At 42.4% G+C, this 130,322-nt stretch overlaps 2 protein-coding genes and 1 long non-coding RNA gene across 4 annotated transcripts; 2 read left to right on the plus strand and 1 right to left on the minus strand.

Annotated features, from left to right (window-relative positions):
* The first annotated feature begins 859 nt into the window (after positions 1-859).
* On the plus strand, positions 860-54,310 carry FSTL1 (follistatin like 1). Its single transcript, XM_026494357.4, has 11 exons — positions 860-1,130; positions 1,287-1,343; positions 35,502-35,606; positions 37,591-37,720; positions 38,807-38,839; positions 40,152-40,282; positions 44,326-44,444; positions 45,696-45,808; positions 46,148-46,258; positions 48,634-48,710; positions 51,608-54,310. The coding sequence occupies exons 1-11, from the start codon at positions 1,128-1,130 to the stop codon at positions 51,650-51,652; spliced, it is 924 nt and encodes a 307-aa protein (XP_026350142.1). The 5' UTR covers positions 860-1,127; the 3' UTR covers positions 51,653-54,310.
* Positions 54,311-59,261: 4,951 nt separating this feature from the next.
* On the minus strand, positions 59,262-81,829 carry LOC113252012 (uncharacterized). Its single transcript, XR_007188750.2, has 4 exons — positions 76,278-81,829; positions 71,446-71,659; positions 70,213-70,491; positions 59,262-59,826 (listed from the first exon to the last, which is right to left on the minus strand). It is a non-coding gene; the product is annotated as an uncharacterized LOC113252012 (long non-coding RNA).
* Positions 81,829-103,983, plus strand: LRRC58 (leucine rich repeat containing 58). 2 transcript variants are annotated; one of them, XM_026494277.4, is made up of 4 exons: positions 86,054-86,669; positions 93,574-93,702; positions 94,336-94,613; positions 98,107-103,983. In XM_026494277.4, exons 1-4 carry the CDS (start codon positions 86,170-86,172, stop codon positions 98,313-98,315), a joined length of 1,116 nt encoding a protein of 371 aa, XP_026350062.1. In that variant the 5' UTR covers positions 86,054-86,169; the 3' UTR covers positions 98,316-103,983. The 2 variants fall into 2 exon arrangements, 1 of the variants encoding a protein (XP_026350062.1); XR_008957317.1 differs by lacking the exons at positions 94,336-94,613; positions 98,107-103,983 and adding an exon at positions 93,089-93,241 and having other exon boundaries at positions 81,829-86,669; positions 93,574-93,663.
* Positions 103,984-130,322: the final 26,339 nt, after the last annotated feature.

Here is a 130,322-nt window from a genome sequence, read left to right on the forward strand (position 1 = left end):
GGGTCTGGGAAGTGGGGAAACGTTTTGATGGCAGTACTCTGGAAAAGGTAGATGAGCAGGCCTGGGAGCTGACGAGAAGTGGGGCTCAGCCTTGGGCATGTTAAATCTGAGGTGTCAAGGATATTTGTTCTCAGCACCAGGGACACCAGACACAAGGTAGGAAAGAAGCCGCAGCTAGGAGTTTGGGGAGTTAACACCTTCAAAGAGGCAGCGTACCTTTGAAGGCCCCTGGGAAGAAGTTGGTGGAGATGGGAAGCAAGAATAGGGAGGGAACCCGGATTGATGGGGGTGGGAGCAAGGGCACAGGTGATGGGGGGGCGCAGAAGAGAGGAGGGGGGACACCGCTCCTTGACCAGAGAGAAGGACAGGATGGGGTTGCTGGCAAACGCTGGAGTCAAGATCTTAGCAGAGAGGGGCGGCTCCCACCTCTCCCCCTGGAAATTCACTGTTGAACCCAAAGCAGCCTTCCCCTTGCTGGCCGGTCTTCCGGACCCTGCGCCCACTTCCTCGCACTCTGTCTGCCGTGATGCCCCGGTCCCTGGGCCGCGAGGGTCCCTCTGCACCTCCGGCCCTCTGTCCATCAGTCGCGGGGGGCGGCTGCGGCTCCCCAGGCCGCAGGGCGCCTTTTCCTGCACGTTCCCGCCCCAGACCCGGCCGGGAGCCCCGTGCAGCACCGCCCACCTGGCCACCGCCGCAGCCCGCGCCCACGGCCCGCCAGAGCTGCCGCAAGCCAGCGGGCCCTCCCGGGGGTGGGGTTTCGGCCCCCCACCCCTTTCCGCCTTTGTTGCAGCGCCCCCCGGACACCCCCTCTCTGTCTCTGCCTCTGCCTCCGCGTCCGGGGGGCCTGAGGAGAGAGGGGTGCGGGCGGCGCCAGGACGCACGCGGGCTCCCCAGAGCGAGGGGCGGGGAGGACCGAGCAGAGCCGCGAGCCGCGGGGGCCGCTGCTGCAGAAGGGGAGGAGAAGGGGGAGGAGCTGGGGGGCAGGCAGTCGGGGAAGGAGGGGTCTTAAGGGGCGGCGAGCGCAGGTCGGATTTCCTCGGAGGCTGCCGAGCCGCGGAGCTCCCACCTTCCCTCAGAGCTCGCTGCGGCCGCCCTGCCCCGCGCCTTCCGGACACCCGGACGGGACCATGGTGAGAGCTGGGCGCGCGGCGCTGGGCGCGGTGGCCCGACCCCTCCGGGCGGCCGAGGGTGACCGGGCGGAGGGGGCGAGTCTGCGGGACCCGGAGAAGTTTCCAGGGTGGGCGCGGGGCCCGGCGCCTTCATTCTCGCTCTTCTCTCTTCCGCAGATGTGGACACGTTGGCTCGCGCTCGCGCTGGTGGCGGTCGCCTGGGTCCACGCCGAGGTAGGTGAGCGGGCCACTTGGGTGTGCGCGCCGGACGGGCGGGGAGTGCGTCCTGGGGATGTTCTCCCGGGGTGGGACCGGGAGTTTCCAGGCGTGGGGTGAGGGGGCGCTCGGAGCAGAAATACTACTTGCGAAACTTAAACCTCCAAATCGGGAAAAGTAGTTTGGGCCATAAGCGGGAGCCCCGCCGCGGCTAATATGGAGGGAGGGTGAGGAGGGGGAAAGAGGACGAGCCGGGCGGATTGGGACGGAGGCGGCGACAAGAGCGGCAGCTGAGTTCAAAAAGGCGCCTTTGAGTTCTTTCCTTTACTTAAGAGGAAATTAAGAATAGTTGGGGGCTTTTTCCTTCCAAGGCTGACTCCTCGGGGAAAGGCGGGGGGAGATTCTTCCTTTAGGGCGGAATGCTTTTTTCTTTTTTTATAAAGTATAATTATGATTCTCAACATTTTTTTTTCTTTCTTTGTAAAGTGCCCTCGGATTTTGTGGTAGTATCAGGGCCATATAACAGCCTTTTAAAATCGCAATTTTCCCTTAATCCAGCGTTGCGCAAGTGTAAGAGATCCGTTGCTCTGCTCTTTGGGGGCTCCGCGTTTCCAGTCAAAGTATTTCAGCGCTTTTTTGGTAATGTTTTCCTTTCAACTCCAGTGACCTTCCTGAGACAGTACAAACAAACCAACAAACCCTTCGCTCACAAGCCCCTCCATTAACTCAAAGGTTTATGGACAGAAAATAAACAGTTCCAAATTCCCTGGGCTCTAGTCTCCAGAAGAGTGAGGTCAGAAACCAAACATTTGATAATTATGGCAGGAAATGTGGAAGGAATTAAAAAGCATGAGGGAGAAGAAATGGAATGTACATTACAAAAGAAGTAGCTCCCTGGTGGGTGGTTATTCTCCCTCTTTGAATTTTTTTCTTCATATAACAGTTTAGCCCCACCCTTTGCATCACAGCTTGTCTCTGGCCAGAAAAAATTCATAAAAGCATGCAAGGTCTTCATGAGTTAGGAAAAAAATACACATATATTACTCTCAATTCAAACATAAACTCTCAATTCACTATGTTATTGGTTGCCCTGGAAACACAAGCTAACAATGAAATTTTAAAAATAGCTAATATTCACTGGATATCTACTTTGAGTTGTAATGAAACCCCATTTTAATGATGGGGAAACTGAGTCAGGTTATGTAATTTATCCAGTGCCCTAAGCTGTTAAGTGGTAGGGATAGGGGTCTGAACCCAACAGTCTGGCATCATACCCCAGGCTCTTAACCACTGTCCCACAGAAGGAGTTCACATTTGGTGCACTTCTTACATAGCAGACATTGGACTGCATGTGTTTTTTCTTTTAAATCTTCCCCAACCTTATGAAGTCAGTTTTATTATCCCCATTTTACAGAGGAGGAAACAGGTTTAGGAGATTAGATAACCTGACCAAGGTCACACAGCTAGTTAGTCCTGTAGAAGGATCTGAATCCAGCTCCTTCAATGTTTGGGGCCCATCTTGAACTCCAGATCTGCTTCTCATGCATTTTGTTTCCTTGGGTTTGAATTTGAGGGAGGATCTGTCTTCACTGGCTGATTTAGCCCTGTCTAAGAAATACCCTTCCATCCTTGCTGTGGCCCTCAAAAGGCAGCTGCAGTGCAATGATGGATGAGGTGAATCCCTGATTGGTTTTACGGCAGGTTTAGGAATTGCCAGCTAGTGTGTGAAATCACTCGTGAACTGGAATGCAGATGTGAGGTATGAGAGGCTGTTGGTTTCCGCACCAGGAGACTGAAGGCTGAAGGCTGTGTGACCCAATGTCCAGGATCTATTCTAGGCAGCCTGCACTACACCCCTCCCCCCTACCAGCATTGTAGGGAAAAGTTTTGCTCTCATAGGAAGCTCCCCCAGCAGCAATTTCCTGCTTCGGGTAGAAGAGCAGAGAGTTCTCCCACTAAATTCCCAGACAAAATCAAGAGGTGCCGAGGCATGAAAACAGGGAGTTAGTGCAGAAAGTGGTCGAACTCAGGGTACCTGAGGAGTAAGGAGGAGTAGGTATGATCCTGGTTACATTTCATGGCTCCAGATTATTAAGGATTATCTTTTTTTTTTTAAGATTTTATTTATTTATTTGAAAGAGGGGGGAGAGTAAGCGGAAGGGAGAGGGAGAGAAAATCTGAAACAGACCCCGCACTAAGTGCAGAGCCTGACGTGGGGCTCAATCCCACCACCACGAGATCATGACCTGAGCTGAAACTAAGAGTTGGACACTTAACCAGCTAAGCGACCTAGGTGCCCCAAGAATTATCTTTTAATCAATCCATTCTCTTGATGTCTGGCCTGAGTAACACATGGCAAGTTTTTAATCCCTGGTTAATAATAATATACTTTTAATTATTAATGAAAAGGTAAATTAACCCTACCAATTTGTATATTAAGTCTTTTATCTTATAATTGTGCTGGCAATAATATTTTTTTCCTTGCTAGGTATATGAACATACAGCAAACAGTCAAATAATGATATTTACAGGCTTTATTGACATGAATCCACTTTAGTACACTTTAGGGCTAAAGTTGTACAGATATTGTGGATTTATTTATTAAAAAATAAATTTATTTAAAAAAAATAAAGATTTATTTTTAAAAAATAAAATTTAGAAAATAAACTTAGTTTTCTTGGTGCTTTTTTTTTTTTTTTTTTTTTTTATTTATTCGACAGAGATAGAGACAGTCAGCGAGAGAGGGAACACAAGCAGGGGGAGTGGGAGAGGAAGAAGCAGGCTCCCAGCAGAGGAGCCTGATGTGGGGCTCGATCCCAGAATGCCGGGATCACGCCCTGAGCCGAAGGCAGACGCTCAACCGCTGTGCCACCCAGGCGCCCCTTCTTGGTGCTTTTTGGTTTAATACAAGTACACGTATTCAACTCAACATATTTTCTTTTTTTTTTTTTTTTTTTTTTTAAAGATTTTATTTATTTATGTGACAGAGAGACAGCCAGCGAGAGAGGGAACACAGCAGGGGGAGTGGGAGAGGAAGAAGCAGGCTCATAGCGGAAGAGCCTGATGTGGGACTCGATCCCGGATCGCCAGGATCACGCCCTGAGCTGAAGGCAGACGCTTTAACGACTGCGCTACCCAGGCGCCCCAACTCAACATATTTTCTAAAACTATGATTCCCTGACAAATCATGTTGATATTAGAAGGAGCCAAGCCTTTGTGATAGTAGACCTCCAGAATCAGAGGTGTCCCAAGTCTGGGAAAAGGTGGTTGTCATCATTATTAATGCCAGTCTTAAATCCTGTTTGGTTAGATTTGAGAAACTATTAACAAATCTCTTTAAGGAATGTGTTATATTTTGAATGTTTTCCATGGTCTCTTACTCGGCACTACATGCTTTTTTGATTGCTTCCTCTCGTTCTTACTTTGTTTGTCTTTAATACTCTTATCACCAATGTATGGCTTCTGTCAGCCTCCCCCTAAATTCTGCCCCATCCACCTGAGCTCACTCCTAGGCCCCTTTACAGTCTAGGCTTGCGGGGGGGGGGGGGGATGTGGCACAAGTCTGTTGAAGAGCATATGTTAGCATCGGTATGGGTGAGGAATGGGGGGTGGCAGCAGCTTGAGGGAGTGCTTCAACTACTACACAGCTACCCCTTTTCTAGATTCTGTTGGGAGGGGGCTGTGTAGGCTTGTTCATTCTCCTGCACCCATTGCCCTCCCACTGAGAATTACTGCAGTTCAGTGAGAGGTGTGGACGGAGGCTAGGAAAGTTTGACAGTCCAGGCACGAGAGCATGTGCCCTGGAGTCTCAGTAGGTGCATCCGAGTGCACTCTAACATGGCAGGCTGGAGGCGAACCTGTGGCCCAACTGCCTGCTTCTGAAAGACAGCCTTGGCGAGCACCCAGGCACACTTCCGCTCTCCCTTGGTAGTTGTCTCTGCTAGCACTCTGATTGCCAGCATTGCAGGTCTGTAAACTCACCATGGTAAGTCACACGTGCAAGGGACTGATGCACAAATCAGAACACTCACTGCAGTAAGGAAAAATTTGACCCATGAACTGTGAGTGCCTCATTTAAGATAATAGTAACAAAAATAATATTAACTACCCAGAGAGACAACGAGATTATTAGGTCATTGTCCCTCTGAAGCCAGATTTCTCATTTACACCCTGTTAGCAACGCACAAGTTAATCAACCCTAGGGGTTTTATTGGCTGATGTGGGAGCTCCTCTGTATCCTTCAGAATTATTCTAATGGTGGATTCAGGGAGGACCAGAGTCTGACCCACATCCTCTGACTCCTTCTTGGAGCTGCAGCAGAACTAGGATTTTAATATCCATCTTGTACATTAACCACTAAAATAATATCTTGTTTATCCATTGGCAAATAAACTACTTGCTGTGATTCTGAAGATCATTGTTGGGAATTCGAATGTTAAAACATAGCAGGGACTCTGTTGAACAGCCAGAACAGATGGACAAGCACCCTGCACATGAGGCCCTGGCCTCTGAAACTGTCTTTAGAAAGAGGACGTGTTATAATTCCCATAGAAGTCTCTGGATTGGGTGGTGGAAAGCAGGAGTCCGTTCCCAACGTCAGAGGAGCTAGTTGGGGAGGAGCTGTGAGGTGGCGATCAGGGGGCATGGGCTGCGATGGATGTAACGTCCTGGAGAAGAAAGTAAAGTCTTCAAAGTCAGTGAGTCAGAAAGATGTGTTTCTAGGAAAACTGAGAAAGCAAAGGATGAACTGTAAATACCAGTGGTCACACATCATGAATTAAAAACGTCAGTGTCATTTTCGTATTCCTCTTCAAATAACTGGACATCAAGACAAAATTTCTAGCAGGCATAAATAGGACAAATGTAATGACACCAGATATTATAGGACTGAAAAAGAACCTTCCACTTAGATGGATTCATTTTGTAAGCTAGGTGATTAATGTCATGCAAGTCGATGCATAATTTTCTCTAAGGTGCTGTCTTCTGGTGCCTGTGACTTTGGCTTGGGGTGCTTTCTCTCGGAGTCATTACCAGCCTTCTCATCACAGGGCCCATCAAGCAGTATCCCTGCTACGGGCTGAACACGCCCTACACCCAGGGCGGAGTCATGCATGAAGTGCAAGACATGATCTCTGCCTTCAGGTTGCTCACAGTCTAATGATGGGCCAGATGCTTTAAACTGTGGCAGCTGTAATATTGTTTTAACTACATAACGAACAAGTATCTGTACAATTATAATTAGTGCTCTTTCTTTTTACATTAACATACGGCTTCCCTTGATTTTTAAAGTTATTTTTACATTAGTACAATGCGCAAATCCTTAAGGTACAGCTTGCTGAACTGTACACATGGGTACACCCATGTAGCCACCACCCAATCAAGGCTGAGGGAGTCGGTGCAGAAAGCAGGCTGTGAACTCATGGTATGTGGAAACAGTTACAGTGAAAAGAGTGAGGAGTAGATATGATCAGAGTTACATTTTATCACTCATCATTTAATTAGTCCAGTCTCTTCATGTCTGGCCCTAGTAACATTTGGCAAGCTTTTAATTCATGGTTTAACAATAAAACTTTAATAATTAATGAAAAGGTAAATTGACCCTCTCCATATGATAATTGCAATTTGGATATTATTGTAAGCATTTTAACTTGTAGTTAACAGTGCTTATACTAGAAAATTGTTTTTCTTGTTAACTACACAGACCTAAAGCAAACACAGTTAAATACAGTCTTTATTGACATGAATCCATTTTAGCAGACTTTGGATCAGCTTTGGGGGAGCTGACTTGGCTATTTTGCAGATGGATAACCCAGGGCTCAATATAATCTACACTGAGAAACTACAGCAAGGAAAAAAACTCAATTATTTTTGATCACTTTGCCCTGGCCATTATTACTTTTAGAGAGACTGCATAAGATGTCCATTACATTATTTATGATGGTGAAAAACTTAAAATCTACTGCATATCCAACAATAGGGGAAGAGTTAAGGGTTAGCAACAATACGTGCCACTAAAAGTTGTGTTTACAAAAATTTTTAATGTTCTGGCAAATGATTATAGTTTAATTTAAAAAGCAGAACACTCTCCACTCTGCATTATCCTCACAACTGTGTATAGATTTATAGAGAAGTATAACAAAACTCCTTAAAATCCATCTTGAGGATTCTTGTGACCCCTCTCCTTTTTTCAGGAGGAATTTACCCTCCTAATGTATGCTATTCTATTTAAATTTTAAAAAGAGCTATTTTCTGATAAAATATGAAAATGTAATGTGTTCATGAAAAGCTTAGAAAATATAGAAAAGACTAGAGGAAAGAATGAAATTAACCATAATTCCACTACCTAAAGATAAATCAGCCCTTTTTCCCTCCTTTCAGAGAAATTAGCAATCAACAGATGTATGTTTTATTGCTGTAGGCAATAAAAATAAGTATCTCACAACACTTTGTGATAAATGGCCAGCAGTGATGGTACAAATATGGCATGCATGTCACCACTACCCTTTCCCTTACCCATGACAGACATTGCTAATCAATCATAGAATTCTGTTGTCCTGAGTCTGGAGAAGGTTTGAAAATCCTCAGCCATGTTCTGGGTAGCCACTAACAATTAGTTAGTCTGTAGGAGAGATAAAAGATATTTGCCATTCCTTCTGGAAATGTCAATCCAATCTGACAAACATTGGTATATCTTTAAGCAAAATTAAGGTGATTAGAAGGCAGAGTTCAGAACTATGTGAAACAAAGAAAACATGGGGTATTAGTTATTAGGTGGTGTGACTAGGGTAGCAAATAGATGAAAAAAAAAAAAAAAACAGCATTTTAGTCCTGGCCCAAGCTTTTAACTTCTTTAGACAAATTGGAACACCTTAAAGGGAGCCAAACCCTCTAATGTTGGCCATCAACAAGAATATGATAATGAGAATTTTCTTGGCTGTTCTGATGCAGTAAACAGTTGTTCTTGCTAAGGCTCTACGAGCTGCTGCTGTCATAGATAACAGCTCCTACATTAGCAGCCATCTGGCAATAACTTGCTAATAGAAAGCTCTTTGGGTAGTTGGAGTACAAAATATATCCTATAAATCTGCATTTTCTGCTGTGGTTGGAGGATTTCCATGAAATCTCTTCACAGACTTTTTATGTGCTCATTTGGAAGCCATCACCAATAAGCTATTCCCAGGATTAAGTCTGAATTTATGACCCTTAAAATGTTCCCTGAATAATCCCGGACTCTATTTTTGACCAGCTTAACTGTTGCCAAAACAAGTTATGTGACACATGGCAAAAGCCATGACATGTTGCAGGCACTGATTTATATGTGTGTGTGTCATGGGATATTGGCTTGAATTTATATAAGGAAACTGCCTCTTTGTCGTTACTTTTTATCTTGTTCAAGACTTAAAATTTTTGTGTCTGAGGCAAAATTTGTCTTTTCCCCACAGTCTTTGATTCTATCGTCCAGTGATAGTAAATGAGTGTAATTTATTGATCTACAGAAGGGCCAAGCATTATGCCAGTCCCTTCGCCCATATGCTGCTGTGGAGAATAGTGTGGAACTAAAAGGCATTACCTTGTAGGTCCCTATTCTGAAGGAGTTGCTGTTACCATAGCTCCAGTACTGCTCAAACGGACCTGGTCAAATTTAGGGGGCCAGATTTATGGCTTTCACAGAAATTACCACCCCGTTCCTCACCTCTGGCCGCTGGTCCGGAAAACCCTGAAATGCAGCAGTGGGATGGACACTTTTCAGAACTTAAGAGGCTCTGCTTGAGTTGCTGGGGCCATTTGCAGCCTGTCACCTTGACTACTTGAACAACCCATCCAGTAGGTGGCAGGTTTCTGTGTGGAAATTGTGTCTGTTCCTGGAGTGCCAACACTTTTCTCTGATTTCCCATATTCGTGTCACTCAGGCCTTCCACGGAGTCCCTTTCTTCATTCTCTTGTTGGCCTATCTGGGTGTTTCCAAGTCTTATCTTTTACAAGATAGGACCCTGCTACAGCACCTTCTCATTAAGAAGGACGTTATAAAATAACGACAGTCCTTGACTTTGAAGTCCTGCTCTGTCCCTTTCTTAAGCCACCTCGTATCTCTGACTTGCAGCTTCAGTTAGGAGCAAGGGCTCTGGGTAATGGGCTGGATTTGAATTCTGCCCTTGTCTAGCTCCGAGACCATGTATAAGTTACTTAACCTCCATGAGCTCACTTTGCTCATCTGTAAAATGGGGATAATGGCTATTTCTCTGCCTTTCTATCCAATTAGATAATGGAAAAGATATCCTCTACTCATGGAACATAGTCAATACCAAACACCTGCAAGAGATACCATGCCTCTTACCTGAAGCTCCCACTAGGCACTGACAAAGAATGTTTTTGACTCTGTAATGATTTCAGTAAAAGAATTCTCAGTTGACATACTAACATCCACTAGGCATTGTCTATATTTGTGCAACCTGTGTGTTGGCTCAGGTTTCACTGTATTTCGTTTACTGATTTTTTTCTTGAGAGGAAGGATAACATAATGGTTTAGCTCTAGGACCTTGAAGCTAGATTACCTGAATTCAGTACTAGCCCTGTGATCTTGGGGAAGTTACTTAACCTCTCTGGGCCTACGTCCTCATCTATAAAATGGGCTTACTAGAGAGTATTTACTCTAGGTTAGCTGTAAGAATCGAATAAGCTCTTATATGTAAAGCAGGTAGAAGAATGGCTCAGAACATAGAATGCAGTGTTAGCTATTAGGATCATTCTTGTGGTGTCTGTTTATTGGAAGAACTCCAGGACCCTTGGGGTGTGGGTGTGTGCATGCACGCCCATGGCTTGCAGAAAACTCTTCTTGCCTCTTTTACTCTCTCCAGAGATTAAGGATCACCTGCTTTTTAAAAGACAACTAGGATATTTATTTCACTGGATGCTTTGACGCCCAGAATTTTTATCAGAGCCCTTGCTGCTACTGAGCCAGTCTTGCTTCAAAACTTCTAGATAGTGTTTCCTCTGTGAAGCCACAACCCTATCCTTCCTGCAGGAAAAGAATTAGGTACTCATTGAGCACCTCCCATGCACAGGCAGTGGGCTGTGCCAACCAGCATAGGTTCTCCCTAAAGACGAAGTGAGCGAGGGAGAATACCAGAAAGGGAAGAAGAGGGAGAAAAAGCAAAGAAAAGAGGGACTAAGGCTCCTGTAATTTTTCCACATTCAGTTTTTCTTTCTCCTGTGTCCCTCCTTCTTACAAATGGAGGTGGCCACCAGATATCTTGGATTTTTTGTGGGATGGTCATTTTCATATATTCTTACTGCCGTCCCCATGACACACCTGTTAGTGGACTACAAATTCTAAATTTGGGGTTTGGAAAATATGATCAGGCACAGGAATAGAACTCTTTGCTTTCATTGCTAAATACCTACTCTCAAAGACAGGGTAGGGGAGTATTCCTGGAGCAGACTGCGATTTGTCCCTTCGGGAACCAAGGCAACGCTCTAGGTGTTTTGCACACAAACCTCGAGTCCTCTGCTGGGCACTGCTGTGTCTGGCAGCCAGCCCTGACCACAGCCTCACGTGGCTGCTGATCCCAAGCCCCAGAGCTGGGTCTTCATTGCTCCCCGTGTTGCTCTTTCCTCTGCATCTCTCCCTTCTACCTTGTCTCCCTTTTCTTTCTCATCTTGCTCCAACACCGTTACAGAGAGGTCATCCTGGAGGGTTCGGGCTGCCTCAGGAGCTGCCAAAACATCCCCAGATCAGCAGGGTCACATTTTACTCAGAGACAAAGCTGCATGAAGTTTTCGTGCAGTATTTTGCTTCACCCATCTGGGACAAAGTGAAGTTTCACAAAGGCACAAAGTTAACTCAAGGGACAAAAGTAAGAAGTATCACAACCCTGTTCTCTGTGAGGCGCTAAGTTGGTGCTAGTGACTAAGACACAGACCCTGCTGCCAAGGAGCCTGCAGTCCAGTGGGGGAGACAGACAGGGACAGAGGCTCAGAGTGAACCAGGGTGGTAAGTGCCAGAATGGGCCTGAGAACTTAACCCAGCCCCGGGGGCTCTGGGAGGCCTCCCCCAGCTGCACCCTGAAAAATGAGTGGTGGTTCGCCAGACAACAGCGGGAGGGAAAGAGCCTTGTCTTATTTAATTCTCACAACCTGATAAGTTACTATAATCTTCATGTCTTCGTCAATGAAGAAACCGTAGCTCAGCGAATTCAGTTACTTACTCAAAATCAGCCACTAGTAAAGAGTAAAATCAGGATACAAATCCAGACGCCAGCTCTCAAAGCAGTTGCTCTGTGGGCTAGGCCCATTGTGTCTTATTTTTGAAAGTGACTCTGAAAACACACGAAAAACATTTTTTTGTTTGGTAACATGGACACAATAAAAACAAACAAACAAAACCCCAAACCAAAAACCCGTACAGGCCTCTTGGTGTTTTGTCGGCACAAGTGTCGGGATCCACACTTCTGTGGACCACACAGGTAGGGGTATGACCCTCACTTGGTTCAGGTTCAGCGGCTTCTCTAACATTAGAGCACCTGCCGTATTGTGTTCAGTGATTCAGGGGATGTTTTAAGGCGGTGTCTTTGTCCTTCAGATGCATTCACAGCTGTCCCACATTGAATAGGACCAAGTTGTGAGACAGCTCTCCAGCTCCGGCTGAGCCGCTGTGGGTATGGTTGTTCGCCACCAGAGCAGCTGGCCAACGAGGAGAATGGGACTGACTCCATCCTGCGCTCTGTGCGCCCTGGCTTAGAGCTTGTCTGTCCCCCGGAGGAGGGGGTACCTCCTTTCTAGCTGATATGCAGAGCTCCCCAAACCCAACATTTTCTCTTAGATGTGTGATGCTTATTGGACCATGGAGGCCATTTCTCCATCTGTACATTTTATAAATCGATATCAGTAGTCTTTTTTTTTTTTTTAAAGATTTTATTTATTTATTCGACAGAGATAGAGACAGCCAGCGAGAGAGGGAACACAAGCAGGGGGAGTGGGAGAGAAAGAAGCAGGCTCATAGCGGAAGAGCCTGATGTGGGGCTCGATCCCGTAACGCCGGGATCACGCCCTGAGCCGAAGGCAGACGCTTAACCGCTGTGCCACCCAGGCGCCCCGATATCAGTAGTCTTAAACAAAATTTTTGTAACAGGCCTCCATCCAAAGCCAGTTCTGTATTTTTGTGGGTTTTCCTCATGGATTTAGCTAAGATGATACAAATGGAAAAATTTTCAAAATCTGTTCTTTTGTACCCACAAATGTGCTCCTTTGGGCTGCTGCCCCAACTCCGTCTAGTTTGGGAACTGTGATTCCCCAGGAACTAGGAGAAACGTTCCCAGCTCCTTTCTGATTGCTGGATTAGCACAGCTTCCCTGAGCCCACAGTTGAACTCCAGCCCCGAGGAAGAAATGTCTTAGACTGAGTGAACTCCCAGCCTGGAGCCTGTCAGAGGCCATGTCATGTGTTTGCATTAGCTGAACAAAAAGCAAGCAGGCTTTCCGGCCCCGCTCCCCCTCCTCCCGCACCCCCCTCTGGAGGGGCCGGTTAAAGTCTAGACAGTGTCTGCTTGGCACCGCGCCTTTTTAGCACGATCCGCGCAGTTCTGTAGCTCTGACTTGGGTTGCCTCTCCTCGCTCACTTCCCCAGTTTTCTTAGTCTGCCTCACACTATTTCGGGGGGGTGGGGGTGGGAAGGGCCCGCACCGCACACATTAGCAGGAGGTGAGTGAATTTATGAGACTGTCAGGTTTCAGCCGTCTTGAGACGTTCGGAGTTGCGGAAATGCCAGCAGCGCTGGCTGAAGCTGTGGCTGGGCTTCCAGAGATTCCTGATGTGAGCTGGCTTCAGACAAGCCTCCTCTTACTGGCCGGAGATGGGCTGGAATGAACGACTCACGCCAGACCGTGGCACCCAGGTCAGGAGCCTTGTGCCTTCGGCTGGTAGTATGAACTTGGGCAAGTCACCGGACCCCTTATCTGCAAAATATGGGGGTTGGAGCAGGGGAGCTCTAGAACCGCACCCACAGATCCTATCCATAGGAAAGGAGGCAGACATTTTAGGTTGGATTGTCAAAATATTCTTAATGGAGTTAAGATATTTGATTAGCTCTTGTCTTAACTGATGGCCCAAGGGGGAGCAGTTTGAAAAGAGAAGCTGGCCCAGGAATGGGAAAAAAAGAGTGACTAAAAGCAGTAGGCCTTTTGTGTCTCTTACTTCCTCCTGCATGTGCCGAGCGCAACATAAATAGTACAGCATGTGGCACCCGAACAGTCTGCATGCCCAGGAATCCCAAATGCTGTTTACTCTATAGAAAGGAATCACTTGATTTTCCACTTCAGAAACCAGCTGCTCAACAACACTGGGCAAGAAATGAAGGATGCTGGGCGTCCTTGAGGTTGAGCAAAGAATTTTTTAAAAAGGAAAACAACTCAGAATTCTAAAGTGTGCAACTTGAGCTTTTACTGAACTTATTTAAAAAAAAAAAACAAAAAACAGGGGCGCCTGGGTGGCACAGCGGTTAAGCGTCTGCCTTCGGCTCAGGGCGTGATCCCGGCGTTGTGGGATCGAGCCCCACGTCAGGCTCCTCTGCTATGAACCTGCTTCTTCCTCTCCCACTCCCCCTGCTTGTGTTCCCTCTCTCGCTGGCTGTCTCTATCTCTGTCGAATAAATAAATAAATAAAATCTTTAAAAAAAAAAAAAACTTTCTTCTGACCTTTGTAAAAGTTCTTTTAAAAATAATGATGCAGGGGTGCCTGGGTAGCGCAGTTGTTAAGCGTCTGCCTTCGGCTCAGGGCGTGATCCCGGCATTCCGGAATCCAGTCCCACATCAGGCTCCTCCGCTGGGAGCCTGCTTCTTCCTCTCCCACTTCCCTGCTGTGTTCCCTCTCTCGCTGGCTGTCTCTGTCACATAAATAAATAAAATCTTTAAAAATAATAATAATGATGCAGTATTAAAATGGCTTACAAAAATAGTTGTCTGGAAATGCCGTGTGGACCCTAATTTTGTTTTCTGGAATGCATCTTGCCTTCTCATCATGCCACCTGGCCCGGGACCAGGATCCTGGGTTTCCTGAACAGATATTGATGAAGTGGCTGCCCTAGTCCCCATGCCTGTCTCCAAATTAGTTCAGTGCTGTTAACAGCTGAGGCCTTGACCTTGACCTCTTTGGCCTTGACCTCAGCAGGTAAATCAAGTGACCTGCGAGGGTGAACTCAGTAAGGAAACAGAGGCCAACACAGATGTTTTAGTCCTACTTAAAGGCTTGGTACCTTAACTGCACTCCCAATCCTAAATCCTGCTAGATAAGCCCACTGTGCTACATTATTGGTCCTGCGTGGGGGGCCAGCCCAATGTGGCCCGTGGCTTTCCTAATACATCTACTTGTACAGTGTCAGAATCAAATTAAAATTGGCTGTGCTCCAGAATAGACTATACACAGACACACACGTAAATTTCACTACTTAATTAATTTAATTGGCATTACTTAACTGAGTTAGATTTCACTACTTAGAGAATAGGGCTGTCGACCTGTAGCTCAGATATACTTCCCTCACAAAAAGAACCCCAAATTCCTATTGGAATTTACGAAGAGAAGCATGTATGTTATTAAATTTCCCTTAATGTGACTCTTTTAATTCAGTTTAGTATTTGACCTCCATTATACTGCCCTGATTCCTTTCTGAACCAAGGCACATAGAAAATAGTGATGAGGAGGGCTTATTTTTGTGGGTGGGAAATCTGCTTGTTAATGAACATTAATGTAATCAATGAGCATTATTCATTTGTTCATTCATTCATTTCCTACCTCATTCCAAAAATAAGAGGTATATAGCGTTTTTCCTTTCAAATCCCATAGCTCACAAGTCTGGCTAGCTTCTGTTAGTGTTAGGCTAACTATTTTCAGTTATGGAGAAGGACCCAAGTGGACCCACTTGTGGCATATTTGCAACAGAGAAAAATAAAGTAGATAAAGAACTCAACGACAGTCAGAAAAATTTCTGGTGACTCTCACGGGGCTATCTGGCCATCTAAAGCCTAGTAAGAAAGTGATGAATGTGTTGCAGCTAAAAGCTATTGAACTGAGCAGAGACTCAGACATACCTGAGTTCCCTTCATGGCCAAGGTCCTTACCAGGAGGACCCAGGTAGGGGTTTCTAGGGTGGCCCACCTCAACTCCCAAAAGCCTGCTTTGGGATGCAGGCAGATGGCACAAATGCTCAGAACGCTCAGTTTCGCTCCTCCAAGGGCGGCCTTATCCGCAAGTCTTCACTATATGCTATAATTACGGCGCTATGGTTGCCTGGGGGCAGGCCGAGGTCTGTGTCAGAGCGGGAAATTCAGCTCAGAGTCCTAAGAATTGTTCAGGAATGTGTCCATTTGTGCTTTGCCCCCCCCCCCCCAGTCTTCTGTCCTTGGCATTTTCTTTTTTCTTTCCTTTCTTAGCCTGTGTGGCCTTGGCCTTGCCAACAGCCTCATGCAGAGAAGCAGACTTCCTGGTTTAGCTATTTATTTTCAGGGTAAAGCCTTCCACTTTATGCATTAATTGGTGTCTGCATCATGTTCAACAGAAGCGTAATTTTCTGCATGGCACGAAGCACTGGCTAATGATCAAAAAAAACCCCAGCACAAGGACTCCTCCTTCAGGTGTGAGTTCATTAGGGGTTTCTCAATTCCCTTTCTTGAGGGGACAGGACTAGAAGGGAGAATGGCGTTGGGAAGTGTTTTAAGTAAAGAGGCAAGACACTGAAGTCTTTGCTAAATGTTGGGTATAATAAATTCAGTATTCACTGCAGACTTATTTCTTAATAAATTTCCTAAACTACTTGTGGGCCATAGTCTCTAAAGGACAAGTACCAAGTTAATAGCTTTATCTCCCAGAGATACAACTGGGCAACTGTCTTTGTGTTTTCCTTTGTTTTCTGCAAAAGAACATGGGTAATGAGACTTACTGTAGGGATTATTTCGTAATGTATAAAAATATCAAATCACTATGATGTACACCTGAAACTAATAATATGTGAATTATACTTCAATAAAAAAATTAATTAAAGAAAAAAGCACGTACAATACAACCTGGGTAATAAGAAACTATAAAAGCTGTTTTTTTGTGTGTTTGTCACATGCCCTATGTAGGCATTCCCTTTGCTTAGACAAAAATAAGGAAACCATGAAGCTGTGAAATCCTCTAAGAAGAGCCAATGCTGAGGATTGTTAATCTCACTGTGTTGGTCATTTTACAGCTAAGTCATTGCATTTTCCCACTAATTTCTCTTTACACATTTGATCAAATAGAGGGCTGTTCATTTCCTGCTTATGTTGCATCATTGAATTGCTGGTGGATTAGAGCTAGCCGCAATCTTCCCCAGTGGCTATATTTCAGTTGGTGATTGGGTTATTTTTCTAGGTAATGCTACGATTATTTTGCCCGGTGTAAAATAAATAGCATTGTCATTTAGTAACCATAATGACTCATGTTACAGTAGCCTAGAATGTAAAGAACTCGCCATCCCCCAGTGATCGATAGTTTAACTCCAGGAAAAGTCTTCTTTGCTGAGGTTGGTGAAATGACTCTGTGTGTGTGTGTGTGTGTGTGTGTGTGTGTGTGTGTGTGTGGTGTGTGTTTGTCTTCCAGATAGCTAAGGATTATTATGGGGCAAGGGGAGAGAGAGAGAAGCAGACTCTCCACTGAGTAGGGAGCCCAACGTGGGACTCAATCCCAGATCCCTGGGATCATGACCTGGGCTGAAGGCAGCCACTTAACTGACTGAGCCACCCAGGCACCCCCAATCTGAGGGTTTAGATGTGACAACAGCCATATTCTGAAAGTCACAACATTTAAGAGAGAGGCAGAAAGTGGGGAATTCTGGGGCGCCTGGGTGGCTCAGTTGGTTAAGCGCCTGCCTTCGGCCCAGGTCATGATCCCAGGGTCCTGGGATCTGAGCCCCTTGTCAGGCTCCCTGCTCTGTGGGGAGTCTGCTTCTCCCTCTCCCTCTGCCACTCCCCCTGCTTGTGCTCTCTTTCTCTCTCTCTCAAATAAATAAAATCTTTTTTTAAAAAAAGAAAGGTAATTCTAAGCCTAAAGGTGTTCAAAGCATGTGAACTGCCCCTAAATGGTTCTTGTCTTAGAAATAAGTAAAATAAATGGAAGAAGGAAACTAGTGAAGAGGAGGCCTGAAGGAAGAGTGAGGCAGTGGTGAGAGTGGGAAATTCTCACTCGTCGTTGTAGTGGGGTGAGTAAATGAGGGTGGGGCGATAAAGTGAAGAGTTCCTGGTCTTTATATTAAGTGCAGCTTGAGGAAATACTATGAATGAACACTGCCGCTGTATTTGATTAGGGAAGAAATGTCTGCTTTTGCTAAGTGAACACATGGTCCATAAAGCAAAACTCACAGGAACAAATGATAATGTAAAAGCTATAAATTAAAACAGCACCTGTATATAGTGTGTATAGCAAGGGAGATACTGATATACAGTCCCTTACACGCAGTAAGTGCTCAGTAAACAGTAGCTGCTCTTCTTGTTTTTGCTTGAATTCCAGGGGACAGTGAAACTACAGGGAGAGACATACAGAGCCTAGATCCATGTTTCTCCAACTCTAGTGAGTGATGTTAATCTATGTGCTAGGTCAAAGTGGTTCTTTAGTCGCAGGACTTTTTAGAACTTGACAATGTTCGTGTGCATCATTTATTTTCTTCTCTAGGAAGAGAGTATTATAAGCATTGTTTCCCAGACATCTCACCATAGAGCATCATTTCCAAAAATACTATAAATACTTCAGTGCTGTCTTCCATGGAACGGTTGGGAACAGGGGTCAATTCTGGACAGATTTTCATAAGCAGAGTTTATTTACATCTGACACCAGGTCTTAGCGGGCTTGCTGAACTCACTTCCTAAACTAATGCAGTTTCATTGAGAAGGCATGGGACTTATCTGGACCCCAAGGCCAGTCCGAGGGAAGATCCTTCTGGAAGTGACTCCGTACTGGACCATTGGCATGGCCATGTCCATACCTACCAAGAACTGGCTGAGGTATTTTTTGGTTATCAACTCAAATTACCCAGGAATCTTCTAAAGGTGTTTTCACTTTTCCTATCCGTCCCCAGTCCATGAGCAAGTCCTGTTGGCTCTACTGTCAGAAAATATTACCTCTCCTTTGACTGTTCTCAGCCTCCATCGCCACCACCCTAGTCTAAGCCACCATCATTTTGCACTGGACGATTGCAGTAGCTTCTTAGCTGCTCACCCCTTTTTCCTTCTTGCCTTTCTCCATCTACTTCTCTACACAGCAGCCTGAGTGATCTTTGTAAAACACGTATCTGATCACATCACTTTCCTCCAGTTTTATTCATTAAGAATAAAATTCAAGGTTCTTATCAGTGCATACAAGGTCCTACATGCTCCATGCCTTGCCTGCTTTTCCCAGCTAACTTCTCACCGCTCTCCCTGCTAGACCCTATGTTGCAGCCACACTAGCCTTTGTCTGTTCCAGGAACATGACAAATTCTGCCCTGTGTCACAACCTTTACAGTTTTCCTCCGGCTGCCTGGACTGCTCCTTTCATCCTTTGGTCTCAGCTCAAGAGAGCGTTCCCTCATTCAATCTAAGTGGTGTCCCCTCTCGCAGATTTCTCTGTCAAACATATGCTATGTTCTTCTAATGTAATCACACTGAAATAGTCTTGTTAATTGTGTTTATTTTTACTCTCCTCTCTCTAGAATATGTACTTCTTCAAGATGTAGTCCTTCTCTGTCTCTTTCACCAATGAATCCCCAGCACCTAGAACTGAGCTTAGCATATACTAGATGCTCAGTAAATATTTGTTGAATTGATCCATTGGTCAAATGGGTTAATTAATGAATCCGGATGTCTCATATGTAATATGAGGAGATGCACGGTATCCTGCCTATAATCTCTGATCTCTATGTCAGATTCTGCAAGTATTTGTGTACCTGGGAAGATGGTCGATAGTATTTGCCCATCAACACTTTGCTTAACCTTGGACATGGTAGTAATGCTGGACTTACTTAGTCTGACACCTGGAACCTGATTCTCTCAGCTCCAGGTGACACTGGAATTTAAGCAGAGGCTTACTAAACAGTAAATATTTTTATTCTTTCCTTGCGTGAGCAGCAATTCTGATTTAACTGGGCATCATTCCCAGAGTAAGCTAATATCCCAAGGAATATAAAATAAAGCATTAAATTAAATTCTGTTGTTGGTGATTCCTCGCCCCAAAGCCTCTGGCCAGTTTGTCTTCTGACATCACTATTTACTGAGACCTTTATTTTTTGGGATCCTTTCTGCTCTTGCTCTGTCTCCTGCTCATTTGAATGGCAACTCTGATGTCCCCAGTATGGGCAAAACAGTGTCACTGGATTTGCACGTTAGAGCTCAGAGATATCTTTTATCCTGGGAGGTGCCACCAATGGCGCAGTGATCAGCAGTGGGTGGGGTTTTAAGGGGCAGACACTTATCTGCAGCCTTATTCTCTAAACTCCCTTACTGTTGACCCATAGACCAGTTGGTTGACTTCCATAGCGTGTTGCTCCACTTTTCAGTGGAATCAGGGTAATCGAAAGCAGTTAAATATGTGGCATTTCTCTAGTGCTTAATCAGTTAAAGGACAGAGCTTTGAAAATTAAACAGCTACATAATACTAAGGAAGTGTTTTTACTGCAAAAGATAATCTGTCTGTAGCAACTAAGCTAGTAGGTTTTTGTGTAGAGTTTCTAATGTAGTCCTTGGGGGAAAGCAAATTGAACAGAAAAAGAGGCCTTTGTGCTTTGTTGGTACAGTTTGAAGGTCTCACAGAATTTTAATCTTTGCAAAAATAGGGAGTTGTGCTAGGACTGTGGAGCGGAATACCTGGCCGTCTCTCATTGGTGGGTCTCCCGACTCCGATAAGGCCTGATTGGCCAGCCCGCGTAGGATCTACAGCTCCTTCCCCTCCCCCTGCTGTGACTTCCCAACTGCTCCAAGGAAAGAATGCAAGGCAGGAATGTCTCAAGAAGAATAGAGTGTGCATATTTTCAGGGACTTTAATCTCAAGGCACTAAAATTGTGTGTGTGTGTGTGTGTGTGTGTGTGTAATATTATTGAAAGTTGGCAGCAAAAGAGTGTAGCAGTTGAGCCAAGAAACAGAAAAAAAAAAAAGTTTTGACAAATATCCACTACATGTCGAATTTGTCCATGGACTTTTATGCAAAAAAAGTAAAAGTATTTAAATAGTTAAGAGAAGTTTCAAAATATGTAGTTTAATTAGCCCCTTATTGTTTTATGAGATAAGCCATACAAAGCACTAAAGGAGGTGGCAGCGTTTTCTCTTCTAGAGGAGACCAGAGCCAGAATTAGGCTTAAGTGCCCACGGCACCTGCCTGTTTTGAAAGGACTGGATATTCATGACCTCAGTATCCTGCTCCATGCAGCCCAGCATGCTGCCTTACCGAGGTGTTCAATTATCTGTTGACTTCGATTATGTACACCACGTATAAGACATTCCTAGTTAAAGAAAGTTGTATTCTTTCTACCTAAACTCTCCTCCTCAGTTCAGCCCTCAGTAATATGTCAGCACCCAGAACTTATTAGAGCTGGGCTGTTCCGTAGGAAAAGCCGCGAGCCACAAGTGGCTATTGAGCTCTTGCAGTGTGTCTAGTGTCAGTAAGATGTGCCGTAAGTGAAAAACGCGAGCCAGGTAGCAAACACTTACTATGAACAAGAGCACGTAAAACGTCTCACTAATGCTATTGGTTACAAGCTGAAATGGTAATATTTTGGCTATATTGGCTTATGTAAAAAAATTATTAAAATAATTGTTTCTTTTGACTTTCTAAAATTTTACTAGAAGTTTTCAAATCCTCTGTGAGACTGATATTATATTGCTGTTGGACAGGGCTGCTCTAGACACTTGTCACTTAACCACAAATCACACTTAGCTACATGTGGTCCTGACTTTTCAATTATTAGATCGTGTTGTTATTTAAAATTCCATGTATTGGGGTACTTGGGTGGCTCAGTCAGTTAAGCATCCGCCTTCGGCTCATGTCATGATCCCAGGGTCCTGGGATCAAGCCCCACATCAGGCTCCCTGCTCAGCAGGGGAGTCTGCTTCTTCTCCCTCTGCCCCTCCCCCTGCTTGTGTGCTTTCTCTCTCTCTCTCTCTCTCCCCACAAACAAATAAATAAAATCTTTAAAAAAAAATAAAAATTAAAAAAAAAAAAAAACAGGTATTGGGACACCTGGGTGGCTCAGTTAAGCGGCAGACTCTTGATTTTGGCTTAGGTCGTGATCTCAGGGTAGTGAGATCAAGCCCTGCATCAGGCTCCATGCTGGGTGTGGAGCCTGCTTGGGATTCTCTCTCTCTCCCTTTCCCTCTCGAAAGAAAGAAAGAAAGAAAGAAAGAAAGAAAGAAAGAAAGAAAGATTCCATCTATTTGTACCCCATCTCCTCAACTCCTCAACTAAACTGTCAGCAGCTTAGAGACATGGACTGTGCTTTATCCTTCCTTGAGTCCCCAGCATCCAACGTGATGTTTGGTATTCTGTTGCTCAGTTACTTGCATGTAAATAGGTTTTGTCCAGTTCCACTTCGGACAGTAATAAGGAAATGCAGAATTAATTTATGCTTGCAGTGGTTTTTTTTTTTTTTTCAAAGGGATTGATTTTATCAAGTTCTTAATCTGTTCCAGAAAGGTTAATGTTCCTCTGAATTGGACTATTAAAATGCAGGGGACCTGCAATGGGTGTCAGGACTTCCTCGCATACATGCTTAGCAGAGAGCAACGGTGTTAATTGATGATTACAGATTGTAAGGAGCCGTTTATTGCCACCCCAAAACCTTGGGGAAGCTCCACATTAAACTCAGAGTTTTGCACCCCAGTATCTAGGACCTGTCTGCATTTAGGAGCAGGTAAATAAGGGAAGTTGGCCCCAGTGGTTCCCATCCTTAAGCCAGAGTTCTAGTCACAGTTGTCAAGGGACTGCCAGGAACTTTTATCAAATGGCTGTGATTCCCACAGTCCCTGAGAAAATACTAGGGGATGCACCCTGGGTGGGCCTTACCCTCTGAAATCCCACAGTTCTGTAACTGAGCTTGTGGCTGAACCGCATTCTCATAATTTCTGGGTTGGTTATATTGTGCCTAAAATACAGTCGTTTCTGCTGGTTCCCTGGGAGAGTCTAACCTTTCCCTGGGTTTTGTGACCACAGAATCCCTGAGCCACTGTTTTTGGTTCAGTTGTTGAGGAATGTGTAAGAATGTACACCTGGAAACCTCCACTCTTCAGGGGAAGATTTATTAGGTCTCTCTACTGTGGAATGATCCCACTCCGTTGACCACATTATTGCCATAAATCCACAGAGAATCATCCCTCTTTGACAACAATGTGTGAAATGAATGTTTCTCTCTTTAGAGAAGCAGTTGGAAGGATTTGTAATGACCGAGATTTTGAAGGAAAGTGGCCCCATCTGCCCAGGTTCCCCAGCTTTGCGACAGCAGAACCCTGTGAATATCCTCAAGTGGCAGTTGAATCGAGAGATTCAGGCAGTTCATGTCTAGAGTCATACTTTCTTTGAGTTTCTCATCTTTCCTGGGTTGTGCTCTAGGGAAATCCAGTCCCAAAATCCATAGCTGGGTTTCTGGGGGCTCATAGACACCAGGTAAAATTTCCACTCCATAAAATAAAACTAATAATTTTTCCCTTAGGTAGCCTGTTAATTGAGGTGACCAGATGTCACAGTATGCCTGTTGTCCAAGTATATCTATTTTAAAGGTCCCCTTTTACTTTCAAAGCGTTCCAGTTTGGCTGATAAAATGCATGGTTGCCTACTAAAAGCAGACATTCCTCTGCTCAAGTTCACATACCCCTACTTGTCCTGTAGTACCCATCCAGCATCTGCCTCCTAGAGGAGCTGGCTCCAGAGTGATATGTAAATTAAGCTTGCAGCTTCCCCCGGTGATCCCCACACTCAGATCTAGAAAGCCCGTGGGACCAGAGACTGCCCAGAGAACAATGTCACCTGCATGAACTCCCAAGATTCGACTTCTCCTTAATTCCTTCCTTTGGATGCCATCTGAGGGGAATGCTTCATCTGCATTTGGAGTTGCTCTGGGTGCCTGTCTGGAGCATAGGAAGTGGGGATGAGGAGGAATTGGAGAGGGAGAGTCCCCGAGAGTGTAGGACGGGGCAAGGGGGAGGAACAGCCCTGCCTGTGGAGCCTGAGGACGATGCACACCACCTGCGTCTGGCATTTCCTTGTAAGACTGTATTCCTCGGACTCCGGGTTCTCCTGGCCAACAGTTACCATGACAACACAGTGTCTTCAGAACTTCTAATTACATCTGTCTGCTCCTCCTAGAACCATACGGAGCCACACATATGGTGACTTCATTTAGCATGGAGTTTCTTGCTGCGTTTTAACCCCTTATGCATTCCACAGGCTGGAGAATAATTGCCAGGATGCTAGAAACTTGACAGCTGCTTTGCAGCCACGCTGCCCCCAGAGTCCCAGGGCTTTGTCTGTGTTTTTAAAGTAGAGACTCACACTGTTGTGCTCTGCTGGGTCTCTGGGGTTTCCCTGCTCCATTTTGTTCCTCATCTCCCTGCTGTCCTCCCCTTTGTCCCCTCCATCTGTTATGTGGTCTCAGCTCTTGGTTGGACATCACCGTTCTTTTCAAGATGCCCAGCACCCTGGAAAATAAAACACTTGGGCACAGAGAAGGCCTGGCCCTTCCCTGGCCACTCCCATTTCAGTGTATTCCAGCCCACCGTAAGGTCAGCCTAGCAGATGAGCCAGAGGGAGTGCTTGGAGACCTCCAGAGCCTTCTGCGTGTGGGGGAGGGGTAGGATAAGGTAATGGCAATTTATTCTTTCTCATGTCTAGGCAGACTGACCATCTTGCCTTCCTTCTACCTCAGGACAATGTAGGAGCAGCATTCCTGAAGATAGTTAACACAAACAGCTGCCTTGGGTAATGGGCCCATTTTCACAATTTCTCTTGGCCCCTCTTGCTTATCTTTGTCTCTGCTTCTCCCTTGTATAGGTCACCAAGGTGTCAGGCTGCCCTTTGGCAACCCCCACCCTACACTCTGAAGTCCCACCCGATTTTGCCTTCCTGCGAGGAACCCCACATTCCCACATTGCCTCCTCTTCCATTCTTTTCCCTTTTCCCATTCTCATTCCCTCAGCATGTCTGCTAGAGTATACATTAATTGTGGATAAAGGAAATGGCTGAAATCCATTTCCAGCTCCCATTGCTCTCCTATCCACCTCACACACACACACACACAAACCCCAATGTCTTTCTGTGGGTCAAAGACAGTATCTCATTAGGGAAATTACAGGCTAAATATTTATAGCCTGGTGGAGAAGGGTGGGGTCTTTAGGCTATTTCCCCCACAAAAAACCTGACCCTGAAAGGGGGGAGTCCCAGGAGAGGAATTGGCCCAGGGGCTGTCTTTCTGCCCCGGTCTAGGTCCTTAGGGCAGTGTGGCTCAGTTGCCCTTGGATACTTCCAACAAAGGTTGATGGCCTGGCACAATGTACTCTGCCTGGACCTATGAAAGACTTTAGAACATAAGTTTTGTCCTCTAGGAACTTACAGTTCAGCTGGGAAGACAAAGTCTGCATAATCAATTACATTTTTAAAAAGTGATCAAATGAGTTTGTACAGAGAAGAATGAAAGTTTAGAGATGGAAGGAGGAGCTCATACCACTCAAGAGGAAAAGATCACCAAGGATGGAGTTGTGTAACTTGAGCTGAGCCTTGAAGGACAGGAAGGATTTGTGTAATTCAGACAATAAATCAGACTTCCCAGATGGTGACATTATTTTTTTAGCTGGTCTTGTGGGACATTCTCTGCCCATTTGAAGGTTAAAGAAGCATCTAACAATGCTTCACGGTGCTGACATTTTCAAAGGGTAATGAGGTTTCATTTCAAAATGTGGGACCTCAGGAGCCCTGTACCCTTTATTTTAGTTTGCTGCAGTTACCTGCTCTACTCACAGATTCCTCCTGAAGCTTCCTGTAGCTAGAGGACCTTAGAAGTGAGGCTTCCTGGAGGTGAGGAGGTCAAGGATCTTGAGGCCGCATAAACAATGAAATTACCCAGGAGACAAGAAGAGACTGAGTCACTGCTGAAGACCTTGTTAAATACGGCCAAGTAGATGTCAGTAGATGACAGTGTCAGGCATCTGAATCAGTCATGTGAACCACCTTGGGGAACAGTGGGTTAACTTTCAGTTTTAGGGGGAGCCATACGCAAATTGGGTTCATGGAAAGGAGCTGCAAATGTGGGGACTATTCTCCAGCTTGGGGAAGGTACCCACGTTCTCTGCACACTGGATTTCTTCCCTAGGATGTGATATCAGGAACTGCCCAGTCTACCTAAATTCAGTAGAGCCCAGGGCAAAAGGGGTGGAGAGTACTTGTAGCTCTTAGCCTATATCCATCTCTTAGGCCTTCCACCAAAGCAGGAATAAATCCTACATTCCACTCAGAAGTTCAAAGAATGTGAATTGTGTTTGGTTTAGTGCTTGGGGAAGCTTGGGGAGGTGGAGGGCTGGCTTGGGATGGAGTGCTGGGAATGTGTGGGGATGTGTGGGGATTGGGCTGATGTGGCTGGCACTACAGCAGACACTTCCAAAATGTTCTCTCTGAGCCTCCCGTAGTTTCCCTAGAGCTCTCTCCCCACCCCCTTAGTGGAGGGTACTGGGATTTAGGTGTGTGGGTATTTTTTTTTTAATTTTTAATCAACCATTTGCCTTGAACTACATGTGGAAATAATTAGAGCATGGATGCTGAGTAAATGTGAGCCCTGGCAGTCCCAGACATACTTCAGTGACAGGTTCTTGGCAGGAATGAAGAATTGTGAATCTCATGTGAATTTCGCCATTCTCTCCCTTTTCGTCTTGCAAGGCAAACACAAATAGAATAAAAATGTCATTAATGGCATTCAAAGGGAGTAGAGGGTTCCAACCATTCAATCAAGAGTGAAATCAGGCCACTCAACTGTGTTCCCATTACTCTCCTCTGATTTCCTCTGTCATGACCCAGGAGACAGTGAAAAGACATTGCTTATGGAAATTCTTTGACTACAAAAGCCAACTTTAATTCCACCACCGAAACCCAGCAAAAACCTTGAAACACTCACGGGGGGCTCTATACATTACCAGTCTCTAGTTTGGGCATCTAGGTTAACTTCCTTGGGAAATCAAAGTTTGATACTCAAGAACATCTGAAATGGCAAATATCTCACTTTCTAGTTAAGAGAATCTTCACAGTTTAAGGGACTTTGGCATCATTTACAATTTTTTCCTTTTATAGATGGGGAAACTGAGGCCCAGAGAAGTCAAGCACCTTGCCCTAAGTCACACAGCATTGAAGGCAGAGAGAGAAATGTCCAGGGCCTCTCTCCAGGTTCCTGTATCAGTTCTCCTTACATAGGACCTCCCCGCCTCAGTCTGGTCTGGCGTCTGGTTCAGGTTTTGACAGAGGTTTAAAAGATTTTTTTTTTTTTTTTTTTTTTGCTGTTTCATCCCAACCTTTGCCAAATCATTTCTCATACAATGGCATTCATCATCCATTTCTTGGAGCTCTCTAGACGTCCTGATTTTGCTCCCAGTTTTCTCAGTGTGCCTGCTCTGTTTTCTTGTCTGCTTTGCCTTCAGAGCCCTTGTAACGGTTGTGCAGGCTGTTCACTGCATGAGGAGGTGAAGGGGGCTGAAATCCAGCCTGCACTGCTTGCTGAGCCCTGTAACCTGGCCCGGGGTCACATCTGCCTAGAGGAGAACACACCTTTTCTGGCTTGCAGAAAGCCCCAGCTGGGCTGCAGGCAGCCTCTTCTTCCTGCTCCTTGGCCACCCTCAGCCCTCCATTCCCAGCCTTTCTTCCTGAGCTCATTCATTCCCTTGGCCCCGTTTCTCACTTCTACATGGATCATGTCCAGATGCGCTTCTCTAGTCCCTTTATTTTCAGCTGTCAGTGGGATGTTGTACTGTCCCCTTAGACTTAAGTCCATAACTGACTCATCATCACCGACCCCCCCGCTCGGTCTCTGCCTGGTCTCTGACTCGGAAGACACACTGCCGACCTTTAGGCTCTCAAAGCCAAGGATCTTGGCAGTTCTCTGGATTCTCACCTTCCCCTCTTCTATCTGGTTTGTTGCCAGATCTCGTTCTTTAGAATTTTCTCCTGAATTCTCTCCTTCTCTGTATCCATGCCACCACCATACATGAGACTTTCATCATCCCAGGCACTTTCTACCCAGGTTCCTTGTGCCCCCAGTTCTGCCTCAACCCACTGGTCTTAAGACCCTCCTGCTCAAAAACCTACAGTTTTTCTATCCAGATCCTACCATTTTTTAGGGCTCAGCTCACGTCCCCTCTCATCCATGAAGCCCATCTGCTGGAGTCAGCAGCCCCCTTCACTAAGGACTGCACTGATCTGGTTTATGAGTTTAGAAACTCCTGAGAAGGTAGAGGCCACATCCTGCCCTCCTTCCGGGTTTATTACATGGAGCTTGCATCACACCGGTCACAGGCTATTATCATTCGTGGGTTTTTTTATAGGCATTTATCAAATATGCTCCGTAGTGGATTTTAATTACTTGCCCTGGCCTTTACTGAAGAAGACTGTAGGACTATCCGTGGCCCAACATTGTCCTTTATAGCAGACAAGTTTTAGGCAGATGGTGGGAAAATGGAAAATGAATACCGTGGTCAAACCCAACAGACTAATTCAGGGCAAAAAGTGGTTTGGCTTAAAAGGTCCCACCAAGGAATTTTAAAGAAACTGAAGGGTACAATCGTACAGCCGGGGGCCTTACGAAAAGCACTTCTTAGGAAGACAGACAGGATATCTTAGAAACTCCCAGGGATCACTCTGAGAACTGTAGACAGATACTGGGGAGCCTGGTAGACACTGTCAGTCAGAGTGGAGTCACTGGATGTGCCTAAGTTGGGGAGACAGCATGGCACTCCATGGGGCCATCCCAGTGCATCACTGTGACCCATGCTCTGAGGGCATGAGAGCAGAAGCGCCCTCCTGGGGTGCTGGAGTCAGAGCCTCCTCACTGCCAACAGGGACGACTCCTCAGACCCCATAGACCCGTGTGCGATTTTTCTCAGTCCCGGATGAAAGGGCCTGACATCTTTCCAACTCTGTGTGTCCTAAGTGCTGCTATTCTTCTACTATGACTGGACAAGGCCCTCACAGAAAACTGAACTTAGCATTATATAGAAACCAAGCATCTAGTCTGCCATGCTGGGGCTGGGCCACCTCAAGAAAGACCTAAGTACATGGAGTGGGAGGCATCCCAGAGATACTGAATGTGCAGCTGGGAAAGTGAGGGGGCTTCCCTGTGAAGGTGGCAGTTCAGATCCTCCAGTCTGACAAGGCAAACACAGAGAATGTGACAGAATCCATAAGACAATGGTTAAGGTAACTAGTCTTGTCCCATTTCCAATTTGAAAGTAGTAATTTCTAGACACACAATACATTATCATGTAAAGAGAAGAAAATGTCAGGAACATCTTATCCCATAAGCTGTGATAGAAGCTAAACATAGAAATTAATACAAAAGGGACACCTGGGTGGCTCAGTCAGTTAAGCTTCTGCCTTCGGCTCAGGTCATGATCCCAGGGTCTTGGGATCGAGTCCCACACCAGGCTCAATGCTCATGAGGGAGTCTGCTTCTTCCTCTGCCTGCTGCTCACCCTCCTTGTGCTTTCTCTCTCTCTCTCTCTCTCTCTGTCAAATAAATAAATAAAATCTTTTAAAAAAAGAAATACAAAGGAGAATTAGGTAGTTCTTCAATGACAGGTCCATAATAGATTTTTGATTTTTTTATCTTAAAGCTAATCCTTTTGGGGTGATGCATCCCTTATTTTGACGTCATGAAGGCCAGCCACATCTTCCCCCAAACATTCTGAGAGCCACTGTCACTGGCCACTGACATTGGCATTAACTTGAATCTTCCCCCACCCCCGCTGGTGAAATTTAACGTAAAAAACATTTATTGAGGATTTTCTCAGGCAGGACATTCTGGTGGGTGTATCAGTAGCCAAAATGTGCAGGCACTTGGAGTTCACTTGAGATAAGCTATACATGGATAAAATATTAAAGAGACTGAAGGCCCCAAAGCCTTCTTGTTTATGAAGAAAATAATAGGGTAGGTGGAGAGTCAGATTTATTGTGAGCTAATTAAGCTTGAGTTTCAGACCTTACTCACAAGGCCCCGAGCCCAATGTCACAGTCATAATCATGTATTGTTTTTCTCAGGGAGGGCCCCTCAGATTGTCGAAGCTTCAGGATCCATCGAACCTGGATCTGGCCCTGGTGTGTTCACCTTGAGCAGAGGGATGGTTTGCGAGCACATCTAGGGAGGTTCACTGTCCCTGCCGATGCAGAGGCTCCTGCCACGGGCTTCAGAACAGCTGCCAGAAATCGCCTTCCACCTCTTTCCTTAGCGTACGTGGGATGCAGCAAGATACTCCTTTTCAGAGCAAAAGAATTGGAGAGACTTGAACAAGGTCACATGGCACTCCAGTTAGATTTCGAGGTCCTAAAGAGGTTTGGCTTTCTCAGGCCTGTGCTGCTGGGTTCCCTTCCAGAACGCCGCCTGAGAGCAGCCAGCGTCCCACCCTGGGCCCCACCCAGGCCTCCTCCGGCTCTCCCCAGCTCTGTGAATTCCTTTGTCCCAAGCTCCATGGCGCTCAGCAGCGTATCTGAGGGGCCCTGGTGTTCCTGTGAAGTTTCCATGACTAATTCTGGCAAAGCAAGGAGAGCCTTTCTCATGTCAACAAAGCCACTCTGTCACAAAATAGTGGCCAGTGGAGCCAAAATTCCACCTTGGCATTAAGTAGGGCTATTTTTTTTTTTTTTTTTTTCGAAAAGAAAGTTGGAAAAGGAGGAAAAGGATGGGGGGGGGGTACAGAGCTGACCCAGTTCACTTTAGTGAAATGATGATATATTAAGCTGACAGTTTTATGGTTTTGCTTGCAAGCTGCCTCCCCTGCCAAAGCACACTGTTCTTCCAGAAATTGTTCTACTTCAGAAGACTTTTTTTTAAACATTCAAAGTGTAGTTTGTGTTCAGACTTAATGCTTGTCGGCCCAGAGATCCCGACACACCATCACCTCTTCTGGTGGTTTTACAAATAACTTGCTTCGCACTTTGTTGGCAAAGGATCTTTTTTTAATTGCAAAACTAATTTATTTTTTTAGATCTTGGATCCACAGCAGCACCTTTTCTAGCTTTGATTTGTAATGAGGCAAAGTGGTTTGTGGAAAGAGCGTTGGAATTAAAGTCTGGAGACCTTAGGCCCGGACCCAGCTCTGCAACTGTGAGTCCTTGGACCAGTCACGTGTAGCCGTGAGCCTCAGTTTCTTCTTCATCATTGGATGTTAAGTCTGGAAGTGCCTTAGAGCTGACCCCTGCCTGCCTATCCTAAAGGGTTTTGAGAATTAAAAGTGATAGTGAAAATTACAGACTATTTGAAATTGCTGTACTAGTGTAAAGTATTATTATCGTCAGGCTGACAGTTGCTCAGGGAGAAAGTGTTTCCTCTAGTAAAAGTTAGCAGTGTTCCCAGTCAGTCTTTTACCAAGGGGAGTTTGCATTGTGAAGTTTAACCATGAGACCAAAGCCCCAGAGCATGGCTTGCAGTGCGTAATGAAAACAACAAGGAAGCCGGTCAGGGAGATGATGGAGAAAGTCAAAGCTAGAACCCCAGTGTTTCTCCACTGGAAGCAAGTATTTTGTCGACTTTTATCAACATATCTGTCCACACTTCCAGAACAGCGCCCCCCAACCCCATTCAGTCAATCACATTTTCACAGGTACTCTCAGACTTAGGGGTTTGTAAACCTATGACCTCCCACTCCTAGAGCAAATTCATATGCCAGTGTGATTATCTACTCCTAGATGAAATTCTCCTATAGGCTTTGGACCTAATTCCTAAAAGAACTGCATTGTGCTGTGTGGCCTCTCCCTGTGCCAGCCCTTGTAGCTGTCCCCTTTGCCTGCAGCTCCTTCCCTTGACTGTTCCTTGTAAGGGAAATTGAGGCTCTGGGGTCAGGCTGACCTGTCTTCCAGTCCTGACTCAGCTCCCCCTCATTATGTGGCCGCTGTATGTCACAGAGCTCTTCTGACTCTTAAGTTCCTCCCCATCTGTTAGATGGGTCTAAAAATATGGAAACTTGTACAGACACTCTGGGGACAGAGATAGCTGTGAAGAGCCTCGCTCAGTTGTAGGTGCACTCATTAATATTAGCATTGGACCCTAGGCCCTTGTCACCCCCACTAGATCACGACCTTCCACGTGTCAGGTTCCCCTGGCTCCAGCCTCTCTCCATCCCGGCTGCCCTGCACTTTGAGTCAGAATTGCTGAGGTGGAAGGGACACCTTCCATGTCACCTGCTGCCCTGCCTCTTTTCTGCCTAACTTACCACACCCCTCCCCAAAAGGCAGCCACTGATTGCCCTGTCCCGGGAGCATGTTTACGCCGTATACATCTCCTCTCAAGATGTTCTCCTCCACTCACCAGAGGGGTAAGATCACCTACCATGCTAAAGAACTTTCTAGGAGCCTCAGGGGTGCTCCTGACATCCCTTTCCCCCCCCCCAAGATAGGGCTTGGAGAAAGGCTTTCCATGGTACAAAGAGGCCACCTCTAAGTAGAAAATTTTCATTGCTGTTTCTGCATGAAAGCACGCCTGTGAATGGGAAGAACTGGGGAGGATGGAGGGCTTCAGGTAGAACATTCTTTCCCAAGTAGGCAAAAATCCCGTTCTCTGTACCTGCGGCCGGTGGCTGTAGGGTGCTCGCCCCGCCCTGCTCTCCCACCTCCTGCCCCTCACTCCCGGGCTGGGAGGGTGGAGCCGAGAGCCAGGGCTGCGGCTCCGCATTGCGGCGTCGGGTTCTGCAAGACAAAGAGGGAGATTGCCACCTATTGACAGATGTGCCACCTGCAAAGAGGAACGCTTGTGTGACTAGCGTGGCCCCCCTTTCTCTCTGGTCTTAAAGGGGAAAGGAGGCTGGTTTCAGCCCTTGGTTTTTTCCATTCGGTCAGTCCTCCCGCTCTCAGTATAATCGTTTCAGGGTAAGGGAGGCTGGATGGGGACATGACAACCGAGGTGGGGACGGCACTCAGTGGGGAAATTGTCTGAGAGGCAGTAACCACAGCAGCTCTCAGCTCTGTGTCAGGCACCCTGCTGCGGGCAGTGCCTCTCCTATAGGGCTCACACACCCCTCGCGGGGATGAGTGGTCCCATTTCACACGTGAGGAAACTGAGGTCTAAAGAAAGTACCTTGCCCATCACCATGACAAGTAGGTAGCAGAGGTGGGATGTGGGAATTCAAATCTAGCTCTGACGCACTTGTAAGCGCTTTCTCACATTGGCTAATTATGCAAATCACATCTCTATCATAATCTCCATAACCTTTAATTTTCTGGCTATGAAAGTAAATCAAATATAAAGGAACTGCTTTCCCTTTGGTTGGGTGGCATCTTAGCTCTGTCATGTTCTAGTTATTTAACCTCTAAGGCTCAGTTCGCTCGTCTATGAAACAGGGAACGTTACGATGTCTAACTCATGGTGTTATCCCAGGGCTTAAGTGAGACAACGTATAATCCAAATCACTTAGCCGAGTGCCGGGTTTTATAAATGGGAACTTACCCATCTGTTGTCTGAAGATCCAGGTTGGAATCCTAGCTCCTCTCAGTTTTAGCTTTGGGACCTTTGGGCAAGTCACTTGACCTTTCTGATCTTCAGTTCCCTCTCCTGTAAAATGAGGTTAATAATACACATGTCCTTGCAGGGTTGTTCATACAGTGAGATGAAATCGTATGTGTGGAAACATTTTGTAAATTTGACTGGACTGTTCAAATATGAGGCTTTATATTTTACATAAAGAGTGTCTGTTTCTGGGGCGCCTGGGTGGCACAGCGGTTAAGCATCTGCCTTTGACTCAGGGCGTGATCCTAGCGTTATGGGATCGAGCCCCACATCAGGCTCCTCTGCTGGGAGCCTGCTTCTTCCTCTCCCACTCCCCCTGCTTGTGTTCCCTCTCTCGCTGGCTGTCTCTATCTCTGTTGAATGAATAAATAAATAAAATCTTTAAAAAAAAAAAAAGAGTGTCTGTTTCTTCAAATGATTTTGGAGAACTATTTCTGAAAAAATGACTTGGGTTGAATTCAACCTGGAAGTAAAAGCTTTCCTTTTTAATATTTTAATATTCACTGAACACAGCAACAGAAGGTGAAAGAAGCTCTGTGCGTGCCACACGCTGTTCTGCAGGAAGCTTGCTTTTCAGCTTATGACGCCCTTCCAGATACACTGTTTCATCTTCACAAGGCAGGGCTGGTATTTACCCCTATTTGTCATATGAGGAAACTTGAGGTTCAAGGAATTAAAGTGGCTAGTTACAGACTCACAGGCAAGTGGTAAAAGGTCTTCCCCGGGAGCTGTGCGCTGTGTCTTTTGAGTGTAGGCAGTGTCAGGGCATGCCTTTTTATGCATTCATTTGTCTGTGTCTCTTGGCTAGAATGGTGTTTCATGAAGGGAGAGGAGAAGGTGGTCTAATCTGAGATTTTTTACACTGGTCAGCAATAGCTTTTTCCTCTTCCTTTTTAGAGCTGCTTTCCCTTCCCAGGCACAGTGAGGAGGGCCCTGCCTGGAGAATATGCTCGATTTTATCTCCACTCCTGGTTTAGGAAACAACAGCTCTCTAGTCACCCCAGCATTCTGGGAATTACTTCCTCTTTTCTTCCCTGCTTGCCAGCTTTATTGCATTCGCCTTAGCAACATCCAAAAAAGAATGGGTTTAGCAACAGCCTATGAACCAATGAAATGTGAGCATGGAGAGAGTGTCTGGACCAATGGGATCCCTGCATGACAGGCAAGATGGCTGAGGCGAGACAATAATAACGCGGAGTTTGCAAAGCAGCCTCCAGGTGGCAGCAGACCAGCTGTATTGGGCACAGCCCTCAGCTCTCAATATCTACGTTTTTTGTTTTCTTTGACCTCTTCTTAGATATGAAATATTTACCGACTACGAGAATTTTAGTATTACAAGCTATGTGGGTGTGAGTTGTCCGCATGACATGGTAGACGCGGTCTGAGGGGTGGAATCTGCGGTTCCTCCTCTGCCTTTACTGACCCCAGCACAGCTCCTGCCATCTTTGTTGGTTTTGTGACAGTCAGTGCTACCCCAGTGGGCGGGGGCCGGGAGGCCTGTGGTGACTGCCTGCTCAGCAGTCAGACAGAGGCTGGAGGACTCGCATTCTCCTTTGTTCAGCCACCACTGCTGCTGGCCTGCGTGAACAAATGAGGTGGGGCTGCTTTTTAGCCACCAATTAATGTGAGGGAGCAATGTGTCACCGAGAGATTAGTGCCTACAGACACTCTCATTTTCAGTGGCATAGGCTGGGACCATTCCCTGCCTGTAGGTTCTGCTGTGCACGTCTGAACAGGAATGTCTGACCACAAGTAGTTTGAGGATAATTCTGCTGTCTGTCGGGTGGTTTGGCTCTCTTGGTCTTGAAGCCAGAGGCAGATGTGGACAGGGGCTGAATAAGACCATATGGAATAATAGCAAATCCACGTTCCCGATGGGTTAGCTATTCTTCTTTGGCCTTTTGAAATATATTACCTTGCACACGACTCGGGGATTTTGGTCCTTCAGATAGCCATATTTCTCTCACATGTCTCTGTGTCTGTCTGGCTTGCTCTTCTCATCCTCTAGGAATTAGTTAAGACATCCTATCTTCAGAAAGCCTTATTTAATGCTCGCCCTCCTTCTCCCCTCCGGCTCCATGTTGCTTGCTAAATCTGTATTTGGGAGCTTCCGCAGAGAGTCATGGAGCTTCTTGAGGACAGAGACTGCCTTTATAGCTCTTTACTGTAGTGTTGACATACAAGGGGTGTTGAGTAGCCATTTTTAAAGGAAAGGAAGCACATAAGAGTCTCTTGCTCTTTAAGAAACAATCTAAGGGACTCCGAGATAGCCAGGCCTGGGCTGGAGCAGTGCCAGCAAGTCTGGGGCTGACTCCTGGGGACAGCTTCTAGCTGTTCAGGACCCTTCCACCACCATGAGCTGCAACTCCAGACCAAGACCTGAGTCTGGAAAGTAACTGCCGCCATTGGCTTATGCTGTGACAGGCTCATCTCCGTGACGTGGTTTCCTTTATGATTTTGTGTTTTAGGAAGAACTAAAGAGCAAATCAAAGATCTGTGCCAATGTGTTTTGTGGAGCCGGCCGGGAATGTGCAGTCACAGAGAAGGGAGAGCCCACCTGCCTCTGCATTGAGGTAAGTCCTGAGGTCAGAAGCTAGAGGACAGTAGCCAAGGCCAAATGGCTGGCTCCCTTGCTGGCACGGCTAGTCAGCAGGGCAGGGCCAACAATTTCATCATCTGTATAAAAGCATACCTTGTCTCTCTGAAGGACAAGGGATTTTCATCCCAGAAGTTAAAAACCAGATGTGAATGCAAGGATATTCTTTTTTTTAAAAAATGTTTAGTTTTATACGATTTTTAAGTCAAAATTTTAATAATGTTTATATATAAGTCAAATAATACAGACATTTGTATAAACCTAAAATTAATGATCTTCCCCATAACCCTCAAATCTGACTAGTTTGAGATGATCAGTGTTAATGGTTTGATATATCTTATTCCACTTGTTTTTCTGTTACTATAAATGTATACGGTTCCCTCCATTTTATAAAAAAATGGGATCATAATAAATATTTTGTAATAACATCATATTTATGTAATAATTTTCCCATAGGTGGACATTCAGGTTGTTTCCTGAGTTGTTTACCGCTACGAATAATAACATCCCTGCGCACGTACCCTTAGGTGCTGCAGCCTGTACGTCTACGGGATTGATTCCCACTAGGGCTTGCCAAGCCAAAGGATATGCACGCTTTTAGAACACTACTAGAAGAAACAAAGTTTTTTTTAGAGGGTTTTGTTTGTTTTTAATGAGGTTTAAAAAGCAATGTGAGCTTTTGAGAAAGACTTCTTTTGTAAGCAGGATTCTGACAAGTTCTCACTCTTCAGACAAACATAAATACCTTTCTTCTCCTTTCTGTCAAACCAACACAAGCCTAGAAATATATTTGCCTTTCTGCAAATAAATACACCTAATTTAGTCCCCAGATGAAGATCTGATCCGTTGTGTCAGAAGGGAAGTCCCCCGACTTAGAAATGTGAAAACCAGATCCATCGGGAGCCTTAGGAGGCCCTCCCCAGATGTGCAGCTGGCCACTGTGTGGTGACGTGAGCATCCAGTCGCACCTTGACCTCATATATTTGTGTGATCTCGAGGAAGTTAGTTGCCACTGGATGCTGCGGAGACAAGAAACCATGTTTGCCCAGCATGTAGATCATTTAGTAAGAACTCAATAATAAATATTGGTTAAATAAAGTTTGTCCTCCCAGACTTTGGTATTTTCATCTAAAATCTGAGAGGCGGGGCTGCCTTCCAGCTCCAGCGTTCTGTGTTTCTTCTTACTGCATCTGCTCTTTCTTGCTTTGGTGCCTTCATCAGGGCTGAGCTGAACTTGCTTCCCCCTTACCGCCTTTCAAAAACCACAAAAGTCTAAAGAAACTGAGCTTGCCTGTGACCATGGCCCTTTAAATAGCCAACGTAGACCCAAGTTGCCAAGTGAGCTTTAGTCCATTTCCCTGTCCATAATGATTCTCTGCAGTACTTCACAAAGACCCGGTGTCCCCAGCCCTGCCTCACAACAGCCCTTGCGAGAATGGCCCCAAAATACTATACAAAGAGAGAGAGCAAAGATCCTTCTAGTTAAACCCCAGAAGAACTGAAGAATTGCGGTGTGTGAGTGTGTGTGCGCTCACACACATGTCTATGCACTTGCCTGTGAGTCTCCACATTCCCCGCTCTCAGCTCTGGCTCTCATGTCATAGAATGTCAGCATTTTAAGGGATCTGAGATTATGCAAAGACATCGAGTGACTTTCTCCAAAGTGATAGAGCGTCCAGATTCCTGACTTCTAATAAAATGCCCTTCCTGCTGATTTGATAGGGTCAGGGTGGTCTATTCCTTCACTGAGTAGAGGAGATGATCCAGGATCAGCACAGAGGGCCATGCAGGGCTGCAAAATGATGGGGTTCCTCCAACGTTGAGTGGGGGAGAGTCACTGATGCCAGAGCTGAGACTCCCTACCAGGGTGTCCCCACAAGCTGCACGTGTGCGTGTGTGTGTGCACGTATGCGTGCATTGGCACCCTGACTGCACAGACCTCCTGCTCGGGTCTGTTTCAGCAATGCAAACCTCACAAGAGGCCTGTGTGCGGCAGCAACGGCAAGACCTACCTCAACCACTGTGAGCTGCATCGAGACGCCTGCCTCACTGGATCCAAAATCCAGGTTGATTACGACGGACACTGCAAAGGTAAGGACCGCTGTTACCACCATCTCCCAGCTCCAGCCAGAGGAGCCAGGGGACACAGCAGTGTGGCCTGGCTTCCCACAGCCCTTTCCACTGGGCCGCAACACCCAGAGCCACAGAGACCACCGAGCAACTTGGAGATGCATCCTCTTGGAGCTCATGAGCCTACTGGCTTTGCCCTGGATACTAGCTTTGCGCAGGCCTGTGCTCAGGTTTCCAGCATCAGCCTCCCAGGGGAGCTTGCAGTACTGTCTGCAGTGGACGGGGAACCACATGAATAATCAACAATAATAAAGAAGTATTTAAATGAACTCTATGCTTTTTTAAAAAGCAGGTGAATTTCACTTTTTATTTTATTTATTTTTTAAAGATTTATTTATTTATTTTAGAGAGAAAGTGCGGTGGGGAGGGGCAAAGGGAGAGGGAGAGAGAGAATCTCAAGCAGACTCCACGCTGAGCACAGAGCCTAATGTGGGGCTCTATCTCATGACTGAGATCATGACCTGAGCCAAAACCGAGAGTCGGATGCTTAACCGACTGAGCCACCCAGGCGCCCTGAATTTTACTTTTTAAATTTAGGCACCTTTCAGCCCTGGTATACGTATTTCCTCTATTTTGCACTCAAGCCATTGCCATTAGGATAAGAAGGAAGGGGTCCCAAGCTCATTGCTAATTAGACACCAGCTCCCTGCCAAGCCACAGCCCCACTTAGCCCATCCCAGCTTTGAACTGTCCTGGTGAAACAAGAAACTGTTTCCCACATTTGGGTCTCCACTCCATTTCCCTCTCTGTAATGGTTCCATGTGAATTCTCAAAGTCCCAGCAACCCATCCCCACCCCTCAACATAACAGGAGGAGGTATGAGACCAGGAGGGCAACTCAGTGGCCCAAAAAATGTCAAATAAAGCAGGGAAGAAAAGATCCCAAACGTAAGCCCTAGAAGAAGGAAAGGAGACAGGGACCCAGGACAAAATGATGAAAAGGATGTAAGTGGCCCCCTTAACGTGGGATGATTTTAATCCAAACAGTACACAGAAATGTTCTTTGGTCTTCACTTGGCCTTATGCATTTTTTCCTTTTGTCTTGCAGAGAAGAAACCCATAAGTCCATCAGCCAGCCCAGGTGAGAGCCTGCTTTTTCTCCAGGGTGCCTGTTAAGGAAGAAATTCTTTTTCTGAGGGAATTTTGTGTTTCACATTTCCTGCTCAAGCTCACAAGATCTGTGTGTCAGAACTTGTGACCCAGAACAGGTCACTCCTCAACACAGCTCAGAAAAGCTGCAAAACTGCATTGTTTTGTGTGTGTGCTTGCCATTTAAAGCAGCTGGTTGGGTCAGAATGTTGGCTGTGTTTTCCATTTTTGCTGAGTAGTGATTGCCTTAAAAGGACAGGAAAGCCACTGAATCTTTCCTTCGATGCTCTGTAAGATAGGCTGATGTCACAGGACTAGCAGAATCAGAAGGCACAGCCTCTTTGGAAAGGAGATAATTGGAAATGCCAGTAGGACTTTCTCCATGGTTTTCTATGAATTGAAATTAAAATTTCATCATTATAGTTACAGAACCTTTAGCATATGCTTTTCCTTAGATCTTTACAAAAATCTTGTGAGGTGGGCCTTATTGTAATGACCTCTTGGTTGAGGAAATTGAGGCTCAGAGAGGTTAAGTGAATTTCCCTGAATGTACACAGCTTGGAAGTGGGAGCCCAGATTTCCATTCCCCTGGCTCAGGGCCCTAAGCACATTCCGGTGTGTGTTGTCTTCCAGGAATTTCCTCTTGACAAGGCACTCTCCCTTCCCTGTCCCCCATCTACTCAACTCTCAGTCCCGCCTGTTCCTGCCATGTGGCTTGCAACAGCTGTCCAGAGCAGGGTTTCAGCGTGGCCCTTTCTTGACCTTGTTTTCTGTGGTTTAGAACAAAGGATAATGCAGACAGTGTAAAATTTTAAGTGGGAGAGTTTTGATAGACCCAGTTGATAAGAGGAAAAAGCTATAGAGAGAGAGTTTAAAATCTGGTGGCATGAAAAATTATGTGCTTCTTCATTCACTTGTCATTTCAGCTCATCTTTGAGCCAAGAACACTGTTTATCGATTGATTGATTTTTCGCCCCTCAGCTTCCTGAAGTTAATGAAAATGTCCTTTATTTTTCTGCCAATGTTTTTCTCACCTAAGCAACATAGTCTCTCTGTTTCAATATTCTCAGTTCTTATAAGTTTTTTAGAAACATAAGCTTGAATCTTGATTAAGACACTTTCCAGTGGTTTACCCTGGGTTGACTCTTCTAAAATGTGTGTGATAGTTTTGTGTCCCTGGAGTGCTGTGAAAAGTCAATGAGATGTCGCATGCCGAGCCCCAGGCATTGAACCTCCGCTGGAGTGGATACTGGGTGACATTGGGGTCCTCATCGCTCAGCTGACCTCCCTCCCCTTTCCTACAGTCGTTTGCTATCAGTCCAACCGCGATGAGCTCCGGCGTCGCATCATCCAGTGGCTGGAAGCAGAGATTGTTCCTGATGGCTGGTTCTCTAAAGGCAGCAACTACAGTGAAACCCTAGACAAGTACTTTAAGGTAATCCAGAGTTGGGGTCAAAGACTCTTCAGCCCCAGACAAAGGGAGACTTCCTCTCCCGTCGCCTGATCACATCTTCCCATCATTCCCTGAAGCTATGACAGTTGCTTTCTGACCAGCCTGATCAGTGGGATTCCAGCAAGAGAGCCTTTGGGATCTAAAGCACATGTATATGGCCAGGCTCTATCCCCCTACCCTGTATGTATCCCCCCACCCTCTACCTCATAGAGCTGGCTGTTGATACAGAACACCTTCCGATCGCACCCAGACCCAGGCATTTCCCACCCAGTTTGACATTTCTCTAAGTCATTAACTTGCTCGTCCCCGGCCTGTAGAGCTCCTCATCATCGGAGAGGAGTCCACAGACTGGCATTCCATGGGTCCAAGATTCTTCATGAACCTGGATATTGCTTGTCCCATCACTTAGTTCAAGAGACAGGTTGTTCCAACTGGGGACAGGAGAGATGCTGCTTTGAAAAAGGTCGGAAACAGTTGTTAGCAATGAGTAGGGCTCCCATGGCACGCGGATTTCTCGGAGAGCTTGAGACACTGTTCGAAGAAGCGGTTAAGGGCGCTCTTCCAGCTGAGAGACAGGAACACAGACACACACATATGTACATCACACCCAGAGATAAAAATACCACACGCAGAAGCATGCACAAGCACACACACATCCCACATACAGAGATGCACACCCACGTAGAGACACAGCCTCCTCACAGACACACGTTCAGATACCCACACTGCCACATAAGCCAGAAGCCCCTGTTACATACAGACACACGTCTCTAGCTAGACGCCCTCAGGTGCTCGTCCACAGACGGACATGTTCTCTCGTGCCTCCAGGGCCTGCTCTCCCAGGCCGTACCCAGCCTGGGCTCAGAAGCAGCCCCAGACACACGAGGGATTTCTTGGCAGTTCTGTGGCCACCACGTGCCAAAACCAGCCTAGTCTGTGGATTCCTCTTCCTAACTGACTTTATGGACCCCACGGATGGAGAAATACTGGATGGGGTATTTGGTCATTTAGGACGTCACTTGTGTCCCTGTCTTTAGTGAGTTGTCTCTCCTGTGGCAGAAAGTATGTCTCTCTGGGTTCCAAGCATTTGAGATCGCACCTGGCGGAGAAGGCGCAGCCCTTCTCAGTCTGCCTCTGTCTCAATCCCCCGATGGTGGTTGCTCATCTCCAGAGAAACACGTTACAGTGCCGAGCCAGGAGGGTCGCACGGGAGCAGAAAGTAACTTGAAGAAAACGGTTTCCAGAAGCTGAGTGAGGAGCACCTGCCAGGTTGTTGTGTGCATGGACTTGACCATGGCTGCTAAGGCCCAGGAGACCCAGGACACTCTTTCCAGGGGGCCTCTTGGGACCTTATAATCATTCCAGTGGCCCCTTGGTGGCACCCTGCCTCAGGCGTCAATGGCATCTGCTATTAATTTGATTCCCAGGTACCTGGGCCCCACGCCCTCCTTGACACCTCTCCACCCGCTCTGGCACTAACTCCTCCAATAGGCTCCCTTGAGAAAGTAGCTTCCTCTAGGGCATTCTCACTCCTGACCACGAAAGCTTGATCTTGACTGACACGCACAACGCTTGCTTCTCCCAGACGCTCTGGCAGTGTCCTCTGAGAAAACAGGGGTTTCACTGTCTACTTTTTGATGATTATCGGAGTCCTGTGTGGTGCAGTCCTCAAAGGGCGATTCCTTCCCACTAGTCAAACAGCTGCCTGTTGGTGAGAGATCCAATATCTCACAGAAACTGTTTCTGAACCCGGGACTGCCCTGCAGCCCAGCTAGCATTCCTTATATCAAAATTAGTTAAGAGAAAATGTAATCAGAATTTGGCTAAGACCAAAACCAGACTCTCACTTCACCTATTGATTCATTCATGATTTCTCCAGTGAAAGTGTAACAGACCAGTAGAGAGTGCCTGCCATGGCCACGTCATAAACACACACTCTGGACTCGTGGTGGCAGACCCCTGGTGGCCAGGGCCACAATTGGAGCCAGACTCCTTCCTCCCTTATTCTGTTATCATGTCCCCCATCACCACAGCTGCTGTGTGTGAGCGAGTGCCTGGCCTAGCCCGTCCTCTCCAAACTTGTCAGTGAGCCCCAAACATGGGTTTTGTATCACACGCCTTCCTGCCTTCCTACAATCGTAGACTTACATAGAAGAAAAGGGTGCTACATCACGTGTACATAGAGCTGGGGAAGGCAGGCATACAGAGGTACGTCCCTTTTGTCACTGGTTGGCTAAACAGAGGCCGAGTGAATTAGGTTGGTTCATGGTCCAAGATCATGCCCTCCAAGGGAGGCCCCCGGGCAGTCCAGGCTATATCTGGGGCAAGTACCAGACGTCTGTTTTCCTGTGGATTCCACATACAGAGCTGGCCTGGGGAGGCCTGCTTGGTCCCTCCTGAGATGAGCGTGCAGGCTGGCTGGCTGGCTCTCCCCTCAGCTTCAGGCCTAGATTTTGGTCCTACTGAATGTGCAGTGTGTGCACTTAGCGCTGCCTTTTGGGAGCTTCCTGGGCTGTAGTCGCAGGTTCCTGGTGCCCCCAGGTGCCATGTGGCCCCGGGTCTGCAGCCACGACTACACAGCTCCTCTTCAGTCTTGCTCTCTCATCAGGCTGTGGTGCTGCTGGGGTCTGTGAAACTTGCTTCTGTCTGTCCAGCACTTGGAACATTTCAATTCAAGAAAGTCCCACACTGCTAACAATGACCCCTGGCCAACCTTATTTCATTTTTCTCCATTAATTAATCAGGCCTTCACAAGGTGAGGGGTGGTTTCCTCAGGGTGGATGTATAGCGCCTAGAGAACGTCTGAGACCTGTTGCTAGGAATTGGGACAAGAATGATGAAAAGGCACGAAGCAAGGGCTGGCATGGTTTGTATTATACATACCGTGGAAAGAGTTACAGCCTTAGAGTAGAACGCATGTGACACATGACAGTCATGGAAGGAGAGTCCCTTCTACCTGGAGGCCTGGACAGACTTTTCTTCCAGAAGCCCTGACACCATCCGGGGAGCCACCTTGAAAATAACATGGGAATGCTGATTATTTCCTGAGGCAGCAGGACAAGGCAGCCTAGGGAAAGAATTTTTCAAAAACATTTTTCCCCCAGTGGAACTATTGAGGAGAGCAGCAATACCAACTTAGAATTTGATAAGACCTTGACCTCGACACCCTCCCCCTGCAGTGGGGCCTGAGCATGTTGAAGAGGCCCAAATGGCTATGGTCTAGGTTTAGCATCTTGTCAAAGAGGGGATAATGCCTGAGCTCACTGTACCCTCACCTTGTGCTCATGGGATGTCAGCTGGGTCATGAGGACAGCCTGTGCTCTGTAAGCCAAGGACCTTGCACACGTCTGCAGTGGGGCCCCCAGCCCAGAGTTGGGCGGGGGGGCTTTGCACCATCTCTGCCTGCGGGTTATCAATTCAGGACCTTTGCTGTGACTTCTCACTGATGTGCTTGGTTAGAGGTACCAGTGTGAGTGTTAAGCATGAGAGCAGGCCAGGAAAATCAAGCAGCAAGAAATGGTCCTGTGACTCCCAGAGTGAGCTCTGAGGGTCACCTGCATTGTTGTTCCCAAGCAGCTTGTTAGAAATACACATCCTGGGCTCTGCCATAGATGCCGATTCAGAATGTTGCTGTTATATGTCCACTGAGGTTCGAGAACAGGGTACGGTGGCTAGCCTGAACCCAGATGTTACATGGAGAATGTCTGCAGGACCATGTCAGGGATGAGGCTGCAGAGCGCCCTCAAGCACCCCAGGCTACTTGGGTAAACACAGGCCTGTGTCCCAGCTGCCCTTCTGAGCAGGGCCTGGGTTTGAAAGGCCCTTGGTGGACTCTGCCCACACACTTACACTCTCTCATCTCAGAGGGCAGGTGCCTTCTCAAGTCTTCAAACCTTTGTTGCTGTAGCTCTGAGGACAGGGCAGGGTTGGAAAATATCAAGAGCAAGATGAACCGAAGATGGGTCAAGCTGAGTAGGAGACAGTTCTACAAAATGTTCCTGAAAAGCTCTTCATCCCCTTTCTAGAACGTTGATAATGGTGACTCTCGCTTGGACTCCAGCGAATTACTGAAATTTGTGGAGCAGAATGAAACTGCCATCAACATCACTACCTATGCAGACCAGGAGAACAACAAGCTGCTTAGGTGAGTGGAGTTGAGGGGTCAGGGAGTCATCCACGAGACGAAGGCTGGACAGGAAGGAGCCAGGAATTCTGTCCTGGTCTACTGTGTGAACATGATGAACTAATATATTGAGCACCCCCGGTATCTGATCAAATAGTTATTGTTTTTGGCCAGAACTTGCAAGCAATAGAATGTAATCTTAAAATAAATTACCAAGGTCACATCAGAGCAAAAGTGTTTCTGAGTATTGTGGGTAATGTTTTCATGGTTAATTTTCTGAAGGAATTACATTACTGTGTTATTTAACCACAAGTCTAAAATAGCTTTTGTTCTGATTTTAAGATAATTGGTGCTATTCCACATAAAGAACTCTAATTGTGACAAATGAGAGCATGCCCCTGTCCTTTTCTCATATTATTCCGGAGTAAATATTAATAAACCCCTGAGAAACTTCTGGTGTGGTTCCAGTACATCAGAAAGAATTAAAAATAGAAACAGCACCTCTTGTTCAGAAGAAATAGAAAGCATGAAGTCCAGATTCTAGAATGATTCTTTCTCAGTAATAGTCCACGACCTTACAGTATAACATCTGAAAATCCTTCATATTTTGATAACTTGAAATTAGATAATATTTTACAAATTCAATGTTTGATCTTCCTAACATCCCAGTGAAGAAGGGCTCCCTGTCCTCATTTTACAGATGAGAAAACAGGCTCAGAAAAGTTGAAGAGCTAGCTCAAGGCCATTTGGGTAGGAAGTGATGGAACCAGGGTTCAAATCCAGGCCAAGGGGATCATGAGGGAACTGGAGTTCCATAAAACTTTCTGAACACACGTTTATCTTTCTAGAATAGTGATACTGACGATGCCTGCTTGAACTCCATCACACATTCCATTCCTATCATCTATTCATCTCCCTTCTGTTTTGATTTCCCCAGTTTAGTTGACTTAACCAATACCACGGGGAAAGGCAATTGCTCATAGAAGGTGCATAGGCAGTGAGAACATTTGTCAATCAAAGTGGACAAAACCATTCAGGGAACTTCAGTCTTCTTGGGAGGGACATTTGAACAGTGTGAATGATCCGACATCAAGTATAACAAAGAAAAGTTGGGTGCTCACGGGAGTCAGGATGGATGATGCTTGTGGGGAGGCAGTGCAGAAAGGTCCTCAATTAACTGTCCCCAAGTGTATGTGATCCCGATGCTTAGTTCCTTTCTGTGGGAGTGAAGCTGAGGTCTTGCTGACACATTTCCGCTGTGTTTTGTTCCAGAGGGCTCTGTGTTGATGCTCTCATTGAACTGTCTGACGAAAATGCTGACTGGAAACTCAGCTTCCAAGAGTTCCTCAAGTGCCTCAACCCGACCTTCAATCCTCCAGAGAAGAGTATGCTTAACCTAAGAAATACAGAGTTGTAGGGAATTGTGGGAGGGGCGGGGGTCTTTGGGAAAGGCCAAGATAGAGAGACTTGATGGAATTTTCCAGAGCTTGCTAAGAAAATTCCCTTCCACCATTCTAGACTGGGCCCTAACCCGTCACCTACATGCTGAGGTTAGGGTCCAAAAATTTTTGGATCGATGGGTTCATTTACCCAGATATGTGGTCTCTGAAGGATAACCAGAAGCAGGCCTTGTCTGGGAAAGGGGTAAAGTGCACAGACAGTAGCCAGCATGTCCTGTCCCGCCCTCACCCTAAACTGTTGCCCCTTATTTCCGGTCCCAACAGAGTGTGCCCTGGAGGATGAGACGTATGCAGATGGAGCAGAGACCGAGGTGGACTGTAACCGTTGCGTCTGTGCCTGCGGAAACTGGGTCTGCACAGCCATGACCTGCGATGGTGAGCTGTCCCTCAGGCAGAAGGGAGGAACAGTGGGGAGAGAGCTTTCTTTGTGAACTCAACATAGAAGTCAGGGTGGGGATGATGGAGAGGAGTACGGTGGCCAGGAGCGAGGAAACTGGGGAACAAATAACAGACTCCAATTGTAGTGTCAGCATCGAGGGCAAAGCACTTCTGCCAGATGCATTAAGTTCAATACTCACTCCAGAGGCTTGGCAGAAGAGAGGTTTAAGATGCAGGGTAAGATCAAACGTTGATATGAGATTGGAATAATAATAATAATAGTAATAATAATAATGAAAGCAAATACTTAGAGCTGCGTGCCAGGCATTCTTCTACGCACTTTACATATTAACCCACGTAATTCTTATGACAGCTTAGGAAATGCTCTATGTAAAAGACTCAGGTGGTTCGAAGACAAAATGACTCCTCCTTGCCATCCATACCCAGCAGAAAAAGGAGAAATGTTCATAGGCCCTATTTGAATTAACAGACTTGGGTAATTCCTTAAGGAAAAAAAAAAAGTTGAGACATGGTCAGGGTGGGTTGGGAAGATAGAGATGTCAGAGAAAGTTTGGGGGACTAGTGCAGAAACCACATGGCACGTTGGAATGATGCCAAAGATCAAAAAAACCTCTTGAATTGGAGCCAGGTCATAGGAAAAAACAGGCACCATTCAGATCAGAGGAAAGACAGAGGGTGAAGCCAGGTCTAGAATGGAGAGTCACACTGGGTTTGAGAAGAAAGATCAGTTGGTAGGAACCAAGCCCAAAATTTACAGGGGGTGATTAGATGGGGTGAATTTAAAAGTATATCTTAAAAAAACTGAGACAAGAAAGAACAGGCTGGTCTTAGGATCATGTTCACGAAGGTCAGGTAAGATGGTAACTGGAAGACAGAGGTCAAGGACCCAGAAGAGGTAGTTCTCGATAAGAAGCCCAGGCAGCAGCAACAGTACAAATGGAACTCAGTCCTACCAGGGGATCCCTAGTCTCTCACTGCCCACGACCAAGTCTCTTCTCCGTGTGGGAAGGCAAGAAGCCAACACCACTCCAGAGACAAATGGAAGAGCCGGAAGAGGCTGTTTAGAAACTAGAAATCCTAGAAGTTGCTGGAAGTCAAAACTAAGTCAGTGTAGCCAGGCTAAGCACACAGTAGCTATTGAAGCCAAGAGAGGACATCTCAAAACACTACCCAAGCTGCCTCAATCAGGAAGCATCCCATGTTTATCTCCCCCAAACCCCCTATGGTAGCTCTCTACACGTAACTGCGCCTGGTCTGGCTTTGTAAGGGCAGCCATCCATTTCTAAGACACGGGCAGTCGTTGAATAGCTGGTTTACAGAGTAAGCGTGATCATCTGGAAAATAAACCCCATCACGTGCATCAGACAAAACCCAAATGATCGCATTTCCACAGGCAGGCTGGAAGGCTTGTCCTCCTTCTCTGGATGGCCCAGGTCCACGGCCCTCTGTGGGTATAAAGAGCCCCGGGGATGTGGGTGCCCCAAGGTGAGCCTGTCTTGATGTGTGGGCCATGGATTTGAGAGGACATCGTAATGCCTCAGCATTACAAAGTCAGTACCTGAAAGGTAGTCTGGTCTTAGATCATAAACCCCAAAGGAGCAAAGAAAAAGGGGCATCAAGATGTGAAACCAGGTGGAGCCAGAACTGGGGGAAGCGGCCGTGAGGGGCAGATCAATGCCCAACTTGAGAAGGGGACGGTGGAGCGGTGTTTCCTCACAGAGAACACTGTGCACAGTAAATGTACGGATTGCATCCCAGACCTACCAAAGCAGAATCCACAAAAGGGCAGCTTGGGAACCTACATTTTTAGGATGTACTCTATGATTTTTTTTTCAGTCACCCTGTAAAATTGGGAAACATTGCTAGACGCAGTGGTTATCAACCCTGGCTGTGCATTAGAATTACCTAGAGTCTTTATAAAATCCTGGTGCCCAACAACAGCTAAACCAGAATCTAAAAGTAGAATTTAAACAATTGTGTCTCGAAAAGTTCTGTAGGACATTTTGTGGGGGTGGCACAGTTGAGAATCACTGGCCCAGAGGATCTGCTGAGTCCAGACCCAGGCACTCCCCCTCTCTTTCCCTGCAGGCCCGCCCCTGGCATGGCTGCACTGGAGCAGGGGCGGAGCAGAGGCCGAGGAGAGTGAAGGAGATTGCTTTGTTCACTGTGTGTTACTTTGAAGGTGTCCATGGCACTGGGACACTTCGTATTCACAGAAATGCAGGCAGTTCACCGTTCCTTCCATAGGTTAAATGGGAGAGGAGATTGAGAGCCTAAAAGGTAGCTGTTGGTGGGATCCTGAACTGGCTTCCCTCAGAGACCACTGCTCTGAGCTTTGAGTCTTCTTGCAGGAAAGAATCAGAAGGGGGCCCAGACCCAGACAGAGGAGGAGATGACCAGATATGTCCAGGAGCTCCAGAAGCACCAGGTGAGTAGTAGCCTCCATGCTGGCTCAGGTTCTGCCTCCACCAGTAGGCCCTTCCACCATTCAGATATTGCCGCATGCTCCAGGAGACCAAGGAGCCGCTCTGGTCCGTACAGTAGTCCTGAACGGTAAACCCGCAGTATCAAACCATGATATCGACAGTTCCCTGATGGAGTCCCTCCAGGGTCCAGCAGGTCCCGGCAGATATTGGTTATGACGCGGTAAATTGCTTTATGGGTAAGAATAAGGCAGGTGGTGATCTGCAAATAGGTTGGCAGTGGTTTTCAAATGAGCAGGGTCTAAAACAGTGTTACCGTTTCCTGTCACGAGCAGTGCCCAGACCCAAAGACTAGGAGCTCCTTGGGGGCAATGAGCAGGAAATTAGTGAATGTGGACCATAGCAGAAAGGATTTCAGTTAAATGCCAAGCTGGTTAGAAAATAGCCTGGGATTGACAAACCCGGAGAACTTAGAGGTTCTACTCCCTGGAGACTTGAGAAGATAATAAATAAGAATTCTGTTCCAGTTCTGTGTCATTAAGTTGAAGGCCTTCCTGGGGAAAAGGCTCTTGGCAGAATAGTGATTCACTGACGTACTCTGGTAAGGGCTGGAGAGAAAACACGGCTCTGCAGGCTCTAAGGGCCGTCTTCCCGCTGGTTTACCATGTAGTTAACAAAGGATATCGTGCGTCATGTCAGCTGTCTGCGGCCTGGGTCTGGTATACCAGCCTTCTCTCTGACTTAAGTTCGGAGGGACTGTAACAGTCGTAAGAGCTCCTCAACTACTGAGATGAAATATTTGACTTGAAAATAATTATTAATAGTAAGTGCTCAAAAATAATAATTGCTCATATTTATTGATGGTTTTTTATATGCATTTTGTCATTATTGTCATGATAACATAGAAACCTCATGTCAGTTTTTTAAGCCAAAGCAGAAGCTTCTAGCCTTTTGTTTTTCCATATTTCATCAGCCTTGAGTCTCCAGACGAGTCCGACCACATAAAAGAAAAAAAGAACTTAATAGGAATTCCTTTCCTCTAGGGTGGGGAAATGATCAGAGTAGACAGTGGGGAGTGAATTATAATAGCTAACATTTTTATGCGTTTTATGTGAGTTCCCTCAGAAAGCAGACGCTAAGGCAAGGACTTGAGTACAAATAGTTGATTTAGCAATCCTAGGAGACACCAGAAGGGGAGTTGGGAAGCAAGCCCAGGACGGGAAGGAAGCAATAAAGAGTGTATATCCAAGCGTGTTACCACTGGGGGCGTGGGGAGCTTAGTCCTGCTGTGGAGGGCTGGGACCAGAGTTCCCACGCCTGAGGGGGAACGGAGCAAGAGTATTCCTCCACAAACTCCCAGCCGCCATTGGCGAGCACTGCCACCAGCAGCACAAATTCCCTGGCATCTCTGGCCTGCCAACGTGTGTGGGCAGAGCAGGCTCCAGCAGCCAGGGAATGTCTTGGGCAAAGAGGTGCAGGTACTGGCAGGAAGAAGCCACGCCAGTGTTCTGAAATGCTGAAGGGGCTACGGATGGGAGACCAACAGTGTCTGCTAGATGCCAGGCATTGCTTTTTATTTCCTAATTAATTTTTTATTGAGATATAATTTATATACCATAAAATTCGCCCTTTTAAAGTATACAATCCAGTGGTTTTTAGTATATTCACTAGATTATCAGCCATCACTACTGCCTAATTCCAGAACATTTTCATTATCCCAGAAAGAAACCCCAGGCCCATTATAAGTGACTCCACATTCTCTCTTCTCCCAGCCCCTGGCAAGCACTTATCTACTTTCTAACTCTCAGGTTTGCCTATTCTGGACATATACAAATGGAATCATACACTATATGGCATTTTCTGTGTGACTTCTTTCACCGGCATAGTGTGTTCAAGGCCTATCCTTGTTATGGCATTAGTCAGTACCTCATTCCTTTTCATGGCTACATAACATTCCATTGTATGGATTTGCCACATTTTCTATGTCTGTTCAGCAGCTGTTAGATATTTTGGTGGTTTCTCCTTTTTGGCTATGATGAATAATGCTGCTGTGAACATTCTTGTTCAAGTTTGGTTTTGTGTGGACATATGTTTTCAGGTCTCTTGGGTATACACCTAGGAGCACAATTGCTGGATCGTATGGTAACTCTGTGGTTAATCTTCTGAGGAGCTGCCAGGCTGTTTTCCAAGTGGCTGTACCATTTTACATCCAAGCCAGCAGTGTTCCTATTTTTCCACAAACTCACCGCATTTGTCATTGTCCATTATGTGTTATTTTAGCCAGCCCAGTGGATGTGAAGTGGCATCTCGTTGTCGTTTTGACTTGCATTTCCCTAATGACTAATGGTGTCGAACATTTTCTCATGGGCTTACTGGCCATAAGTAAGAATGGCTTCTTCGGAGAAATGTGACATGTAAGAGGTGGTGCTTTATTACCCTCATTTTGTAATGAAGACATTGAGGCACAGTTTTCATAATATGCCCGAAGTCCCCCAGAAAGCACATCCCTGACTGAAGTTCAGACAGTCTGCCTCCGGAGCCTGTTGCTCTTAACCCCGCTCTGGGCTGGGATTTTTGGAACATCTTGTAGCACTTGCGTTTAGTATCTTTTCCTTTATCTTTAAAAGGGGGATAATCATGTCTGACCCGTGGTTTCATAGGTGTTCAAATGGGCTCAGCTCTTAATTCAGTGACAGTCCCTATGGGACCATGTCAAAAAGAAGACATGATCTTTCCCCTCAGGTTGTTTTCATCCACAGAAGAGACAGACGAGTAAACAGAACTAAAATTTAGCAGAAGCATGTCTCTCTCTGTCAATGCCATATAAAATCTTGAGGACTAGATAGATGCCAGTGATTTTTTTTTATAATTCACAATGCTTATTTTCTCCTGCTTCTCAAAGGAAACAGCTGAAAAGACCAAGAAAATGAGCACCAAAGAGATCTAAAGAGGAGGCACCCGGGAAGGGTGTCCAGAGCCTGGCACCTTCTCTTCTACTTCAGTGCTGAGTCCAGTATCCGCAAGTGTCTGCTACAATCGCCCAATCACCAGTATTTGCTTGTATAGCAATGAGTTTTTATTTTGTCTATTTGTTTTGCAATAAAGGAAATGGGGGTGGCTGGCTAGGAGGGGAAGGGCCATAGCCTTCATTTCTAGAAGTGCTTCGAGAGAAACTGTAAGTGGTGCTCAGGGGCTGGAGACAAGGAAACTGCATCAGGGTTGGGAGAGGAGCAGACCCGGATCTGGACCCAGATCTGAACCACAGTCTGCCACAGCTATCAACATGCTGCAGGGAGTGCAGCAATGCCGGCCAGGGCTTTGCAGGCTGCCCCGGAGGGGGGTTGGGGACGCTCAGTGGAGAGGGCCGCATTCTGCGTGCAGCCCTTCTTGCGCCATCAGCATAGTTGACCTCCGGCATCCGTGCTTCTCACGGCCCCAACCACTGGCTCCAGATACACAGCCATCCTTCTAGTTACCTGGTGTCCCTCAGACTTGGGAGTTTCCGGGAGGGTACACACAAATGATGCAGATACTTGTCTACTTTGAGCCCCTGAGAGACCTAACCAAATTTTTAAAATACTTTTTACCAAAGGTGCTATTTTTCTGTAAAACTTTTTTTGGCAAGTTGACTTCATTCTTTGATTATTATCATTATATTATTGTTGTTTTTTAATATTTTATTTTCTTGACTAGAAATTAAGCTTTTGTAATTATTTTTCAGTAGTCCTACCATTTCAGAGGTGGGAGAGTTTGGGGTTCTTTCTGGTGCAGGGACCGCTATAACCCAGACTCCGCCCACCCTGCCACATGTTAGATGCAGCCCAGAGTTTGGTCCCCCTGGCTTCCAGTGGATCAGCAGTCTGCCAGTGGGTGCCTCAGACAGAAGCCAGGGGAATACAAGCATCTCCATACAAAGCTTTCAAGGTCCAAAAGCTAATTTGTTTCCATTTATTCTGATACGTTCATGCAAATCAGTATTCCCAAGGATGGAAACAAGTGCAGCCAAGCAAGGCTTAGATATGTGTGCCTATCAATATGCTCCTTGATCCACCACTAACTAGGAGAGTGACTTTGGCCCTGTCTCTTCCTATTTCTGGGCCTCGGTTTCCTCAGTAAGCAAGTAGGAATGCATTAACCTTTCAATTTGATAAATTATAAATTCTGTGGTTCTGATCATTGGTCCGGAAAGATACAGGTTCCTATGATTTTCCTTCTCCTTAGGATAAATGAAACCTTACTGTTACAACAAAAGGGTTAGACGGCCAAAAACAAGATGCCCAAATCTGACCTCAGTCCAGATGGCTGCCCAGGTTGTGCTGTGACGTAGAGCCCTCTCGGTAAAGTCTTTCCAGGAAGAGAACGGGAAAGAGAACCACTCCACTTTGCCTTCGCTTTTGCACTCCCTTCTTAAATCTTCTTGGAAACAGAAAAGCTTTACCTTTCAAAATGAGGACAAAAGATGGTTTCACATTTTAGGAGACGGGGCATGGAAATGGAGTCTTCAAACTGTGACTGGGAAGAAGTCCATCATTCCTATCTTTTGGACTCTGTGCTTATTAACCCCACTATTTACCATGTTGAAGATGCACTTGAAACAACAAAGATTGAACACTTGACATAAGATCTCATTTTCAGAAAGCAGATTACAGACCATGCGAGGGAAATTAGGTAGATTGCACTGCCCAGGCGACTCTGAGAAAGTTGTGCTTGAATGTGGAGTCCCTTCTAAACAAGTTTGCTTGTTCTCCTTTGGAAGGAGAACATTCCCTTTTGTTTAGAATTCTCAGCTTTTATATACAGCCCATTTAAAAGCTGCCTTCGAGCCCCACTTGTGCACGCTGAAACGCACCTTCCTGTCCAGTCACCTCGGAGAACTCCCAACAGCACACCTTGATTGAGTTTTGCCAGCCCTTGGACCCTGAGGGAGAGGGCAGGAATACCAGTTTGCTTAAAGCAAGAAGCCAGAGTGTCTCCTCACCAGTTACATTCAGGGCAGTGGTTGCCATCTAAGACTACCCTACCCTGCAACATGGAATTCCCAAGAGCTAATCTGCATTCCTCCTGTAAATAGGGCCGCCATTGTCTGCACCATAGAATCTCACAATATGATGACCATTCATGGAAAGCTGCTAAATAGCCTAGTTTGGGGAGTCTTGCATAGAGCTTTGCATGGAGCAAATAGGATTAAACCAGCTTCCATTCCTCCAGCTCTCTACAAGCACAGGGCTTAGACTGCAAGCTTCCTTGGGCTTTCTCAGTGCTTATATGATTTTATTAACCTATTACGGTGTCTGTTAAGATTCAGTGTTCATGGAAACCTTCTCACATGCCATGACTCTGGACTCCATCACTGTTTTTGGAAAGCAGGGCTCCTCCACCTGCTAATAAGCCCATGTGGACAAATCCGAATGTCTTTCCTTTACACTTAAGTTTTTAAATAATCAAATTTCAAGAAGCAGTTTGAACTGGTTTCTGTTGCCTATGTGTTTGTGAAATGTATTTGTATTAGTAAGCTTCCATATTGCATTTAACTTGTTTTTGTAACTCCTGATTCTCCCCCCCCTTTTTTGGATACTATTAATAAATAAAGAAATTAAAATAGTCATTGTATTGTTTTCCTCCCCCCCCAATTAAGACCAAATAAAGTTATGAGAACATTAACCATTTACCTCATAAAAGTGGATTTGGCCTCCAGGAGCCTTAAAAGAGGCCTTGAAGAGTTTCTCCTAATAAAATCTGGGACTGCCATTGGGAGGGCAAGTTTACTCAGGGACCGATAGAGCAAGTTGATTCAAATGAATCCTAGACGGTGGGTCTGGAGTAGGAAGTGACGAGAAGTCAAGAAGCATTCCTACACTGGGAAGAGATTAAACTAAACGGCTCCTAAAGCCCTGAAGGGCTTATGAGACTGGAATGACACCGTGAGGCTGGCTGCGGGTGAAACCGAGAAGCCGAGTAAAGCTACAAAGTGACACAGGGAGCCAGGCTCTCACCGGACAGCCTCCGTGGCTTTCACCCGATATATGTCCCATAAAGATAAACATTTCTGAGTGAAGTGAATGTTGGCTGGTTAAAACCCTCTGTTCTGCTCCATCTTGGAGACACATGACCAATACTTGCTTTCTACCTCCCTGTCCAAGTCTTACAGCTATTGTGCACTCCATACTCCCAATAATTCTGTCCTCCAAAAGAGCTCATTCTATTAGTCTTATGTGGAGAAGCCTTGCCGCTCTAAACTTACAGCCAGATCACCTTGACTGGATGTGGGGTATTACTCAAATGCTGATCAAACACTAAAAGGCAATCTCTGGTAATGTTATTGCTGTAGATTACTGGTCTCACTAATCAATTTGGTTCTTCCGATTTTTATTTTCAGAATGAAATTTTAAACCCAATTTGAAGAGTACCTTGTCCACAACCACTTTTAAATCCTGGCTGGCCTCTCCCAATCTTGTACCATGCTCTGGGAACACTGCTATTACAGTATGTATGCGTTAGGAAGTGAAAATGTATTTAAAATAGTCTGGGGGCGCCCGGGTGGCTCAGTCAGTTAAGCGTCTGTCTTCAGCTCAGGTCATGATCCCAGGGTCCTGGGCTGGAGCCCTGCATCCGGTTCCCTGCTCAGCGGGGAGCCTGCTTCTCCCTCTGCCTCTGCCTGCTGCTTCCCCTCTTTGTGTGCGCTCTCTCTCTCTCTGTCAAATAAATAAAATCTTTTTAAAAATGAAAATAGCCTGAAAGAAACTTCATTCAAATGGTAATTTTCCTATAATCAAAATGTAATATTATGAGTTGTGCAAATTAATACAAATTAATTAGCTTTAGTTTTAGAGCACCTGTATCAAGTCCCCATCAGTCCTCTCAAATTACCTCTGAAATAAGTGGAAGGAGGGAGGAAAGAAAAAGAATGAATGAGTGCATAGCTCCAAGCAGATGCCATCAGAGCTGTGGAGTAAACCCAGCATGGATGTGGGACGTGAAGACAGGAAAGCAGGGCTGCTGCTGCTGGGGACTGTGCCCTGAGAGAACACAGGAGACATCATGCCGCTGCCCTAATGAGAGGGTCTTCCTGCCAAGAAAAGTTAATTTTATAATTATGTAACACATCTCTTATTGAAAAAGTAATAGATGCACATGGGAAAAAAAATTAAGTTGTATCAGAGAAAATACAATCAAAAGATCCATCCTCTTAGAGGGTGTGGACATTTATAAATTTGCTTAGAATTACCAATTGTCCCTCAAAGAAGTTGCACCCATTTACATTCACACCAAAAATACAGACACCGTTGTCTATTTACCTGTATTTTTTCAAGCACTGTGTCTTTAAATTTCGGGCCTCTTACAGAGGAAAAATGGTAACTCATTGTTGCTTTATTTTAAATGTATTACTCCCTTTGTGAGATCAATTTCATCTTTCTGTGAATTAATTGGTTCTTGCCCTTTTCTTTCATACCCTTTATTCCTTTTTCTATTGGCTTTTTGTCTTTTTCTAACTGGTTTATAATAGTTCTTCGTATATTGTTATTAGCCCTTTGTCTCTCACAAAGGTGGCAAGACCTTGCTGTACTAGCTTGGATAGAAGGCTCTTTGAGGAATGAGGTGAGAAATATGGTGATTTGAATTAAGATAATGGGCAGTGGGGATTAACAGAAGGTTCAGGAGGTGGCAGGAGTTGGGTATTGACTAGCTATGAGAGTTAAAGAGGAGGTAACAGTCAAGAATGACTCCAAGGTTCCAGCTTGGACAACTTGGTAGATAGTCATGCCATTTCCAGAGACTGGTAAGTGAATAGGAGGAAGTGCTTGGCTGGGGAAGGAAGGAAGGAATGGAAAACAATGAATTAGATTTCTCGGGGGTTGAATCTGAGTTGCCTTAAGACATCCAAATAGATACCTTGTGAGCAAGATGGACAGAGAGTTTCTGGAAGAGCGCTGGGCTAGAGGTACAGATCTGGTAATAGTATAGAGATAGTATTCCTTTGTGTAGACAAGACAGTCTATGGAAAATGTATCAAGTGAGGAAAAAATGTTGAGTGGTGAGGGTCCATCCTAGAGAAAGAGAACTCTTTTGAAAAACTAGGTTTGTCTATTTCTTCTGCTTCCTCATGGCATCATTAACAAAAAGTGGACACAGTTACAAAAAAGGTATAATGGGCTGGACTCATATGAGATTCACATACACAGCATGTAACAATTCAGATGGGAAATGATACTGTGGATTCTAGGGAGAGGTCAAAACTGAGAAGGAACCACCATGCACATATGGAAGGGAGCAGTACAACAGAACAGGCTATATGAATGTAGGAGAAAGGAAGAGGAAATGCACCCTGCTGGCTATCACTGGAATGCAAAGGTCTTATCTGACCTGCTGTGGTCAGATAGGAAACACTCTGAAACTGGAGAATAATTAGGGCCTGTAAAAAGAATGTCCTGTCAGGAAAATAAGAGACAAGATTGTTAATGAATAAGAATATAATATTTTAACCAGGAAATTTGTATAAAATCGTCAAAAGGATGAAACATGTTTAAAAGGAAATTTTTGCCTTCAAGAGAATAGGGACTTTATACTTCTAGTTCCTAGCCTAGTTTTAAATTATACAAGTTAGCAGAATTTGTCATTTTCCAAGGAGCAGGGACAACTCAAGACAAAATATCTGCTCCAAATTCTTCCACCGGACTCCACAGTTAAAGCTGGTATTTATATTCTCACATACTCTTTGTCTTTGGTAAATACCAGTCATCCTTAGTCTCACGTTTCAACTTCCTTCTAACTGACCTGTATCGAAACAATGTTCTTGTGATTGATACCTTATTGTGAGACAATGTAACATATGTTTAACAACCAGGCTTCCTGGGTTTAAATCCTGGCTCTGCCTGACCAGGCTTTTTATACTTCTGGAATTTATTTAACCTTTCTGTGTCTGGCTCCTCCTTAAAGTGGCATAGTAATAGTACTTAACTCATTCCTTTTCTTTTTTCTTTTCTTTTCTTTTTTTGAGGATTCAGTGAGCATATAATTCAATGAGTATACAATTTTTTGAATAGTCTGTGGCACAAAGAGAGTGCTATGTGTCAGGTATCATTATTATTACCAATTATTTTCACGTATTAGGTATTATAATTCTCACAATGACCCTGTGAAAAAAATGGTTTTCTAGATAAGGAACATACAGTTCAAAAAATTTCAGGAACTTGTCTAAGACCACACAACTAGCAAAGAACAGAGTCAGGATCCAAACCTGGGTCCCTCTCATACTCATTCTACCTTGCTGCAATGTTTCCCTTTATTTTAAAAACCATCACATCAATGTGAATCATTAATTCCTAATTAGTGTTCTCTATTATGTAATTGCTAAGCACATATAAGTCATCCATAAGTTCCTTCATTTAGTTCTAATAACTCTCTGCACATCCTTTCAGGTTTTTTGTTTGTTTGTTTGTTTGTTTGTTTGTTTGTTTGTTTTAAGTAGATATGTGAGGGCAGGTCAGGCCAGGCCTCTGAAGTTCCTGTAAATGCGATCCTCAGTCTAACTTGGTCTCCCCAGAGATGATAATCCAAGAGTCATGTCAGGCATCGTGGGTCCCCCACAACCTCCAGCACACATCTCAAAGTTTTGGCCTGGAGAAAACTTACCTTTAGAGTGCGGCTGTCAGTGTCCTTGGTGTGCCTTCTTCCAGGGACATTCGACATGGAAGGTTTAGAAGCAGATACATATCTTATCTCCACTGAAATTATTTTATCACCTGAATCTACTGATTCAAAAAAATTGGGCTGTGAGACAATTAAAATGTCTGGTTCTTAGACAGTTTTCTGTGTTGGCTTTTCTCTTATGTGCTTTTTTCCTCCTCTCTCCCATAACCTAATCTTGACTCCTACAAGGCCCAGGACAGATATCATCCTCCAACCCCTACCACTTCCAAAAGGAACAGAGGGGGAGAATCTGTGCAAAGAGCATAGGGAGAGGACAGATTTGAAGGTGAGGTTTAGGAATAATAAAGAGTTGGTTTCAAACAACTGGGCAAGGTAGAAAAGTTCAAGAGTTAGTCTCACTTTCTTTGACTTGCCAGGATTTCCATAGCCTCTGTCCAGTAATGCCCAGAGAAAGCCTTTGCAAATATAATAATGAGCCCACCCAGAACCAGTTTTAGGAAGATGTCCCTTACTCAGGTCTTCCTTCGTATCAGCAAAGTGCCTGTGTAATATCATTACCAAAAAGTAAAAAGTGGCTTAGAGGAAATCTGCTCTGCCCTGAACTCTCCAACAGATGGTCACTGAAGTACCACATCAATGAAACATTCACAACGTAGATAGGTCATCAGGATTTTATTTTTTTAATTTTTTATTTATTTATTTTTTAAAGATTTTATTCATTTATCTGACAGAGAGAGAGAGACAGCCAGCGAGAGAGGGAACACAAGCAGGGGGAGTGGGCGAGGAAGAAGCAGGCTCATAGCGGAAGAGCCTGATGTGGGGCTCGATCCCAGAACCCCGGGAACACGCCCTGAGCCGAAGGCAGACGCTTAACGACTGAGCCACCCAGGCACCCCTAGGATTTTAATTTTTTTTTTTTTTTTTTTTTTTTTTTTTTTTTGCAGTTAGGATTTTTAAATTCTCAGAGCATTTAACACGTGAGATGCATAAGGTCAAATGAAAGTAAATCTTGCAGGGGTCCCTGGGTGGCTCAGATGGTTGAGTGTCTGCCTTCAGGTCAGGTCATGATCTCCAGGTCCTGGGATCACCCGTGTTGGGCTCCCTGCTCAGTGGGAAGTCTGCTTCTCCCTCTGCCTCTCCCCTCTCTCCCACGCGTGCTCTCTCTCAGATGAATGAATAAAATCTTAAAAAAATAGAAAGAAAGAAATCTTATAAATAAAACAGAATTAGAGATAAAGAAATAAGACTTTGACACTTAGGCCTAAGAGAGACAAAATAGGAGAGCTCTATAGTTTCGGTCAACATCCAACATGCTGGACCTGTGACCTCCTTAATTCTTCTCTGTTTATGACAGGTGCCTGGAACAAAAAAGAATATCATCCGCAAGAGAAAAACAGGAGCTCCACAGGCTAAAGGCAGTTTGGTCCTTGGGCAGATGTTATTCAAATCTCTTAATACCGGGATACTTCCTCCCTGTGAAAAAGAAAGAAAATGTGGTAGGCTGGGGTTTTGTACTAGAGGCAAACCCTGCACTCAGCTACGATGCATCTCTGAAAGTCTCAGAGGAAAGAACAGTTGCAAGAAATGAATTTTCTCTGTTCTCTGTTCCCCCTGAGAGCAATAGCATTCGATAACCCCCATTCACCATAGTAGTTCTCCTTCATTGGTAAGGCAAAATTCTGATTTGCTCACTCATCAATTCATCAATCGTGTTTAGGGAACACTTAGAGAAGCAAAAAGAGAAAAGGGAAGTAAATGGGAAATTTCCAGCTGACTTTCAGAGAGAGAGGGGAAACAGAAACAAGATAGGCCCAGGGCCTTGAAATTGCATGACTGTGTCTGTTAAGTTTGTGGGACTGAGACACACGTAAGGGGAGCTGATGTTCTCGGCCAGCAAACCCCAGCACATTTCAGTATTCTCTGGAGGGAACTACTCCCAGGTAGGGTCTGTTATGAGCTTGTGAGTCCATAGAGGGAGAAGGGAGGAGGACATTCCTGATGTGACCCAGGCAAAGGAATGAAGAGGTCGCACGTTTCCACATCAAGGTTCCAAGGTATCTTGCATCTCTGGAGCCATGATGATAACACTCGGGAATTAAGAGCTAACAACACCTATTGCAAAAGCCTACTATGTTTCAGGGGCCAGAAAAGAGAGAGAGGGTTCCTGCTTCTGAGGGATTCACAGCCTCGTGACAAGATGAATAGTAACGAATCTCAGCAATGTTAAAAGTTTACAAATGTAATGTATTTCCGGTGCTGTGGAGAGTGTATTTTCCCCGGGCAGTCACACTGCACTCCTCCAGGAGTGTCCGTCACAGCAGAGTGGACGTAAATGAAGTACCCTTGACTTGTAATATGCACAACCTGAGCTACTGCACGTGGTTGTCTTGCTTCTCCTTCTCCAGCTTCTACGCCATCACCCCCAAGAATCTAAAGGGACTCCCAGAGTTCCACATGTTCCAGATAAGTCTGTGCCACCCTGAGTTCCACTCCTTCGTCACAGAGAGTGAAAAGGGGGCCTCAGAACTCTGTGTGTTCCTGACAACGCCCTCACCCTCTTTCCTTCCACAATCTTCACCGCTTTGCCACCAGGGTCTATTTTGAGACAACCATATCCAATCTCATCCTATCTTTTTCCCTATTCATGATTAACATGACAAGAAGCCCAAGACCCCCAGTATATCCTCACTCTGAGCCCCATATGACTCTTACCCTCCTTTTTCTGACCCCATTTCCAATGTAGTCCCAAAGTCTGAACCCCTTCTACTGCACCCTCTGGAACTTGCTATGAATCTTCAGCAAATCCCTTCTGTTCTCAACTTCTGTTAACATTTCCCTCACCTTCTTGCTCTAACTGAAATCTGGCTTTCCTCTGAGGACACTTCTTCCCTTATAGCCCTTTCAAGGGGGGCTGGTTTTCTTTCTAACGTCCTTCATACACCTGACGTAAGTGAATTCCTTCTCATAATGGCTTCCAGATCATTCTCTTTCCCTCCTCTCTGCACACTTCTAGCGTAAAATCTCATCCCATTAGACTTTTCTGTTCATTACCTTCCACGTTACAGTCTTCTACTGCTCACCACCATTCCTTGATTTTAGCTGCTGTCCCTGCCAAACTGTCCAGCATTACTTCTGTCATGATTCTTGGTATCACTATCTCATATACGACCAACCCATGACCTTCTTTGGACCTGGACCTTCTTTCCTCCAAGACCTTGTCTTCCATTTTACCTTAGCCACCCTTTCCATGGTTAGAGCTTGGATTTTGTCATTAGCAATAAACACAACCACTCTATTACCTCAATTTCAAGCACTACAACTCTCCAACCATTACCTTTTACCCTTCCTGCTCATTATCTCTGGTACCTGACTCGAAAAATTCTTTGGGTGCCATTAGGACCTAGAACCCAATGATCCTACCACTTTCTCACTGTCTCTTCCCCTGCCTCACACCCCTTACCCTTACTAGCCCAGCGTAGATCCCCTGACTGAGAATGGCATCACTTGCTGGCACATATCTGTCTTCCTTTGTCATACCTGCACGGCAAAACCCCAACATCTGGCTAACCCTACACTCCTCCCATTCTGTGCCCACACACAAGCAACTGAATGTGGCTGGAGGACAACACACAACCGCGCTAAGTATTCTCACTTTAAATTTACTACCACAAACCTCAAATGTGCCTTCAGTGCTGCCCAGGAAGCCCGTGACATTTTTTTCAGTTATTCTCATCTCCTCTCCTAGATAACTATTTCATTCTTTCTCCTCACACTCTAATACCATCATCCTCAGCTTCCTATTCAAGCTGATAATTTGCCTCCTATTTCACTGAGAACATTAGAAGCAAGCAGAAGAGAATTTCTACAAGCTCCCACTACCACACTATTCACTTTTCTCATCACTGCCCACGTACTGGGCCTTGCCCCTCTCACACAATCTGACCTAGGCGAACCCTTCTACCTGTGCGTAGACCCCAGCCCTCTGCCTACTAAGAGACATTCCTCAGTAATTCTCCCCCCTCTCCTACATCAACGTTACCCTCTCCTTTTGTTCATTGTCAACATACAAACATGCTGTTATCCCTCTCATCTAATAAAAGTAAGAGTGAAACTCTGTAACTTTCTCGTTAACACACATCTGTCTGCTGCTCGCCTCTGAAGCAAATTATCCTCTGTGTTACTTCTCCAGTGATCTATTCTTAGTCCTCCAAAGCTGCCCATGTTCCTTCTCACAAATGATCTATTCTTTGTCCTCCTCTTATTGACTTGTGGGTAGCTTTTGACATAAGAGATCGCTCCCTCCTCCCTGAAACATCCCCTTCATTGCACTTCCAGGTCAAGATGCTTCCCTAGTTTCCCTTCTGTTTTCTGTCCTCTCCTTCTTATTTCCCTTTGCTGGTTTCTCTTCATCTCCCTGATCTATACACATTGGGGGGGCCCAGGGTTCAGTCCCTGGACCTCTATTCTTTTCCATCTATGACTGCTCCCTTGTAAACCCATCTAATCTTATAATTTGAAATACCATCTATAGGTTAGCAACTCTCAAGTATATGTTTCAAGCCTGGACTTCTCTCCCAAACTCCAATTTCATATCCAACCTTCAACTCAACGTGGCCCCTCAGTTGTCTGAAACGGGCATCTCTAACTCAACACATCCCAAACCAAACTCCAGATTTCCTGATCAGAATAAATGGTAATTCCATTCTCCCAGTTGCCCAGGTCAAAAACTTTAGTCATCACTAGTTTCTCTCTTTCCCCCCACACCCATCATCTAATCTCTTCTCAAATCCTAGCTGCTCTGCCTTCAAAACTATGTACATAACCCACTCTCTTCTCACCACTTCTACTACTACCATCTTGGACAAGTCATCTTTTCTTACCTGGATTATTATAACAATCTCCCAGTTGGTCACCCTGCTCTCATTCTTGTCTCTCTTGAGTGTTCTTTCAAAAGCGGTCAGAAATATACTTTTAAAATATATATCAGGGGCGCCTGGGTGGCACAGCGGTTAAGCGTCTGCCTTCGGCTCAGGGCGTGATCCCGGCGTTATGGGATCAAGCCCCACATCAGGCTCCTCCGCTATGAGCCTGCTTCTTCCTCTCCCACTTCCCCTGCTTGTGTTCCCTTTCCCCTGGCTGTCTCTATCTCTGTCAAATAAATAAATAAAATCTTAAAAAAAAAAAATAAAATATATATCAGATCATTCTACTCCTCTGTTGAAAACTTTCCAGTAGCTTTCCATCTCTTCTCATAGCATGAGCAAAAGTCAAAACCCTTACAATGGCCTACAAAGCACCACTCATTTCAGCCTCCTGTTATCTTTCTGATATGATCTCTTACACTCTCCTCATATTCTCTCCATTCCAACCAGTAGGCTCCTTGCTGTTCCTCAAATCCACCAGCCCTTGCCCATCCCAAGGCCTGGCTCCCTCACCTCCTACAGATCCTCGTTAAAATTTAGCCTCTCAGTAAGGCTTTCTCTGGACAGCCTACATAGAATCACAACGCTCCATTCCTCCCCCCTCCACTCTCCTTTTTCCAATCTGCCTTGCCTGCTTTCTTTTTCTCCGTACGACTCTTCACCACCTGATATACTTCATATTCAGTTTATATTGAAATATGCACACAGAAAAGTGCATGTAAGTGTTCAGCTTAATTATTATTCTTAATCAATAATTATTCTTAATTAATTAATAATTAATATTCACAAACTGAATACAACCATGTAACCAGCACCCAGACCAATAAACAGAATATTACCAACACCTCCAGACGCTCCTCATGCCCTCTCCTAGCCACTACTCCCCTTTCACACTCCAAGGATAAGTATTCTAACTTCTAACAGCAGAGATTAATTTTGCCTGTTTTTGTATTTCATATAAATGGATTCATACAGTGACATACTACATATTTTAAGGATCTATTTATTCACTGGCTATTCCACCCCACTATTAGCATGTAAGTGCCATGAGGGAAGGGATTTGTTTTGTTTATTGTTGTATACCCAGTGCCGAAAAAAGGATCGGACACAGAGTTGTAGTCCAACAAATATTTGATAAATGAATGAAATATTGAACAAATGGAAATGAGAGTAGAAGATTTAGGAAGGGCTTAACATCTGAGCCAAATCTTAAAGGATGACTAGAAACCCATGAGGCAGCCCAAAAAAGAAAGCTGCCTAAACACAGGCAGAGTCTCTGCTGTGACTCGGCAGAATGAAAAACTAAACACAATCTAAAAACCGTGAGAAGTCAGTCAGCTGAAAGCGATGGCAACAGCCATGTGTTGAAACCAGTGAGCCATGAGGGTGGAAAAATAGGCAGATGCCAGATCTCAAAGGGCTTTATACAAATAAGTCCATGAACGGAGTTAGAAAGGAAGAAAAGTAAAATATAGGGTCCTTCTAGGTATTTCTAGGACGCCAGGCATTTTTAGGAGTTGACATTTAGGGGGACACAAAACAGGGATTTCTTTGAAGTCAGCTTATTAATAACTTTATAGTGTCTCAGAAAAGAGTCTGTGGCCACCACTGCAAGGGCCACAGACCTCTATTTCTGAATATGTGGGAAAGGCTGAATAGTCTGGCGAATAAGTAACCCCCACTTTTTTTCCCCTTTAAAGAAAGGACAACTCAAAATAGGACATTTAGACCTCTGAGTCTGTCTAATTATCCTTGTTTTACTGGAATGGAGCAAGGAGCCAGCAGCTCTGCTCTGCTAACCTGCTGCCCCTGACTTTGAGGAGACAGAACCCATCTCATGGGGAGGGATAGGCCAGAGATGCTTCGAGTGTCTTCACCATCCCTGGGGGCTGATGCCCTGTATCAGTGGTTCTTGAACCCGAGAGTGGGTCAGAATCACCTGGAGACCTCGTTAAAACACAAACTGTTAGGCCTACCCTCAGAGTTTTTAATTCATTAGGTCTTGGGTGGGGCCTGAAAATCTGCATTTCCAATAAGCTCCCAGGGGGTGCGAATGTGGCTGGTCTGGGCTGCTGCTTGAGAACCATCATCCTACTCAAGGCTACCCTGCTAAACCAGGTGAGGAGGCCCTCGGCACGCTCCTGTGGCACCCAATTTCTCTCCATCATAATCCCCTCGTCCTGCAGTGTGCATTCATTTAATCTGTGTCTCCCCCACCAACCTGTCCACAGCACAAAGGGCAGGAACTACTACGATCTTGTTTATCTTCGTGGTGCAGTGCCAATGTCTGGCACCAACCAAGCATTCTACTTATATTTGTTGAATTAATAGAAGAATGATTCCAACTGGCTTCCCAAAGACACAGAACCATAGGAGAGGAAGGGGCCTCCAAAGAACATGGTTCCAGCTCCCTCTCTTCTACAGCTAAGCACAGAAAGCATGAGAGTGATAAATCTTTAGTTTCTTCTTTCTGTTCTTCTAGTGAGGTTTGAATGCTCCATCCCCACCATCTCTGAGCTCCAGCTTCCCCATCTATTACATATAGATTTGCCAGATAAAATACAGGACACTCTGTTAAATTTGCATTTTAGATAAATAACAAATAATACTTTGGCCATATTTGGCAATGTTTGCTGTTTATCTAAAATTCAAATTTAACTGTGAATCTTCTATTTTTATTTACTAAATCTGGTAAACCTACTTATATGTGGATAATAATATGACTTACCTCATTTGGTTCCCATAATGATTAAGTAAGCAAATATATGTAAAACCCTAGAATAGCAACTGAAACCAAGTAAGAGTTCTATTTAAGTTTGCACTATTATGTTTATTGTACCCACAGAACACACCCGCACACGCGCGCACACACACGCACACCTGGCTAGAGATACGCCTTTTTTTCATTAACCTACTCCAGTTTTGAAAAACTTCAAAATGGTATTTTAAAATCTTGATGTTTTAATTTATGACATGCCATTTTATTATCTCCTCCATAAATATCATGAACAATAAGTCAGTCTCTATTCTATAAAGGTCCTCTAAATAATTAAGGCCAAAATAAAATAATCTCCTAATCTTTTCATCTTAGGGTAAGGTTCTAATTTGATCTTTTACTATATGAATCTAATTCTCTTCTCTGAAGCCTATCTAATTCCTCCACATTATATTTTTTCTTTCGTTAGGAAAATACATATTCATTATTATAAACTTGTAGGAAGGAAAAAATTATTCTTTCTTCTTGCAGTTATTGTCTGAATTTTACATAATCAGTACATATGTAAAATAAAATAAACATAAGCTTTTTTTTTTGGAGTTTCCTTTTCTTGTTTTTGTCTTTCTATGCTCACACAATTATGCTTGATCAGCTTATTTAAACAGATTTTCATGATTTTTATTTTAAATTTTGCCCATTATTAGTCAGTGATTTTATGACTCTGGAGCAAAGCATAAAGGATACAATCTATAATCCTACCCTCTTAAAAACAAACATTCCTAATATTTTGAAGTAATAAAAATAAAAATAAGAACATTTTTAATGACAATAACACCTCACATTTATTGTTAGCGTACTATGTCCAGGAACTATGCTAGAATTTTACTTTATTAAATCTTTTTTTTTTTAAAGATTTTTTATTTATTTATTCGACAGAGATAGAGACAGCCAGCGAGAGAGGGAACACAAGCAGGGGGAGTGGGAGAGGAAGAAGCAGGCTCATAGTGGAGGAGCCTGATGCGGGACTCGATCCCAGAACGCCGGGATCACGCCCTGAGCCGAAGGCAGACGCCCAACCGCTGTGCCACCCAGGCGCCCCTACTTTATTAAATCTTTTAATCCTCTTAAGAAATGCCATGAAAAAAGATACAATTATTATCAATCCCCAATCTTTTCTGCTCTGGTTGCTGGACGATTGCTCCACTGCACATTTCTTGCTAAGATCATGAAAGATCTGCAAGCCACTAAATGAGATAAACATTTTCTGTCTTTATCTAACCTGTCGATACATGTTGCATTCTCTCCCTCCATTCCTCTGTCCCTCTCTCTTGCCTTCCCTTCTTTCCTCTCTTTCTCTTCCTCATTTTTTTCTCTTCTCTTCCTTCCTTGCAGTAGGACGGGCTTGAGCCATTACACATTTCAACAATACAACAGTAGCAAAATTATACTAAAGTTGACTTCACTTCTTCAGTGTGTGACATAGCGATCTTTTTTCCCTCCAAGTTCACTTAACCTCAGGGCCTCCACATTTTACTTCACATTTTTAAAAAAGTATACCTTTAAATAAATGGGAAGGTATCACAGATTCATGGGTCAAAATCTTAATACTGTTAAGATGGCAATGCTATCGAAATTGATCTGTAGCTTCATTGCTATCCCTACCCAAACCTCACCCTGCTTGTGATCAGAAGTTGACATGCTGATCATAAAGTCCATAGGGAAAGGCAGGGACACAGACTAGCCAAAACAACTTGGAAAACAAAGAACAGAGTTACGAACAAACAAAGAAAAAAAAAAGAGACAAAAACCAAACTCAAATACAGAGAACAAACTGGCGGTTGCCAGAGGGGAGGTGGGTGGGCAGATGGGTAAAAAAAAAAAAATAGAAGAACAAAATTGGAGAGTTTGCACTTCACATTTTCAAAGCTTATTAAAATGTGATGAAATTAGAACTCAGTAACAGAATGAAATTTAGGAAATAAAATGTATGTGGAAATTAACACAATCCTAAATAACCAATAGGTCAAAGAAGAAATCTCAAGGAAATTAGAAAATACTTTGAGAAAAGTGAACATGAAAGCATAACATACCAAAATGTATGGGATGCAGTTCAATCAGAGCTCAGAGGGATTTACGACTGTAAATGCCCATGTTAAGAAGAAAGAGGGGCGCCTGCCTGGCTCAGGAGCTGGAGCATGGAACTCCTGAGCTCAGGGTCGGAGTTCAAGCCCCACATTGGATGTGGGACCTACTTCAAAGAAAAATTTTTTTAAAAAATCCTCAAAAAGAAAAAAAGAATAGCCAAAACAATCTTGAAAAAGAAGAACAAATTTGGAGGACTGGCACTTCCCTGTGTCAAAATTTACTAAAAAAACGATACCAGTCAAGACAGTGTGGCCCTGCCATAAGCATAAGGACAGGTACATAGTCCAATAGAATTGAGAGTCCAGATATAAACCCTGTATTTATGGTCAAGCGATTTTTGACAAGGAAGTCAAGACAATTCAATGGAGGAAGAATAGTCTTTTCAATAAGTGATCCTGGGAAGACTGAATATCTCTACATAAAAAATTATGTTGGCCCCTATCTCATATCATACACAAAAATTAACTTTAAATGTGTCATAGACCTGAATGTGGGAGCTAAAATCATAAGACTCTTAGAAGAAAACATAGCAGTAAATCTTTGTGATCTTGGATTAGGGAATTATTTCTTAGATATGACACCAAAAGCACATGTGTCAATAAAAATAGATAAATTGGACTTTATAAAAATCAGAAACTTTACTGCTTCAAAGAACATCATCAAGAAGTGAAAAGATAGGGGCACCTGGGTGGCACAGCGGTTAAGCGTCTGCCTTCAGCTCAGGGCGTGATCCCAGCGTTATGGGATCGAGCCCCACATCAGGCTCCTCCGCTATGAGCCTGCTTCTTCCTCTCCCACTCCCCTTGCTTGTGTTCCCTCTCTCGCTGGCTGTCTCTATTTCTGAAAAATAAATAAATAAAATCTTAAAAAAAAAAGAAGTGAAAAGATAACCCACAGAAAGGAAGGAAGTATTTGCAAATCATACATTGGATAAGGGACTGGTATCCAAAATACATAAAGGAGTCTTACAACTTAATAATAACAAGATAACTCATTTTTTTCATGCGCAAAGGATTTGGATGGATATTTCAAAGAAGATATACAGATCACAAGTAGGCACATGGGAAGATGCTCAGTATCATCAGCCAACAGGGAAATGCAAGTCAAAACCACAAAGAGATACTACTCATATCCATTAGAATGACTAAAATTAAAAATGAATTAAAAATTAATAATGAATGCTGACAAGGATGTTGAGAAGTTGGAACCTTCATTGGTGGGAGTGTAAAATGGTGCAGCTATTTTGGAAAACAGATCGGCAGTTACTCGAAAGATTAAAAATAGTTACCATATGATCCAGCAATTCCACTCCTAGGTATAAACCAAGATAAATGGAAACATATATTCACCCAAAATTTGTACACCAATGTTTGTAGTAGCATTGTTCATTGCAGCCAATAGATAGAAACAACCCAAATTTCCGTCATCCGATTAATGGATAAGTAGAATATGGCATATCCGTCCAATGGAATATTATTCAACAATAAAAATGAATGAAGTGCCAGTTCATTCTACAACATGATGAAACTTGAAAACATCATGCTGAATGGAAGACGTCAGTTACCACATATTGTATGATTCCATTTACATGAAAGGTCCAAATAGGCAAATTTATATCATCAGAAAGTAGGTTAGTGTTTGCCTATGATGAGGGGACATGGCGGTAGGAATGGAGAGTGACTGATGGGGTTTCTTTTTAGGGCAATGAAAATGTTCTAAAATTAGACAGTGGTGATGGATGAACAACTGTGAATATGCTAAAACAATGAATTGTACATTTTAAATGGGTAAATTTTATGGCATGTGAATTATATTTTGTAAAGATTTAAAAGATTTAAAGAGATTGTTTAAAGTATAGTTTTTTTGGACTATAAAGATAATATATGGTCATTACAGAATGTTGCATAAGACTGACAAGTACAAAGAAGAAAATAAAAATTGTCTATAATCCTATTATGCAGAAATAACAAATAATTGTTACTACTACTAGTAATTATTATTATTATTATTATTATTATTATTATTATCATACTTCCTTTCTCTGTAGTGAAATACATCCTGCTTTCACTCACTCACTTAGGTATTTGCGGATGATTCTGAAGGGCTGGTTGCTCACATCTGTCTCTGTTATGCCGCAGACATATTTCTCATGTAACTTGACTGGGTATTTCAGGACAGACAGCACCCTGTAGAAGCCATTCATCTCCAGGACCACCACGGTGCTGTGGTGGCTCAGGTCCCTCTCTGCTGGGTCAAGCCAGGTCACACTGGGCATGAGGTACCAGCTCTTAGATATGCACATTGCCACGTCCTCCTCATCAATCCTATCAAACTGCACCTGGGGCATTTCAAAGTCTGGTTGGAAAAAACAACAAAACAATTAGTTCCTTTTTTATTTCAGCCCCGGGAGGATCAAGCTAGCAAAAATCTTGCCCTGAGTTTTTATGTTAATCCTTCTGGAGGCAATAGGTCTTGAGGTTCACCGTAGTTAAATTTCCGACCTAGGCACTGAAAGAGAATCAGAATACACGCATGCCCCTGTCCTGCAGGTCTCATCCAGCGCTGCTGTATTTACGTGTGGAACCGTTCCTTCTTCATGGCTTCATTGCAGACTCTCAGCTGACCTCAGACACCCTGCTGAGAATCGCAGAAGATAACAAATGGTTCTCACTGCCACCTTCCCATCTCTTCCAGATCTTTCTCCAGAGGGATTCTGTTACGCCTCCCTCTACCTGCAGATCTCTGGCAGGGAGAAGACCACTCTCCATGTAATCCCGAGAAGGGTGAGCGTCCCTGGGGCATAATGGAGATCCACTGGTCCAATCCCCCATTTTAACAGTGAGAAAATGAAGCCTAGAAAAGCTAAACGAGTTGTCAGAGTCATCCAGAATGAGAACCTGGGCCTCCTAACTCCCAGTGTAGGGCTATTTTCATGAAACCACACTTCATATCTCAGGGTTTTCATGGAGGAGAATTATGTTATGTAACATTTTGGGTTTTCAGTGTTATAATTTGTTGGGCGAGTCTGGGATAAGGCCAATGCGTTGGGGGGGGGGTATTTATTTTGTTTGCTTGTTTGAATGAATGGGTAATATAGACAGATGCAGATATACCAACTTTGGTCCAGAGCAGTATTTTCAGCTAACATGAACTGAGAGTGCAAATACCTGAATCTTATGATGGATATGAGAAGAGCCTATGATAACTTGAGAAGAGAAAAACTGAGAACACCAGAAGAGGAAACTTAAAATTTATCCCTATAAACAGAGACAGAGCTTGAAACCAAGTTCATCCAATAAATTCCCTTACCTCCTGCTATTAGCTTGATTGTACTTTCGCCTCTTCCATTTGGTGTGATGGCTGAGCACTTGTAGATAGTTTCAGCCACGAAATCCACACTTCTTAGTAAAAGTGCTAGAGTCCCTCAGAAATTTCAGCCCAACCCACGGAGACTCTTCCCTCATCCAAGGAGCTCCTCTGATCCTCCAGTTGTTCAGTGTTATTATGAAACTGGTAAACCAGCCTTGGGAAAATTCAAAAAAATCATAGCACCTGAGAAAGTGGTAATATACTTTATTCTCTTCTACTCTATATTCTTCTTTGATGTCTTCTCTTTCCCAAGAAAACTCAAGATTTTCTGTGCCCTCCACGAAGGAGAAACGGCAGGTGAGGGTAACATCTGTGAAAGGGTGGACCCGTAACTCTTCTGTAGACACTGAGAATCTCAAAGAAATGAGGTTAGTAAAATATTCATAAAGGCCAGTGAGTGCTGTACCAGGTAGGCTTTCATAACAGATAAAACAAATCATTCTAGCTCTTTCAAGCAGTAAGGAATTTAGTACGTAGACGTGGACATTTACAAAATCATTGGGAGGCTGGAGGAATGAGCCCAAAGTAGGGCACAGAAGGGGAGACTAGCAGTGTGCGTGTTCAGTCCTTCCTCCCATTGTGCTGGGCTCAGGACAGCACTTCAGAGCGGGTCTGCCAGTGAAGCAGCTGTCTCTGCCGTATCAGAAGTCGTCACTGCAAACAGTGACTCCAGAGCCAAACGCACCTGTTAGAGTCCCACTAGCACGAGAGAGCGCGTGCACGCCGCACGCTGATCGCACCAGCACCATTCCCCCACTTAAATCAGTTGGCAGTTTAATGCTTGAGCAGATGTGTCTGACTGGCAGAGTTTAAGTCATCCCCAGAACCTAAACTGTAAAGCAGTCTTGGAAATGTAGTTTTTTACTCTCTAGTCTCAGCAAGCCAGGAAGGCAAATCAGAAAGGCAGAAACAGATTTTAGTAAGTCAGTCTGTTCTACCTGCCACAAATCCCTACTGGTCTGGGCAGAGCTATCCTGAGTAGGAGCTGAGAGCTCTGAGGAATACAGCCATGCACTCTGTATTATTCATGGAATCGTGACATGGAATACATTCCTGATATGTTAGAGCTGGAAGAAGCCTTAGAGATCATCTGATTCAATCTTTTCAAAACCAGTTTTTCTAAAGCCCTCCCCAGAAATTGTCACTGACAGACAGGGGAAGACCAAATCAGTGAGACCTCCACTCCTTCACCAATTCCATCAGAACAATCCCTCTCTAATTTACTTTAAAAATTGGGCTTCTGAGGAGAGTGTTTGATATAATGAGGTGAGATGAAATAGAAGAAAAAAATAGGTGAAGCACAAGGGAAAATCCAAATGGTGAAAGTTCATAGGCAAGGAAGCTTCCAAGCCATCCACCCAGCAAAAAGCAGCCAGAGAGATATGCTGGAGGGTACATTCCAGTTGAACGATAGATGCAATCTGCTCATTGATCAGTAGCAATCACGTGGCTGTTGGTGGGGCTGGGCATAGACTGTCCCAAGAGTGCAGAGACCATATCTTAAACATCCTGTTTCACCAGTGCCTAGCACAGGACTTAACGCAGTTCAGTGTTATCTTATGTGCCAATATGACTGGGTCACAGGATGCCCAGGAATTTGGTCAAACATTATTCTGGGCATGTCTCTGAAGGTGTTTTTGGATGAGGTCAATATTTGAGTTGGTAAACTAAGCTGACAGCCCTCTCTAATGTGGGTGGCCCTCAATCAATCAGTCAAAGGCTGTTTGAGCTGGACTTCAAACTGAAACATAGGCTCCTTTTGGGTCTGAAGCCTTTAGACTTGGACTGAAACGATACCATCACTTTCCTGGGTCTCCAGCTTGCCCACTGCAGAGATCCTGGGACCTCTTACCTCCACAATCACATGTTCTCTTCATATAGATTTTCTTTGTTCTGCTGCTCTGAGAATCCTGACTAATACATCAGGTGACATTTATTAAGTGTTTACAATGCGTCAGACATATTCTAAGAGATTGTCCTGAATTTAATTCATGTAATCTGCATACTAACAGAGAGGTAGTTACTATTATTATCCCCAGTTTACTACTGAGAAAACCAAGGCACAGTGGGGTGAAGTAAGTTGCTCAGGGACACACAGCTAGTAAGTGGTAGAGCTTCAAACCCAGGCAGTCTGGCTCCACGGCGCTCCATCTGAACTGTGTTCTTCCATCTAAGAGTGGACGCTCATCCTAAACTTGACGAATGAATCAACGGCTAATTAAATATATGAATGACTCTAAAGGAAAACAGATGAGAATGGAAAGAAGAAGGCAAGGAAAAATAACCTGTGTGACCCTAAGAAGGATGGATGTGCATATAAAACATGAAATGTTTTCTTGCTCAAATTGTTATTTCTCTGATGTGGTTACAATCAAGAAGCAGTGGATTATAGTTATTAAAAAATTCCTGTCTGAAGATTTGTAAATCTAAGTTCTAGTTCTTTTCTTTTTTTTTAGTAAGCTCCGCGCCAATTGCAGAGCCCAAAGTGGGGCTCAAACTCATGACCCTGAGATCAAGACCTGAGCTGAGATCAAGTGTCGAATGCTTACCGACTGAGCCACCCAGGCACCCCCTTTGTTCTAGTTCTAAGCCCCTCTTACTAGTCATTTGGCGATGGGTAAGTCACTTATTCTCTCTGAGTTACAGCTTCCTAGTGTATAATTATGATAAAAATACCTGCCCTGGGGCTATTACAAAATACCTTCGGATCTTAGGGGCTGTTTTTATATGACATTGCTCAGTAATTTTCCAGAGAGACAGAAAGAGTGGACCAGACGGGTGGATACCTTAGTAAGCTGCCCCTCTTCCCAATCTCTCATAAAAATATGTAGCTTACTCATGAGAGGTCCTTAATTCTAGCTTCTCAGGTTATACCCAGGAGGTCTTGCTGCAGCTGAACCCCTTCTTCCCAAGGGAAAGGGTCTCAGACGCAGGAATCTAAAGACTCTAGCCAAAGAATCGTGAAACACAATCTACTGATGATGTAATTGGTAATGTAAACGCCAACCTCTGACCGATGTGTCTGCAGATGGTGCACTTAAATCTGAATCACTCTTTTGTCTATTTCAATCTGTTATTTCTAGACCACTGTGTCGTCAGCTTCCCAATGCCTAAGAAACTGAAGCAAACAGCTGATAATGTGAGAAAACACTTTCAAAACTGCAGAAAGGTACTACGTCTCAAGCACTTACTATGGTACCTAGCACACAGTATTAGGCTACCAATATTGCTATAAAGTGAAAGGTATTACCAGAACTAATACACCTTTCTCTTTCTCACCTATGTATACACTCATTCTTTTATCTGGTTGGGGTTTTGGGGTTTTTGTTTTGTTTTGTTTTGTTGGCTATGAGTGGATTGCCTCCCTACACACCAACACACAGTAACCAAGCATCAAAAAAAAAGAGCCAGTAAATGCAATCTGGATGGACCAAGTCTTGCACTAACTCCGAGTAGATCTCTGGAGCTTGAGGACGTCCTCAAGCTGCTGCTACCTTTGGCAAACTGCTGCAGGTCCCTGGGAGATGGCCTATGCCTGAGAACCGGAAATATGTTTGATCACTTTGTGAAGTAGTTATGTTGCAGGTTTTAGACATATGTGCGTCTATAAAGCATTTTTGCATAGATACCTTTGGTTAGTTGAATTACATCAACAGTTTCAACATCCGTACACTGTTCATCCCAATATTTTTTTTAAAAGATTTTATTTATTTATTTGACAGAGAGAGAGACAGCCAGTGAGAGAGGGAACACAAGCAGAGGGAGTGGGAGAGGAAGAAGCAGGCTCTCAGCAGAGGAGCCCGATGTGGGGCTCGATCCCAGAACACCGGGATCACGCCCTGAGCCGAAGGCAGACGCTTAATGACTGAGCCACCCAGGCACCCCTCATCCCAATATTTTTGAAGAATTGAGAATGAAGAATTATAAAAACCCTGCATTGACTGCCCATTCAGATTTTTCAGGACAGGCCTGATTTCAAATATTCTGTGACACTATATCCTAAATCGACATTTGTCAGAGTCACTGGAAGTGAGGAGGAATATCTAGATATTTTTGTTTTGGTTAGAGAAGTTCAAATCATAGGTGTGAGTAAATGTAACTATCTAATATGGACTCAAATGGACAAACCAAATTGGGAGGGGGGTTCTCATTAAAAAAAATAAACAACGTTTTTTTGGGGCACCTGGGTGGCTCAGTTGGTTAAGCCTCTGCCTTCAGCTCAGGTCATGATCTCAGGGTTCTGGGATTGAGCCCCATGTCGGGGTTCCCTGCTCAGTGGGGAGCCTACTTCTCGCTCTCCCCCTGCTCGTCCTCTCTCTCTTGCCATCTCTCTGCCTCTCTCTCAAATAAATTAAATATTTTTTAAAAAACAATATATATTTTTTAAAGATTTTATTTATTTATTTGACAGAGAGACAGAGAGGGAACACAAGGGGGGGGGGGCGGTGGGAGAGGGAGAAGCAGGCTTCTCCCGAGCAGGGAGCCTGATCCAGGGCTAGCCGAAGGCAAACGCTTAACGACTGAGCCACCCAGTCGCCCCTTAAAAAAACAATATTTTACAATTTGTGCCTGTTAGATTTTCCCATCTGTCCTTCAATATTACCTGTGACACAAATATAGCATTGTTATTCCCATTTAACAAATGAAAGACTGAGGTTCAGAGAGATTAAATCATTTGCTTGTTTTTTTAAAATCTCCAAATCACTATTTTCCTCACTCTTCCCCACGCTGTTTCAGAAATACCCACTAAGTTTTTTTGAAAAGTGACTCACCTGCATCACGGACTAGCAGCAGCATGTTGACCATCACCGAGAAGAGAGACATTCTGTAAGGAACGAAGAGAAAGGTAGAGACTTTGTCTCCGGCGAGAAAGAGTAGGGCCGGCATAACCCAGCCACGCCCTGCTGGGTCTGAGGAAGGCCTCACAGGCACCCCCTCCAGGCAGCACACCCACCACACGTACTGCCAGCCCCTGGGAGTCTATGTGGGATGCCCACTGAACCCAGTTCACTCAGGCTGATACTACAGGCATGTTTGTTGCGTTTGCTGTAGGAACCTGGCACTCTAGTTCTAGAGTGTGCAGATCTGTCTCTAGCTGAGTCCCATCTGAATTCGTTTGGATCAGAGTCAGCCCTGAGATGATATCCGAGGGGTCGGGGACAGCTTCCCAGTTGTTGCTGACCGTCTGGGTGTTGCGAGGGAAAGTTAACAGTGGACGAGGTGTAACAGTAGATAAGCAGGTGCGTCTGGGAAGTTATGGAGTGAGGCTTCCCAAACAGAGAAGAATAACCAAGAGACAGTACTAAACCAGTCTGCCCAGCCAGGGCTGCACTTTAATAGGAATGGAATTAACAAGCCTAGGGCAGCTCTGGAAGAGGTAGGAGAAAGGGCTCAGGGAGCACTCAGTCCCTTTGAGAAGCCCTGACACAAATGTACATCTCCATATGGGTGAGGTCAATCTTATTCACTGGCTGGATCCTGTCTCCTTCTCTGGTCTCATCTCTAAAGACTCCCCCACAGTCCAAGTTCCACCAGTACCATCCCTAAGTCATAGTGCTAACCCAACCCTCCTCACCTGACACAACTCCAATCATCACCAGCCTCACCTGCCCCTCCCCATACCCACTTACCATTCACAACTCTGCCCAAGTAGCACTTCTTCCCAAAGTCCTCCCTCATCCCAGTACAGTTCATCATTCCCCGTCTGTATTTTGAACATACTTTTGTCATTGCATAGATCACCTTGTATAGCAAGTATTTCTGTGCATGTTCTTTGTCCCTTACTATTTTGGAGAAAGGAAGAAAGAAAGAAAGAAAGAAAGAAAGAAAGAAAGAAAGAAAGAGAGAGAGAGAGAGAGAGGGAGGGAGGGAGGGAGGGAGGGAGGGAGGAAGGAAGGAAGGTAAGATGATCATATCCTTTCAGCATGCTTTCCTGCCTCCTCTTCTTCCTATAATCTATTAAGGAGAGGAAAAGCCGCCACAGTCCTCCCGGTCTATGATCCCCATACTAATGGCAACTATACATCAAATGCATATGAATGACAGATTGAATCTAAAACTAAGCCTATGAAGTAGTTGTTATTATTGTTTCCATTTGACAAGAGGAAACTAAAGCATAGAGTAAATAACTCATCCAAGGTCACACAGACTCAACACTCTCACCTTTCAGGCTAGCTGAAGTCTATGCATGTCACCTAAAGTCTGTCCTGACAAAACTCTGCCACTTCACCACACACTGTGGGAAGTCCTGTATCACCCAGCGCATCCAGCAAGAGAACAGGAAGTTCATCAACTGATGAAGCAGGTGGCTTGTGAAGTATTACAATAAGTCTCTTTCCTAGAGGCCCATTAGGCCCTGGAGAATATGCGCTCTGCGCATTGACTATTAACAGATACAGAAGAACAAGAGAATAAAGGAGCAGCCCTTGCCAGCCAATGACCAAATAAAACACTTCCGGGGTCGGTAGAACGAGTGGATAGATTATTTACCAAGCTTATATATTCTAACTAGGAATATGATTAGTGAATGACAACAACCATTGATTCAGGAAATACCTCCCTGTGGTATAATTAGTAAAAAAATTGAAAGACATGTCTAAAATAATATAAAATTTAAAAGGCAATATGCAGCTAACAGCTACTAGAGCTATAGTCAACAGAGAGAAAGAGAGAGATTGTAGACAAATGTCATGGAGGAAAAAGTTGTAGGAATACAATATGCTTTCTCAGCTCAATAAAATTTCATTATCTATTTCCACGATATTTATTTCCAAGGAAAGTTTTTCATAATTAGGAAAGACATAAATCTTAAAGCTTTCCCAATTGCCCCACCCCAGTAGATACAATCTTTGTCCCTCCCTACTTCCATTTTATTTTGTACTTCTATATAGTACTCCCTCATTTAACAAAGCATAGTTTTAGTGATTCTAACAGTGATGCAGATTCATTGTAAAAACATGTTTGAAAGAATAAAAAAGAATGTTACAATCTCTTCTAAGCCCATCACCAACCACTATTAGCATTTGAGAATTTTCTCTTTCAGTCTTTTATATGTGTACTTTTTAAGAGAACTCAATTTGTATATAGATTTTAGTGTCCAGCTTAATTTTCCTCATGACACTGTTTTGTGAGCATTTCTCCATCACTAAAAATATTCTTACAACCTGGTCTACTTTATTTTATAGTTATTTGTATGCATATCTTATCACCCCTACTGGACTGTAAGTTTCCTAAGGGCAAGGTGTTCTCTTTGTCTTCCATATGTCTGTTATGGTGTTCCATATATTTGAGGTGCCCATAGTAATTTTAATACAGAATCAAAATTAAACTGGATCCGGTGTTACAAAGTTTACCACATAACAGGAAAGAGAAAGAAAAAAAAACAGAAAAAATAAATTCATACCCTACTAAAGAAGAGTATTAACTATACCAAAACAGAGAACTCCAAGAGTGCACCCAGGTATTGATTGCCTCTAGGGCTGGTACCCTTTTCACCTCTCATTTACAGAGAAACTATGAGAAGTCTATGAATGCGCTCTATGCAGAAACATACGCATAAAGGAACCAGATACAGCTGGAGTGGATACCTAAATGCTTCAGTCACATTACCCTTCATTTGGCTCTCCACTTCATAATCAAAGCCAACAATCTCTCTAAACAGTCTGTTTATTGAAAGAGCTTACCTGTATCGCAGCTGGTCCCTCTGATCAACCAGGTGGGAAGGAAGTTAGGAGGCAGTATGTCTTCAAAGGGACAGTTGTGTGGCAGTCCCCAGGGAGAAGGCTTGGTGATACTGTTTCTACCAAGCTGTTGCAGCAAAAGGTCAGTAAAGAGCTCCATGAGACTTAGTATTTCTAATAGCTGCATTTGTTGGCTAAAAAAGGAAGTGTTTGCAAGGCATTATGGTGAAAGAGTGAAACCAAGAGAACACCATAATGTCCAATACTAGGGAATCATTCTGTGCCCAATTTTTTAAATCACATTTTTGAAAAAGAATTAAGTGACACAGAAAATGTTCACTATACAACTTTAAGTGAAAAATAAAAATACAAAACAAAATATCTTTACACGTATGTATGATTGCAACCTTGTGGGAAAAAAATATGTGCATATAGAAAAGGAAGGAAATATGCCAAAATGTTAGCAGCGGTTACTTCTGGATGGTGAGATTATGTGTCATTTTAGTTGTTTTCATTACATATTTCTTAATTTCCTATAGTGACCTTTTATATTTACATTATGATAAATATGTTATAAATGGAAAAATAAGGAAATGGACAGACAGAACTTACACACATAGTGTGATGCAGAGTGAAGGTACAGGAAGGAGAGGAAATGAAATTTAGTCTCTATCCTCTCAGGGATAAGTATGATTTGTATCTCCGTTAAACTTTAAGCTCAAGTTCTCCAGTGGCCAGCTTTTCAATAGGGTGTCTTTCCCCCACCGCACATGGATTACTGGGTCTGGGTCTGAATTGGGCTGCCCTGTCCTTAACTCACTACATAGCCCGGGTGAGCTCTAGACCAGAATTTGAAGGAACAATTCTCCTTGTAAGCAGACTTGTTAGAACAAAGCCAAGAAGATAAAAACAGGAACAGGAGGCCTCCTGCTTGGAATGGGTGCCAGAAAGCAGCTTCACCCTCGATCCCTCACCCCACCGGGACTGTATATGAAGCAGTTAGTTCTTCACTTTGGATCTCCAGAACCTCTCAGTTCCTCCAATCACTTTTAGTGGCTGAGTGAAGAAAAGACCTACAGAGTTTCAACATGAACTTAAAACTACATCCATTAACATGAACTGTTGAGTGATGTCTTTTTATAAGCTCCTGCAATATCTATCATAGATTTGTTTTTACATGGTATGCTCAATAAAATAACTATGAAATGGAACATAACAGAGTGAAATAATTGTGATCAGTATGTATCACTTCTCTAACTCCTGCTATAGGGCTTGAGGCTTGACATACATTTGACTTCCACTCTAAGGCAGAGGAGGAACATCACAACAGGACCAAGAAACTGGGAAGAATACATTGTACTCCGATATAAGGCTTTTTCTACAGGTGCTACTTCCCACAGACTGCCCCAAGGCTGGCAGTCTTTTCATGTATGTCTACATGAGCTACTAAGGAAATGGGATGTAGAGCTTCCAGAAAGAAAAGAATCAGAGATGGTCTCCTCACCTGGTATTCATACCTCTCCCACCATGATCTAGACCAGTTTATCATTTCAAGCTTTACTCTTCCTTACACCATGTCATAACAGCACACCTTAGATTTGGGGGGCAAAGTCACAATTTTAAATACTTTCTCCCATTATTCTCCAAAGTGTGGCAATACTTGGGCTATTGTAACCATCAGCACAAAGCACATCTGCCAAACCAGACCCTTCTCCATTTCCAGCCAGACATAGGCTGTAATTTCCTTCTTGTTTTTGTCATTCTTTCTCAAGAAATACCTTCTTCTTTTCCTTTCCTCCAATTCCACATGCCTCATCCCATTTTTACCAAAAGTTTTCCTAATTGCAGCAGCCTGGAAAGGTGCCTTTACTCCAAATTTTCATAATATTTGGTTATGCATCTGTATGCCAGCTACCAAATGTTACTTTCTATTTCAGTAACTTTAGATTTATAACAGTTTTATTGAGATAAATTTCACATACCATACAATTCGTTTACCTAAAGTGTATATAATACCATGGTTTTGAGTATAGTCACAAGTTGTACAACCATCATCACACTCAATTTTAGAACATTTTCATCACCCCAGAAAGAAATTGTGCCAACCAGTCATTCCTCATTCCCTCCTCCCTCAGCCCCTGGCAGCCACTAATCTATTTCTGTTTTTGTAGATTTGGCTATTTTGCACATTTCCTATAAATGGAATGCCATGTTATATGGTCTTTTGTGACTGGTTTCTTTCACTTACATGTTCTCATAATGTTTTCAAAATTTATCCATGTTGCAACATGTATCAGCACTTCATTTATTTTTATTGCCAAATAAAATTCCATTGTATGGATAACCACATTTTATTTGTCAATTTATCAGTTGATATAACTCTGGGTTGTTTCCATGTTTTAGCTATTATAAATAATGCCTCCATGAACATTTGTGTACAAATTTTTGTATGAACATTCTTTCAGTCCTCTTGGATCTATAGCTAGGAGTGAAACTGCTGGGTTTCGTGGTAATTCTTTCTTTCATTAACCTTTTGAGGAACTACCAGACTGGTTTCCAAAGTAATTGTACCATATTATATCCTCAACAGCAGTGTAGGAGGGTTCCAATTTCTCTTTATCTTCACTAGCACTCATTATTTTTTGGTTTTGGCCATCCTAGTGGGTGCAAATGGCATCTTTTCATAGTTTTGATTTGCATTTGCTAGGATATTGAGCGTCTTTTCATATATTGATTGGCTATTTGTACATCTTCTTTGAAGAAATGTCTATCAGATTCTTTGCCCATTTTTAAATTGATTTTTTTTTTATTATGGGTTCACGTTTAATTTTTGTTACTTTAAGTATCTTAAAGGCAGTGATTGTATTTGACAAAATCATAAACTCTGGAGTCATATTCCACTATTTGGTTATCCAGCCCCATCATAACTGTGTGACTTGGCAAGTTACTTAATTTGCCGAGAGCTCAGTTTTCTTATCTGTAAAATAGGGATAATAATACCTACCTTATAGAATGAGTATGAGGATTAAGTAAAATAATGACTACAAAGCCCTTAGGACAGTGCCTGGCACTTAGAAAATAACCAATAAATGTTAGCCATTATTTTTAGTTATCTCTATACATTTCCAATGTATAGTTCGCTTTTTTTTTTTTTTTTTAAGATTTTATTTATTTGACAGAGAGAGAGACAGCCAGTGAGAGAGGGAACATAGGCAGGGGGACTGGGAGAGGAAGCAGGCTCCCAGCGGAGAAGCCTGATGTGGGGCTTGATCCCAGGAACCTGGGATCACGCCCTGAGCCGAAGGCAGACACTTAACGACTGAGCCACCCAGGCGCCCCTATCGTTCACTTTTATGTAGTTCACGTCTTACGTAGACGTGCTCCATGAGTATTTGAGAATGAATAAATTGGGGACTAGAAGTATTTTAGCTTGTTTATAGTTGTTGCTATGAAAAGGTAAAACAACCCAATTATGGAATATATGCTTAGTAAGTGGATAAAATTAAAAAGATAATATAGCCACTCAAATTGCCAGAACAGTTGCCAAGAAATACACCTCCTCAGGTATAAGAAAAACCCCTAAATGGAGTGACTTCGACGGGAGTAACCATCAGGATGCTTTTATAGCTCTAACAAATGCTTAGCTAAAGACATCCAGATCTGAAAATGCCATGTTATTATTTGAATCTTCAAAAAACTTTAATAAAGAAGACTGGTTTGGGGAAAGAGACTCAGGAAAGACTCTAAATCTATCAATTGTCCAGCAAGAGTACACTAAGGCAGAGAAAGAACTTGTTAGCGATAACCAAGCTGTAGACCTTAACTGACGAAACTGACTGCAAACTCACTCTGGGCCCCCGTAAATACAGAGGCCATTGCCTCTGCACAATGGATTCGAAGACTACGGCTCCTTCTGCCTTCAGTGCTGCTTTAAACAGAGAGTAACTGGCATTTTGAGATCCTACAGCTGGTAGGAAGATGGCAGAACTCTAAGCCATCCAGGACAAATTGGATAAACCAAACTGAAAGCGATTCAGCAACGAAACAACTCAAAGCAACTGGCCTTCACCTGACAACTAATGAGGAGACATGGAGTCAGGGGAGGAGGGAGAGAGATAGATTGAGATAATGAAAGCCGTGCTTCAGAACGCCTATTGGAATCCAGAGGTAGCTGGAATGAAGGTAGAAATCCAGTTTAGGAGGCCTGATGTCTTGATATAACTAGGGACAGGACAATAAGCATAAATGTGAGGAGTCAAAACTCAGAGGCAAGGAGAGTTCAGACCAACCTCTCAAATTGTAATCCCTAAAACATGGCATGACCCAGGCGGAAAACCACAGTTTATGCAGGAAATTGTGCCATCATAAGTAAAGACTGTTCTCAACTTCCTCTTTACCCTGATCATGATAAAACAAGCGTGAGAGAGTAATAGTTATAACAATAACTACTATTACTATTACTGCTAATAATAATAATAATCACCACTACTCGTGGAGTATTTACTTTGAACTAGGTACTATGGTAAGCCCTTTAGGTTTAGCCTTATAATGACTCTATGAAACAGACCACATTCTCCATAATCCAAGCTTAAAGAGATTAAGTAACCAAATCAGAATTAAGTAAGAGAAATCTTATTTCCAGAGGTGGGCTCTGAAACCTAGACCTCATAAAAGCCAAAGCCCATGCTTTAACAACAGTATGTTGCCTCCCAGCTAGAATGGTTTAAGAAATGATTCTTCACTCAGCTTATCTCCTGGTTTTTCTGCAGTCAGTTGGGCAATAAGGCCTCTTAATCAGGTATGCCAAAACCTATTCATGCATTTATTTCATTTACTATTTATTGAGCACATACTATGTCTCAGGGACGGGTGCCATGGTAAGTAGACACCGTTCCTGCCCCCAGGAAATGTGAACAGGGTGGCTGAAGGAGGAAGCGCCCTTCATTTGATGTCCCTTCATTTTTCAATAACATCCTAATCAGGAGAATTATCCTGAAATATAGTCAGTTTGACCCAAGAGTTGCTTGATGGTTAAGTTTTGATAAGTGGACAAATACACCATATATTCTCACAATTCCCTGAAATCCATATCCCTCTCCCTAGATAATGCGTTGCGCTGTCTCCTCCTCCCTTCACACTCTCCAGTGCCCCCACTGCGTCTCTGACATCTCCTTCAGCTCGCCACAAGACAGCCCATCACTGTGAAGGACAAGAAGCCACCAACGCTCCTTCACCTCCCACAACATTTTCAGAACTCTCCCAGCTGCCTGGATAGTTTTAAGGCCCACCCTGCTGAATTTACACTTATCTGGCTGCAAGGAAGAGAGAAGCATCCATGGTAGCTGAGATACGGCTTATTATAATGAACAATAAAGGGATTCTCACATTAATCTGAACATTTCTTCAAAACTTTCTATCAGGCAGCTTCCTTCTCTGTTATTTGAGACTATTTCCATCTTTCTCCCTTCATTTCACTGATTTGTGATCTTAACTATTTCTGAATCACATTCAAATCATTTTTTCTCATATCAAATTTCTGTCACTTAATTTTTATCACAGACACATAGCACATTTTAAAAGCATAAAACTGTATTATTTTAAGTATTTGCAATTTTCACATATGAGGGCTCCTGCCAGTATGTGATCTTGATCCAAAACAAAGTCTAATTCTTAAGAGGACCCTTTTGAAACAGGTTTTAAAACATTCTATTTCTGGTCTTAAAACAGTCTTAAAAACATTCTATTTCTGGTTTAAACTGTCAAAGTATATTCTGCTGCTTACTGTAACTCAAGCAGAAATTAAAATTTGGCAGCAGGTTAAGAGGCATAAAGTTTCTCACACAGAGTTGCAAGAAAAAAGTTATTTTATTCTTTTTAGGAGGCAGGCAACTTAATGTCATTGATAATATACAAGTTTTGAACATTTATATGTGTAAGGTTTGTAAAAAATTGTTAAATATTTTTCTCATTTCTACTCATGCCTTTCCAAAATTATAAATAAAAGTAATTTTAGAAAAGACTAAGCTTAGAGTAAATATGTTAATTAGAAATACTAAATTAAAGCCAGAGTTGGGATTTTGCCAGTTAATTGTAGTTTTAACCTGCAGTAAAGTCTCACTGCTTTCTTAGTTCTTAAACTGATCAATTAATTTGAGCTATCTAACCTCTTCCATGGCTCCCAAATTCATTTCTAGCCACAATAACCACAAAAACCACGGAAATGCTTCTATAGCTAAAATGTAGAATCGCCCTTACTTGATATACCTTACTTTTATCGTGTTTCAAAAAGAAATTAATCCTGCAGGGCAAACAGGGCAAGTATTAACCATACCCTACGGATGGAGAAACTGAAATCAAATTCCTTGTCCTAGGACACAAGGCTTATTTAATAGCAGAACCCGAGGTAGGATCCAGGGGTTCTGATTTCTAGTCCAGCTGTCTTTGCACTTTGAAGTCGGTGTGGTTAATCCTGCGCCTTTAAATTCCTGGGGCTTGCTGTAATGAAGCTGACTCACCACTAAATTCCTGTGTTCTCACTGAATGCCGCATAGTAGGGGTCCCACTCCTAAACTGGGAACCAAGGGGGCGGTGCACCATGACGCACAAACCCTCAAGGCCAGAGAAGCAGAGTCCTCGGGCTGTTTACCGAGGCAGTCCAGCACTCTGGGGACAGGTCAGCCAGACTCCAGGGACTGTAAACCAGCGCTGTTCAAACTCTCCGGGGTTCAAAGGACGGCCTCTGCCCCCGCCCGCACCCCTTCTCCGCGCCGCGCGCCACGTGAGACGCAGCCCGCCCCCCCGAGCGGCGCACGCACCCCGCCGCCTCGCGTCGCGTGACTCGGCTGGGGCGCGCGGGGTTAGCGCCCGCCCGCGCCACTTCCGACGCCGCCCTCGGTTCAGGTTCCGGGGCGCCGCGGAGCTCCCGGCCTGTGGATCGCGCGCGGCGCCCTTCGGTTCCGGGGCCACGCGCCCCGCCGCGGCGGGGATGGAGGAGGCCGGAGCGGCGGTGGCCACGGCGGGGGAGGCCGAACTGAACTTGTCCCGCCTTAATGTGTCCCCGGAGACTTTGGAGTTGGAGCTGGAGGTGCGGAGCGAGGAGCGGCGCGGCGCCCGTGAGGCGCTGCTCCGGCTGCTACTGCCTCATAACCGTCTGGTGTCGCTGCCGCGGGCGCTGGGCAGCGGCTTCCCGCACCTCCAGCTGTTGGACGTGAGCGGCAACGCGTTGACCGCGCTCGGGCCGGAGCTGCTGGCGCTGAGCGGCCTGCGCACGCTGCTGGCCAAGAACAACCGGCTCGGCGGGCCCGGCGCGCTGCCCAAGGGCCTGGCCCAGTCGCCGCTCTGCCGCAGCCTCCAGGTGCTCAACCTCAGCGGGAACTGCTTCCAGGAGGTGCCCGCGTCGTTGCTGGAGCTCCGCGCGCTGCAGACCCTCAGCCTGGGTGGCAACCAGCTGCAGAGCATCCCGGCCGAGATCGAGAACTTGCAGAGGTGAGCGGGGCCCTGCCCCAGGGTAGGGAAGCCTGGGGCGGTGTCCTGCAGCCCCGGAGCGCTAGGCCTGGTCTTGGCGCCGGTCATTTGTCACGTAACCATCCGTCTGCTTCCCGGCTCGCTCTTTAACTCTTTGGCAGTGATTACTGCCCGGCCATCTCAGCGAGTTGTAAGTGAAGATGCAGTAAGATCGCGTGTGTGACAGCGTTTGGAATTGTGTTTGCCCTAAGCAGATTTTCGAGGCAGGCTTTTTTTTCCTTGGGGTGGGGTGGGGGGATCCCAACTGAGTTAGGTACTCAGACAACTACCTGAGGTGATCACTTCCTTCCTCTGACGTCTGTGGTGGTTTTCCATGCCTTTTAGCATAACAAACAAGATACTCTGACCAAATCCTTGCTTTCCACTCCATTTCCTGCTATCCTTTCTCTGTAGCAGTGCTAGCGCTGTTCGTGAAATTCAGTGAGCCATGCAGTTTACTAGCACCTTATGGGCACTTACTAAATATGTGGTGAGTGGATGCAGGGCCTCTGTACCTGTGCAGTTCCCTTTGCCTGGAATGTTGCCTGCACCTGGCAAACTCCTATTCATCCTTCAGAACCCATATCCAGGGTTGTCTGTTTTCTTCCTTCACTGGTTCCTGGACAATTATTGACTGAACTGGACTTCCTGTGTACCTCATTCATCCTGCCATTGCATTTACCTTGTTGATTATAATTCCTTGTTCAGAGGCTGCCTCACCCACTAGATTATTCAGTAAATACATGTTGAATTAAATGGAAGGAGGAATCAGAGAAGCAGGATGGCAAAAGTTTCCTAAAAGTGCTCTGCAGGGGTGTGAGAAATAGAGCAAGAGCAATTGTATTGTCCAAACTGAAAAAAACAAAATGTTTGTCATCTGTAAAATATTTTCATATCCTTTATTGAGTTTCCTGAGATAACAGAATATTAGAGCTAGAAAGAGGTAAGTATAGTGAAAAGAACGTTGGCCTGAGAATATGAACTCTTTGTGTCCCAGCCTTAGGCAGGTCACTTAACATATCCTGACCACTGCTTCCTAATCTGCAAAATAAGGCATTTGGGCAAGATGTCCATTGACTCCGACAGATATTTATGAAGTACTTACCATGTGTCAGGCACTGTCCTAGGTACTGGGAATACAGTGGTGAACATGGTCCTGTTCTCATGGAGTTAACATACTAATAGGAGACATTAAACAACTAATTATAAACCTCATTTTTTAATTACAGTTTTTATAAGTTCTATGAAGACAAATAGAGTGCTTTGAAATAACAGAGGGCCCTGACTTAGTATGGTCCTTGAACAAGAAACATTCGAATTGAGAATAGAGAATTGAGAATTTTGAAAGAAGAATAAGAATTAAGTAGGAGAGGGTGGAGTGGGATCAGTCTAGGTAAAAGGAACAGTGCAAGTAAAAGCCAGAGGCAAGAGGGACTGAAGGCCAACATTTTGAAAGAAGGACATTGTACTAACAGTGAGAAAGTGGCCACGAGTGAAAGTTGGCAAATAGAAACTTGGACCAATCCCAGGCCGTGTTGTATCTTGAAGGCCGTGGTAAAGTTTGGATTTTATTCTAAGTACACACAGGAGAGATTTAAGCACATCCGTCTTGTTGCTGTGCAGCAGTGGAGTGGGGAGAGGGTGGAGAGATGAGAAGAGATTTTAAGGGCTGGTTAGAAGGAGGTCATTCTCGTAGAATGAGAGATGATGGTCGCTTACACCTGGGTGATGCTAGGAGAGATATTAAGAAATAGAAAAGTTGGGAAGAGACCTTGTTTCCTCCTAATTTTGAGTTACATAATTCCAACCTTCTTATTTGAATCTTCTTAATATACTAAGAAAAACCTAAAGCAATTATTTCCATCACCTGGGGGAAAAGGTAGGCAAAAATCCTATTTATTGAGTACTTACAGTGTTGTAGGCCCTGTTGTAGAAGCTCTCAGTGTCCTTTTTAGTTCTCACAATGCCTCTGTGAGATGAGAGGAAGAAACTGAGGCTTTGAGAGGTTAAGTTATAAGAGCCCAAAGCCAATGAGTGGTGAAACTGGACTTGATCTCTGGGATCTGTGAGTCCAAACCAAGAATTTTCCACTGTGACAGAATAGGGCTGGAACCTAATTCTTCTGACTTCTGTTGCATATGTGATCAGGAGGATTGGTCAAAGCTGTTTACCTGGTTGACTGATTTTCTAGCTAATAAACAATGCTTTTTGGTCATTGTACCTTTGGCTCCAATTTTGTGTGGGATCTTTTTTTATCAGTGTTTGCGTTTTTCAGTTTTATGCTCCACTTCTCTTTACTGATAAGAATCAGTAAAGGTTTAGGCCATACTCCAAATTTAAATTCTAGTTGAGTACAGACTAAAAGAGTTGTCTAGAAATAAAATCTTAGAAGTAGAAACAACCTGGGCAATGGCCTAATTCACCCCCCCCCTTTTTTTTTAACAGATGAGGACACTGAGATTTAGTATCAGTCACTTGCTTGAAGCCAGATAGTGACAGTAAGATTCATGTGGTTCATGTACTTTAAAAGCTTGTGGTGAGTGATAGTATTTGAAAATGATTCGATATGGGGATGCTACCTCAAGAAAACTACTTTCTTTGTCCACAGATGTATGGTTCTTATCTTTCTGTGTTTCTCTTCCTGTTTCCTGCCTTCTTGTACGAAGCTGTCTCACTCTAATTCCATCTCCCTTTAACCAACCATAATGTAGAACGAATTTATATTTTTGTTATTCTTAATGTCATTTTTTTAAAGATTTATTTATTTGACAGAGAGAGAGAGCAAGCAAGAGAGAGCATAAGCAGGGGGAGTGACAGGCAGAAGGAAAGGGAGAAGCAGGCTCCCCACTGAGCAAGGAGCCTGATGCGGGGCTCGATCCCAGGACCCCGAGATCATGACCTAAGCCGAAGGCAGACACTTAACCGACTCAGCCACCTAGGCTCCCCTCTTAATGTCATTTTTATTTGAGTGGAGGAGCAAAACATTTTCTACTTATACGTGTGGTTAAAGTTATTGGCAGTAAGGGCCTTGTCTATTTTTTCAGTGGGTCACTGGCCCTTGATAGAGAAAAGGCACCCACTTCAGTGTCCCTAAGGATTGGAGACTCAAGATACTTTCCAAGAAGCAAATTTAAGGTTGGTGTGTTAATGCTAAACAGAAAGGAAAGGAAGAATTCTATAACTTCTGTGAATTAGTTTTCTGTTTCAATATTCGTCAAATGCTAAAAAATAGAATTGTTCCAAGCCAATGAACAGAAGTGCAATGTTGACAAAAACACATCACAAAAACTTTAAAACACTACAGTTTTGCTTAAAATTCAACAGTAGTTTCTTTTCTTCTTTCAAAAGCATTTTTGGGAACAGTAGAGTGTGTTTTAGAAATTTAATTCACCTGAATAATTGAAAGACTTCAAGTCCCTAGAACTTGGGAAATTATTTGAGTTTCAAAGTGAGAAGTAGGTCTGAAAGTATAAATTTAATGTGCTGGTTGTGTACTCTGATTAATGATATGTGCAGAGAATTTATATGACTCTGAAATAGTGGGCTTAGTTATATTTTAGAGCATCAGACACTTCTCTGATAAAGTCACAGTAACTGCTAAGGTTTGGCATCCTTTCTGTCTGTGTATACCCCAAAGCACTGAACAATGGTGAACAAAGAAACTGGTAAAACATATTGACGAATCTGAATAATTATTAATTGGAAATAAATTTAAATTTATTTTCAAATCAAGGTAGAGCTAATTCTGTATGATATGAAGAGAAGAAGAGAAATGAGCATGGATGTGTGTTTGGGAGTAAGAGGGAGAGCAAAGGAAATTGAAGGGGTAACTACTAGCAAGATAGAAATAGCACATACAGTTCAAAATAGTAGAGGGGGAATGGGAAGAAAGGAAACTTGAATGAAACACAACAAAAGAACAGAAGAGAAAAAAGATATTTAGATATACTGTGGTAATAGATGCAAGTCGAAACTTATCAAAATCAAGTTGCATACTGCTTATAAGAGTTATATTTAAAATAGAAATACCCCAATAAGTTAAAAGTAATGGGTTAGAGAAAGATGTACCAAGCAAATCTCTACCATTTCACGTCTGCACTCCTGCATTAGGCTCCAGTCTGGTCATCCTACTTCCACTCCTCCCATTGTACCTCCTCTCCCCACCACATGCCAAGCTACTTTCCACACAGTATGCACAGTCATCTTTCTAAAGTGTAAATCAAGTTACACAACTTTGTTCAAAACCCTTCCTACTTAGGATAAAGTTCAAAATCCTTACTGAGGCCCAAAAGGCCCTCTGTGATCTGGCCCTCCATGCTACCTCTCTGACCACCACTCTCCCACCTCTACCACCCTGATGTACCCACAACTGGCAACACACCAAGCATTTTCTACCTTAAGAATTTGTACTCATTCGTTTCATTCAGATCTCTGTTCACATGTCATCTAAAAGAAGCCTTTCCTAACCACCCTGTCTACAATTTCACTTCCATAACCATCTGATTGCCTCCCTTTTTAGGGAGGTAACACTTAAAGCTATCAGACATAATCCATACACATTCACTGATTTACTGTCTGTCTCACTAGATTGTAAGGTCAAGAACTTGGTCTTATTTATACGTGTTCCCTGGAATGGTGCCTGGCACATGGTAGATGCCTAGTTCATATTTGTTAACTAGGCATTTTATTTGATGTATAATATTATTCCATTTTGAAGAGGAAGAAACTGGGTTATAACAAGAATAAGTAACTGATGAAGTTCTTATACTGGTGAATGGCGGTTTAAATGAAATAAATACAAACAAAAATAAAACCAAAAGGCAATATTGATAATTAAAAGATAGGTTTTTAAGGCAAATGGATTAAAAGGAAAAGAGAGAAATGCTTCGTGTGAGTTAAGGAACAGTTCAGCAAGGATTTATTTGCATTATACCCTCTGTATTTTCAGGGGAAAGAGCAAAACTTGGTAATTATAAAGGGAAGAAGGAAAACTGTGGATCTGGTAGAAGACTAACCACCGGAGCAAGAAGGCAAAATAATAAAGAGATGCTTTAAAAATTTTGAATTGCACAGTTAATAAGTTCAATACCTGCAGCGCCACATTCATTTTACACATGCAAAATGTGAACAAAAATAGACCATGCTCTGGGCCACAGAGGAACAAGGTTATGCAGAACATATATTTAACAACAAAGCTCCCAACAAATTAATAAGAGAAAGCCATAAAACCTGTGAGAAAAATGGGTAAAGAATAGGAGCAGGCAATTCTCTAAAGATACTCAAATGGCCAACAACATATACAAAGATGCTAAATTCACTAATAACTAGAGAACAGCAAATTAAAAAGAACAGAATCATACCAGTTTTCACCAAATAGTTTTAAAAAAAATTAAAGCAAATGATAAGAATAAGTGTTGGCAAGGTTATGTGGTAAGAAGTACTCTTAATTTGCCAGTTGTGGATTTGTAATTAGCTGTAGCCCTGCAGAGTAACTTGGCTTTTACCTTTTAATCTTACTCTATCTTTTTTTTTTTTTTAAAGATTTTATTTATTTATTTGACAGAGATAGAGACAGCCAGCGAGAGAGGGAACACAAGCAAGGGGAGTGGGAGAGGAAGAAGCAGGCTCATAGCGGAGGAGCCTGATGTGGGGCTCGATCCCACAACGCCGGGATCACGCCCTGAGCCGAAGGCAGACACTTAACCGCTGTGCCACCCAGGCGCCCCTAATCATACTCTATCTTTTAACCTTAGATACTAAAATCTTCCCCTGGAACTCTGATTTAGTGAATCTGGATGGAGCCTGGAATTTGTACTTTAAAAGTATCCCAGGTAATTCTTACCCTGAAAGTTTGGGTAATAGTTTAGTAGGCTATTTTTCCCCGACATTCAGAGGTGTCTTAAAAGAATGCTAGTGCCCACTGAGTTAGCAGATTTAATAGGGAGACAAAAGTAACATAGTAATGAAAAGATCTGTATGTATACATTTTAATTATATTTATATATTTGTAAGAACTGATTCTGCCACTCCCTGCAAAAATCTTTTGGAGAAAGCCTTTCTACAGTCAACACCACAAAAAGTAGCAGTACGTTTTGGTGCAATGTATGCTATGTCTAAAATGTTCTTAACTTGATGGAAAATAAGGTAACTATTTAGAACTTTAATTTCATGCTAGTCGTCAGTTTTACACAATTTATTTAGATAGCTCCTAAAGAATGCTTTTGCAATTGTAAGAACAAAGAAGAGATATAGAGTTCAGCCATGTTTTTCCATTCTTTTCAGAAAAAGGTTAGTGGTTTTCCCATTGCCTAAAAGTGCATCAAATCTGTGTCTTCCAGCACAAAATTCAGACTTCGTATAATCCGGTTTTCCTTCAGCCTTTTCTCTGGATTCTTCAACAGGAACTCTGCTCTTCTGTGTTAAAAGATGTGTTCATTGTCCTCTAAAAGCCCTCTCCTCCAACCTGAAGTATCTTCTTTCCTCCCATCTGCATGGGCTAAATTCATGGTCCAGCTGAAGTCACAACACTTTTGCAAAGTCTCTCCCAGTCCCAAGTACTGTGTCCTTTTCTTACTTCTCTACTTTTTAAAACTCCTCTATCATTTATGGATTGCTCTGCTTATTTTGGTATTTTAATCACGTTATACTTACTTTTGGCCTTGTTTTGTATTTAATTATATTATGGTCTAACAATAGCGTGTCTTACCTGCTTACCTGTAATATAAGCTCTCTGAAGATTGCATTATTTCTCTAGAGCCTGTATAGCAGATCCTAAGTAAAACATTTGCTGAATGAATAAATGAAATGTGTTTGTTGTAATAAAGACATTGGGATGTCTTGTCCAATTTTTGTTTATGTTTTTGTTTTTGTTCATTTATTTTTACAGTTTAGAGTGTTTATATCTCGGAGGAAACTTCATCAAAGAAATCCCACCAGAATTAGGAAATCTGCCTTCTCTAAGTTACTTGGTATTATGTGACAACAAAATCCAAAGTGTGCCTCCTCAGCTTTCACAGTGAGTAGTCTCAGGCAGTCTGAGTATACACAGAGATCCTTGCTTGAGAATTTTTGTCCTGCATTCATTCCACGTGTTTTATATGTAGAAGAGAATTAGGTATTCTCAAAGTAAAAGATATGTGAGTTGAGTTGCTTATTTTTAACATTACTTTTAAATGCCTGGTTTGTGTCTCAAAATATTTGTTTCATCTGTTTTCTCTAATCAAAAATAGAGTAATTTGGCATAGATTTCCCCAGGTTTTATGGAATTTTACTGATTTTATATTTGATATGAAACATTCCTATCCTGATGAAATAATGTGAAGGATCTTGATTTCTGTTGCATTTTAAGTCTTTCTTCTTATTGGTATCTGAATGGTGAAGCATGCTAAAAAAAGTCTTTAAATCTAGCATTTATATCAGCCTAGCACATCAGAATACTAATTATTATTCTACATTCTCTAAGATCCCATGGGCAAATGTCATCTCATGATATTTACAAGTCTACACTCTGGTCTAGTTTCAGCTCCTTTTTACTTTACTTCTGTTGGCCTTAATTGCTCATCCTCATGGGGAAATCAAGTTCTTTGCTTAGCTTTCTTGGTAGTTAGCTTGCTCGCTGCCGTTGATTTTTGTACGGTATTCGTTGTAGGTTGCATTCACTTCGTTCCCTCAGTCTTCACAACAACTTGCTGACGTACCTGCCTCGAGAGATCCTCAACCTTATTCACTTGGAAGAATTGAGTTTGCGAGGAAATCCATTGGTTGTTCGTTTTGTTAGAGATTTAACCTATGACCCTCCAACTCTCCTGGAATTAGCTGCACGGACCATTAAAATTCGAAATATTTCGTACACTCCCTACGATCTTCCTGAGAATCTTCTTAGATACTTGAGTTTAGCCAGCAATTGCCCAAACCCAAAGTGTGGAGGTAAGTTAATTCAGTGTATGTGTTTCCCATTCCTTTAGCTATTTTTTATATTGATGATCTAAGTGTTTTTAATTAGTCATCTTCTTTCAGAGAAAGACATTGAACCTCTTTCTGTTTCCCTCATCCTTTCACCCTTTTACCAGAAAAGTAAGACACTTCTCTCTCTTCTCCCTTCCTTCTTTTTTTGTTTTTGTTTTTTTGTTGTTTGTTAGTTTGTTTGGTTTTGGTTTTTTGTACTTTGCAGTTCGTACAGAACGAAAATGGCCAGGAAGTGTCATCATGTCTTAGAACTGTCACAAGATAGGAGAGTAAGGCGGTGAAATAAGAGGAAACACAGAGGGAGCATAAACAGTCCTAACAGTTTAAAAAGAGTCTCCAAAATGTTTAGCCACCTTTCATATTTATTTGAAGGACATTTTCGTAGACCCACTGCTCTGAGTATCAGGTACCTTTATAGATTGTTTCAGGATGTAGGAGAATGGGCTGAATGTGCTAATTTTGGACTATACCCAGGACTTTTATATTCTTGTAAATCCATGGTTCAAAATTTCTTGAATTTAGGGACACCTGGGTGGCTCGGTCAGTTGAGTGTCTGCCTTTGGCTCAGGTCATGATCCCAAGGTCCCGGGATCAAGTTCCCGCTAGCAGGGAGCCTGCTTCTTCCTCTGCCAGTTGCTCCCTCTGCTTTTGCTTGGACTCTCTCTCTCTCTCTCTGACAAATAAATAAAATCTTTTAAAAAAATGTCTTGTGTTTATAGCATTTGGAGAGAATTAAAGAAATGATAGACTGTAAGGCAGAGTAAAACAGGAATTCAAAGTACTATTGGAAATCAAAGGAGGGAGAGAGTACATTTAATTAGATCTGGAAAAAATGAGCTGATTCTTGAAGTATGAGTTGGATTTTGAAATGGTAAGTAAGATTGAGGATAGGAAACTTTTCAGTTGGAGAGAGCAGAATTGGAGACAAAACAGTATGGAGCACAATATTGGGTGAGTAATAATTTGGCTCAACTATACAATTAGGGAAGTGCATGAGAGAGCAGTAAAAGATACCTTGAGGCCTGGTTATGAAGGCCCGAAGTGCTGGAGTGTGAGTGGGAGCTGGTGACTGATAGCAGGTCATTTTATTTTGGCTTTCTCATAAAAGACTGCTTTTTAAAAATCTAATGTGATGGGAGTACAGAAAGGTTTTTACCGTTGTAGGAGAAATGTAGGTGCTGAGGAAATGCTGCATAATGATGATCAGAGCCAGGCGAGGTTTCCCCTGAAGTCCCATCGTGTGTTGAAACTGTTTGAAGGTTAAAAGAGAGAAAATGATTTCAGTTCCTCAAAGAATATTAAAAAATAAGACACTCTTGGTTTAAAAAAGATGACCCTCTAGGCCATTTCTGGCCACTTACTCTTAGAAATGGAAGGTACTGTGCTGTGCCAGCTTAGAAGTGCTTCAGCTCTTCTCTATAGCTCTCCTTTCCCAAGTTGGCCTTTTTTTTTTCAAGATTTATTTATTATTTATTAGAGAGATAGTGTGCACTCACATATGCAGGGGGAGCAGCAGGCTCCTTACCAAGCAAGGAGCCCAATGAACTGAAAGCAGATGCTTAGCCAACTGAGCCACCCAGGCGTCCCCCAAGTTGGCTTTAACAGTGGTGAGGGACAGCATTCACACCAGGCCTTTCGGCATAATCATCTATGTCTAATCTGTTCTTTGAATCTGTCCTTTTCTAAAAATGGACCTCTACAAGAATTCTCTTTTCTCTGTTAAGTGCTTTTTTTAATGACTTTTTTAGTATACTAATATGTTATTTATCTTAGAAACAAATATACTTTTAAAATTATTAGTTTAAAAATCAAGATTATACAAAAATTGAACCAGTGATGTTTTCCCCCTCAGACTCATTAGCTATTGAACACTGAGTTAAACAAAAGTAAATTTTTTTTAAAAGATTTATTTATTTATTTGAGAGGGAGAGAGTGAGAGAGCACACAGGCTTGAGTGTGTGAGTTGGGGGATGGGCAGAGGGAGAGGATCTTCAAGCAGACTCCCCATTGAGCACGGGTTGGGGGGGCATGGGCTCCATCTCACAACCCCAGAGATTACCACCTGAGCCATAACCACAGTTGAAATCTTAACCAACTGAGCCACCTGGGTGCCCCAGCAAAAGGAAATTTATATTTGGGGAGATTTTTTTGTCTTTGTAGAGTCTGAGATCCTAGAAATGACAAGGTAGTATTGTACTGTTTTAGCTCATGGTAACACTATAAGGCTTCATTTTATTACTTTCATCTTTTTTTAGGGTGCTAACACATTTTGGGGGATTTACTATCAATATTGATTGACCAGTTTATTGCATTTTAATACTTTCCTAAATTGTTCAACGTAACATATCATGAAATCCCCTTTTTAAACTATGAATTATACTGACTACAGGATCAGAAAATTAAAAAGTTAATGGGGAAAAGAGAGAAATAGAAATCATTGTTTCTCCTTTGCTTGAACCACATCTTAGTTTAGAGCCTTATGTGACGCACACAGAGTAGTTGGTGCCCCGGGAATCTTAGAGCATAGAGGTTGAGATTGCTCTGCGGAAAGGTGAGGGGACCCAGCATGGTAGATGTTCCAGTTATCCTGAAGCCTGGGCCTCTGCTTTCCTCTCAGCTCCAGCTGCAGTTTACTTAGCTGAAGGGCCCCAGCCCAGGAGCACTAAATTAGGAATCGAAAAACGTGAATACTGTTTCGGTCTACCTAAATATATAGTTGTGTGAGAATCAAGTGAAATCATTCATGAAACCTGTAGATTTAGAGCCTGTGGAAATGTAAGATGGTATTTTGTTCCTTTTAATTTTCCCTCCCCAATATATAAGAACAAGAATACCAAAAGTCATCTCTTTTCTGCAAATTTTGTGTATGATAGCTAATCTTTTAAGATCATTATTAAAGGAGTTTTTTGGGGTTTTTTAAAATATTTTATTTATTTGAGAGAGAGCATGAGAGCACAAGCAGTGGGGAGGGGCAGAAGGAGAGGGATAAGCAGACTCTCCTGGGATCATGACCTGAGCTGAAGGCAGTGGCTTAACCAACTGAGCCACCAGGTGCCCCTTGGGGGGTGAGGGTTAAGCTTCTTGACTGTAGGGTAGTATCAAGGAGTAGCTTGGGGGATGGAGGAAGAACACTTTAGGTATCCTGTAATCTCTCCGTCAGCCATTGTCCACCAAGTCATCCAGAGAAAACAAGCTGAGTAAACAGTATCTTTTTAATACCAGCTCCCTTTGAGATAAATCTTATCTGGCCTTCTCTTTGTAGCCAAATTGCCATCCCTAAGACCTTCTGGTATTTCTGTAAATAGCTATAGAAGCAACTATTGCTTCTGCTTAAAATTCACAGAAAAAAAAACTATATGTGACTTTTCTTCAGAATGCTGGAAAAGGGGTTGAAAAAGAAATGGCTCTTTGCTTTGTAATGATTATTTTGTATTTAATTCCTTCTTCTCTCCAGGAGTCTACTTTGACTGCTGTGTCAGACAAATTAAATTTGTGGACTTCTGTGGGAAGTACCGCCTCCCCCTGATGCACTACTTATGTTCCCCAGAATGTTCTTCCCCTTGCAGTTCCGCCTCTCATAGCTCCACATCGCAGAGCGAATCTGACTCGGAGGACGAAGCTAGTGTTGCTGCACACAGAATGCAGAAAGTTCTTCTCGGTTGAAAAGAAAGCAGGGCGGTATGAACATTAAAAGAACTGAGCAGAGGTGATTAGAAAAGAAAATAGACTTTGAAATTCACTAGGGAACCGTCACTAGAAACTGTATCTTCATCCTGGATGTCCATGAAAGCATCGGAGATGATGGAAGAGATTTTGTATTTCATCTTCCCATTCAGCAGGAATGAGTCCAGTTCCGTGTTTGGATTCTTTGAATATAATTCACTCTGAATGATGGTTTCAAATTTAGCTGATTGTTTACAATTTTCACTCAAGTTATGCATGAATGACACAGCACAATGGAGCATTCTGAAGAGCAGTGCTCTAGTAAACTATGAGCGGTGTCACTTGTGACGGTTGAGATGAAGAAAGAAATGATCAGAGCTGTAATTATTACCAGAGTTGTCCTTGGGTTTAAACTGAACACTATACCTTAACAGGGTTAGCTGTCCCTCCTTGTATTGCCCACGGGTCTAGATTACAGAGCTATTCAGATAAGCTCACAGATGGTTACATAGGACCGAACCCTTTCTGACCTACTAACTGGTAAAGTAAGGGATATAACTTTTATGTGGGATTTTAAAACTTTCAGTTCTGCTCTTTTGTTCTATATGATTGCTGTTTCCTTTCTGTAATCCAGCAATGACTGTTATAGTGCCTTAATCCTAGCAAGATTTTAGAAATTTATTCAAGGAATGATGCCAGAGCAGCCTATATAACCTGACATACTATGCAGAACACTTTAAAATATGCTTTAACAGAACTAGGTAAACAGCTGTATATCTGACATAAGAGCTCATGGCCACCTTAACTTGAATTTTTTGTGTAAACATGGAGTGATCCCTTTGTAAGGAAATCACTTTTACACTAAATGGGAAGCAACAGTCTTGATTAATCTTTTCATCATAAGAGTAATAGCTTTCGATTTAAAAATCTGTCAGATTTCTTTTGACGGAAAAGAGATGTAAGCTTAGCTTCTTTGTATCTTGCATTAAAGGAGTGGGAAAATGATTTAAAAATTTTTAAGTCATGTCTGACTCCTTTGCCTGTGTGTACTGAACTGTAACTTCCTCTACATTTTAAAGAAAAACTAGAAAACCATTACAGCAAGCCAAATAAAATTGTGGGCAGCCATCAGTTGTGTAAAGACTTTAAAGCAGTCTTTCAATTTTGTGAAATAGAATAATTTCCAAAACTAGTTTAACCATGGAATACTTTTTGAAAGTAACGTGTTGATAACATAAGAAATTTGTTAAATACATCCCTAAAGTGTAGCAGAAAAGTGTTTCACAAATTAATTGCTATTAGAAATGACCAAATTGTATTAACTAATTTGCAATAAAAATTGAATAGTGCAATTATAAGTTGATATTATAAAATACACAACACATACTAGCAGTCATTAGATAACCAATAATAAAATGATGGCGTTTTTTTGTTTTTTGTTTTTTTTTTTAATAAAATGATGTTTTATTGGTAAATATTGCTTATACAATAATATGTAGGTCAGACATGCATTAGACATCAGAGGATCTCCCTTCTGACTTCCTGGCATTCACAACTGGGGCACACCGTTTCTTAAAAGCGAATTGTTGTATAATAATAATAATGTACATATATTAAGTTTTTGTCTTGTGTATTATTTTTTACCTTAGAAGAAAATATATTGTAGGATAGTTCAGTTTATTATATGTTATTCATGAAACATCATGGAGTTTCATGACTGCAGTTGTGAAACGCTGCTATAGAGTGAATCCCTTCACCTTGTTATAATGTAGTATTTTTTCTTTTTATTTCAGAAATTTTCTAGGTCTATAGAAGTAATCTAGTATGTTTCTGCTGCCTAGCAAAGTAGTACATGGGTGATTAGATCATAAAATGGAAGTAATGGAAAAGTCTTTGTTTACCTCTCCGTTTGAGCCATAGCATGCTGCATACAAAATTATGAACGGTGAAGATAACTTAGGCAGTGCCTAAGTGAAAAGCCCAAAATGTTTTGTACCCGACTTCATTAATTCCAATACATAAAATATTTTCATAGAAAATAATGTATTCATAGTAAAATACCCAAACTGATAAGACCAGATTTTTCTGGCTAAAATGCCTCAGTTTACTTCCTAATCCCTTACCCGCTTGGGTAATCTTCCAAGAGTTAGTCTTTGTAAAATAAATGGGTAGGCAAGTAAGTGCAATTAAGTATTTCCCAGCTTCCCAGAAATAAGGCATACTGATTGATCTTTTACAGTGTAAATAGGTCCAACCAGAATCAATTTCTGGCTTTAGCTATATATGCAGATGTATACCGTAATATACAATAACATGTTTGTTGTACCTGTACGTTTGAAAATCTAAGATTAGTGTGCAACTGTCTTTTTAGTGACTTTTACTGAAATCTGCATTTCAGTTGTCAGTTCTTTTTTTAAATCTTTGACCTAAACTTTTATCAGAGCTGCTAATAATTTCTAAGATTTTTCCCTGTTTCTCTTCTCTGCCTTCCCTTTTTTTTTTTTTATAACTGGTGATTGTAGAAATTAGCCAGAACATGAGATACAAGGGACTTGATAATTTAGAAACCAGATAATCAACTCCTAAATCATAAAGCTGATTATGTATTTGAAATGATATTCTTATCTCTTTAGTTGCTGAGTCATATGTTTGTGTTTAAACTAGTTAATAAACTTTGAGTCTTGAGAATCTGCACTAGTTTTCATAATGAAGTAAGTTTTTGATATTGCTCCAATCGGACAATTTTGGTGGCCAGAACTTCTGTGGATAAAACTACTTAACCACAGCATTAATAATGTGTTCAGAATGGACTTGATCTTCAGTGTTAATATTTGTAATGGAAATGGGTACATTGAACATTCTTAGTAATCTTTATTCCTAGAATCCAATCCTCAGTGTCACCAACTCAGTTCGAATAGTCCTAGGATTTTAGGAAATAAAAAGTTTAGCTGATAACAATATTTTGCTTCCATGGTGCCAGGGATTGGCTGACCTAAGGACAGGCTGGTTAAGGTTCTTAGGATTCCTTGTATTTGAATACCAGAGGTAGATCTGAGGATTAGTTCATATTTTACTTCTGAATGTGTGCCAGAGGAGTCTCTTATTCTGAAATTCTTACTATTTGGAACTTTAAATTACCAAATGTAAAAGTAAGGATGCATTGTAAACTGTACCTCAAATTGGAGAAATTTTTATGTCATTGTAAATAGTAAAAGGCAGTCCACACTAGCGCGGTGTAAGACTGCGGACCAATTCTACCAAACATTGTAAATATCAATTTAAGCAAAAGAAGAGAAGGAAAAGGCTGATTGCTGGAGTATTAAATGAAAGAAATCTTTAAAAGTAACAAAGGGCAGGAAAAGAGGAATCACCAGACACTCAGGGAGATCCCTGAGCCAAGAAAGTACTTTAAAGTAATAGTGAATTGTTTTAAAATCACGTGGTCTATTTACCATCTGAAAACCTTTATCACTAAATTTCTTTCTTTTCTGCTACTGGAAGATTATCCACATTCCTCCATAATGATGGGCCAGCAAGGAAGTAGGATTTTCTTACAGCCAAGCTTGCTCTTTCCAAAGGCAGAAAGTAATACCTCATTAACCTGGATTTTGATTTGTGGTAGAGCCTTGGTTAATGTTTACCTTGTCACTATGTAAAAAAGAAAAAATACTAAGCAAATAATTAGTGCAAATAAAGTTTAATCTTTTAAAGCATTTTAGCAGTATTTACAAGAAGTTACTCTAAATAAGACCCTTTGTAGGCAAAACAGTTATAGAATGTGTATATAATTAGTTAAGCGCATTTATTTAGAAAGACCTAATTTTTACTTAAGTGACCCCCCTCTTCTTATCCAAAGTAGATATTTTATTATGTTAGTATAAATATTACTCCCTATTTAGTCCAAAATAGTCAGCTTTTACGTTGTGCTGGGTGTTAACACTGCTGATGTGCATGTTTTTAGGCAACGTGATCTGTGAGACATATTCTGATTCCGTCTATAGAAAAGTACTTGACTGTCACTGTTTCAGTATTAAGCACTATTCTCTTGTAACATTAATTTGATTAATTTAATAGCATCTACTTTTATATTTTCCTTATAGTGATGTTTTTAAAGGCAGCAGTGTGTTCATTTGTGCTCAGAAAATGCGTGCCTTAAATTCTCCACTGTAGACCCGAAGTTTGGGGAACTGCCATTTAGTAAGTTGTTTGTGACAGGGTAATGACCCTTTGCATTTGACTTGAGGGAGAAAGACTGTCAGGGACCTGAGGGATTCCTTCCCGTAAAACAGGGCCTGATGTCTGTGAGTCTAGGGCTTTTGTTGAGGGAATCCCAATCATGCATACTATCGGAGAAGGTCAAGCCATAAGGATCAGAGTCCCCTGAAATAAAATCAGTGAGAAGGTATATTCTTTTTTATATTATAAAGAAAGTTTATCTGCTACCACTAAGGGATGACAGCAGTTCCCAACCAACTTCATACTAATAGCATGATATAAAGATATTATCGCTGTGAGGGCTAGGATATTTTGTGAGTGATTTCTTTGTAACACTAGGTTGCAAGGGGCTATGTTTTAACATTTTACTTGTAAATATCTCCATTTTTCTAGCATTCCTTGCTCCATATTTGCTAAGAATTGATGTAGAAAATAATAGTTCACTAACAACAAACATTGAACAGTCACAGGGTAATACTGATTTGGGTGCTACTAGACTTTTTCCTGAGATTTGTTGGTCTCAATATATCCTAAGGTATAGTATTCAATCTAGTAAATATTAAAATGTATGAGTTTAATGAAGGTTATTTATATACCATTGGACCAGAAAGCCATGGTTAGGTTGACTAAGTGCATTCACCAGAACTTGCTTTCTTTGGCTGTGAATAAATTGGATAAAATTATTTTATTCCAAATTGTGTTTAGAAGAAACTGGGATAAGATTGAAAATGCTATTGCTGGTACTACAGAAATACTACTAAATCGGTTAATTGTTATGTCTACAACTGATGTTTTAAGAGAATCCTTTTATTAAACAGTTGACATTGATGTGATATATGTTATTGAGAAGGAATATTAGCTTCAACAATCACTTTACAACAGTACAATCATGGAGAACCCTGTGTGCCAGTAATTGGTGTTTGTTGCATTTCTTAGCCCACTTGTATTCATGAGAAACAAAAATATTATGGGACAAATATTTTAAGTTACCAGTATTTTAAGTTTTTATAAAGTTTGGGACTTTAAAGTATCAACAAAGGATATTAAAAATATATGAACTTTTACTTTAGTCAAATTACTAAATTTCATTGTCTTATTTCTTAGTTTTCATTTTCATTGTCTTATTTCTTAGTTTTATGTATTTGAAATCTTGTGAATTAGGAATATCTATATAAGCATATAGATATTTAAAACTTAATGATAACAATAAATGTAATTCAGCAACGTGACTCAACTAAACTTTCTTTCAGGACAAGATATAGTTAAGTGCATCAAATTTATATATTACTTTGTAATGATAAATGCTCTAAAAAAATATTTAAGCTACTTCAATTCTATACCTCTTTTTTCCCCCACAGGACACACAAGAAAATGTGATGTTATATTAACCCTCTGTGTGAATTTTGCCTTATTAAACATTGTGCCTTATTTTATTAAAAGTGCTTTCTTGGAATTTGAGTCTGTATTCTGAAAAGTAACAGTATTTAGACTGAATTGTACTTTAAAAAAAATCTAAAATCCTTATAATGTTGGTATGGGCCTGATTACTTGCTGTACCACTGCTCATCCACTTGTTCCATTTCTTCAATACAAGAATGCATACATTAGGCATGTATTAGCATTTACTCTCTTGCTATATGCAAAGGATGAAAGATGAATTAGACTAGGTCCATTTCTACCACAGTTCCTTCTGCTTCCACAGTCTTAACAGACTTATGGATGCATGCTCAGATAAGCAGTTGGGGAGGTCATTTTGCTCATGAAGGCCAGGTATTTAATTGCGTTTAATCCGGAAATCAAACAGTTGTAACACAGAGTAGTATAGTACTAACCGAGTACACTGATATTATAGCACTTAGCACTTGTTCTTTAATGCCATTATTTTGGCGACACTGTAACACCCGACACTTTTCTAGATTCCAGAATTTGGAAGAATTGTTGTGGTTGGTTGTGAGTTTGAGGTAAGCAGAATGGGTAGGAAAGACACTCTGCAAAACAGGTAATGCTTCGAATTTGCTGAGATGGAAAAAGCTTACCACTTCCCTGGCTAGTGTATAGGAGGGCTTCTTGGTGAGGAGAGGTGCAGAAATGGAAGGACACAAGAGAAAAAACACTGGGTGGAACTCTGATCTCTTTCCTTTCTTGAGGATAAAACACCCTAACCTGCCCTTTTGTGGATGTTCTTAGAACAAATGTCAGAAGAAAATTTTCTTTAATGGCTTATCTAACTGTAGATACCAAATAGGAAACCGGAACATTGCGGGGGATAGTGAGACTTGGACGTGTCCTATCCATCACATCAGTCACTGTCAGCTTCATGAGCAATTCTACCAGCACTCTCTAGAATGTCAGAGCTAGAAGAAACTTTAAAGGTCTGAAATTGACTCACTTGTTTGAGATGAAAAAACTTAAGCTCAGAGAGACTTGTCCAGGATTCCAAATGTCTGAATCTTGAATCCAAGCCTCTGGATTCCCACTTCACTATTATCCACTATAGCATTGTGCTTGCTTTATTTAGTAATGTATTCTATGGCAGGAAATCGGTAACAGCGTTAGTACTGCATTGTAAGTTGCCAACCAGCATCAAAGTGATACTGTCTGTGCCACCTCTCAGAGTATTCAGAATTTTAGACCTGGTAGGAAACTGTAGAGAAGAGTAAACATCTGGGTAGCTTGTTGTTACTGTTTATAAAGCACATTCCAGAACCTACTTTATTTAATCCTCATGACCCATGAGGTAGGACTGGATTTGGTAAAGTTTGTTGGTATGTTTTCCCTCTTCTGAGTTTAAAATTAATAAATTGACATAGACTTGAGAAAGGGATCTAAATATCAGCTTTGTCATATCAGAATGGAGCTTCTTATGTTCTTTAAACTGAATGTAAACCAACTGAATGTAACCAACTGAATGTAACTGAATGTAACCAACCAAAATCACAGACTTCCCTGCAGTGGCTTTCTGCCCCTGGGTGGCATGCCACAGGGCTGACCAGAACACACCACAGATCCAAAGGAAGTCAGGTCAAATCATAAACCTTGTAGTGCTGCCCAATAGAGAAAGTTAGAACAATTATCTTCAGACTTCGGCCATCTAAGCAGATTAATTAGTCTTTCCCCCACAGGGAGGAAGAAGATGCTAGAAAGCTTTCTTCTGGGCAGCTATTCCCAGTTCTGGTTGCACATTAGAATCATCATGGGAGCTTCCAAACATAAATGCATGGGCCCCCATCTCCAGACCAACTGAAACCTGATCTCTAGAGATGGAGTCTGGGCATTGATAGTTTTGGAACCTCCCAAGTCATAGGTGACTCAGTTGCCCAGCAAGGGTGATAATTCTCAAGTGAACGTCCCGTCATGGTAACTTGATATCAGTGGACTGGCGTTTTTAACAGATGAAGAAATGGGCCCAAAGTGATGAAGGGAGGTGCCCAAGTTCTCTTAGATAGTGATAGAGCTGGGGCTAGAATCTGTGTATTCTTTTTTTTTTTTTTTAATGTGTGTGTGTGTGTTTTAATTGAACACCTATTTTAGACCAAGCACTGACTGCTAATCTAATGTTCTTTGCTTCTCCTTGTCACTTTCTTTTCTGAACTGAAAGTGCTTGGAAGATAGAAGATGGTATATTCAAGTGGGTTGGTCATAGTGAAGCCAGCTTCAACTTCATCGGAGTGTCTGCTGAATCATGGAACATAAAAGCAGCAAACAAATCAACCTGATGGGAAAAATTCATGAAAGGATGGCTTGGTTAAATATTTCCGGTTATAGCCACAAGGCAAGAGGTAGCCTTTCCATGAGTGAGGAAAAACCAAGTTGCGTGCTGGTTCTTTTGGCCACAGGTAAACACATGGCTAACATCCTCAGCAGCGGTGAGGAACAGGTTGACATTACCAGGGAAGATGAGAAAATGTAGACATCTGCCCAGAGGAAAGCGCTATAGTCAATCCATAAACATAGATTCCATGATAGGAAAGTAAGTTCAACTTAACTACACGTTTTTTTTTTTTTTTTTTTTTTTTTTTTTAAAGATTTTATTTATTTATGTGACAGAGAGACAGCCAGCGAGAGAGGGAACACAGCAGGGGGAGTGGGAGAGGAAGAAGCAGGCCCACAGCGGAAGAGCCCGATGTGGGACTCGATCCCCGATCGCCAGGATCACGCCCTGAGCCGAAGGCAGACGGTTTAACGACTGCGCTACCCAGGCGCCCCAAACTACACGTTTTTTTAAGCACTATGCATAATTTCGACTGCAGTTTCTTTTGGCTTTAGCTATGAGAACGTATGATTATTTTACTGCTTAAATTGGAATAATAATGCACTCTTAAGACCTTTGTAAATATGGAAGATTTAAATGGAAAAGTGAACTTATTCATGAAGCCATGGAAACTTATGGAAAAGAACATATTCTTAAAATCTTATGAGTATTTTCTTCCTACAAATAAAGACTGGGTATAAAATGTTGCTTTAGGTGTTTTAAAAGTTGAACTTAAAAAAAAAAGCTGAATTAAAGAAACATGAAAAAAGTTTAACTGGGAGATTAAGCTTATGGTGTAGCTATAAAGCTACAATTTTAGAATTCTGTCATTATTGTTACTTTTAACCTCTTGTGGACTTGACAGTGGTCTCCGAGGTTCTTCCTAATTTTAAGTCCACAATTATCTGTGCTCAAAACTCCTTTCTGTTTTTGTAGCTCTCAAATATTTGTAAGTTCTTGCATCACTCCCTACACCCTTTTTAATCATCTCTATTTGGGTCTTTTCATCTTTCCTCCTAGGCCAATCCACATGCAGCCAGGGGCAGAGTTAGTAATGAGAACTTTACCCCTGAATCTGCAATTAAAATTCTACCCTTTATATAACTTAACAAGGGTTTGTTTTCGTGAATCACATGTCAAAGGGAAGCTTTGAAATAATCTATTTTATTTCTGCTGAGCGCTGCATGTCATACAAAAAAGGCACGTGTGCAACTGACTAACGGATAAGAAGGAATCAGAGGGTTACCAGGTTCATACAACTTAGGCCGGGGAGTAATCGTAATTAATTTTTAACTCTGGCTTGCTATAGGAATTTCTCTCTGTTTCTAACGGACAGCAGAAGTAAAGACGGAGCAGTGAGAGTGTGAGAAGTCATCAGCACACCACCTTACGTAAGAGGACCATTCAACTCTCAGGGTGAGACCTATCTTACCTTTAAATAACTCAGAGAAGATTTTACTTCTTTAGCAATTGTGAAGCTTAACAACCTTAGAGGAACCCCTAAGGTTCTTGTGATGTGCGCTGGCCAGATTAGATATGGAGGCGACTTTTACATCATTTATGTCAGCATAGAGGCACATTGACAGTAATCGCACAAGTCTGCAAGTGTGCGTGCGTGCACGTGTGCACGTACAGGCACACATGCGCACGTACAGGCACACATGCGCACACACGCTACCCATGATACTGTTTCTGTACCTCTGGCTCCAAAATGTCGCCGCTTCCCTCCTCTCAGCCCTTTCTCTCTGTCATGTCTTCCAATCCAAAATTCCTCCCACCACTCTGAAGGCCAACGTACGCAGGAGTCACCCTTCCAACAGTACCTACCTTGTGTTTGTGCAACACCTATCAGGAAGAGAAAAATGAGAAAACAACAGGATCACAGCTGTATGCACTTGAGACGTAAATCCAATAATACAAGATCTGGACATCGAGCTGTGGTAAGTTGAGGAAAGAGAATTCTTCACAGTGTTCAACCTTGCCACTAAGAAGCAGCCAGACTAGTGTAGATACGGGAGTTGACGTCTCTAGGAGGAGGAAAGGACAAGATGCTTCCAGACCACTCCTTTGAGTGTTTCATGGGTGCTCCAGTAAGGAAGGCTAGTGATTGATACCTGAACCACAGTGAAGTTATATAATATTATTTGTAAGTTGCTACATGCATGTATATACATGTTAATTGTTGTAAATTTATCCCAAAGAGAAGAGTCACTCTTTTACATATTTGCGGTTATCTTTATGGATTCTCAGGTAATATCATCTCTTCAAGGCACTCTTAAGGAGAGGAACTTGAGGGGCACCCGGGTGGCTCAGTTGGTTAAGTGACTGCCTTCAGCTCAGGTCATGATCCTGGGGTCCCAGGATTGAGTCCTGCATTGGGCTCCCTGCTCAGAGGGGGTCTGCTTCTCCCTCTGATCCTGACCCTCTCCTGTCTCATGTTCCCTCTCACTCTCTCTCTCAAATAAAATGAAATCTTAAAGAAAAAAAAAGGGGCAGAGGAACTTGGAACTTGAATTGGGTCAAATCAGTATTTATATTCAGATGAGCCCAAATCCTTGTACAATCCCACATACACATACACACACAGGGACCCATGCAAATATACACATCTGCACACCCAAAGATTGAAGTTTGATCACTGGACACACAGAGCAAAACGGGTCTGTCACTTTCACCTGACCGTGTGGCCCAGGGAGGAATAAATGAGCTGCTAGGTGATCCTGCAGGCAGTGCTGGGCTTACTGTGCGATAGCATCGGGTTTGTTTGTTTGTTTGTTTTTCTCCTTTGGAAGATGCAATGCCAAAGCCATCATTACAGCAAAGGCCAAGAAGTAGATCTGACATAAAGCAGATGTTTCTTTTCTCAAATCAGGATTTGAAGGGATCTGCTTATTAATAAGCCTATTACCCCAGTAACGGTCATTTTCCCGTGTGTGTCCTTCAGCCCCAGATAGCTGGAGTTGAATCTCTTTATGCAACCGTGCGTAAGGACAAGATTAGGCAATCATCCATATACTAACAGATCCAGAAATACGGGCCGATGGGTGCATGCCTCATAAAATTAGGCAGTTAGGAAAGTAGAAAGGTCGTTAGAGGCACACACTGATTTAAGGAAATCCCTTGGTACTAAAAACCAGTCTTCAAAAGATAGCTGCATCACTTAAGATTTTTGACGCTGATATCTAGCTTTCCTTCCTTTTCTTCCTCTTTATTCTCTTATTCCCCTCTCCCTCCTTTCCTTCCTCTCCTTTCTCTTCTTTTTCCTTCTCCACCTTCACTCTAACAATGATGTGTAAGTCACAGAATTAGACATGGAGGTCAAGAGGAACTCATGCCTTCTAAGGGCTTACTAAGTAGTTGAGGACTAGAACACCAAGAAGACGGCAGTTTGAGTACAGTTGCCTTCTCTCCAACTAGCAACTCTAATCTTTAGTCAAATGGCAGCTAAGACCTATTGGTGTATGAATAAATGTGAGCCTATGGGCACTGTAATGAGTGCTGCAGGGGAGAAAGAGTGCCAGGATTCCCCTACCAAGTCTACAAGACAGACCATCATTGGAAGTGCTCAGGACAAAAATAAACCAATAAATCCATGGGAAACTTGGCTCTCTGAGGTCTGTGGATCCTAAGAGTAAAGGTTGATTTCAGCCCTACATGAACAGGTGGCTTTTTTCTGGTCCCCCAAAGACAAGAAGGAACTGAATGGTGAGTTATCTTTCCTGCCTCTGAGGCTGAGAGAATCCATAAAGACAGGGAGAAAAGTATCTTCCTCCCTGCTTCAGTAAAAGTCTTATGAACAGTTTATCTCTATACAATGAGCTCAAAGAGAGGAAATCATGTTCACCATGTCTATGATGGCTGCCTCTTAAGGTACCCCGCAGACCTGAGCCCCACTGAGTCAACTAAGGAAATAACAATATATCCAAAGGAACTCAGTAGCAGAGAGGAAGATCAAGCAGAACAGACAAAACAAATACCAAGAAGATACAAGTGCAAGAAGGAAGAAAAACCTGTGGCACTAAGAAGAGAAAGAGAGAGAGAGGAGAGGGAGGAAGGGAACCCGAGGGGGAGAAGAAAGGGAGGGAGGGAGGCAATGGGAAATGGAAGAAAAAAAGAAAAGATTTTTTAAAATAATACTATGCATAAATGAAAGGAGAGAATGATTTCTGTTGAGACCTAAATAGTGGGCTAGAAGATCAAATGGAGAAAATATCTCAAAGCACAGAGCAAAGATAAAAAGCGACTGAAATCATGAGAGAAGATGAGAGATTTGAGGATAGATCCTAGAGACTTAGCATGAAATCCAAGAAATCTGGATGGAGAGAAAGGTACATATGGAGGAAAGGCAATAATTAAATACATAAAAGAGAAATGTTTCTTGGACCAAGAAACACTTGAGTCTACGGATTGAATGGAATCTGCAAGTTCCAGGCTGAACTGATGAAAACACACACACACACACACACACACACACACACACTTCCTGATAAAATTTTTGAACTCTAGGGGGATAGTTTTTTTCCAAGCTTCCACATAGAAAGTTGCCTTATGATAAAGAAAATAGAATCCGACCTCTCCTCTGCCTCACCAGCAGCTAGAAGTGAATGGAATCACATCCACAGACTTCTGATAGCAAAGGACTGTGCCTCCGGAACTTCATGACCAGCCAAGGCTGAATTCAGTGGCCACAGTGAAAGACACTTGCAGATATATAAGAAGACAAGGATAACAACCATGTTTTCCCACTAAAGAAAATACTTAAGAAGGGTCTCTAACCAGACAACAGAATCCAAGACGATAACGAAGGAAGGAAATGGTAGTAACAAAATTTAAAATAAATAGATCAATATAAAGTCAGATCTAGATATAAAATATATATATGTGTGTGTGTGTGTGTGTGTGTGTGTGTAATCATAGGCTAAGCAATGTGTAAGCTGTTAAAAAACAAAGACCAGCTTTGAAAATCCCCTGAGCAGACAAAACCAAGTTAATCATACAAACAAAGGTTAATTTAGCTTATATTGCAATACTAACTTGACCTGGGTCATTTCTTGCTTATGCCTCTGGAAATCACAAGCAAAACTTGAACTGTTTGCCAGGGTGGATCTGAGGTAACCACTGAGGTAATCACTGGGTGGCTCAGTCAGTCGGGCTTCTGCCTTCAACTCAGGTCATGATCCAGGGTCCTGCGATCAAGCCCCACATTGGGCTAGCCCTGCTCTGTGGGGAGTCTGCTTCTCTCTCTCCCTCTGCCCCTTCCCCTGCTTGTGCTCCCTCTCTTGCTCATTCTCTCTCTCTCTCAAATAAATAAATAAAATTAAAATAAATATTCTAATATTATAACCAACTGCTGTGAAGAATAAACAGTCACTGCTTTCTCACTACCTAAGCTGCTTTTTAACAGTATCCCCCTGAGCTTCATTTCATATTTTGGTTTAAGTGCTCCCATTTTGTAAACTGTCTCTTTGGTATGGGCATAATAAACTTTTACTAACTACTACTTCAATGATTCATTGGTTTTGCTTCTACTATTTCTCAACTTTTGGTAAGTGTATAATCCAAACAAAATAACAGCCAAAAAGGCAAAAAATTATAAGAATACAAGAAGAATTTGATAAAACGCAATTATAGCAGAAGAGTTTAATACTTTATTTCAGAATTAGACAAATCTGGTATATAACAAATATGGGATGACATAGGAATTGAATAATACAGCCAATAAATTTGGAAGTAATAGCTCTGTATAGAATCTAATATCCCTCAAACAAACAACAGAACATTTTGGGGGTACCCATAGGATATTTACAAAAATCACTCATATTCGACCACAAAGAAAACCATGACAGATTCTAAAAACTGCATTCTCTTAATTCAATAAAGTTGAAAATAAATAACGTAAGGGTGACTAAAATCCATATACAGAGGACATCAAAACAAATTATAAAGTATCTATAAAGTCATGAAAAAGAGAATACTTTTTACCAAAACCCAAATGTCACAGTGTACTCAGAAGGAAATATGAAGCTTAAGTATATACCTTAATGTTGTCATTATTAAAGAAAATATCAAAAATAAAGTTCATTTTTATCTTAAGAAATTAGAAAAGAGCAACAAAGTAAGCTAGAAAAAATTAGGAAGAGTGAATGAATCAAGATTAGAGCTAAAATGAAAATAATAGAAAAGAGGTAGAAAACAAATAAATACAAAAGTCCTCCTTTGCAAAAGATGAGTAAGGTCTGACCTGCTCAAGAAAAAAAAATGAACAAAAAGAAAAAATTATGAATTCTGTGGAAAATGACAAATAGAGGAGAAATTAAAAGTATAATAAGAGAAACCTATGGCAACAAACTGGAATCCTATGGAAAATGGGTGATTTCTTAGTAAAAATACAGATTACCAAAATGGATCCTGAAATAAGGAAAATATAAACAGACCATATAGAAACACTTAAAATCGTACTTAAAAACCAAGCACTGGAAAGTTCTACCCCTCAAACTAATACTGCACTATATATTAACTAACTTGAATTTAAATAAAATCTTGGCAGGAAAAAGAAAGAAAAGTTGGGGGAAAAAACCCAAATGTTGCATTGGAAAAGACCCCAGGATTACATAAGTTTGTAGCTGAGTGTTAGTTGACCTTTAGAAAATTATGATATTATTTTAAATGGTCAAGGCCTAGAGAAAAAAAAAATGTGACTCTTCATTTTAAGAGAAAAAAATGGGACTATCTTCATCAAAACTTGATATTGTTGGCATATTTCGTCTAATCTAAGATGCCAATGATTATAAAATTCACATTTTATGTACCATTAAAAATACTTTCTTAGCTAGCACTTATAGTTTGTATTTAAAATTTATGGAAATATCTGCTTTAGTCTTATTTTAAAAGATTATTTATCGGGGAGCTTGGGTGGCTCAGTCAGTTAAGCATCTGCCTTCAGCTGAGGTCATTGATCCCAGGGTCCTGGGAGAGCCACCCCCCCCAACATCGGGCTCCCTGCTCAGTGGGGAGCCTGCTTCTCCCTGTGCCTGATGCTCCCCTTGCTTGTGCTCTCTCTCTCTCTGTCAAATGAATAAATAAAATCTTTTTTTTAAAAAAGGATTACCTTCTATCAGTATTGTGCATTCATAAAAAAAAAAAAAGAAGCCATCTTCATACTTATACCCAAGTTCTTCTGAATCATTTTCAACTCAGAGCTGCTGATATCTGTTTTTTTTCCATACAATATTGTCCTCCATACCATCAAAAGTATTGGCAATGCTGCCTTTCCCAAATTATTGTGTCTGGGTTAGGGTTGGGGTTTTGTTTTTGTTTTTTTTCCAAATGCGGATGTTCCCTTGGAGTTCACAAGTTTAATGCTGTAGCTTTCTTACTCTTGTTGCAGGTGTCAGTGGAAGGTTTCAGACAAGTTCACACAGGCGTAGGTGCAGGCCATCATGGCTTAGGCCTGGCTGACAGCAATTGTCAGCCACATCTTATTTCCAAGATACTAAAATACAAAACAAAACAAAACAAAAAAACCCTCACCAAATCAGTGAAAAAGAGTAGTGCAAAAACAGAAAACTGCACACTAGGCTCACATATGGAATTCAGGTGAAAACATTCTAGATAAGGTATTAGCAACCAGAATCCTGCATCGTAGCAAAAGAATAGTGACCAACAAACACTAGACCCTCAATTCTGAGGAGCAGTTGGGTAATTAATAGGAAGAGAAACTGAGTGAATAGATAGTCAAGCCACGACTAGCACAGTGCTGGTATCACTTTTTTAGAAAAACAGTACTTGACCGGAAGTATAATCCTAGTTCAGCTATTTAGCATCCATGTTGTTTGGACCATACAGGTCCCTCCCTGGATGTCAGTATCCTCAAGTCAAGGAGGGAATGCACACCCAGGGTCTTTTTAAGCTCTGATGTTCTGGGCATCCATGGGTCTAGGACAGTATCTCATCCACCAGGAATCCAGCCCGGGTTTTGTGTGGAACTCAAAAATCTGTGCAAGTCAAACCCTTGGTTACTCAGGTAGAAAACTGGTCACACTGCCCAATAAATCCTCCTGCTCTTTAATTTCACACAACAGTGCAGAGTCTAATCACAACTCGGATGGAAATAAAAAATTACCAGGCTCCCCTCCCCAACTTACTCCAGACAAACATGCATGTCCTGGCTCCTTTCTGAACCCCCCATAAAAGCCTCAGTCAGCCTCATGAGCAATAGGCTTCAGGGAGAGTCACAAGACAAGGCATTGAACTTAATTTTACTGCCACCTCAGAGCTCTCTCACACATTCACTCTCTCCTCCTGCAGCTCTTTATTTTCCTCTTGATACTTCTTTCATTTAAAATTAATTTAGATGTATTTATTTACTTTTTTATTATGGAAAAATGCACATAACATAAAACTTACCATTTTAGCCATTTTTAAGTATACAGTTCAGTACCATTAAATACATTCTCCTTATTGTACAACCTATTTACTACTTATTCATTAAAAAAAAAATAATAACCTTATGCCCTTAGTAACAAATTCAAATAGCACCTAAAGCTATCAAATGAAAAATGAGAGTCTTCCAGTCATTCATTTCAAAAGAAATCACTCTCAAGTTTCTTTTTGGATCCTTCCAGAAACACTTTTAGTTTATTTGCCAGTATGTACATTCTACACGGTAAATACTTTAAAAGTATTTATACAAGCAATTTCTTATTTTCAAAGATTTGTGCACATTGTGCTGCCCCTTGCTTTTTTCATTTAACAAAATATCTTGGAGCTGTTTCTATGTCGACTCATACAGCTCTACCTCAATCTTGTTGTTTTAAATATGAGCTTATTAGACAATTGATTTAACCAGTATCCTATTGATAGCATTATGTTGTTTCTAGTTTTTTGTTGCTGTTGTTTTTCTCATTACTGTTGGTTTTGCTATTGTAAGTAAGGCTGCAATAACCATTTTTGTATATATAACTTGTCATATATTGGCTGCTATATCTGTCATCTCCGTTCCGAACTGTGGAATTGCAGGATCAAGGGGATGTGCATGTAACTGGTTTATTTTTAAAACTCTCTTCTTGATACAGTACAAACGTGAAGTAGTTTCGTCTTACCAATCACTGCTGTTAACTATGTTATACTGAATACATGTCAGGCTCTTAAGGGTCTCTTGAGCAGATTCCGTAACTTTCCAGTCCATTTAAAACTTCAAAGCCGATTTAAAGCTCTCCCCTTCCCTTGAGAGACTTTGGGGGGGGGGGTGCCCATTCAATGATAGAAACGGAATGGAGGCGAGGGAAAAGGCCAACACCTCTGACTTTAAATACCTTGTTGGCTGTGCTGCTTCTCTGGCTATCCCAGGCAGATGGTTGATGTTATTTGTGTGGCAGGTATCAGAATTTTGAGCTCTTTGAAGGGGTTTGGTGAGGCCTCCCTCTCTGTTGCCCAGTTCCCCTGACACAGACGATCTATTCATTCTCTACCTTAGCTCCTAACACTAGACCACTGGGGTCCTTTGCTCCACAGCTGTTGCTCCCTGAATGGGTAACCTTCTTGGATGGAGTACTGGCAAGACAATTCAAGCACAGGTACTTTCTGTAGGGCCGTCTCAGTCCATAGGACAACCAAATGTCCTTGCCACACCAGATCATGTAAAGCTGGCTGCTATACACTTTCTCCAACTCTTTTCCCCATATTAGGTAGGCACAGGGGAAGATAGACCTGTATATACCTAAGCAGAACTCAATTAGGGAATGAAATATCTACCTCCCTTTCTTGCTGGTGCCCCATTTCTATTAATGATTCTCTTGGCATACCCATTCACTTGGATTTGGGGAAGGGAAAGCACCCTTCCATCCCTTCCCCAAAGAAGCATAAAATCTCTCACCATGATCACTGTAGTTTTTTTTCACAAGACCACTACTGAGCATTTCTCCCATTCCTCTCCAGTCTTCTTCAATTGACTCAGGATGCTGTTGGGGTGGTGGTGGTGGTGGTAGTGCTGGTTTTCCTTCCTTCCAGAAGCCCTATGGAGGTGTTTGACCCCATCTCAAGGTGATCAGTTGATGGTTCTCTGGAAAATGTATCCATACCTAGTTTTTCTTACCTAGTGCCTTGCAGTGTCAGCTTTGGGTTTTAAATGCAATTTAGAAAGAGATGAAGTCCCCCTCAATTTCTTCTTACATGCATTCAGCTACTTATAAACTACCCTCCAAAAAGTAATGCCATCAATAGCAAATGGGAATGCCTGGTTTGCCCAAGCCCTCTCTAACACTCCCTTAACATTACTGAAGACAAAACTTTCTTTTTTTTTTTTTTTAAAGATTTTATTTATTTATTAGACAGAGAGAGACAGCCAGTGAGAGGGGGAACACAAGCAGGGGGAGTGGGAGAGGAAGAAGCAGGCTCCCAGCAGAGGAGCCTGATGTGGGGCTCGATCCGGGACCGCCGGGATCACGCCCTGAGCCGAAGGCAGATGCCCAACGACTGCGCCACTCAGGCGCCTGAGCCGAAGGCAGACGCCCAACGACTGCGCCACCCAGGCGCCCCCAAAGACAAAACTTTCTGACAGAACCAAACCTCTCAGCTTTTTTTGTCTTCTACAAAAGGAGAAAGAAAAAGAAACCAGATTGGAAATGCAGGACACCAATCTCCCTCCTATCATGTGAGTATTTCCTATGTAGATATTGGACTATATTTTTAAAGATTTATTTATTTATTTATTTATTTATTTATTTATTTATTTATTTGAGAGAGAGAAAGAGAGAGAGAGCGAGCACGCGCCGGGTTGGGGAGGGATGATAGAAACAAAGGGATTGGGAGAGAGAATCCTAAGCAGACTCCAAACTGAGCATGGATCCCTCCACGGGGCTCGATTCCACAATCCTGCAATCATGACCTAAGCCAAAACCAAGAGTTAAATGCTTAACTGACTGTGTCACCCAGGTGTCCCAATGTTGGACTATTTTGTGTGGATTTGCTTGACCTCTAATAATTAGCTACAGAGTAATGTCTTGGTTCTGCCAGCCTGAGAGCAGATACTACCAGAAGGCAGCGCACCTGTTGTGATTACAGGGCCTGCAGGGTAGAGGAGAAACCATCAGTCCTTGAGGTCAATATTAAGGTGCTTAGGGAGAGACCCCATGGGGAGTGTGTAATAAAAAATTTGGCTGGCCTTTGTTCCCAAGTCCTGGGAGGTAATCTCTAAATCCTTGGAATTTTTGGAGTGATAGGAGAGTCTTTGTTATTTGTGGTCAGCCCCTCAGCCCACACCTGATAGTCTATGTTAACAAGTGACTCATGGTGGGTCCCTAGATAGTTTATGCTAATGAGATGGCTCAGGATGGAGGCTAGCCATGCCACAAAGACTAACCATGTGATTAGACAGTTGGGGTTTTAAGTGACATGGTATCAGTTCAACTTCCAGGAAGGGGAGGGGTCTGGAGATTGAGTTTAGCTACATGGGTGATGATTCAATCATGCCTATATAACGAAATCCCAATAAAAATTCTAGACACCAAAGCTCAGGTAAGCTTTCTTCTGCTTTGTGTATTGTCACACATATATGTGCAATGTGTCCTTGAGGATGATGGAAGATTTGCTCTTGTGACCCTTCTGACCTGCCCTACCTCCTTCCTTTGGCTGATTTTGCTTTGTATCCTTTTGCTATAATAAAACTCTTATTGTAGGTATAGCATATTCTTAAATTCTCTAAGTCATCCTAAAAATATTATCAAAACTGAAAGGACAGTGGGAACCCCTAAATTGGCAGCCAGCAATTTAGAAGTTGGCTTGGGGACCCCTGAACTTGCAGCCAGTATCTAAAGTGAGGGCAGTCTTATGGACGACTGCGACCTTAATCTGTGGAGTTTGGCCTAACTCTGGGTAGTTGGTGTCAGAACTCCTTATTTGGAGACAGAATCTCTAGCTGAATGTTGGAACCATGAGGTTCAGTCACCCTTACCCTTGTGGGGAATCTATTTCCATGACAGAAAGAATTAAGAAAATTAGGGGCACCTCAGTGGCTCAGTTGGTTAAGCATCTGCCTTCGGCTCAGGTCGTAATCCCACGGGATCCTGGCATCGAGCCCCATGTAGGGCTCCCTACTCAATGGAGAGTTTACTTCTCCCTCTGCCCCTTCCCCTACTTGTGCTCTCTCTTATGCTCTCTCAAATAAATACATTCTTTTTTTAAAAAGAATTAAGAAAATTAATTCCCATCAGTTCTTCTGCTCATTATTGAAGAGTCAAACAGCCCTATGGCTTAGCAAATAGACAGTGCATCTGCAATGTCCTATCCTATCTTTGCTCCAGAGACTTGGCCCAATGCACTACTTCTATAGGCCAATGGAAGAGAACAGTAGGTTCATCAGGGACCATAAGTTATTCAAATTTGTGTCCCTCACTAAGAGCATGCAACAGTTCTTCCCTACAATAGTTTTTCAAAATAATAGTAGTAGTAATAACAGTAAAAATAATTTAATGAAACACAGGAAGGTCCACATATGGTGGCCAAAGGGCTTGAGAATCATCCATCTTATGGGTTAAAAAAGAATAGACCAGGCCAAAACAATGAAGACTGAAAGGAGATGTGATAAAAATTTATGAAATAATGAAGGGTGTGGATGAGGTAACCAGAGAGTGCTTACTCTCTGTTAAATTTCAGAGTATTTAAATCTTGAAGCAGGAAAATTTAATACAAGAAGTATACACAGTGGGTAATGGACTAAGAAAATCCATTACTCAGAGAAACAGTGCGAGCTGAAAATATCAAAAGGGTTTAGAGGAAACTCAAGAGGGACCAACCAAAATAGATTATTTCCTAAGAAAAAATAAAAATTTAGAAGATTTATCATAACTTTTTGAGGTCATGGAGCAGAGCCAAGCATTCACACGATATGTGCTTAGGATTCACTCCAAAAGTAGAGCCCTCAGCTCAGTGGATAATGGAGATGACTCAGTCTCATCTCTCAAAAGGAGGGGACCCATTACATCAGATCCTGGCATAGCCTGCTTAGGATTCTCTGGGGCTCATTCAGTTGTCATGCTGAACTCTCTGTCCTGTCCTCAGATGTCAGTTTATATACCCCAAAAGAAATCATTTCAGTCCTCCCTACCGAGTCCCTGACAAACCCATTTCAACTGGCATTCTCACATACTCTGGTGGGAAGGAATACTGGACAAATTTTAGCAATTTGTCATTTACTGAGAAATCCAGCTCCAGGCCAAAATCCTATGTGTGATATTTCAGACCTGATCATAGGAAATTACAAGACTTTGCCTGGCTGGCCTCATGTGGAGAAGCTGCCCTTCCCACACCACACTTGATGCACTGCCAAAGCATTACAATTTTCTAGTGGGAGTTTCAGTCAAGGAAAGCCCTCCTTCTCCCCACCGCAACCAGGGACGCTCATGCACATATCTGTATTCCTAACCCAGATGCCTCCACTTAGAGCCCTCTGTAGTGGGCTTTCTCCACTTCAACTCAGTACCTTTCCATTCCTGTCCCTTCCCTCTCTCTACCTCCCCCTGGCCCAAAGGTCCATAAAGAGGCAGGAGCCTTCCGTTTCTGTATTTTTGACATTGAGATGATTCCCCTCACACGTACTGCATTCACCTGAAAATGTTTTAAAATACGTACACTAACAAGCTAAATGTCCATCAATAAGAATTATGCAAATAAATGTTGGTACATCTATAAGATATAATACTATGTAGATATTAAAAATGATAATGGAAATAAATGAAAAGACACTTATCGTAAGTGTTCAAAGCAGCATATAGTCTGTATTTGTTTTCCTGTAAAAGAAAGTATACAGTCAGAATAGCTACCAATGGTTACCTCCACTATATTACCAATAGTTACCTCTGTGTGGTGAGGTTATACACGTCTGATTTCCTTGCCTATCTATGTTTTCTAATCTAGGACAACAATATATCATTTCTTTAATAAGAAAAAACAATAAAAGTTATTGTTCTTAATGTACATACTCCTTGAATGAACAATTCTAAATCTAGGAATTCATCTTAAGAGTTTAATTTTAAGTGTGTGTGCAAAGACTTAGCTAAGTAATATTTATTGCAAAGTTGTTTATCATAGTGAAAATCTAGAAACAACTTAATTTCTAGTGCTAGGAGATTGGGAAAAATGTTAATACATTCATAGGTTATAATATTAGACAGCTAAATTAAATATTTAGTGAAAAGAGTTTCGTAATATATAATAGGTTTTAAAAAAACAGTTTACAGAACAGTGTATTTCTATAGCTTTTGATCCAGAAATTCCACTTCTAGGAAATATCAGCACAAAGAAACAAGCATAAATATCTTGATTGTGTGAAAAATTAGAAGCTACACAAATTTTATCAATGGCAAATGCTAAAACAAACAATGGCACGTTCATTAATAGACTGTTAAAGCAACTGTTAAAAGAATGAAATAAAATCCTATGACCTAAAATGAAAAACATCATGATATATTCTTAAGTGAAGACATACCTGTATGGAGGGACTATAAAGTACTTTCTAAATTTATATTTCTATACCATTTCAATAGCTTTACAACAAACATCTGTAAGTTTTATAATCAGAAAAAAAGATGTAAAAATATATTCAATATGATAAATTATATGTGTATATGAGAGTATAATATGCATAGCAAAAAGTCTGAAAGAATATCAAAATGTTGACAATGATTACTTTTGGGTGATGAGGTTAAAGCTGATTTTTATTTTGCTATTTTTGTTATTCAATATTCTTTGAGATTTTTACAATAAGTATGTGATTTTATAATAAAAAAATTAAAACTGCTTTAAATGAAAATTCATTTTCATCCTTAATGATCCCAAATGCCCTGCCCAGGGCTTGCTGACAGCTCCTCGCTTCCCCTCGTGGAAATGCAGTGTCTCACAAACAGAGGCAGCTTAGTTAAAGGCAGAAAAGACAAAGAAGCCCATTTACAAAAGACCACATATTTTATGATTCCATTCATAAGGAATCCCAGAATAGGGAAATCTATATATGAAGTAGATTAGTGGGTGCTTAGGGCTGAGGAATGGTGGGGAGGGGAAATGAGGGGTAGGAGGTGATAGCTAAAGGGTATGGGGTTTCTTCCATTTTTCTACTTGAATATTTTCTTGTATGTTTTATGCCACTTATGTTGGTGAACATATGCTACAGTGGTTTAAGAGAATTTTAGATTTCAAGAAAGCTCAACAACTATCGGAGCCATGCTTCTTCATTATTCCCATTGTCCAGATGAAGAGACACGCTAGAGAGCAAGTAGTGTTGGTCGCACAGCTCACAAGTAGAGGCAAGAAGCCTGTCTGTCACCACAACCCACCGCTCTCTGCACATGACCTTTAGTTGTGTTGGAGATGGGTTGGAAACCCTTTCCTCTCAAGGGCCTCTTTATGATGCCCCCCTTATAAAAAAAATATGTGGTAAAATATACAAAACAAAATTTACCACTTAAACCATTTTTTTTAGAGTGTTGGGGGGGGAAGAGAGGGGGCAGGGGGAGAGGGAGAAAATCTTAAGCAGACTCCACGCTGAGCCTAGAGCATGATGCAGGGCTCGTTCCTTCGACCCTGAGATCATGACTCCAGCTGAAGTCAAGAGTTGGTCGCTTAACCAACCGAGTCACCCAGGCACCCCCCACTTTAACCATTTTTAAGTTAGACTGTTTTGTAGCATTAAGCACACTCACATTTTTGTGCAACCATCACCACCATGCCTCTCGGAACATCTTAGTCCTCCCCAATTGAAACTCAATTCCCATTAAACAACAACTCCTCATTCTTCTCTCCCCTCCTCCACAATCCCTAGCAACTACCATTCTATTTCTGTCTCTATGAATTTGACTACTCTAGGTCTGTCATCTAAGTGGAATCATATAATATTTGTCATTTCGTGACTGGCTTATTTCATTTAGCATGATGTCTTCAAGGTTCATCCATGTTGTACCGTGAGTCAGACTTTCATCCCTTTATAAGGCTGATTACTATTCCATTGTATGTATACACCATGTTTTGTTTATCCATTCATCTGGTGATGGACACTCGAGTTGCTTTCACCTTTTGCCTGCTGTGAGTAATGCTGCTATGAACACGAGTATACAAATATCTGTTCAAGCTCCCAATTTCAATGCTTTTGGACATAAACACAGAACTAGAATCATATGGTAATTCTACATTTCATTCTCACCAGATGGAGTTTCTTTCTGAGGTAATAAAATTACCCTAAAATTGGTGATGGTTGCACATATCTGTGAATATGCTAAAAATTACTGAATTACAAAGTTTCAATGGGTGAATTGTATGTTATTTCAATAAATAAATAAATCTTTTTTTTTTTTTAAGGTATTTGCTTAAGAATGCTAAGGCTGAGCCCGTCTCAACTTTCATCCCCAAAAAGGGCTGGACAACCAGCAAGCTTCCCTACCTCAAAGGACTGGCAGTTTACGTCAACTGTGTTGGATTCTGGACATCTAGTTTCGGGGAGTCTGGTGCTTATTAAAACTCTCCCTCTGGCTGCGTGGGGCCACAGTGCATTAAACATTGGGTGACTAAAGTGGGTTGGAGAATGTCCATTTTATTAATTTAATTATTCTTAATACAATGTTTACTTTTGTTTCCCACAGGTGTTCCCCTCTATATCTTGTTCCTGCCTGTCCCATGGAACTCATTGTCTGACAAGTGAGGCCTAGGAGACAGGTTCCCTGCTAAGACTCATAGTGGCAACCCTTTCCACTGGCCTCCCATCATCCCAACAAGCACCAACAAAATATGTCTCTTACCTTTTAAAGGCTGGCTGGGGGTTGAAAATTTAACCTACGAGTCATTTAGGTGCATGACTGTAACATGAGAAAAAAAAAACAAACTTTACAATAATCTACTAATTACTGTGACTCAGTTCCTCTGGATCGTACGAGACCAGTATCCACGCATGTAAGGACCAGAAATCTTCCCACTCACTTTATAGGAAATTATTTAATTTGCGTTCCTGAGACAGTTCTTACCCATTGTGTTATTGGAATTCCTTTGCCTTTCTTGGTCAAAGATGATGATGTTGCTTCTTTTATTTCTTTGGATGGATTTCTCCCATTGGCATCATCTTCATGTTTTTTAGGTATACTTCTAATGTTCATATGAATATTCACTTCATCTCTCTGAACTTCTTTCCTTATTTTTAAAATAAGAAAACTTTGCCAGTTTTGATATTCTGTGATTATATACTAAGTAAATTGTAGAAGAAAGTATTTTTTAAAGATTTATTTATTTATTTTAGGGGGGGGGGAGGGAGTGCATAGGGAGAGAGAAATTCAAACAGACTCCATGCTGAGCACAGAGCCTGACTTGGAGCTTAATCTCATGACCCGAGATCACAATTTGAGCTGAAACTAAGAGTGGGATGCTTGATTGACTGCACCATCCAGGTGCCCCTAGAGGAAAGCATTTATTTGGGGGACATTTTTTTCCTGTTAAGGACTTTAGCCTCTATTGGGACCCTTTTTTTCTACCCAGGGTCACAGACACTTAACCATTAGGCTCTATTAGTCTGCTTGAGTTTTTTATGGTAATGCTAGATTTAAGAACACAGCCTGGATTAGAAGCCAAAATGAGCTTCAGACTCCTTCTTCCCAAATTGAACTTAACCACCCAAGCATAAGTAAAACTTGTACAACCACAGGCTATCTACAGAAATAGGGTCTGCTCCAGTTAGTCTACCATATAGAGAAAAGAAGAGTGCATATCTCCTGTGGGCAGCATCATTCCAAAAGAAAGCCAAGCAGGGACTTGGCCATATGAATGCAATGATCCTTTTTCTAAAACAATAATCATATAAACCATTCTACCTTCCACAAGAGACAACAGGTGAGAGGTGAAAGTAAGAAGGATTGCAGCCTTCTCCTTAACACTTCCAAGAAAACAGAAGGACTATGTTTTGGGCCAAGGTAAGAAAACATGGAAAGGGAGAGGTTGGTATCTCTTACACTTGATAACTATCTGTTGAAAAAATAATAACAAATGAATAAATGCCATTCTGACAACAGTCCATTCTTAGAATGTAGCATTTGCAAACTACCCACAGCCTTTTAGGTATGAGTGCAAGTTGGAACCAGCTTTTGGAGGTCAATTTGAAGCCAGGCAGGGAGCATCTCAAGAACCTGAGCTGGGTGCTGAGTCTCAATGCTTGATGCTACTAGTTGATTAAAGAGGATGAGGCTTGGGCATTCTAGTGCCTTTCAGGTCAATTTCAAGGTAAAAATTCTGGAGCCTTATTTTAAATTCCAAATGAAAAGAGAGTTAAGATGAGGAACCAGGAAGGTGAAGAAGGGTTAGCATGAATGACAGGAAGAAGGCACCTTTAGGGCTTAACCTAGTCAGAGTTCTGCTAATTCCAGTTCATTGGTTCAATGTTCTGGGTTTCAGCTAATACCAGGGGAAAGTCTACAGCAAGAATAATGGCTCTGCCTATCCTAAACACACCTGCCAGTCCAATGCAGGTGTGCCCTTCCTTCTGATCTACCTTGAATTACCCCACTCCAATTAAGTAGAGTCATTAATGTCACAAACAGTTCTGGCAGAAATTTTATCTTCAGAAAGTTTCCATGAAAACATGAATGGATGTGTTCTCTAGCCTTCTTCAAGGTATCTGTAGTAATACCTCAATTTGTAATTCAGCTGGATGCCTAAGTAATTTCAGGTAATGACAGATTTCACAAGTTACTTCTAAGAAATAGCCCAGAGTAATGTTAAGACTTAAAAGTTCCCCAAAGCCTTGTGAACTGAAAGTTCAATTTAATTCAGCATTCATTGTTGGAAGAAGAAAAGTATTAAATATGATAACATTATTCAATAAGAAGCAACATCAATTATTCTAAACGTAGAAACTATTAAGCCATTTCTGTTAAAATCAGTCATGATACAGGAATTTTCCATCATTGTTGTTCACCATTATTTTGAAGATCTTGGAAAGTGCAATAAGATGAGAAAAAAATGTTAAATTATTATAAATACTGTGAGGATATTAAATTATTTGTTTTTGATATGATTGTTTATCTAGAATTTTCAAAAGACTCTATGCAAAAACATAATGGAGTTAAAATACAGTTGGGTAAAATGATTAGATATCCAATAAATTTTTAAACCTCATTTTTTTCTCTACATAAGCCAACTATGTAAATGGAGAAAATATTCCTCTCAAAATAGTGACAAAACTATAAAATATTTAGTCATAATTTAACTAGAATGGGAGAAACACTTCCAGAATAGCAGAAAAGGACCTCCAAAAATCCATACCTTCATAAAACAACAAGAACACTGATAAAAAATTATCAAAATCAACTTTTCCAGAACCATGGAAATTAATCAAAAGCCTGTAACAATCTGAAGAATATTTATTCAAATAAAATGGCTGAATCTTGATAAGAACAATAAGCTTTCTGGCATTTTAACTTGTTTTATTCCTATTTGCCTTACCATAGTTCTGCAGTAGACTGAAAAACCAATAGCCTTACAACTATGGTAGCTATGGAAAGCGGCAGTCTAGCAGCCAGTGGAAGAAGCATAGTGGAGTTGGAGCTCTCCCAAAAGCCCCATCCAAACAGAATTGTTATTATGTGACTATCTGGTAGCTCCCAGGAAAAGCCTCATTCACAGGGCTTATCTTAGAGATGCTCTATCCCCACAGTGTTTATCAAAAACAATCAGTGACAATTTTTTTAATATCATGGCCTCTTGATATAGTGATATGAGTTGGGGAAAACAAGAAGCCAGCCAAAAATAACTTAGAAGAAAAATCTGGAGAATGAGATGTACATAGGGGAATTTGAAAAGTTCAGACATGTTTCTGGAAATGTAGAAGGCCAAATATATCTGAAGAGCTGTGTGCATACCCAGAAAATACCTGAAAAGACCTTAATCTTTCACATCTGGATGACCAGAGGCTCTGGAAAACAAGAGGTGAATGCTAAATCACAGTTGTAAACTGCTGTAGCACTAAAGTCTTCAAACACACACACACACACACACACACACACACACACACACACACAGCTCTTTGGCAAAGGATGGGAAACTTATTGTTTCAAAGCATTTAAGGAAATCTCTGTTCAATCATTAGCTGACTACTGAGCTAACTGAGCAGAAGTTGCAGTGGCAGCACAGGACAAAGAACAGACTTCATGAAATAAGTCCAAGAAAGTCACTAAACAAGCAAACAAACAATGGCAGTAGCTACAACAACAAAATAACAAGAAATACAACAACAAACCTTGAAGTTGGTGAAGGAAATCAGATTTACAGACTTGTCATAGTGTATAATTTAGAGTGCCCTATTTTTCAACAAAGAAATTATGAGACACACACAGAAATAGGAAAGCATGGCTCATACACAAGCGGAAAAAAAGAAGTCAATAGAAACTGTCCCCGAGGAAGCCCAGATTTTGAACTTATTAGACAAAGTTTTTAAGTCAGCTATCGTAAATATGTTCAAGGAATAAAAGGAAATTGTATGTAAAGAATTAAAAGAAATAATGAGAACAATATCTTACAAAATAGAGAATATAAATAAAGAAATTATTAAAAAGAACCAAGTAGAAGTTCCAGAGTTGAAAATTACAATAATTGAAATGACAAATTCACTAGAGAAGCTGAACAAGTTTAACAGGTAGAAGAAGGAATCTTCAAGTCTGAAGACAGACCAACTGAGATAATCCAGTCTGAAGAACAAAAAGAGGGGAAAACGAACAAAGCTTCAAAGACTTTGTGTGACACCATCAAGTGTAGCAAAATAAGCATAATGGGAATCTCAGAAGAAGAGAAGGGAAGGGCAAAAACAATAATTGAAGAAATAATGGCTTAAAACTTCCCAAATTTGATGAAAAGCATTAATCTACACGTTCAAGAAGCTCAACACTCTCTAAGTACAATAAGCACAAAGCAATCCATACATGAACACATCATAGTCAAACTGTAGAAAAGCAGACAGATTCTTTAAAGCAGGAAGAGAAAAATGGTTCTTCAAAGACTAGGAAGCCTCAACAAGACTAACAGATGACTTTTCATTAGAAACTATGGAGGTTAGAAGGCAGTGGAATGTCAGATTCAAAGCGCTGGAAGGAAATACTTCAACCACAAATTCTGCACCTAGCAATCATGTCCTTCAAAAGTGAAGGAGAAATTCAGTCATTCCAAGAAAACAAAACCAAAGATTTTGTGGCTTGCAGACCTGCCCCCCAACAAACACTAAAGGGAGTCCAGAAGGCTAAAATAAAAGGATAGTAGACAGTAACTGGAATCCACATGAAGAAATAAAGAGCACTGGTAAACTTAACTTCATAGGTAAATGTATAAAACAGTATAAACGTAACTCTTTTTTAAAAAGATTTTATTTGAGAGAGAGAGAGCGAGCATGAGCAGGGGCAGAGGGAGAAGCAGATACCCTGCTGAGCAGGGAGCCAGATGTGGGGCTCGATCTCAGGATGCTGAGATCATTACCTGAATTGAAGGCAGATGCTTAACCAACTGAGACACCCAGATGCCCGCAAACATAAGTCTCTTAAAGACATCTGTAACTCTTTAAAAGACAACTGCATAAAGCAGCAGTTCATTACAAAACTGTGTTGATAGGCTTATAAGGTATAAAAACAAATAATATTTGTGTGAAAATAATAGCACCAAGGAGAGAGGAGGGAATGGAGCTATATTGGAACAAAATTTTGTGTGCTATGAAAATTTAGTTGTTATTACTCCGAATATATTATTTTAAGTTCAGATGTTAATTACAATGCCCAGAGTAACCACTAAGAAAATAATTAAATATATAAAATTAAAAGCAACAGGGTAGATCTGAGGATTTTAGTGCCCAGAATTAAGGACATTCATTTTAAGACAATGCCAACCTAAAATTTAAGATTCAAATTCCTGCAACAGGGAGTCCATTTGTTCTAGTACAGGTTATGACTGCTACTGTGGTCAAAGGGTGGGGTTCTAAGATTGGCGGACCTCTAGAATTGCATGGAAGGAACAGCAGGAAGCATTTTCCCAAAGGAGCGAATTTGGGGCAGAGAAAAAATAAATGATAACCACTAAATGTGATAAGCACAAATTAGATTACCAAAGTAGTCTATTTAATGTGACTCTGCCAGATAATTATATATAGAAAATTTGTGCTATAATATAAACACAAGTACATTTGTGAATGGGGAAAAGTGGGTTAATAGTGCCTAAGCATGGCATTAAGGAGTAGGATATGTCAAATTCTTGAATAAATTGTGAAATGCCAAAATAGAAGATTGGTTTCTGAAGGTGTTGCAAAATCCAGTTCAGTTTCCTAAGCACTGTATTGTCTCTAAGCATAAGGCATGTGAAATTAACTTGATGTCAACTTAAATAAGTTGTAGTTGATTTTTTAAATTCCAAATAAAGTTAAAAGATAAGAGACTGAGGAAAGTATGTGCAACACATACAACATATTAAAGAGTTACTATCTGTAATGTATAAGAAATTCTTACACTTTGAAAAGAAAAAGACCAGTAACTTAAGAAGGAAAACGAATGAAGTATATGAATAAACAATTACAGAATAGAAAATCCAAAGGAGAAAAAGAATAGCTTCACTACTAATCAGAGAAATACAAATAACAGAACAACAAACTGCCTCTATTCACTTGTCAAAATGGCTAAAGTTATACAGAGCCAATCGTTACAACCTTATAGAAGGCAACCTGTTAACATTTTAAATAGACCAATCTCATACCTAGGAATTAATCCTTCAGAAATTAAAGCACCAAGGCATTTGGATATACATATAAGGATATTTATTGAAACATTCATGGCAGTGGCAATTTTTTTTTAAAAAAAGAATTGGCCATGAGTAGAGGAACTTGTGAATAAATTTTGGTATATCTAAAACATTATGCATCCCCTAAAATAAATGAATTAAAGCAATACTAGTTGACCCGAAAGGATTTTTAAGACCTATTTCATGAGAAAAGCAAGAAGCAGAGAAGTGTATATACAGAGATACGTCATTTTGTAAAATAAATAAAAAACAAAAACAACTGTATATATATATGAAGTTATGTTTGCATGCTTAACTTTTTAGATAGTTTAGAGTGAGGGAGAGTAGTGAGGGGAACAGTCAGGTAAGAAAAGATTAAAAAAGAGTGTGTCTGAGAGAAAACACAGCACACATGAAATGATTCCACGTGGACATATATAGATGGACACATGCATAAAGAAATGCATGAATATATGATCACTGAAAGACTGACAGTGGTTATTTCAGGGTGTGGGAGTTTATTTCCTTCCTTATGCTTTTATGTACTTGAACTTTTACAATAAGCACACAGTTTATATACAACCAAAGAATAGTTATTTATTTTTAAATGTGTGTGTGGCCAATTGCCATGGGGGATGAAGATGAGTCAGAAATATACCTTGACTTGCAGGCCCTGACAGTGAGGAAGCAGGAGGACACAACCAGCTGTAACATACAGCTGAACTTAGTGCTGTAACAGAAACACAGAGTGCTGGGAGAGACACTAATTGATCTCACAGATCTGACGGGGAATATCTGGAAGAACTTCATTAAAGTAGAAGGCATTAGAGTTGGATCTTGAAGACTTGGGAGAAGTTCAACAGGCAAAGATGGGGATAAAGGGAAATCTGGGATAAGGGGAGAGTGAGCAAAATAAACAGGGGCATTAAAAACCCAGGGGGCACTCAAAGAAGAGCAATTAACCCAGTTTAGTATAACTGGAACACAGGTGTTGAGTGAACAGAAGGTAGGAAGCTTGTTCACAATTATGAAAATAGTTTATATTCCAATCGCAGAGGGGAGTTACTGCAAGTTTGTGTGTTGGGTGTGGGGGGACGGGTAAAGGTAGGAGGAATGTTTTATCAGGAGAGTGACATTCTTGGGTCTGTGTTGGGGGTGAGGAGAGACAGGAGGCAAGAAAACCAGTTAGGAAACTATTAAAATGATTCAGCCCAAGGTAATAAAAGTCTGACAAGAGCACCAATGTGGGAATGCAGAGGAGGGGAAAGATT

The sequence above is a fragment of the Ursus arctos genome, unplaced genomic scaffold, assembly GCF_023065955.2.
Source record: "Ursus arctos isolate Adak ecotype North America unplaced genomic scaffold, UrsArc2.0 scaffold_4, whole genome shotgun sequence".
NCBI classification, from domain to species: Eukaryota; Metazoa; Chordata; class Mammalia; order Carnivora; family Ursidae; genus Ursus; species Ursus arctos.

What these genes read in the sequence shown, in the direction of transcription:
- FSTL1 (XM_026494357.4), top strand. An exon ending in AAGTCCATCAGCCAGCCCAG is followed by an intron (nt 38,840 to 40,151) that starts GTGAGAGCCTGC and finishes CCTTTCCTACAG; the next exon opens with TCGTTTGCTATCAGTCCAAC. An exon ending in CTTCAATCCTCCAGAGAAGA is followed by an intron (nt 45,809 to 46,147) that starts GTATGCTTAACC and finishes CGGTCCCAACAG; the next exon opens with AGTGTGCCCTGGAGGATGAG.
- LRRC58 (XM_026494277.4), top strand. Translation starts at nt 86,170, where the DNA reads ATGGAGGAGGCCGGAGCGGCGGTGGCCACGGCGGGGGAGGCCGAACTG. An exon ending in GTGCCTCCTCAGCTTTCACA is followed by an intron (nt 93,703 to 94,335) that starts GTGAGTAGTCTC and finishes TATTCGTTGTAG; the next exon opens with GTTGCATTCACTTCGTTCCC. An exon ending in CCCAAACCCAAAGTGTGGAG is followed by an intron (nt 94,614 to 98,106) that starts GTAAGTTAATTC and finishes TCTTCTCTCCAG; the next exon opens with GAGTCTACTTTGACTGCTGT.